This window comes from Anomaloglossus baeobatrachus, chromosome 6 (assembly GCF_048569485.1).
Source record: "Anomaloglossus baeobatrachus isolate aAnoBae1 chromosome 6, aAnoBae1.hap1, whole genome shotgun sequence".
In the NCBI taxonomy this organism is placed as follows: Eukaryota; Metazoa; Chordata; class Amphibia; order Anura; family Aromobatidae; genus Anomaloglossus; species Anomaloglossus baeobatrachus.
The window spans coordinates 137,386,658-137,530,836 of NC_134358.1; the positions used below are offsets into that span (position 1 = coordinate 137,386,658).

At 49.1% G+C, this 144,179-nt stretch overlaps 2 protein-coding genes across 4 annotated transcripts in view; both read left to right on the forward strand.

Annotated features, from left to right (window-relative positions):
- The first annotated feature begins 35,146 nt into the window (after nucleotides 1-35,146).
- On the forward strand, nucleotides 35,147-95,142 carry LYPLA1 (lysophospholipase 1). 2 transcript variants are annotated; one of them, XM_075353269.1, is made up of 9 exons: nucleotides 35,147-35,332; nucleotides 42,335-42,366; nucleotides 47,184-47,249; nucleotides 48,012-48,059; nucleotides 54,269-54,339; nucleotides 56,429-56,502; nucleotides 66,517-66,618; nucleotides 84,470-84,646; nucleotides 93,950-95,142. In XM_075353269.1, exons 1-9 carry the CDS (start codon nucleotides 35,264-35,266, stop codon nucleotides 93,998-94,000), a joined length of 690 nt encoding a protein of 229 aa, XP_075209384.1. In that variant the 5' UTR covers nucleotides 35,147-35,263; the 3' UTR covers nucleotides 94,001-95,142. The 2 variants fall into 2 exon arrangements, with proteins under 2 accessions (XP_075209384.1, XP_075209385.1); XM_075353270.1 differs by lacking the exon at nucleotides 35,147-35,332 and adding an exon at nucleotides 35,370-35,500.
- Nucleotides 95,143-131,937: 36,795 nt separating this feature from the next.
- TCEA1 (transcription elongation factor A1) overlaps nucleotides 131,938-144,179 on the forward strand; it is a 55,883-nt gene continuing 43,641 nt past the window's right edge. Inside the window, exon 1 of one of the 2 annotated variants that reach the window (XM_075353268.1) lies at nucleotides 131,938-132,168. In XM_075353268.1, coding sequence (XP_075209383.1) covers nucleotides 132,094-132,168 — 75 coding nt within the window. In that variant the 5' untranslated portion in view covers nucleotides 131,938-132,093. The remainder of the gene's footprint in view (nucleotides 132,169-144,179) is intronic. The other variant, XM_075353267.1, reaches the window with a different exon arrangement.

A 144,179-nucleotide genomic window follows, 5' to 3' on the forward strand; every position in this document is an offset into this window, starting at 1 on the left:
ACTGTGCTCCTTGTGCAAAGAGGAATAAAAGGAGAGGGGGGGGTAGAGAAATAGACATCATGGGCCATAAGCGGCTCCCATGTCGGAGGTTCCCTACCCCTGCTCCAGATCATCAAGTCAGGCCACAGACTGAACTCAACCTTTATTCTGCCCTCACACTGGTATATAACAAGTATATGTGCTCTAGTAATGATGCTCGGCTCAGTCTCCGCTGCGGTCGTGAGCCCGGTGTCAGTCACTGTCGACGATTCTCTCACATGCAATAATGGGAGCACAGGCGGAGATGGAGAGATTCATTTCTCCGTCTACTCCATTGCCAGTCTCAGCGCATATTGGACCACACTCTGATGTCATCCGCGTGCAGGCTGATGCTTTGTACGCACCCATTGACTTGTATGGATGCGCGCTCTCCGATATACGTTGCCAATTGCAGCATGAGTGATTTTTTTTTCTCATGCTGACTAGTATAACATTGGAGTGAGGGTTCTCCGAAAAAAACATTGGTTAGCACTCGGCCATGTTATACGCTGGTGTGAGCGAGCCCTAAAGCTGTTGAGTTGTGTGCGACTTGGAACCAGCAACAGGGAATCCCACACATTTGCGACTCTGTCACAGCCACAAGAGGTTCATTTACAACACCTTAGCAAGTGACTAAATGCGATGTCACAATGTGACACATCGCTGTGTACCCTAGCCATATGGTGAACCTAGCATCCATGCTCATGTGGGCAGATTATTGCTGCTAATGTTCTATTTGAATTTGTGAAGATGAACATCGTATATACTAAGTTATGGATGGAGCTGTGTACAAACATTCAGATAGTTCTTCTAAGGCTGGATTCACACGATGGTATGGCATCCGATGCGAGTGCATCAAATGCAATATGCTAATGACCCCAAGCTCCCGCTGTGCTGCCAGCGTGAGCCGAGTGTCATGCGACTGTCACCCGATCCTGCAGCCGCAAAGGAGAGGGAGGGATTAATCTCCCCATCTCCTCCATTGTCAGCTGATGCAATTATCGCACTGCACTCAGATGTCATCCGATTGCAGTCCGATGTTTCACTCGCACCCATAGACTAGTATGGGTGCGAGTGACATATATCTTGCTGACAATAGCAGTATGCTGCAACTTTTCTCTCATCTAGAATCTGGATGAGAAAAAAGCTGACCAACTGCTCTCCCTCATTGACTAACATTGGTCCAAGTACAATGCAAGATTTTCTCGCATTGCACTTGTCCGATTCATACGCTCGTGTTAGCGTACTCTAATAGACAGTCTATGGCCCCCTTCACACGTCCGTGAAATCACCAGAGTGACTGAATGGATTACCCCTCTCGCATACTCACCGTTCCCCGATCACCGGCGCGGCACTGCACGGCTGTTCACTAAACTCCGGCGGCTTTTCCTCTTTTGAAAAAGCTGGCCACTCATTAAACAATCTCGTATTCCCTGCTTTCCCCGCCCACCGGCGCTTATGATTGGTTGCAGTTAGACACGCCCCCACGCTGATTGACAGCTGTCTCACTGCACCCAATCACAGCCGCCGGGGGGCGGGACTATACTGTGCTGTCAAAAAAATAAATAATTAAAAAAACGACGTGCGGTCCCACCCCATTTTGATACCAGCCAGGGTAAAGTCACACGGCTGAAGGCTGGTATTCTCAGGATGGGGAGCTCCACGTTATGGGGAGCCCCCCAGCCTAACAATATCAGCCAGCAGCCGCCCAGAATGGCCGCAACCATTAGATGCGACTGTTCTGGGACTCTACCCGGCACTTCCCGATTGGCCCTGGTGCGTTGGCAATCGGGGTAATAAGGAGTTAATGGCAGCCCATAACTACCACTGCACGGTTATGTTAATGACACTCGGCTCAAACTCTGCTACAATCATGAGCCGAGTGTCATTAACTTAACTGTTTAGAGGGCACCACAGATATATGTTGGGATCTTATCCAATTAACACACCAGAAACCAGTACATTCAAAAAGAAGAAAAAGCGGTGTGTGAAAAAAATTGGGATCACCAATAGATAAAGATTATAAATTTTATTTATACATGATTATATAGGAATCATTGTTCCTACCCCTGACGAAGCCACAGGCATGTGGCGATACGCGTGGGATCTCCCACATCCACCAGTCATTATCCCCTTTTTTCCTATTTTAGGTCAGGTAATATGAGGGCAACCATCTTTGGCTTCTATAGGGGGAACTATCTTTGAGACAATATATTATAACTGCTCTATTCTATTGTGCAATCTACCTTCATAGCTACTTTTGGTGTATCATTTATTTTTTATAATAGATATAGAACAAGAGGCTAACCTAATTACATCCATTTTAGGCAAAACCTACACAGTGGAAGGCTAAATCTACTCTAGCTTGGTGGGGTTATCTTTCAATCTCTTGTGTGTTTTTGGCCAATTTGGCTTGATAGATCTGTACTTTTATTAGACATCTGACAATTTATTCATTACCACAAGGATGTTAATTGTTCCCCTTTTATTTGTGTTTTCTATGTAATTGACTGCATACAATTGTGTATTGTACCTTTTCTCACTAGTCCATTATTTATTTCTTGGTTATAGCCCACTTGCGATCTTTTGTATAGATTGGTTACCGCTACACCATGTTCCAAATTATTATGCAAATTATATTTTTCTCTGATTTTCCTAAATGGTCGGTGTAAATGACAGTCAGTCTACTAAAAGTCATCACCCGTTAGAGTATACATTTATTGAAGAAACCTCCCAATGATAACAGTATAATCTTCAAAATTAAAAAAAAAACTTCAAAATGCACTGTTCCAAATTATTAGGCACAGTAGAGTTTCTAAACATTTTATACATTTTAAAGAACTGAAAATGCTCATTTGTGGAATTTGCAGCATTAGGAGGTCACATTCACTGAAATACAAAGCTATTTAAACCCAAAACATCCTAACAGGCCAAGTTACATGTTAACATAGGAACCCTTCTTTGATATCACCTTCACAATTCTTGCATCCATTGAACTTCTGAGTTTTTGGAGAGTTTCTGCTTGAATTTCTTTGCCTGATGTCAGAATAGCCTCCCAGAGCAGCTGTTTTGATGTGAACTGCCTCCCACCCTCATAGATCTTTTGCTTGATGATACTCCAAAGGTTCTCTATAGGGTTGAGGTCAGGGGAAGATGGTGGCCGCACCATTAGTTTATCTCCTTTTATGCCCATAGCATCCAGGGACGTAACGACCGCGGTCGCAGAGGTCGCCACTGCGACCAAGCCCGCAGGGTTATAGGGGCCCGGCAGCTGCTCTGCAGAGCAGGCTGCCGGGCCCCTATGTGTAGTGCCGCTGTGTAGTGGCCGACTGCGCGACCGTTAGGGGGCCGGCCTGTGAGTCAGGGGGCCCGGTGTCAGCAGGGGGCAGAGGGGCCCCTGACCTGGAGAGGCCCACCAGGCGTTCCTGACCTGCAGCAGAGCAGAAGCGCTGCTGCACGGCAGACGGAATCCATCCCTACCAGGACCTGCGATGATGTCATGCCCATGTGACTGTGTGGGAGGAGACACAGGATTTCCGGGGAGAAAGCAGAAGATACTTTGGACACATGACTGGTAATGAGAAAAGAGGGGACATGAGAGGGAGGGGGGGTGCAGGGTGAGTGGGATATGAGGGCTGCAGACTGTGACCAAAGCATGTGAAGGGGTGCAGAGTATTTGAGAGGGGTAAGTTGGGGTACAGGCAGGGTGAGATATGTGGGCCAGGGTGTGTGCTATGGGGGATGCAGGCTATATGGGGAGCAGGGTGTGTGACATATGGGGGCAGGGGCGACACTACCGCGGTCGCAGGGGTCGGAAGGAGAAGAGAGGTACTTGTTTTTTTATTTTGCTGGCTGCATGACACATGGAGGCCCTGGGGGGACTGGCTGCATGACACATGGAGGCCCTAGGGGGACTGGCTGAATGACACATATAGGCCCAGGGGAAGCTGGCTGCATGACACATGGAGGCCCTGGGGGGGGGCTGGCTGCATGACACCTGGGGGGCAGGCTGCATGACGCATAGAGGCCCTGGGGGACCTGGCTGCATGACACCTGGGGGGGCTGGCTGCATGACACATGGAGGCCCTGGGGGGGCAGGCTGCATGACACATAGAGGCCCTGGGAGGCCTGGCTGCGTGACACCTGGGGGGGGCTGGCTGCATGACACATGGAGGCCCTGGGGGGGCAAGCTGCATGACACATGCAGGCCCTGGGGGGCAGGCTGCATGATACCTGGGGGGGCTGCATGACACATGGAGGCCCTGGGGGGCAGGCTGCATGACACCTAGGGGGGCTGGCTGCATGACACATATAGGCCTGGGGGAAGCTGGCTGCATGACACATGGAGGCCCTGGTGGGGCTGGCTGGCAGGCTGCATGACACATAGAGGCCCTGGGGGGGGGGGGGGCTGGCTGCATGACACCTGGGGGGGGCAGGCTGCATGACACATGGAGGCCCTGGGGGGCAGGCTGCATGACACCTGGGAGGCCTGGCTGCATGACACATGGAGGCCCTGGGGGGGCTGGCTGCATGACACATGGAGGCCCTGGGGGGGCTGGCTGCATGACACATGGAGGCCCTGGGGGGGCTCGCTGCATGACACATGGAGGCCCTGGGGGGGGGCTGGCTGCATGACACATGGAGGCCCTGGTGGGACTGGCTGCATGATACATGGAGGCCTGGGGGTGCTGGCTGCATGATACATGGAGCTCTATGGGACTGCATAATAAACATGAAGGACACCTTATACATGGACTATAGGAGTGCATTATACATGGAGGAGTATGGGGCTGCATAATACAAAATGAATGACACCTTATACATGGAATATAGGGGTGCATTATATTATTATTATTTATTATTATTATAGCGCCATCAATTCCATGGCGCTTTACATGTGAAAGGGGTATACATAATAGGACAAGTACAATAATCCTAAACAATACAAGACACAGACAGGTACAGGAGGAGATAGGTCCCTGCCCGCGAGGACTCACAGTCTACAAACATGGAGGAGTATGGGGCTGTATAATACAATATGATGATTCATGGGGCTGCATTATAATACATATAGGACTATGGGGGCTACATTATAATATATGGAGGACTATGGAGGCTACCTTACACATGGTCTGTGGGGGTGCATTATAAAACATGGAGGACTATGTGGTGCAGTATAAAATATGGAGAACTAAGGGGAAATGCATTATAATACATGGAGGACTATGGAGCTGCATTCTAATATATGAAGGGTTATGTGGGACCCATTATACTATATGGAAGGCTATGTGGGGGCCATTATAGTATTTGGAGAACTATATACAAGGGGGGACAAAGATACAAGCATGGGATGGGAATGTTTTGTGCTGAGGGAAAAAGGCTTTTTCCCTCAGCACCCAGCTTTCCCATGCTCTGCTATACATCTCTCAGCACCCAGCTTTCCCATGCTCTGATATGGGAAAGCTAGGTGCTGAGGGAAAGATGTATGACAGAGCATGGGAAAGCTGGGTGCCGAAGACAAGATGGATATCAGATCATGGGAAAGCTGGGTGCCGTGGGTAAAAGCCAAGTGTCAGCATCATTATCCTGTACCCTAAGTGGACCCGGTCCAAATTTTGCACCAGGGCCCATCAAACTCTAGTTACGCCACTGATAGCATCCAATGATACAGAGGTATTCTTTGCAACATGAGATGGTGCATTCTCAATGAAGATGATTTTGCTTCTGAAGACACGTTTCTTTTTGTACCATGGAAGAAAGTTGGCAGTCAGAAACTATATACTTTGCAGAGGTCATTTTCACACCTTCAGGAACCCTAAAGGGGCCTACCAGATGTCTTCCCATGTTTTTGGCCCAAAACATGACTCCTCCACCTCCTGGCTGACGTTGCAGCCTTGTTGGGACATGGTGGCCATCCACCAACCATCCACTACTCCATCCATCTGGACCATCCAGGGTTGCTTGTCACTCATCAGTAAACAAGACTGCTTGAACATTAGTCTTCATGTATGTCTGGGTCCACTGCAATCGCTTCTGCTTGTGTGCACTGGTTAGGGGTGGCCAAATAGTAGGTTTATGCGCCACAGCAAGCCTTTGACGGATCCCATACCTTGAGGTTCGAGGGACTCCAGAGGCACCAGCAGCTTCAAATATCTGGTTGCTGGTTTGTAATGGCTTTTCAGCAGCTGCTCTCTAAATCCGATGAACTTGCCTGACAGAAACCTTCCTCATTCTGCCTTTATCAGCACAAACACGTATGTGCTCTGAATCAGCCACAAATCTTTTAACAGTACAATGATCACACTTAAGTTTTCGTGAAATATCTGTTTTCATCCCTTGTCCAAGGCATTGCACTATTTGATGCTTTTCGGCAACAGAGTGATCCTTTTTCTTTCCCATGTTACTTGAAAACTGTGGCCTGCGTAATATTGTGGAACATCCAGTTTTCCTTTTATTGGGCTTCACCCAGCAAACTAATTATCACAGGTATCTGAGATTGATTTCAATGATGCAAAGAACCCTGAGACACAAAACCATCAATGAGTTTCATTGAAAAATAAATAAATAAATATTCGCTATGACACTTGAATCCAATTAGCATAATAATTTGGAACATGGTGTATATAATTGCTCAAGCTATATGTATAAATATATAGACTGAGGGCTGGTGTGTTCCTTTCAGGACACACGTGTTGAAAATACTGTAACGTCCTGGAGGTGGATTCACGGGACCGTGCACCGGACTCCCCCAGAGAGGCAACCCGGAGCTAACCCCTATACAGGGACTGTCCGATCACGCCACCAGAGGGCCTAGATGCACGGTAGCCGAAACACTCGGGGTACGGAGTACGGGTCCTACAGAAGTCTCTACGGGAGATGACTAAGAGTCCAACGGGAACCGTAGGCAGGACGGATGACTGGAACCGGGTACAGGTGCCGAGTAGAAATAGCAGACGGTGTCCGGATCCAGCGGGATGTGCAGGCTGAAGTATCCAGGTGGGATCCAGGATCGGTGACGGGTTCAAGCTGACGGAAGATGGCGGGATCCACAGCAGACAGTCACGGGGACACCTCCTGGGAGGCTGGCACACTGGACACAGTCGGGACGGCAGACGGGCATTGCGGAGGAGACAGGGTTAAACTGGGTACACAAGACAGAGGGACCTGAACACCTAGCTACAGGAACACGTTGAACAGGCACCGCCCACATGGAAAAGGAAGTCTTATATACCCTGTACTTGTAATCTGCCATATCCTGTTCCCGGGATGCTAGCCCTTTAAGAAGAGGTAAGTGAGCGCGCACACGCCCTAATGCGCATGCGCGAGGCCGGAGTGCCTGAGACCAGAGCAGGAAGTGGCGGGGAAGGTGAAGGAGATGCAGGGGAGCCAGACGGAGTGTCCGGGGTCGCAGGAGAACGCCGGGACCGGCGGACGGAAGGCACAGAGGACGTACAGGAGGGGGAGTGAGAGGGACCGCCGTGGGCAGGAGAACCAGAGACCAGAGTGGTGAGTGACAGGCGGCAACGGGATCTGGGGAGCGTGACAAATACCCAGTTGTGGGTACTATTTTTAAATGGTTTTAAAGAAATTTTTGTCAGTGTGTTCTTTGAATCATGTATAAATAAAATTTATATTCTTTATCTTTTGGTGATCCCAATTTTTTTTCACGCGTCGCTTTTTCTTCTTTTTGATCATTAACATAATCGTGCCAATTCTTTCACATACAATAATCCGATCCTAGGTGCGGGGAAGATGGAGAGATTAATTTCTCCATCTTCTCCGGCATATATCTGACTGCACTGATGACACCCAAGTGCAGCCCGATGTTTTCTATGCACCCGTACATTTGTATGGGTGCTCGCCGTCCAATATACAATGTCAATCGCAGCATGCAGTGATTTTTTTTCTCATGCAAAATCGGCATGAGAATAGAAGGGCCAATAAGCAGTGCCTCTAGGTATAACATTGGGCCAAGGACTATCTGATAAACCATCGGCTAGCACTCGGGCGTGTTATACACTGGTGTGAGTGAGCTCTAAACAAGCAAAGACACGAGAAGATAAAAAGAAGACAAATAGTTAATACTGCCAGGTAACCGAATCCCTACAGATGGCTGTTTATCAGCGATGCTTTGGTAAATTAAAAAGATAATCCCTTTTAGGGGGAAGATATCCTTAGCAAATAGTAAACAGATAGTCATAATTTGTTTTGCAGCCATATTTTTGTCTGTACATGTTCTGTGCTTGTGTAAATTTGGTGCCACATAAGCAACAGCTACCAAAATACAATCATTTCAGCTCACAGCCTAGACTACAATCCGATGACGGGTGCTGCCATTTCTTTATGCATTTACAGTAATTGGTGTCCGGTATGTCTTACACATTTCTATACTGATATCAGCATGGAAAAAATGCTTGGACGTATTGGTGCTGCCGCTAAAGATTACTGCTCAAAGTGAAAAAAGGTAGGATTTATTCCGTTATATTTTGGAACCGATCTGGCTCTTTCAGATTGAAGATCCAATGGGTTAATATCACTATTAAAATAGATAAATCATTACGTGATCAATACACAGACATTGTGTGGATTACAGAAAACATTCACAGGATTTACTTGCTGTTCTTCCCAAAGTATAGTTCACTCTTCTAATAATTTTATAAGCAAAGTAACCAATGAAGGTCACAAGTATGAGCTGTCCGTTACCAGGCATGTTGCCCGATTTTGGAAACATGTTGAATTTCAGCCTGGCCACTCTTCATTTCCCCACAAACGAATTATGAAATTAGCTTCCATGTTTGTATGTGACGGCTGGTGGATGGGGACCCACTGTGCCACTGGCCGGGCTTAAGGCCCCTTTCACACGTCAGTGATTCTGGTATGTTTGTGCTTTTTTTTTAAACGTACCAGAATCACTGACATACCCAGACCCATTATAATGAATGGGTCTGCTCACACGTCAGTGATTTTTCACTGCACGTGTCTCCGTGCGGCGTATCCGCGTGTGCGTGATTGCTGCACGGAGACATGTCCATTTTTTTCTGGCATCACTGATGTTCCACGGACCACGCAGTGGTGTGATCCGTGAGACACGTGCCAGAAAAAACGTGCATTTAAAATAATAAACATTTTAACTCACCCGGCATCCAGCGATGTCCTCTGCAGCCCGTCCTCCCTGCTGCTTCTAAGCATATTCATTATGCGCAACACAGCCGACCCGGAAGCAGCTGCTGCGGGGGTCACCGCCGGCCGGATGCTGCGTCGCGGGAGCGATCAGCACCATGGACAGCGGGAGCGAGCGCAGGTGAGTAGTTTTCTAAGTGCAATCACGGGCCACGGATAACGGAGCCCGGATTGCACTTAGACAACCCACGTGTGCCGTGATTCACGGCACACGCAGGGACATGTGCGTGTTTTACACGCCAGTGAAAAACGTCACTGTTTTTCACTGACGTGTGAAACGGGCCTAAGGGCGCTTTACGCGCTACAATATATCTTACGATGTGTCGGCGGGGTCACGTCGTAAGTGACGCACATCCGGCATCATAAGGTACATTGTAGCATGTAACAGCTATCTGCGATTGCGATTGAAACGGTAAAACGTTGCACGTCGTTCAATTCCTAAAAATTGAACGTTAGGTTGTTCATCGTACCCGGGGCAGCACACATCGCAGTGTGTGACACCCCGGGAACGATGAACAGATCTTACCTACGTCCTGCGGCTCCCGCCGGCAACGCGGAAGGAAGAAGGTGGGTGGGATGTTTACGTCCCGCTCATCTCCGCCCCTCCGCTTCTATTGGCCGGCTGCCGCGTGACGTCGCTGTGACGCCGAACATCCCTCCCACTCCAGGAAGTGGATGTTCGCTGCCCACAGCGAGGTCGTATGGACGGGTAAGTGCGTGTGACGGGAAATAATCGTTTATGCGACACGGGCAACAAAATTGAACGTGTTGCACATACGATGGGGGCGGGTACGATCGCATATGATATCGTATGCAGAATTGAAAGGTGTAAGGGTATGTGCGCACGTTGCTTTTTACCTGCTTTTTACCTGCTTTTTTGCTGCTTTTTCTTCTGCGCTGTTTAATGCCAAAATGGATGTGTTCTTCTATTCAAGCAAAGTCTATGGGAATTTGGGTTTCTTGTTCACACTATGTTGTTCAAAATGCTGCCTTTTTGTGGCAGAACTTTGGTCAAAAACTCAGCTTTGCAGTGCAAAACCCAAATGGCAAAAACAATTGACATGTTGCTTCTTTGAAAAGCTGAGTTTTTGACCAAAGTTCTGCCACAAAAAGGCAGCATTTTGAACAACATAGTGTGAACAAGAAACCCAAATTCCCATAGACTTCGCTTGAATAGAAGAACACATCCATTTTGGCATTAAACAGCGCAGAAGAAAAAGCAGCAAAAAAGCAGGTAAAAAGCAACGTGCGCACATACCCTTAAGCAGGCTTTACACGGGAGTGTTGTATCTAAGCGAATACCTGCTTTTCTCTAGAGCCTCTCATGGTGAGGATGAGCTGGGCTGCAGGGAGTCACCAGGTACAACTCGTAGGAGAGTCCCCGAACCTGCAGGAGCTGAGCAGCAGGTCAAGGCAGGCATGCAAAGTACAGGGACAACTCTCTCAGCTCTGCTGCATAGCTAAAGCTAAAAATTTTGTGTCAGAATGGCTGCACCCAGTAATCTAAGTGACACATCGTTGTATTCAGAATCCCTTTGCCTAAATCATGCTGCTCTCAGATGAGGTAGCAGAAACCTGCTGACACATTCCCTGTAAGGGAATTGTCCATTTTCCCAGAAGTGAGCCCCAAACTGTGTAAATGTGACATCACTGCTGTACTCAAAACACAAGAACCAGAGAAGTGGCAGAGTGCCAATGCAGGAACTAAAAAGGGTGAGTACCTACTGACTTTGAATTTCACACAGTTTTTAGCTGACTTTCCTAAAAGTAGACAAGCCCTTTAACCACCAGTCGATTTTTCTTTTTATCCTCTCCTTCCAAGAGCCGTAACTTTTTTATTTTTCTGTCAACATATCCATATGAGCGCTAGTGTGACGCCTTGGACTAGCCAGGTAGTCACAGACATAACACACACACACCCTTCCCTAGACAGTCACAACAGTCAAACAAAAACCCTTGTTGCCTCCCTCCAGGGTCTGATGTTCACACCAGGTGGGGCGGAGCCAGGTGGTTTGCCCTACCCACCGAGGAGTTCACAGGCCCAGAGGCTGGAAAAAGCAGTGGAGTTTAGTTGAGAGGTGAAAGTGAGTGGACAGAAACTGCAAGTGTCTGGGTCGGAGCCCAGGCACTGACAGCAAGGTTGGCAGACGGTGGTGGCCGTCTGCAGGAGTTGGTGAATCTCTGCAGAGCTGTAGGACCGGGGTCGGGCGTTGGCCCGCTGGTACCGAACCGGGGAGCGGAGTGAAGCTAAGCACACAGGCAGGGCCATTGGACCCCGACCAGGCTTGGAGCCGTCGACAATAGTCAAATCCGAGTGGGACAGGAACCCCAGGGGTTTCCCAACAACCAAGACGCGACAGAAGGCAACAGTCCACCCAGAGAGGATATACAGCCACAGGCTAGACATCCAAGGGCCAGCGCCTGCGGGCAAAACGGGCTCCTTCGGTACCTATACACCGGGGAGCGGACTACCGGTGGGCAACCACAGGAGTCAGAACATTCTAACAGGTGCAGGGAAAGACAGCCACCATCAGCCGTCCGGAGAGAGCACAACACTGCAGCCGGCTGCGGGACCCGTCCATCCAGCCGTTTGGTTTACCAGAGACTCTGTCATTGACTGAGTGAGTACACCAGTGCCATCCGGCACCGCGCCGTGCTGTCCCTGCAACCCTGCACCCCCAGCCATCCAGCCTCCCCGTATCACCACCGAGCCCCGGGACCACCAACCCCTACCCACGGAGTGGACAACATCCTAGCTGCTCCCTACCATCCTTCCCGGGATCCCCGTCACCAGCAGCGGTGGTGCTAATAATCACCACGACCCGTGGGTGGTGTCACGAACTATCTCCCTAAACAAACCACCCCCTTTTCACTCGTGGACGAGGAGCGTTGCTCGAGTCCCCGGGTCCGGCCCACCGCTCGAGCCACCGAGCAGCAGCAGAAGCCCCGGACCCGAGCGTGGCGAGCGCGTCCCCTCCGCCCGCGACACTAGTTTTTTGCAAGACTAGTTGTACTCTTGAAAGAAACCATTAATTTTCTCATAGTATACCGTAAAACAGGAAAAAAAAAATTCCAGGTATGATGAAATTGCAAAATATGTGCAATTCCACAAATTACAGTGTTTACTATATGGTAAAAGTGACCTGACAATATAATCCCACTGAGTAGAGTGAGTTTGTAGGTACCAAACATGTATAATTGTTTTTATTTAATTGGTGAAAATATATTTAGAAAATTGTAAAAAAAATGGCGCTTTTGTCCCCATTTACGAGAACTATAACGTTCTCATTTTTCGGCATCTGGGGCTCAGTGAGGGCTTATTTTTTTGCATCTTGAGCTGACATTTTTACTGATACAGTGAATGGGTAGATGCGATGTTTTGATAGCCTCTTATTGCATTTTTATAGCAATGTTGCGTTAGCCAAAAAACGTAATTCTGGCTTTTTGATTTTTTTTTTCATTGCGCTGTTTGCCGATCAGATTAATTTATTTTATATCGTGATACAGCGGAAATTTTTGAACTCCGTGATACCAAATATGTTTATTTTTTTATTGTTTTATTTTCTGTGGGCCAGAAGAGAGGGTGATTTGAACTTGTGTTTTTTCAATTTCTTTCAGATTTTCAAAACCTTTTTCACGCTTTTTTTTGTATTTACTAGTCCGCTTAGGGGGCTTGAAGCTACAATCTTCAGATGGCTTGTGCAGTACAGAGCAGGGCATCAGCAGTTCTCTGTATAGCCTAAATGCCGAATTCCTATGAAGCCAGCGTTTGCAGGACGTTTGTCATGACAGTCACAGGGGTCATCAGCTCACCTCCGGCTGTCATGACAACCCATCGGCATCCTGCGATCACATTATGGGGCTGCCTATAGGAGGGGTTAATGGTGCGCTCCCCGCCGGATTCCATTGTCAGAGATTGAATGTGGGACTTAACTAGTCAAGAGCAGCATGGACTATAATGGGTATACGTGAAAACCATGGATAGAACACGTACATGAAAAACAAATATTTAAATGGAGCCTTATGGTGGATCCAGGGGTTTCAGATCATACGTCCATATCAAACCCATCTGGAACTAGTTAATTCACACATCCCTGATATGGGTGGTAGAAATCTGTGATCTATCTCTAAGGTGTTCTCTTTATTACAGATTTACAAAGAAGAAAACACTGGCATGTTCCATCACTTCCATATCACCCCCTACTTCTAGAGAAGATATTGCCGTACAGAGGCCACACTGGGCAACACAACATGACTATAGCTCCATAATATTATTCCGCCATGTAGACTCAGTGCACACAGCATGGCTGTATGTAAAAGGACTTACGCCATTTTGCACACCAGTCTTGAAGAAGAGTGCACCAACAGTGAGATGTCATCACCTCTTAATGAATCTGGAGCATCTTCCAGCTGACAAATGTAGCGCCCCTGAGACTGGGTGCTACAGGGTATTGTATTGTATGCATTTTTATGTATTTTATAATGTCTGTCCACCCTCAGCAGGAAGAGGTTAAGTCTGTTTTAGCTTCACACAGCCTCACACACACAAACAGAGGGAACATTCCTGAGGTGGGGGCACATGCAGGAGGAAGTTACAAATGGGACAGTTTGGTTTCACTTTACTTCAGAACGCCTTGGGAAAGCACTGAGAGTGGACACACAGTCACCAGCTCCCTGGGAGCATCTCTCTCAGGGAGGCAGAGCAGAGGAACTACCAGTTCCAGACCGGTTCATACACCCTTTCCTTACCTGGGACCGGGCAAGTGGATGGCTGAGGACCCCTAAGCTGAGGAACATGCCGGTTAGGAAGCTCCAGGTCCATTAGTCAGCAGAGACTTAGTATGGTAGAGGTGGCCAGCCAGGAAGGAGTTGAGAGCCTGGGAACGGTAATCGTATGGCATGGAGAAGAGGGTTACAGAGGGGAGGATTTCGTTACCCCCTTTGAACCAGCGCAGCTTCAAGTGGCAGAGTAGCAGGTCCCAAGAGCTCCAGAGACCAGGAGGGGACCACCACATGAGCGCACAAAAAGGAGAAAGGCCGCAGGCTGCTCTACCAGACTTTGACCTCTGCCCTCCCTGGGAACGACCAGAGTCATTGCAGTAAAGAAAAAACTGTGAGTAAACAAAATCTGAAAACCGCAACTCAGTGACTCTGACTCTGTTTGTTGTCGTCATGTGATCTGGCGATTCCCAGTTCCCCATTCTATATCATCCCAGCTGCACCCCAACATCTCCCCCGGCGAGGTATCATGCACCGGCAGCCTTATCCCTGGCCGCACAACACAGGTGGCGTAGTCGACATCATCCGTTCCACTCCTGCTGGAGGAAAGGTCGGAGGAAGGGTCCGCAGCGGAGGAGGCCGAGACCCCAGTCACCACTTTAACTGGTGACTACCTCTCCAGGACAATCCTTGCTAGCCTCCCTTTTACTGTGCACTACGGGGCCACGGAGCAGGTCAGGCCACGACTTCTACAGACCACTGGCCCAGCGACGGGTATACAAGGTACGGAGGTAAGCTCCTATCTTCTGCTCCGTGGGGTGTCACACACGCGCCACTGCTAGAGGTAAACTGGTCAGCGACTGGGGTACATATGTTTCATTATTTATGCTACAATTGTCAACAAGTTTTACAACAGAATTCTGTCAAAAACAGTTTGATGAATCTGGATCTTAGACTGAGTATACAGTATGATAAAGAAAAGATACTGGACAATATTCTTTGTAGGAAAAAGTGAGACGTTAGCTCTTCTTATGTCTGTTTTCATAAATACTTGTATTTCCCATAATGCAATCCCTTATATTAGATTTTCTCTCCCTGGCTTCACTTCTGGTTTTGGCTTATAAATAGTGAAGCGTATTCAGAAGGAATTAATGTTTTTACAGGTATACAGAAAAACTTTTTTGGTGACAGATTATACCTATTTCTAAAATCACACTTTATTGAGATATCTATTTAAAATCACATACTCAACAAAAAAAACTACAAAATACATATAAAATGCATAAACACCATATAGTGGTTATCATATATCAATATTCCCAGATAATATAAAAAATAATAATATCAAAAAATATGAAAAAAATATATATATATTCCACAGGGGGAAGAGGAGACCTTCGGGTGACCTTACAGAGTAGCCGGGGTATCCCCAGATGACTATAGGGGTATATGGGTATACTCTGTTCCTTATCCCTAAGGCTGTTTGTCTGCCTGTCAATGGAGTACACCCTTTTTACGGTGCCCCCATTCCTCGGCGGCTTTCCCTTTTCTGTCCCTTTGTGGGTATACAGTTAGAAACATTTTTGATAAAGGTTAGTCCTCTTCCTCCTGTTTTCTGGGTAGTGACAGTCCACTAATTAAACGTCTTTAGTGTAATCAATTATACCCCAGAATAATCATATAGTCAGGATCAATTACTTATTGCAATTCATTTCTCAACTGTCCCTAAATCTGTACCCTTCTTGTCAATGGAGTACATTCTAATTTACACAATGCCCCCATTCCTCGGCAGCTGCCCCTCAATAATTTACTGCCTTCAATAATGGTGCAACATAAACCAGAGGTACGGGACCAATAAGATTATGATCAGCTGACTTATCTGATAGTTTTCCGGGGTCTTAAGGTACCGTCACACTAAGCAACTTACCAGCGATCCCAACAACGATAGGGATCGCTGGTAAGTTGCTAGGAGGTTGCTGGTGAGATGTCACACTGCGACGCTCCAGCGATCCCACCAGCAACCTGACCTGGCAGGGATCGCTGGAGCGTCGCTACACAAGTTGCTGGTGAGCTCACCAGCAACCAGTGACCAGCCCCCAGCGCCGCGTGGAAGATGCTGCGCTTGGTAACTAAGGTAAATATCGGGTAACCAACCCGATATTTACCTTGGTTACCACCGCACGGAGCTACACGTGCAGAGAGCAGGGAGCAGCGCACACTGAGCGCTGGCTCCCTGCTCTCCTAGTTACAGCACACATCGGGTTAATTACCCGATGTGTCCTGCAGCTACATGTGCACAGAGCAGGGAGCAGCGCACAATGCTTAGCGCTGGCTCCTTGCTCTCCTAGTTACAGCACACATCGGGTTAATTAACCCGATGTGTGCTGCAGCTACATGTGCACAGAGCAGGGAGCAGCGCACAATGCTTAGCGCTGGCTCCTTGCTCTCCTAGTTACAGCACACATCGGGTTAATTAACCCGATGTGTGCTGCAGCTAAATGTGCACAGAGCAGGAGCCGGCACTGACAGTGAGAGCGGAGGAGGCTGATAACAAAGGTAAATATCGGGTAACCAAGGACAGGGCTTCTTGGTTACCCGATGTTTACATTGGTTACCAGCCTCCGCAGAAGCCGGCTCCTGCTGCCTGCACATTTAGTTGTTGCTGTCTCGCTGTCACACACAGCGATCTGTGCTTCACAGCGGGACAGCAACAACTAAAAAATGGCCCAGGACATTCAGCAACAACCAGCGACCTCACAGCAGGGGCCAGGTTGTTGCTGGATGTCACACACAGCAACATCGCTAGCAACGTCACAAAAGTTGTTCGTTAGCAGCGATGTTGCTAGCGATGTTGCTTAGTGTGACGGGGCCTTTAGGTTGTCTCCCATATCAATCAGTAAACTCATTTGAAACTCAACGCGTTTCCCTCCATCTCCATCATAGACAGAGTTCCTCAGGAGATTCAAAAGCTGGGCATAATAGCCTCCTAGAAATAAGTTTTTATCAGAGTTAAAATTTGTTCTTATTGGGATCCTAGCAAGGGACCCCTTAATTTAGATTAAAAAAAATGTATATTAAATAAATTTCCATGTATCTCCCCCAAAAAGAACAGTTCCGTGATATAATATTTTATTTTTATCTCTAATTTTATTTTTATTTTTCTCTTTATCTTTATCAATATTATTTTTATGTTAATTTTTAACCCCAAGAAGAAAACCAATCTATATTTTAAGTACATATATCTTAGGGTTCCCATATGCAGACTCATAGCCCTTACCTTCAGTGATGTGTTCTCCATGGGTCAAAAAATGGTATGAGACACCGGGAGTTAAAGCATGTGGGTTTAAATAGTCCAAGTTCCGCCCTCTTTCAGTCATGTGGCTGCATAATAATCAATGCCAGACTTTGTTTTACTTCAAAAAGCTTCATTTCAGTCTAACCCTTTAGATTAGGTGATTCCATAGCCTTTCCTTTATCCATAAATTAATGATTTAAATCTTTTAAGCAGACTTATTTCGTAGCTCACTATGTTCCATGCATGCGCGTCCCATAGTGATCGCTCCTATCGTGGAGTTCGCCATGGGGCGCATCGCGCATGCGTGCCGCTACAGTGAACGTCTCCATGGTGAGGAGAGACGCCTTCAATTGCGCCTTGCTGATCACGCAGCGAAGTTCACTAGGAGACTCATCGCGCGTGCGCACCTCCATAGCAGGCGTCTCCTCTCCCCCCTGTGGGATATATATATATATATTTTTTATATATTTTTTGATATTAGTGTTTTTTATATTATCTGGGAATATTGATATATGACAACCACTATATGGTGTTTATGCATTTTATATGTATTTTGTAGTTTTTTGTTGAGTTTGTGATTTTATATAGATGTCTCAATAAAGTGTGATTTTAGAAATAGGTATTATAAATAGTGAAGCAAAATTCACTAGCTTTACGCCTTAAGCTACATTTGCACAACAATATTTTACGGTCCCCGTGACTGATGCAATATCAACTATGACAATTTTCCTGACCTGAACTAACAGCCCCATCGGCATATAGCATGTTGTTATTAGTTCAGGTCAGGAGAAGGATTTCTACACTGCTCGGCCTTTTGGCTAAGATCAAGTGTAGTATCTTTCAAACAGGCAGTCTTGACACCGGACCGCCTTAGGCTAGGTTCACATTTCCGTTGTTTTGCATCAGTCACATGCATTGCTTGACGCTTGTGACTCATGCGTTGTACAACGGATGACAAGAATGGAATTCATTATCGGATTCCGTTGTAAAACGTGAGAGAGAGAGAGCGATCAGCTGATCGTTCACAATAGCCGGCCGCCGGCTTTTGAAAGCAAACAGATGATCTCCCGGCGGCCGGCTAATGAGAGCGATCAGCTGATCGCTCTCATTAGCCGGCCGCCGGGTGATCAGCTGATCGCTCACAGAAGGCGGCTGCCGGGCAATCAGCTGATCGTTCGGCCGCCGAGAGAGAGCATGCGCAGCGGAATCAAAAGGATTCCGCTGCTCAAAAAACGCTACATGCTGCGTTCCTGCCGCCCGACGGTCAGTCGTTCCACGACTGATCAGTCGGGCGGAAGATGCAACGCAGCGTCATCAGTCACAATCCGCCGCTCATACAAGTATATGGGAACAACGGATTTCGTTGTTTACCAGAGCCGCAGATTGTGACTGATACAAATTGACGGAAATGTGAACCTAGCCTTAGTAGATTGATACAGTGCACACTGGGCACAGTTCGCTGGCTAGTACTCCGTTTTATATATCCATCTGGCCGGTAGAACCCTGGCCTTCCAGGATCAATGCCATTAGGTCGGGTAAGATTGAAACTTCGAAGTTCCCCAGGAGTGGGAACCCTGGTGTGCCCTAAATTATTGGGTGTGGGAAACCCACTTGAGTTTTTGGCGAATATTGTACTTGCGCTTCACACTTTTCATTCTTATTGAGCACATACCCTCTTCCAGGCCTTTGGACAAGGATAGGGAATTTTTAAATTACCAGGCGAAGGTTTGGTCAGTATTACATTGAGTAACCTTTACAACTTATTTCTATATTTTGTGCTATCCTATACATGTGTCCACCCTGTCACTAGGATTTTGTCAGGATGCAGTTACCTCTTTTGGCAGGTATAGGGGAAAAGTTTCTGGCCCTTAGGTTCTGATCACCCCCGATCCCTGGCTCTCATCTTTCAGGAGAGGTGACAGTCGATGGCTTCTAGTTCTCGCCTAGGGTGGGAGCTTGGGCAGATGGTGGAAGCAAGAATGAGCCTTTCCTTCCTTTTGGGTAGTGGAGGTTGCTAGTCCCTAACCCTCATTGTGGCCTTCTAGCTTGGAAGGACGGGTAATGGTTTTGGGGGCCCTTCTCCGGTTGGAGACGGTTTCAAGCAGCACCCTAGTGCACTTTTTGTCACTTTTTTATCCCATTTGGGTATCAAGCAAAACTTTGGGATTAACTCTGCTGTGCTGTTCGAGTCTACTATACGGTTATAAGTCTTGATTTTAGCTAATGTGTTTTATTTGAATACCTGCGGCATTGTAAGTCATGTACAGTGTGAGCTTCCCAGTATACAGCAAAACCACGCACCAGGAAAGGGACTGTAGGCAGCTGGATTGATAAATGATTGCTTTACTTTACCAAAACAGAAAAACATGAATAAAACAGAAAGTATAGAACAATATATTGACAAGGCCAAAGGCCAACACCCCTGCCAACACCCCTGTGTTGTGCCACACGTAATGGTGATTTATGCCGCCTTCTCACCAACTTTTGCCTAACCAAGGGACTTAAGGTGGTGTCACACACAGCGACGGCGACAATAACGTCGCTGCTAAGTCACCATTTTCTGTGATGTAGCAGCGACGTCCCGTCGCTGTCGCTGTGTGTGACATCCAGCAACAACCTGGCCCCTGCTGTGAGGTCGCTGGTCGTTGCTGAATGTCCTGCTTCATTTTTTGGACGTTGCTCTCCCACTGTGAAGCACACATCGCTGTGTGTGACAGCGAGAGAGCGACTAACTGAAGCGAGCAGGGAGCAGTCGTCTGGCAGCCTGCGGTAAGCTGTAACCAAGGTAAACATCGGGTAACCAAGCGAAGTGCTTTGCTGGTTACCCGATATTTACCTTGGTTACTAGCGTCCGCCGCTCTCAGGCTGCCAGTGCCGGCTCCCTGCACGCGTAGCCAGAGTACACATGGGGTAAATAAGCAAAGGTTTGCTTATTAACCCGATGTGTACTCTGGCTAGGAGTGCAGGGAGCCAGCGCTAAGCGGTGTGCTCTGGTAACCAAGGTAAATATCGGGTAACCAGCGAAGTATTTTGCTTGGTTACCTGATATTTACCTTAGTTACCAAGCGCAGCATCGCTTCCATGCGTCGCTGCTGGCTGGGGGCTGGTCACTGGTCGCTGGTGAGATCTGCCTGTGTGACAGCTCGCCAGCGACCATGTAACGACGCAGCAGCGATCCTGATAAGGTAGGTCGTCAGTCGTGATTGCTCCTGCATCGCTACGTGTGACCCTAGCTTAAGTTGCTTAATACCTGGTAATCCCTCTGGGAAACAGCAGTAATTGTGTGTGAACATGTGGTGCAGCACAAGAGCTTACAACTTATCTACCTAAACATAAACAAAACCTTCTAACCCCCCTGAATACCCTTGATTGCTGAAGCCTCACAGAGAAGGCAGATGGTAAAAGTGGGAAGGCAAACCACACAGCTCAGCAACACAGTCCTGGAAATGTTGTAAGGGGTGGGCAGACCCCTTACAAGGAGGTGCAGTTTCCCCCTGAAGATACCTCACTCTGGGGTAGTTACTGTTGATGTTATTAATAAACATGTTTTTACTGTGCAGTGGGTTTTCCCCTAGAGCCCGGGTGGGACGGCTGTCCCCATAGAAACAGGGCAGGAGAGAGGAGGAGCCGGCAGCTTAGAGAGAGAAGTGTGTGTGTGTTGGAGTCAGTTGTGTCCAGGACGGGAGAGAGGAGACAGCCAGGGGCAGAGTGTGGAGCTGAGTGGGCAGAGAGAAAGAAAGAAAGAAGGGAGCTGGAAGAATAGGGAAGCCGGAGAGAAAAGGAGCGGGCGGAACCTCATAGTGCGAAGCAGTCCCGGTGTGGGTCCGGGCTGTGGGTAGCCAGAAGTGGGAGCCAGGTGAAGTAGAGTAGCCGGGCACATCCCCACTGGAGGAGACGTCAGGGCAGGCTTTCCCCAGCTAAGAAAAGAACGTGAAGTCATCTGTAACTGCCGGTTTATGGAAAGAGTTGTGAAATAAAGAATGTCTTTTATTTGCATCGAACCATGCCTGGAGAGTGTTTATACATCGGACGACATCTGCACCACCACACTCTGCCCCACCAAGACATCTCCCGTCCCGATAGTGACGGCGGAGCCAGGAGTAAGCCTGACAGAAGGGGCCACGACTACAAGCCCAGAGGCACCCCTGGCACCCCGTTACATGTGCCGTAGTCGGCAGGATCCGGATCATATGCAAGGGGTCCCGCTCCAAGAAGAAGGAGATCAAGTGATGCCGAGGACACTGGATCCAGATTATTGGAAAAGAGTCCCGATCCCATGGTGGGAAGAGGAAGAAGTGCCTAAGGCGTTGGACCGGGCACAAGATGGCGGCAAGATGGCCGTTGTTTGTGAAGACACAGAAAGCGCGCGCAGAATTGGCGCCAAAAGAAGAGCCTGGGGCTGGCCGGTGCCGAAAAAGAAGTTCGGAGTACTCCGCCCAAAGAGGGGAGGTGCCGGTCCCAGGGCATCAAAGAAGACATGTGAAGTGGGCGGTGTTTTGAAGAAAAAGAAGAACCGCCGCGGAGGGGTCGATCTGATGTGTGAGACTGGGGGTGGAGTATACCCAAGAGCGGGAAAAGTAGGCCCGCCTCCACTTTCTCCAGCATCTCCACTGACCCCGACGCCTTTACCAAAAACGCTAACTCCGAGCAAGATGGAGACCCCGAGAAAACAGCGTGCTGCAGTGGGCGCGCTGGTAGAAATCAGCCGGGGGAGAGGACGGCCGAAGCAGACTGCGGCCGCAGAAGGACTTACCCTTATTTTACCGGCTGTGCCAGAAGGACCGGAGCGGCCCACCAAAGTAACCTGGGTCACTACCTGGGATGCCGCGACCGGCGAGACCTCGACTGAAGTCCGTGCCACCTATAGGGCACAGCTGCAGCCGGGAAGCAAAGTCCTGGGAACTACATATCAGTGTCCGGAGGTGTCCCCGCCAGTCGAGGTGGGACCTCCAACTCACACAGCAGTTCCGGCCCCGGAAGAGCAACCTACCCGGGAGCTAGAAGAAGACGAGTGGGGATTCTTCTGGGACCCAGTGAAACCGTCACCCCTGACTCAGCGGAAGTCCCCATCACCCCGTCGGGGGTTGAAGATACAAAACCGGAGGTTATGGACATGTTTGTGTTGAATATCGGCATTGTTACGGAGCCGGCAAAGTTTCACAGTTGCAACCTTTGTTCAAGCTACGGAGCCCGGAAGGAGCCTGATGCTGGACTGAGCCAGGGGCTCCCTCCGTGTTGTTAAGGAAGACTTTAGTGTCCGTGTGCCTGCCTTCAAAGACCGGGAGTGCTTGTTATAGTCTCCGGGCAGAAGATCAGCAAAGACCGGGAGTGCCTGCTGACGGCCTCCGGGCACATTGTCTACAAAGACCGGGAGCTCCCAGGAGGGACTCCGGGCGCTGGACTGGTGTGCCCCTTGCGGGTGCCCTAAGGTGAACATGTTTGAAGTTTTATTAAAATGACTTTGTTTGTTTTTACATGTGGTTTTAGATTTATGCCTTGCCGGGAGGCTTAGGCTTAAAGAGGGGAGGAATGTAAGGGGTGGGCAGACCCCTTACAAGGAGGTGAAGTTTCCCCCTGAAGATACCTCACTCTGGGGTAGTTACTGTTGATGTTATTAATAAACATGTTTTTACTGTGCAGTGGGTTTTCCCCTAGAGCCCGGGTGGGACGGCTGTCCCCATAGAAACAGGGCAGGAGAGAGGAGGAGCCGGCAGCTTAGAGAGAGAAGTGTGTGTGTGTTGGAGTCAGTTGTGTCCGGGACGGGAGAGAGGAGACAGCCAGGGGCAGAGTGTGGAGCTGAGTGGGCAGAGAGAAAGAAAGAAAGAAGGGAGCTGGAAGAATAGGGAAGCCGGAGAGAAAAGGAGCGGGCGGAACCTCATAGTGCGAAGCAGTCCCGGTGTGGGTCCGGGCTGTGGGTAGCCAGAAGTGGGAGCCAGGTGAAGTAGAGTAGCCGGGCACATCCCCACTGGAGGAGACGTCAGGGCAGGCTTTCCCCAGCTAAGAAAAGAACGTGAAGTCATCTGTAACTGCCGGTTTATGGAAAGAGTTGTGAAATAAAGAATGTCTTTTATTTGCATCGAACCATGCCTGGAGAGTGTTTATACATCGGACGACATCTGCACCACCACACTCTGCCCCACCAAGACATCTCCCGTCCCGATAGTGACGGCGGAGCCAGGAGTAAGCCTGACAGAAGGGGCCACGACTACAAGCCCAGAGGCACCCCTGGCACCCCGTTACAATGTTATAGAGCAACAGTCAATGCAAACGTGTGGCGCTGTCAGTGTAAGGTTTTAAATGTAACTGACACCTGACACAGCAACAGCAGGGCCTGCAAGTCTTACTGTGTATATTTAGGTTGCCTAACTAGAACAGATAGGTGTTTTGGTACCAAAACAAAGTGTAGCGTGCACACGGTCCTGGGCCCAGCCTACCGTACCCGGGTACTATGGTGCCCAGCTGCCATAACAAGAGACTTGGAGATCCTCTCACGGTGACCAGTATAGCCAACAACTGCAGAATGGTGATCTCCGGCACAGGATGATGCTCACATGCGTCATGGTCCTGCTCTCTAAACTCTAGCACGTCTTCTCCCAATTCACTTAACTGTTTCTGCGGCGCCTCCTTTCTGTTACACACACCTCTCACTTTCCCTGCAGCTCACACACAGCATCTCCTCAGGTCTCCAAATCCACAGCAGAAGTCCGTTGAGATGTTGCTATAGTAACCAAACAGTCAAATGCAGATGCAAAACAGCGGCCTCTTGTGGCTGGTCAGTAACAATGCATACAATGAACACAAAATAAGCATTGTGCAGCATTTCACAGTGGATAAAGGTCATTAATACACTCTCACCCTCATCTGACAGCATTATTATACTGTATCTTAACATGGTTGTTCATAAAAAAAATGAAAAATGAAATAAAAAACCTAATTTTTATTTTTTTGTGTCAAAAAATGTTACATGACCTTACAATCCCTGAGAGAAGTTCTGTCGCTTGTCCATGTTAGTTAAATAAAAGCTTATAACCTGACTTTAAATTCATCCATTGGTTTTATAAATTACTCTTTTGAAAGCTGAAACCCTGCCAAATTTGGTTTAGGTTATGAAAATAAAGTTGCTACAAAGCTGAAATATTGATCATTTAATGAACACAGAAAGGTCAGATTTTGTGAAGACAAACGTTTTGTTGCCCACAGAAAGTAATGTGAAATTCAAACAAATAATTAACTTCTAATACATAAATACCGTATGTTGCATAACACTGGTGAATGAAGTTGTGGTGCTATTAGAGCCATATTTAATATTTTGTGTGACTTCCATGAGCTTGAAGGACTGCATCCATGCAGTTCAACAATGATTCATACAATGTATTGATGAAATCATCAGGAATAGGAAAGAATGCAGTCTTACATGCCTGAGTTCATCTAGATTCTTTGGTTTTGTCTTCCAAGATTCCGCTTTCATCCTACCCCAAACATGCTCAACGATGTTCATGTCTGGTGACTGGGCTGACCAGTCCTTGAGCATCATGATCTTCTTTGCCAGGAGGAACTTAGTTGTAGAGATGGATGTATGAGATGGAGCACCATCCTGCTGCATTTGAATTGCTGAATTTGACCCCTTTTATGATTGGGAATATAAGAGGTAGCTAATACTTCTTGATATTTTAGGTTATTGATATTGCCTTCCACCTTGCAAATGTTTTCCACACCCCCATACTGAATGTAACCCCAGGCCATGATCTTTCCACCACCAAACGTAACTGTTTTCTGGATCCATACGGGCTCCAGTAGGTCTCCTGCAGTATTTGCGGCGGCTATGGTGTAATTCAATTGAAGATTCATCAGAGAAATCCACCTTCTGCCAATTTTCCAGCGTCCATCTGTTTAGCAGGCTGTGGGACTTGGCAAATGCTACACGTTTTTTTAATTGCCTTTTGTTTAGTGCTGGCTTCTAGGCACTGATTCGACCATGGAGGCCATTTCGAGACAGAATCCTACAAACTGTTCTAGTTGACACAGGGACTTGAGGTGACCAGGCCTTTTGGACCTCTGCTGCAGTGGAAGAGGGGCTGGCTTTGGATTTTCTTACCAACAAACGTACCTCCTGAGCAGTTGTCTTGCGGGGTCTTCCGGACCTGGGCTTCTCAAAAACATCTCCAGTCTCTTCAAATCTTTTTTTAATTCTTTGTACTTGATGCTGAGACACATTAAAGGTGCCAGCCACCTCTGCAGTGGATCTGGTCTTCAGCCTCTTGATAATCAAGGCTTTGGTCTCAGGGTGGATTTTTGGCATGTTGTCAGAGGTCAAGTTGCAGTTCAAGTGAAGGTCTGGGGTGCTGGGTTTCTTTTTATACACACCCACTAATTAACCCATCATTTAGTGAGGACAAGTGAGGATGTAAACTAGGATTGGGTGCATTATATGACAAGGCGACAAAACTTTTGTCTTGCCAAAATCTGACCTTTCTGTGTTCATTAAATGATCAATATTGCAGCTTTGCAGCAACTTTATTTTCATAACCTAAACCAAATTTGGGAGGGTTTCAGCTTTCAAAAGAGTAATTTATGAAACCAATGGATGAATTTAAAGTCAGGTTATAAGCTTTTATTTACATAACATGGATAAGCGACAGAACTTCTGTCAAGGACTGTATTGCAATATTTATGTATATTTCACATTTGCACATAAAAAAATATTCTTTATATAACTGTAAACTATAACATCAAACTGTATGTAAATATATTAAAAAAAAATAAAATAAATAAAAATAAAAAGTTCATTTTTTCTATATAAAATGGTAAATATAATTCACGGTGCTAAATTTACTGTTTGCATTTGTCACAAGTAAAATTTACATGTGTTTTGCATAATTACTTTGCACAACTGTAAATATTACATTTGTTTTGTGATTACTTCATGTTGGACAGAAGGTGCATCGTTTCCATTTTAGGCTGGTTGTGTTGCTGGTAGAGGCCGTGGGTATAGTAACAGTGCTGGTGGAAGCCGTTGGTTCACTTTCTTTAGCATGCTGTTGGATCATAATTTATTAGTGCTCTTTTCAGGTCAGCATTACACAGTAATAGAACCAGTTATCACGAGGAAAATAACAAAATCTTTTCATTTACAATCTGAGATGTTGACTACTGAATTGAACTACAGTTGAACCTCGCTTAACGAGTAACCCAGTTAGCGAGTATTTCGCCTAACGAGCAAAGCTTTCTGTAAATTTGTAACTCGGTTTACGTGAAAGCTTTGCTGTACGAGCAAAATACTCACCGCACAAACTTCCAGTTCCATACATCCACCGCGCTCTGACCCACTCTTGCAGTCCCGCACAAACACACACAAGCACGCACAAACACACACAAACACGCACACACACATATTAAGCTCACCTTACCTTCCCTCGCCAGCTTCCTGGAACTTGCATGTATCGGGTAACCAAGGCGACCGATGCCGGACCTTCCGCACTCAGCGCGCTGACGTCAAAGGCAAGAGTCGCTTGCCTCTGATTGGCCAGCTCGCTGCCTTTGAGTAGCGGCTGACAGGGGAAGGTCCTCCCTCCACAGGATGTGTATCCAGTAACCATCATGACGAGGGAAGAACTTCCCCTGTCAGGCGCTACTCAAAGGCAGCGCGCTGGCCAATCAAAGGCAAGTGGCTCATTCCTTTGACGTCATCGCGCTGAGTGCGGAAGGTCCGGTATCGGTCGCCTTGGTTATCCGATACACGTCTTGTACGGGCGAACTGCAAGTTCCAGGAGACCGGCGAGGGAACGGAAGGTAAGGTGAGCATAATCTGTGTTTGTGCGTGTGTTTGTGCATATTTGTACGTGTGTGGAATGGCACAAGGGGGCACCAGCATGGGACATTTAACAAGTTGTGTAACGAATTGTCTGCATTGGAATTATTTCCTATGGGAAATCTTGCTCTGCTGAACGAGTAACTTGGTTAACAAGCACAGTCCCAGAACGGATTGTTCTCGTTAACCAAGGTTCCACTGTATTTCTATATGAACAGCAGGGTAAATAAGATACAGCGAAAAAAAAATAGTACATAACTATACTGGAAGCAAATCCATCTGCAGTATTGTAATTTGAAAATGTATGTATGTGTATATCTGCAAGGACCAAAAGGACATAGATAAATTGATAAATAGTATTAGATGCAATATATAGTCCAAAATTAGATTATAACTCTATTTTACTCAAAAAATGGCTGGAGATTAGTATAAAAGGCTACGGGTCATTTTTGACCGAACAGTACAAGTGTAAAAAAAACGTGGAGCAAAAAGTAAACAAAAAAAAACTACCGAAAGAACCCCTCAAATAAGGAAAAGTCAATTAACCACAAGTTTCAGAACCGCACAATGAATATTTAAAAAAATGTTGAATTTCAAATTCAGTCATTTTTGACCAAACAGAATAGCAGGGTTAAAAAAGAAAGATTTCTACACTCTTAAGGCTCTGTTACACGCAACGACATCGCTAACAAGATGTTGTTGGGGTCACGGAATTCGTGCCACACATCCGGCCTAGTTAGCGACGTGGTTGCGTGTGACACGTATGAGCGACCGCTAACGATGCAAAATACTCAACAAATCGTTGATTGTTGACACGTCGTCCATTTCCCAAATATCGTTGCTGGTTCTGGACGCGGGTTGTTCGTCGTTCCTGAGACAGCACACATCGCTATGTGTGACACCCCAGGAACGACGAACAACACCGTACCTGCGTCCTCCGGCAATGAGGTGGGCGTGTCTTTCATGCGGCTGCTCTCCGCCTCTCCGCTTCCATTGGACGCCTGCCGTGACGTCGCTGTGACGCCGCATGAACCGCCCCCTTAGAAAAGAGGCTGTTTGCCACCCACAGCGACGTCGCTAGGAAGGTAAGTATGTGTGAGGGGTACTAGCAATATTGTGCGCCACGGGCAGCGATTTGCCCGTGATGCACGAACGACGGGGGCGGGTGCTTTCACGAGCGATATCGCTAGCGATGTCGCTGCGTGTAAAGTGCCCTTTAAGCGGGCTTTACACGCTACAACATATCTAATGATGTGTCGGTGGGGTCACGTCGTAAGTGACGCACATCCGGCATCGTTAGTGGTGTTGTAGCGTGTGACAGCTACGTGCGATTGAACGTAAAACCGTTCATCGCATACACGTCGTTCATTTTCTAAAAATTGCACGTCGGGTTGTTCAATGTTCCCGAGGCAGCACACATCGCAGTGTGTGACACCCCGGTAACGATGAACAGATCTTACATGCGTCACGCGGCTCCCGCCGGTAATGCGGAAGGAAGAGGTGGGCGGGATGTTTACGTTCCGCTCATCTCCGCCCCTCCGCTTCTATTGGCCGGCTGCATTGTGACGTCGCTGTGACGCCGAACGTCCCTCCCACTCCAGGAAGTGGATGTTCGCCGCCCTCATCGAGGTCGTATGGAAGGGTAAGTACATGTGACGGGAAATAATCGTTTGTGCGACACGGGCAACAAATTGAATGTGTCGCACATACGATGGGAGCGTGTCACATCGCATACGATATCGTATGCTTAATTGCAAGGTGTAAAGCAGGCTTTGGACATTTAAATTGGAACACCAAAAAGAAAAGTCATTGAATTCTTGATATCAAAGGATTGATTGACATGTTAATGACATACAAATTATAAAAAAATAAAACATTTAAAAACATCTCGGTTTATTCAGTATCAAATATCAGCACCATGCACAGAAATTCATACATATATATATATATATATATATATATATATATATATTAGTACAGACCAAAAGTTTGGACACACCTTCTCATTCAAAGAGTTATCTTTATTTTCATGACTCTGAAAATTGTAGATTCACATTGAAAGCATCAAAACTATGAATTAACACATGTGGAATGAAATACTTAACAAAAAAGTGTGAAACAACTAAAAATATGTCTTTTATTCTAGGTTCTTCAAAGTAGCCACCTTTTGCTTTGATTACTGTTTTGCGCACTCTTGGCATTCTCTTGATGAGGTAGTCACCGGAAATGTTTTTCACTTTACGGGTGTGCCATGTCAGGTCTAATAAGTGGGATTTCTTGCCTTATAAATGAGGTTGGGACCATCAGTTGTGTAGAAGTCTGGTGGACACACAGCTGATAGTCCTACTGAATAGACTGTTAGAATTTCTATTATGGCAAGAAAAAAGCAGCTAAGTAAAGAAAAACAAATGGCCATCATTACTTTAAGAAATGAAGGTCAGTCAGTCCGAAAAATTGGGAAAACTTTGAAAGTTTCCCCAAGTGCAGTGGCAAAAACTATCAAACGCTACAAAAAAACTGGCTCACATGAGGACCGCCCCAGAAAAGGAAGACCCAAGAGTCACCTCTGCTGCGGAGGATAAGTTTATCCGAGTCACCAGCCTCAGAAATCACAGGTTAACAGCAGCTCAGAATAGAGACCAGGTCAATGCCACACAGAGTTCTAGCAGCAGACACATCTCTAGAACTGTTAAGAGGAGACTTTGTGCAGCAGGCCTTCATGGTAAAATAGCTGCTAGAAAACCACTGCTAAGGACAGGCAACAAGTAGAAGAGACTTGTTTGGGATAAAGAACACAAGGAATGGACATTAGTCCAGTGGAAATCTGTGCTTTGGTCTGATGAGTCCAAATTTGAGATCTTTGGATCCAAAAACCGTGTCTTTGTGTGACGCAGAAAGAAAAGGTGAATGGATGGACTCTACATTTGTGTTTCCCACCGTGAAGCATGGTGGAGGAGATGTGATGGTGTAGGGGTGCTTTGCTGGTGACACTATTGGGGATTTATTCAAAATTGAAGGCATACTGATCCAGCATGGCTACTACAGCATCTTGCAGCGGCATGCTATTCTATCCAGTTTGCGTTTAGTTGGACCATAATTTATTTTTCAACAGGACAATGACCCTAAACACACCTCCAGGCTGTGTAAGGGCTATTTGACTAAGAAGGAGAGTGATGGGGTGCTACGCCAGATGACCTGGCCACCACAGTCACCAGACCTGAACCCAATCGAGATTGTTTGGGGTGAGCTGGACTGCAGAGTGAAGGCAAAAGGGCCAACAAGTGCTAAGCATCTCTGGGAACTCCTTCAGGACCGTTGGAAGACCATTTCCGGTGACTACCTCTTGAAGCTCATCAAGAGAATGCCAAGAGTGTACAAAGCAGTAATCAAAGCAAAAGGTGGCTACTTTGCAGACCCTAGAATATAAGAAATATTTTCAGTTGTTTCACACTTTTTTGTTTAGTATTTCATTCCACATGTGTTAATTCATAGTTTTGATGCCTTCAATGTGAATCTACAATTTTCAGAGTCATGGAAATATGGAAAACTCTTTCAATGAGGTGAGTCCAAACTTTTGGTCTGTACTGTATATATATAATGAAAAAAGAATGAAAACATGGGTTCCCTTGCCAGTTTCCCATGCTGGTACTAACCTGACTTCAAACTGGACTGGCAGCACCTAGAAATGTGAACAGGTGCGTATCTGTACATGATGCAAAATATATGTAAAAAAGAACAGTCGCACACTGCAAAACCACAAAAATACACTACCTAATAAAAAAATTTTTTTGGAGGTTTTTAGAATATTAGAATGGCCATTATAATACTAGCCCAGCGCCACCTCACGGCACCCTCCTTAACTGGGTCCTACTCTAAACTGCATCTTTCTGGGCTTCTTAAAAACCAACACAAGATCAGCAGGTGACCACAGAAAGGTGAATGAAACTGGCGGGGAGTGTAAAACTTCACTATATGGAGAGAAGGTATGCACACCAATGACTATGTAAGGGGAATATATGAAAAGCAGAAATTGCTGTGTGAATACTGGCCTGAAAAATAGCTACATGCAAAAATGAAAAAATGAGAATGGAATCTGCATTACTGCCATGAAGTATGAATAAAGAGAAATTTAGCTATTGAATTGATCAATGCAACAGAGCCCCAAAACCTCTTCACGGTATTCTCTTACATTGGGGTCCCTAGCTAATGTGTGTCCTCTCATGCAGTTAAAAAACTTACCGTGTATGGGAAGCTGAGACCCAGGCTATATGTGTATAATGTGGACCGGCAAAAGGTATGGGTGGGGTTGGGTTCACAAACGAAAGACTACCAACAAATTAAGTTTTTTTTAGGTTTTTGCACCCAGTTCAGACTAAAGGGGGCTCTACACGCTACGATATCGTTAATGTTTGATCGTCGGGGTCAAGTTGTTAGTGACGCACATCCGGCGTCATTAACGATATCGCAGCGTGTGACACTGACCAGCGACCTTAAGCGACATCAAAAATGGTGAAAATCGTTGACCATGGAGAGGTCGTCCCAAACTCAAAAATCGGTAAGGGTTGTTTATCCAGGTGGTTCATCGCTCATGCGACAGCACACATCGCTATGTGTGACACCGTAGGAGCGAGGAACGTCTCCTTACCTGCCGCCGGCCCCAATGAGGAAGGAAGGAGGTGGGCGGGATGTTACATCCTGCTCATCTCCACCCCTCCGCTTTGATTGGCCGGCCGCTTAGTGACGTCGCTGTAATGCCGAACGTCCCTCCCCCTTGAAGGAGGGATTGTTCGGCAGTCACAGCGACGACGCCGACCAGGTAAGTATGTGTGACGCTGCCGTAGCGATAATGTTCGCTACGGCAGCGATCACAAACAATCGCATGCGAGACGGGGGCGGGTACTTACACGCTCGCTATCGCTACAAATTGCTAGCGATATCGCTACCGTGTAAAGCCCCCTTTAGCATGGTGTTCCAGACGTTATTTCTTAATTTGTTTAAACAATATGCGACAGCCCATATGATGATGTCATGTCTTTGGAAGTTTCTGATAGGTTTATTGGCAACATCTGCATTAATTAGAGACACACCTGTGGAGGTATTTTAATGCACATCTGAAACACACTATTTCTTTGTGTAGCCTCATGAGAAAGTCAAAAGAAATCAGCCAAGATCTCAGGAAGAGAATTATGGACTTGCACAAGTCTCGTTCATCCTTGGGTGCAATTTCCAGATACATGAAGGTGCCTCGTTTATACTCAAGTATATTATACGCAAGTACAAACAAGATGGGAATGTCCAGCCATCATAATTCTCAGGAAGGAGACTAGTTCATTATACCAGAGATGAAGGTGCTTTGGTCAGAAATGTGCAAATCAACCCAAGAACAAAATAAATAAAACTTGTGAAGATGCTGGCGGAAGCTGGTAAGATTGTGTCATTATCCACAGTGAAACGAGTACTGTATCAACATGGGCTGAATGGCCTCTCAGCCATAAAGAAGCCATTGCTCCAAAAGATGTTGTGGATAAGCACGGCACTTCTGTGTGGTAGGTGCTCAAGTAGGATCCAGTCAGATATGTAGCAAAGATCAAATACTTGGCACTCAAATAGCAGTGGACACAGTGAAATACATCAGCACTACTTTCACTCACAAGCTGAGCAGACCATCCACACTGCACACTGATAAAGGTCTATGGTAGACCGAAATGTCTGTGCTGTATCTGGTCAAGCTTACTCAATAAAATACCAGTTTCTTCAACTATTTGAGTGCCAAGTATTTGCTCATTACTCCAAAAAACACATTAAAAAGCCAGATTAATGTTTGCAATGCATACAGGAAGAAAGACCTTAATTTTTGGAGATATGTCCTGTGGTCTGACGAAACTAAAATTGGCCATAATGACCATCGCTAAGCTTGGAGTCAAAAGGGAGAAGCTTTGAAGCCTAAGGTTATGTGCTCACGATCAGGACTCACTGTGTTCAGAATGCAGCGAGTCCTGACCGCACATCTCCTCCCCAGGAGAACGCAGGAGACTGCAGCTGCTTGTACCCACGATCAGGGTTCCGTGCGCTGCGGTCTCTCGCTTTTGTTCTTCCTACAGAGGACTCAAGCAATTCCGCAGGTATTAACATGATGCAGTCTGGAAAGCTGCTCCGCAAGTCAGTATTTGCTGTGGAAAAAAAAAAGCACAGTGGGCACGGGATTTAGAGAAATCCCATCCACTATGCTTTTACTGTACACCGCAGCGGTTTGGACGCAGCTGACGTATGCTGTGTCCAAACCGCTGCAAATACTGATCGTGAGCACACACCCTAAGGCTACCATCCCAACTGTGAAACACGAGGGAGGCAGCATTGTGTTGTTTTGCTGCAGGAGAGACTGGTGCACTTGACAAAAGAGATGGCATCATGAGGAAAGAAGATTATGTGGCAATACTGAAGCAACAACTCAAGACATCAGCCATGAACTTAAAGCTTGGGGGGAATTGGGTCTTTCAACTGAACAATGACCTGAAGTATACTGCGAAACTGGCTGCAAAGTGGCCTAAGGAAAACAAATTTATCCTGTTTTGGAGTGGCCATCACAAAGCCATTATTCTTGATGTATGCAAAGCGCTATGGAATTAATAGCGCTATTTATATGAATAAATATATATACTATTATCTCAATCTTATTGAAGATTTATGGGCAAAGCTGAAAAGGCCGATGTGAAGGCGACCTTCAAGCATGGCTCAGTTACTCCAGTCCTGTCAGGAGGAATGGACTCAAATTCCTACCAAATATTGTGAGAAGCTTGTGGAAGGAGATCCAAAATATTTCACCCAAGTCATACAGTTTAAAGGGAACCTGTCACCACTTTTTTTTGGCATTCTAACATGCTGTATATGAGAGCTCAGGCTGCTGTGACTACATAAAAAACACTTTATAATACCTACCTAATGGTCGCGCTGCGGTGGAATTGGGTCACGGAGGAGTCTCCGGTGCCGGCTCTTTCGTCCTCCTTCTTCTCTAGCCGCGGTGCATGACGCGTCCGACGTCATCCACACTTCAGGTCCTGACCAGGGCAGATCAAAGTATTGTAGTGCGCCTGCGCGGGACCGGTGAGTGTGTATGACGTCGTACGGGTCATGCACAAAGGCGTCAGGAGGACAAAGATGGCTGAAAGAGGCAGCACCGGAGAACGGAGACGCCTCCGTGACCCAATTCCAACGCAGTGCGACCGTTAGGTGAGTATTTAAAAGTGTTTTTTATGTAGTCACAGCGGCCTGGGCTTTTATATACAATTTGTTAGAATGCTGTATATAAGAGCACGGTGGTGGTGGCCGCAGCTTATAGCCAAAAAAAGTGGTGACAGGTTCCCTTTAAGGACAATGGCACCAAATACTAATGAAATGAATGTAAACTTTTCACTTTGCTGAAAGTAATAAAAATGCCTTGAACCATTCTCTCTCTCATTATTCTGGCAATTGGTAAATATTAATAATTTTAGATCCTAATTGTCCTAAAATGGGAAAGGTTTATTCTGATTTCATGTCAGAGTGAGAAAAACATGCAGATGTGTCTTTATAGAGAGCGGAGGGAAACTACTGGTTTCACCTGATGTATGTGTATATAATGTGTATGTACATAGCCTGCTCACTGATGTGTTGCACAGGGGGTGCTGAATATTACATACAAGTGTGTACTACGATATTTATATAATTATAAGGGAGATGTCCTATAGCTCAGGCATTTGTATAGGAGCTGTTGTCCAGGTGCTTCTGACCCCGCGGGCCTATCCGGTGCTCCTGTATTGGCCCGGTGGTCCTATCCGGTGCTCCTGTATTGGCCCGGCGGGCGCTCCTGCCCGTGCTCCTCGCAGCTGACACTGAGCGGCGACGCGCTGCTCCGCTCATCAGACGCACGCTGCGCCCTCGTGTCAGTGACGTCACGATTCCCGACTCCTCTCCCAAAACTGAAAGGTCGAATGTGGCCGCCTATAACTCCGCCTACAGACATTTTGTCCAATTGCAGACAGCCATGTGTTGACGTAACGGCTCTGCTGCCCGCCCGCTCGCTATAATTTAGGGTGTGTTTGCCTTGTGATTGGCTAGTGATTAAGAGGCGGGGCTATTCATGGGGACGCTGACTGTACAGACACGCCCCCATGCGCGCGGCTTAGCTCCGGGTTAGCGGAGGATAAGGGCGGCGCAGTCCAGCAGACACCCGGCAGGACGAGGACGGCTCTGTGCACACCCGGTGTATGTGCGGCAACAACATGTCCGCACCTCTGCCTGCCATAGTGCCCGCCGCCCGCAAGGCCACGGCCGCGGTGAGTCCGAGCGTGTAGTGTGCGCTCCCCCGCCCCTCCCCTATGTGTCACTCATCAGGTCTGTGTCCATGCGTGTAATCCCCACCGTCACCTGTCAGTGCTCCAGAGCTGCACTCCATCTCACGCCTGTAACTTCTTCTATGTGTCTGTACACTGCCTCCTCTCTCTGTAAGTGGTGTGTGTGTGTGTGTGTGTATATATATATATATATATATATATATATATATATATATATATATATATATATATATATATATATATATATATATATATATATAAGGTCTGTGCACATCTCTCAGATGTACTAATATATATAGTTATATTAGTACATCTGAGAGCTGTGCACTGACCTCTGTATTTCCAGGAGACTACAACTCCCAGCAGCAGCCAGTCGCACGGTGTGTTCTGCAGGTTGTGGTACTGATGTTGGTGCTGTTTTCCCCGCACATGGCTGATCATTTCTTGGGGGGGGGCTGATTTGTCTCTTATTCTGCATTCTACCATGATTATAGTTTAACCCTTCCTCCGCCGTGTGATCTGCATTCTACCATGGTTATAATTTAACCCTTCCTCCGCCGTGTGATCTGCATTGCGCTCCTGTAGAGTTCCTGCAGGCAGTGGTGGAGCCGTACTGCACCCCTGGATTCCTTACACTCTTGTTTCCATAAAGACAAGTCACCATATTGTGTTGCAGGCGACATTATGGCGGTATTCTTTCCCATCTGTTATTTTTTTTTTTTAAGTCTTTATTTTAATGAGCCTGACACAGCCACATCTCAGCCTAGAGCGAGGCGCTGACACAGACAGCAGTGATCTAATCTAATAACCAAAATGATGCTGAAATCCAGCATAGTGCACCTTATCGAGCAGGTGTGGGGTCCGGTCAGTGAGGATCTGAGCAGCGGCATATAGAAGCAATGGAAGTGTGAGCTGCCTTAATCAGGTGCCGCTTGTATCATTGGACAGTGGCAGCACAGTCCTGAAATAACAGTAGTTCAGGTGCAGGAGGGAGGTGGCTGCTCATAAGATTAGAGATAGTGATGAGTGGGCACTACCATGCTCAGGTTGCTCTGTACTTATAACGACTAGTGATGGGCGAGCACTACCATGCTTGGATGCTCTGTATTCGTACTGACTAGTAATGAGTGAGCACTACCATGCTCGGGTGGTCTGTACTTGTAATGAGTGAGCACTACCATGCTCGGGTGGTCTGTACTTGTAATGAGCGAGCACTACCATGCTCAGGTGCTCTGTACTTGTAACGACTAGTAATGAGCGAGCACTACCATGCTCGGGTGCTCAGTACTTGTAACGACTAGTGATGAGTGAGCACTACCATGTTCGGGTGCTCTGTACTTGTAATGACTAGTAATGAGTGAGCACTACCATGCTCGGATGCTCTGTACTTGTAATGAGTGAGCACTACCATGCTCGGGTGCTCAGTACTTGTAATGACTAGTGATGAGCGAGCACTACCATGCTCGGGTGCTCTGTACTTGTAATGACTAGTGATGAGCGAGCACTACTATGCTCAGGTGCCCGGTACTTGGTAGCACCTAGTAGAGTAAGTAGAAAATGGTGGAAGACCCTGAGGAGTCTAATGTAGGCCATGCTGCGCCTTGGGAAAATGTAAATCCAAAGAACTAGGCACTCGTAACGATATGAGATGGTAGGAAATTTGCAGTCCAAAAAGGAGTGTGGAGCATTTTGGTCATTGGCTCTAACCTTCATTGGGTGCACATGGTTTTTGTCAAGAGATGTGGATCAAGTTTTGATAAATTGTTGGGAAAAACATAGGATGCCTGCCGTGGTGAGAGCGCTAATCTACAGTCTTGGCCAAAAATGTTGGCACCCTTGAGATGGACTTGTAATCTTGAGATTGTTGATATTTTTCAACAATTTTAATCCTATGGCAGTTATTTTCTCCTCTTTCTGTTCTCCATGCTTAGTGTTGCACACACAATGCAAAGATGGAGTCAACGTCTCCCCTCTTTATCTGGTCTCAGGTGTGATTTTCATATTGCCCACAGCCTACTGCCACAGGTGAGATTGAACGAGCATCACATGCTTGAAAAGTTGTTTGCCCACAAATTTGGAAGGGTGCCATCAATTTTGTCTGTCTCATTTTTGGTGTTTTTCTTAAATCATGTCCAAGATGTTTCTTTTTTTTTTTTGTGTGTGTGGTTTTCCAATACACGCAAAGGACATAAACGTGTATAACAAAACATGTAATTGCAATGTATTTCTGGGAGAAATAATTCATTTTCTGGAACAATTTCATGGGTGACAACACTTTCGTCCATGACTGTATAACTAGTTCTTTGTATTATAGTATACAAGGGCTGGGCGCTTGCTAGTGTACCACTTCATCCAAAGGGCCGAGGTTTAAACAGAAAATGGGGAAGTAGCGAGGCTGAGCATGCTCTCTCCTAAGCAGCATTGTTTCTTAGGAAGATAGTTGTGTATTATGTCATTCCCTCTTGTCTATCATACAGGCCTGTATGCAGGCGGTCTAAGGGGTACTTTGCACGCTGCGACATCGCAAGCCGATTGTAGCGATGTCGAGCGCGATAGTGCAGCAAAAAGTGAACAAGTCCTGCACCGCCTGCCCTCAGATTACCTCCAGGTACAGTGGCTCACGTGCTGATGATTGCCATATAGCGCTGGTTGCAGGCGCAGCGTGCTGGTCGGTAGTGAGCAGCTAGGAGATCCAACAACAGGGAGATGAATAATCGACCGCAAACAGCTGCTATGCCAAACAAATTCTTTTTTTATTCAAACGTTCTTTTCATCGGCGCAGATAAAATTGCGGGAGGTGGCTTGGATGCGAGTCCCTCCAAAGGACGACGGCAGTTTCGTCTGTGAGTCAGACTTCTACGGGTCCACCAAGAATTTGTTTGGCATAGCAGCTGTTTGCGGTCGATTATTCGTCTCCCTGTTGTCGAGCGCGATAGTCCCCGCCCCTGTCGCAGATGCGATATCTTGTGATAGCTGCCATAGTGAACATTATCGCTACGGCAGCTTCACATGCACTTACCTGCCCTGCGACGTCGCTCTGGCCGGCGAACCGCCTCCTTCCTAAGGGGGCGGGTCGTGTGGCGTCACAGCGACGTCACACGGCAGGCGCCCAATAGAAGCGGAGGGGCGGAGATGAGCAGGACTTAAACATCCCGCCCACCTCCTTCCTTCCTCATTGCAGCCGGGACGCAGGTAAGGAGATGTTCCTCGCTCCTGCGGCTTTATACACAGCGATGTGTGCTGCCGCAGGAATGAGGAACAACATCGTACCTGTCGCTGCAGCGACATTGGAAATGCCCGACACTACACCGATCATACAATTTCAACACTTTTGCGCTCGTTACTCGTAGTAAAAACGATTCACATACTCCGATGTCGACACCAACGCCGGATGTGCGTCACTTTCGATTTGACCCCACCAACATCGCAGCTGCGATGTCGTAGTGTGCAAAGTACCCCTAAGGCTGTGTTCAGACTAAATTGCTTTTGAGGACATTTTTTGAACAGATCCATTCCAAAATCCTTTTTAAAAACAAAAAAGATCTGTAATTCTTCTCGAGGGGGGTCACATGCACTTTTTGTTTTTTTTAAGCTTTCAAATCACTTCGGGACATGCTACTTTTTAGCAGAGATTTTAGAGGACTTTTTCTTTTCCTGAAGAATTTTTGCAGCCTTGTGATTGGACAGGGCCTGGTTTGGAGCAGATTCGATTCGATCAGGATCCATTTCGGAGACGTGACATACACTTTTTTCTTCCTACTAGATTGTTTTAAATGTCTTTTTAGGAAGTAAAAAAAAGTTCATAATCTCCTCCTACGAACAGCAAAGTGGATTTCCTCTAAAATGACTAGGAAGAGTTTTCCAAATGGTTTTAAAGGGAGCCTGTCAGGTCCAATATGCACCCAGAGCCACGAGCAGTTCTGGGTGTATATTGCTAATCCCTGCCTAACCGTCCCTGTATACACTAGCATAGATAAAGATCTTTAGAAAAAGTATTTCTAAAGATCTTTTATCATATGCTAATGGAAGAGGGGACTAGTCCCCTGGGCGTTACTTCCCTTGCTAGTCGCCCCCATTAGCATGTTAGTACACTCCTGTGGGTGTGCTAACATGCTAATGAATACGCAGCGTCACAGGATGATTTCACTCGCCTCTCCGGCTGCCATCGCCTCCAACAGGGGATTTCGGCTCAGTGTGCATGACCCCGGAGTTTGGGTAATGCGCAGTATGAAGCTGGGTGTACGCGTCCTGGCTTCAAACTGAAGTACTGCGCATGACCGAAAGTCCGGAGTGTGGGCCAATTCTACCAATGATGCTCTGATCCGAGAGTGATCGAGTGTCAGCTTAGTGCGGACTAAGGCTATGTGCGCACAGTGTGTTTTTCACAGCGTTTTTGTTCATTTTTGGGCTCAAAACTGCATGACTTTGCTTCCCCAGCAAAGCCTATGAGTTTCCATTTTTGCTCTCCGCACACAACTTTTTTTTTTTTTTTTTTTTTTTTTTTTACTGCGTTTTTGAGCTGAAAAAAAAAATGGTCATGTCAGTTCTTTTCTGCGTTTACTGCGTTTTCCACCCATGCAATGCATTGGAAAAACACAGAGATCAAAAACACACCGAAATGCGGCAAAAACGCATGCGTTTTTACCGATGCATTTTTGTGCATTTTTTGAGGTAAAAAACGCAGAGTTAAAAAAGCATAGCGTGCGCGCACAGCCTTATTCTCTCCTTTGTGAGCATCTCAGTGCACCGTGAGGAGAAGGGGAACAAGATGTCTCCATCTTCTCTGTTTTCTGAGTCCTTAGAAATCATCCGAGTGCAGTCCAGTGTTTCACACGCACTCATAGACTTGTGTGAGTGTCAGCCATCTGATTCACACTGCCAAAATGGCATTTTGAGGTTCCAGTTGCAGTGCTACCCTATTCAGCCTCCCCATCGCGCTGCCTTTTACATGCCCTATTCCAGCATTACACCCAAATATGCTCTAATACGTTTTGAGGGGATTTGACTTCATATTGTTTGTAATTATACTCCACGATGGAGACACTATAGTCTATAGACACTATATATTATGAAGTTTGTGCCATCTGTACCCTCATAACATGCAATTGGCTTTACATATCCCCAGTGATGTCTACCTATCTTGGGGCATGGTCCTGGTGTTTTAATATGCTTTTAGATTAAATGCATGTTCACCTTCTTAATAAAATTTTGTATAATTTTTGCACTATAAAAACTCTTGTTTCTTTCTCTTCATAGTGTGTACATAGCCTTAAGGCCGCTTTACACACTGCGATATCATGACCGATATCGCTAGCGTGCGTACCCGCCCCCATCGGTTGTGCGACACTGGCAAATCGCTGCCCGTGGCGCACAACATCGTGCGGACCCGTCACACTACCTGCCTAGCGACGTCGCTGTGACCGGCCTCCTTTCTAAGGGGGCGGTTCGTTCAGCATCACAGCGACGTCACAGCAGCGTCACCGAACTGCCACCCTATAGAAGCGGAGGGGCGGAGATGAGCGGGACGTAACATCCCGCCCACCTCCTTTCTTCCTCATTGTCGGCGGCCGCAGGTAAGGTGAGGTTCCTCGCTCCTGCAGTGTCACACATAGCGATGTGTGCTGCCGCAGGAGCGACGAACTACTTAGTATACCGAACAGCAGTGATATTCGAGAATAGGGGGGCATGTCACCGATGAGCGATTTTGACCGTTTTTTGCGACGATTCAAAATCGCTCATAGGTGTCACACGCAACGACATCACTAAAGCAACCGGATGTGCGTCACAAAGTCCGTGACCCCAACGAGATTGCTTGAGCGATGTCGCCGTGTGTAAAGTGGCCTTAAGGCTGCTTTCACACATCCGGTTTTTGCTGAGCAGCACAATTACTTCGCTTTGCAGAAAAAACACAACCGTTTTTTTGGGGGGTTTTTGCCGCCGGTTGCGTTTTTTCCCGCATAGACTTGCATTAGCGCCGTATTGTGCCGCATGGCCTTGCGTTGCGTCCGTTTTTTGCCGGAAGCGGCATATTTAGCCCATGCGGCGGCCAGATGGAACGTTGCCTGGCATGTTTTTTGTGCGGCGAAAAAACCGCATCGCGCCGGATGCGGCGCAATTTACAATGTAAGCCTATGGACGCCGGATGCGTTTTTTTTTGTACTGCGCATGCTCAGTATCAAGCTGCATCCGTCAAAAAACGGACGGGCCGCATGTAAAAACTTATGCAACGGATCCGTTTTTTTTTCGCCGCATCCGTTCCATAGGTTTTTGAGCCGGATTGAGCCGCACTGCAAAAAACGGATGTGTGAAAGCAGCCTTAGTGACATAGTTTTTCTCCTTGAAGAAAAAAAAAAGCCCAGCTTTCCCAACCCATGAAATCCAAAGCACTTGGATTAGTTCCCATTAGACAATGTAATGGTTACATGTTGTACGTGTGATGAGCACTGGTAGATCATGTATGTGTATCACAGACATCTGAAATCCTCTTCCTTTGTAGAGGACCATCTGATCTTTACAGAGCCATCAGTAATTGATGGTAACCCGTCACATGCCTCTTTAGTCTCCCGGGCCGTGCCCTACTGCTGCCATCCTGCTGTAATGTGTTGTGACCGGTTTACAGGCCTTGTCGGATGCTATTAGGGTGGTCTCTGCTGTCCGGGACCTTCTGTTATTTGACTCCCAGAGTCCTTAGCTAGAGGACTGCAAATCTGTGACCCTCAGAGACCTCCTTCTGCCCTGGAGGTAAAATGGGCCTTTTTGTTGTGTGTGATTCCAGTATTTGTGACCCGCTCTTTATCAGATTAGTATGACGCTACACAGAGAGGGCGCTCAGTCGTGTCCTATGACCCCAGACACATATTAATGGCAGCTCTGTGAAGGCGGTGGGTCACGTTTGTGTCTAAAGCTCAAGTCTTGTACCAGATTTAGTTGGATCTTCCTATATAACATGTTAGGTATTAACCCCTTACTTCTCTTTTTTTGTAGGTAATCTTCCTGCACGGCTTAGGAGATACTGGGTAGGTATAATGTATGTTCTTGGCGTTTTCGTCACACGTGTACAGTCTGCAGACTTCTCCGAGAGTCAGCGAGGAATGTTGTTCTACCATTATACCTCAGGGTAAAACCAGTTTGTTACAATGGCGGCTGGAGAATTGTCAGGCCTCCCTGCAGATGTATACCACTGTCGTGCACAGGGCAGACTTGGTTTTGAGATTATATTCAGTTAGATCCAGAAATATTTGGACAGTGACACAAGTTTTGCAATTTTAGCCATTTACCAATCCTATTCTATACACAGTTATATAATCAATCTGGGCCTAAAGTGCAGACTATCGGCTTTAATTTGCGCGTATTCACATCCTAACTGGAGTAGGTTTAGGAATTACTGCTTTTTAAAGCACAACTCCAAAGTTTTTTTTTGTTTTATAATTTCAGAGCTGGAGTGAAATGTAAAGGCCCATTTACACACAACGACATCGCTAACCAGATATTGTCGGGGTCACTCACTGTGTTCGTGACGCACATTCGGCGTAGTTGGTGACGTCGTTGCGTGTAACAGCTAGGAGCGATCAAAAATACTCACCTGATCGTTGACACGTCGTTCATTTTCAAAATCTTGTTGGTCGTTGTGGATGTCGGTTGTTCGTCGTTCCTCAGGCAGCACACATCGCTACGTGTGACACCCCGGGAACGAGGAACAACACCGTACCTGCGTCCTCCGGCAACGAGGTGGGCGTGTCGATAATGCGGCTCCTCTCCGCCCCTCCCCTTCTATTGGACGCCTGCCGTGTGATGTCACTGTGATGCCGCACGAACCGCCCCCTTAGAAAAGAGGCTGTTCGCCGGCCACAGCGAGGTCACTTTGAAGGTAAGTCCGTGTGACGGGTACTAGCGATATTGTGCGCCACGAGCAGCGATTTGCCCGTGACGCACAAACGACGGGGGCCGGTGTGATCGACAGCGATATCACTAGCAATGTCGCTGCATGTAAAGCAGCCTTTAGTCTCATGCCCCCCTGTAATATACTCACCTGACACCTTCTTCATCTATTTCCAGAGTTGCTCCACTCGATCTCCAGCGATTTTTAACCTGCCAGCAGTGCTAGTGTTTCGTGGAGTGCGCCGGAGGTGACAAATCAATACATCTCTGAGAGCCTCGTTGTGGCTTTCATAGAGTTGAATTGAGAGGTTGTGATGTAACTTCTGACTGCCAGCCAGTCAGAAGTTTTGGGCACAAGATGGCACCGTGATCAGAGTGGGGCTGAAGAAGAATGAAGATGGCGGCAGGTCAGTTTAATAACGGGGGCATGGGACTTACATTTAAAGTGCCAATCTAGTGCTGTAAGAGGAAAAAATGCTGGAGTGATGCTTTAATATTTAGCTGCCTCTTTTTCGAGGGACCAAAGGTAATTAGACCGTTATCTCAAAAGGTCTTTAATGGACTGCATGGGCTATTCCCTTGTCAATCCTTCATTAATTAACAGGTAAAAGGTCTGGAGCTGATTCCAGCTGTGGTATTTTCATTTAGAAGCTGTTGCTGTGAGCTCACAACATGCGGTCAAAGGAGCTCTCCATGAAAGAGAAACAGATCATTATTCGGCTGGAAAAAAAAAAAGAAATCCATCACAGAGAGCAGAAATGTTAGGAGTGGCTAAATAAACAGTTTGGTATATTCTACAAAAAGGAGCGCACTAGTGAGCTTTGAAAATAAAAAAAAAAAGGTCTAGACGTCCACGAAAGGAAGCAGTGGTGGATGATTGTAGAATCCTTTCTATAGTGAAGAAAAACCCTTCACAACATCTCCAGGAAGCAAGTGCTTCAGTATCTAAGTATACCATAAAGAAAAGACTTAATGAGAGCAAATACAGAGGCCTCACCACAAGGTGCAAGCCATAATCAGATTCAAAAATAAAAAAACAGATTAGACTTTGCCCAAAAAATTATCTAAAGAACCCAACCCAGCTTTGGAAAAGCATTGTATGGACAGATAAAAATAAGATCAACCTGAACCAGAATAATGGGAAGATGAAAGTATGGAAAAGGCTTGGAACAGCTCATCCAAAGCACAGCACATACATCCTCAGTTAAACATGTTGGAGGCAGTGTGATAGCCTGGAATGCATGGCTTCCAATGGCCCTGGGTCACTAGTGTTTATTGATGATGTGACTGCAGACAGAGGCAACCGTATGAATTCTGAAGTGTACATGGCTATAATTCCTGCTCAGATTCAACCAAATACAGCAAGGTTGATTGGATGGCGCTTCACAATACAGATGGACAATGACCCAAAACATTCTGCGAAAGCAATCCAGGAGTTTAAGGCAAAAAAGTAGAGTATCCAGATCTCAACCCCATCAAGTAGCATTTCACATGCTTAAGACAAAATTTAAGGGAGAACGACCCACAGATGGGCAACAACTGAAGTTAGCTGTTTGTAAAGGCCGTCAAAGCCTCGCAAAGGAGAAAACCCAGCGTTTGGTGATGTCCATGGCTACCAGACTTCAGCCAGCCATTGCCTGCAAAGTAATGAAAATGAATATTTTATTTATGGTAAAGTTACTTTGTCCAATTACTTTTGAGCCCCTGAAATGAGGAGGCATTGTAGAAAAATGGCTGAAATTCATAAACGTTTCATAACATATTATTTTTCAACCACTTTAGTTTGAACCTGAAAGTCTTTACTTCAATTACATCTTAGTTGCTTCATTATTAAATGAAAAATAGTGATATGCTAAGCTGAAATCATGAAGATTTACTGTAGTCACTGTTCAAATATTTCTGGTCATAACTGTATGCAGAATCTTTACTATAATGGGGTTTTACCATTATCTTTTTCCATAAAAAATCTTATCACTTGTACAGAATCCCTAGATACCTTTTGAATAAACCTGTACTTTTTCTTCTGCCGTGCATTCATGAGTGTATTTTACTAAATGCCCATATGTAATCTGTGTATGTTTTGTGTTTGCCCCCCACTTTGACTGCTTCACCCTTTTACTGCACATCAAAGCTATTACGCTAGTCTAAGGGCGGCTTCCCAAAATCCATCCACTGTGCTTGTACTGTACAACGCAGCATTTTAGACGCAGCTGACGCATACTGTGCCCAGAACGCTGCAAACACTGATCGTGGGCACGCACCCTTAGGCGGTCTTTGTACATTGCGACATCGCAAGCCGATGCTGCGATGTCGCACTCGATAGTTCCCGCCCCCGTCGCAGCAGCGATATCTTGTGATTCCTGGCTTAGCGAACATTATCAATACGGCAGCTTCACATGCACTCACCTGTCCTGCGACGTCGCTCTGGCCGGCATCCTGCCTCCTTCCTAAGGGGGCGGGTCGTACAACGTCACAGCCACGTCACACAGCAGGCGGCCAATCAAAGCGGAGGGGCGGAGATGAGCAGGATGTAAACATCCCGCCCACCTTCTTCCTTCCGTATAGCCGCCAGCGGCAGGTAAGGTGATGTTCCTCGCTCCTGCGGCTTCATACACAGCGATGTGTGCTGCCGCAGGAACAAGGAACAACATCTTACCTGTCGCGGCAGCGTAATTTTGAAAAAGTCGGAGCCTACACCGATGATACGACGCTTTTGCGCTCGTTAATCGTATCATCTAGGATTTACACACTACGATGTCGACAGCGACGCCGGATGTGCGTCGCTTTCGATTTGACCCCACCGACATCGCACGTGCGATGTCGCAACGTGCAAAGTACCCCTTATACTTCATACGGTCGTCCAATTTTCACATACATGTCCATTATAATCTATGGGGCTGTAAATATTTCTGTGTTCTTTTGCGGTCTTTGTATCTGTAAAATAAAGCGATATGTCTGTTTTTGATCGGAGTCACAGATCAAATTTACCCATACAGTTATATGGGATCGTAAAAATCACAGCTCATTGGCATCAGTGTACAGTCCGCGTGCCATCTGTGATTGGCAAAACGTCCCTAAGGCTATGTGCGCACGTTGCGTAATTACATGCATTATCGCTACGGCAGCGTCACACATACTTACCTGGTAGGCGGCGTTCCTGTGACTGCCGAACAATCCCTCCCTTCAAGGGTGAGGGACGTTCGGCATCACAGTGACGTCACCGCAACGTCACTAAGCGGCCGGCCAATCAAAGCGGAGGGGCGGAGATGAGCAGGACGTAACATCCCGCTCACCTCCTTCCTTCCGCATTGCGGCCGGCGGCAGGTAAGGAGACGTTCATCGCTCCTGCGGTGTCACACATAGCGATGTGTGCTGCCGCATGAGCGATGAACCACCTGGATAATCAACCATTACTGATTTTTGCGTTTGGGACGACCTCTCCATGGTGAACGATTTTCACCATTTTTGAGGTCGCTTAAGGTCGCTGGTCAGTGTCACACGCTGCGATATCTGTTATGACACCGGATGTGCGTCACTAACAACGTGACCCCGGTGACAAAACATTAACGATATCGTAGCATGTAAAGCCCCCTTTAGTCTTCGTGTAGACTTTTGTACTTGGCACTTGCAGTTTGCTTTTCTGTTAGAATAGCGGTTTTGGCTTGGAGGACTTGTGTGACTGCTGCTCCATGTGGCCAGCAGCAGATGGGCGTCTGAAGCTCCTGGCATGCTGCGTTATAGGGCCTGGCACGTGCATCCTGGTAAGTGTGCACATGAGCAATGTAAGTGCAGGATTCTTACAGTAATCTCAGCCCGTAGAGAATGTTTCCACATCGCCCACAATGACCAGGGATGCGTGTGTGTAATGTACTGGGCAGGCAGCTCTCCATAAGCTCCGTATTCTTATCCTTTACACACTGCGAATGTATAGCAATGTCTCGTCTCTACCCTCCAGGCACGGCTGGGCAGAAGCAATGGCAAGCATCAGAAGTCCCCATGTGAAGTATATCTGTCCACATGCGTAAGTGTAATGTCTCTGCATGTTAGAATAGTAAATATAATCTATTGTATTATCTAGATGGAGTCTTTTTTTCCTGTTCATAAACCAGAATATTATCATTGCTGCTGTAATGTGCAGTCTTGCCTGACATATCTATTGGCTTTCTTGTTTCCTGTCTTGGCTTCTCACCTCCAGCTTATCTGCCATGATATCACAATTACATGCTATAATGCCGGTGTTCACTCAGCTTACTGCTGCCAGTCCTAGCTGAAGGCATTATAGGGTTAATTTCTTATAATCTAGACATGGGGTGCCCATCCTGTGGCTCGCAGCTGTCTGCCAGCTTGTTGCATTTGCACCAGGTCTCCAGACGGTGACATTTTTGAGTAGACGCACATAGAAGAGCAGGTCTGAATAGAGGTATACCCTGCATGTTGGTGTACTGCCTCGAAGTGGTGATTTCTGTGAAAAAGCTTTGGCTGTCATCATACTTGTAATGGGGGCTCTGGGTATCACTACTGTGAGGGGTGGGAGCGAACCTCTCTCTGAGCGGACTGTGTGGACCTCGCCAGCCTCTCTCTCTGAGCTGTGTGGGCCTCGCCAGCCTCTCTCTGAGCGGACTGTGTGGACCTCGCCAGCCTCTCTCTCTGAGCTGTGTGGGCCTCGCCAGCCTTGGTCTCTGAGCTGACTGTGTGTTGGAGACCACAGATCTAGACTGTAGACGCATCAACACCATTGTTTTTCAGGCCCTGTAAAACTACAGTTGTACTTCTTTAATTCCAGGCCCATCATGCCAGTTTCGCTGAATATGAACATGGCAATGCCGTCCTGGTGAGTAATGACACGCCGCGCCTGTGAAGGTCCTATTTTCTTATTTAATATTTGAATAATTGTAGTGACATTACTACTGTGTCAGTATGTACTTTTTTTTCCTCTCTTAGTCTATGTGCGCACTTACCGGATTTTGCCGCGGATTTTCCGCGGATTTGCTGCATGTTTCGCTGCAGAAAATGTTCATAACATCTCTGCAGTGAATCACCAGCAAATCCTATGGAGAAAAAAAATCCTGTGCGCACTGGGCGGAATTTGACAGCTGCATGTTTTGCTGCGGGAATCCCGCAGCAAAAACAAGTGCATGTCACTTCTTTTCCACACGTCGCTGCGGGATTTCACTCCATTGACTCCAATGTTAATCATGAAATCCCGCAGGGAATAACGCAGGCAGCAAATTCTGTGCGGTTCACTGCGTTTTCCTGCATTATTCCCTGCGGTATTTCGCGGTTTACCTCCGGTAATGTGCATCGCTTGTCTGCGGTTTTGCAGGGAAGTGATGTCATTACAGGAAGAGGAAGCCGTGCAGAGTAAACACACACAGACATCACAGACACACACAGATCACACACACACAGACATCACAGACACATAGAACATAGACACAGACACATAGAACACACATAGAAAGAAAACGGAAATATAGGAAAAAAAGAACGTGGGCTCCGCTGCATATTTACCTTCCAGCCGAGGTAAGCACACAGCGGCGGCCCGGTATCCTCAGGCTGGGGAGGGAGAGGGGCAGGGATAATGTCCCCCGCCTCACTCCCCCTCCGGCAGCCAAGAATATCAGCCGCAGCTGCCCCGGCACTGTCGCATGCATTATGCGGCACTACCGGCGTGTCCTCGGCTCTTCTTGCCACCGTGTAGCAGTGGTGGAAAGGTAATACAAGGGGTTAATGGTGGTGGATCACCGCCATTAACTCCAGGCTTGATCATGGCAGCGTCTATGTGACAGCTGACATGATCAACCCGTAAGTAAAGTGAAAAAAACACAGACACCGAAAAATCCTTTATTTTAAATAAAACAAACAAGCCTCGTTCACCATTTTATTAACCCCCCCCCCCCCGAAACAAAGCTCCGGCGTAATCCACAGCTCCGACGTCCTGCGCTGTTTCCATCCAGCCGCGACTGACACACAGCGCTGAATGAAAGCAGCAGACAGCAGAGGTAATTACCGGTCATTTCCCACGGCCGGTAATGTGAACTCACTGCCGACCGTGGGAAATGCAGCGATCTGTCCTCTATCTATCTATCTATCTATCTATCTATCTATCTATCTATCCCTCTATCTATTCTTCTGTCTATCTACTATCTCAGGATTAAATGACTTTTTTTTTTTTTTTTCAATGTGCTTTATTGCATTGAATGCAATAAAGCACATCCCAACCCGCACGCGGCAATACCGCGAATAATACCGCGGTAAAACCGCGGCAAACCGCATGCGGTTTTCGGGTGCGGTTTCCCGCGGTTTTTTACCGCGGGTGCGGTAATCTTTGAAGGCATGCGGAATTTTCTCAAGAAAATTCCACTTCCCAGTGTGCACATAGCCTAATTCTCTCCTCAGCAGCTCCCCTCTACAGTCAGTCAGCAGAATGCGGCTAATGTTGGGTGCGGCTGTAGTCTTCCTCACATCACCATGTGTAGATGCCCCATGTGATTCTATGGTTCGCAGCTACACCCTGATAATACAAAGTGCTGTTATAATCCATGCTTCTGTCAGTGCTGCAGGTGGGCCTTGAGGACTGGAGTTGGGGACCTCTGCTCTATATGATGATGTTTTCTCTTTGGGAATTGTAAAAGGGCAAATATCTGCATAGATAAAGCGGTGCTCCTAGCAGGACACCCCCCTTTTGTAGAGCGAATGTCCTGATATTGAACTGATATATCCAGGAAAGCTGAATACATTTTCCCTTTATCAGATTATCAATTATACAAGTATTTGAGTAATTAAAGGGGGATTCCCATCTCCAAGATCCTATGCCAATATGTAGTAACTGTAATAATAATATTAGCAAATACCTCCAATTAGAAATGTATTATAATTCTCCTGATTAGCTATATCACTTACCTCATGTGCAGGGCATTACAGTAGCTTACGTATACAGGTTCCGTCCACTAGTAACTAACTGACTATATGCGTGCTCATAACCATGGATACCTAGGCTACTGTAATACCCTGCAAATGAGGTAAGTGACATAGCTTATCAGGAGAACTATACTACATTTCTATATGAAGATATTTGCTAATTTTATTCTCATTACACCTACTATATATTGGGATAGGATCTTTGAGCTGGGAATACCCTTTTAATGACCGTACCGTAGTGAGCACCTTTTCTTGCAGTGTCTTACCGGGACATTCCTCTGACATCTATAGGTCCAGCAGGTAACCTTCTTCCTCCTTGTATTTTGGTATATTGTGACATTAAGGAGGCTATACACATTAAACTAATGTAATCCAATCTCATGGATTTTATTGGGGGCGTGTGGCCGTCGATCTAAAGGCCCAGTCACACACAACGACTTACCAGCGATCCCGAAAACGATGCGACCTGATAGGGATCGCAGGTAAGTCGCTGGGAGGTCGCAGGTGAGATGTCACACAGTCAGATCTTACCAGCGATGCAGGAACAATACAGGTCGCAGTAGCGACCTGTATAACGATCTCAGCAGTCACTGTGACCCTGTCCCACAGTGTCAAACACAGCGATGTGTCCTGCCCAGCAGGACATCGCCTTTGAAGAAAATGGCCTGGACCATTCGGCAACGACCGGCGACCTCACAGCAAGGGCCTGATCGCTGGTAGGTGTCACACATAACGAGATCGCTAACGGGATCACTACTGCGTGACAGAAAGCGTGACTCAGCTGCGATCTCGCTAGCGATCTCGTTATGTGTGACGGTACCTTAAGGCGTATTAGATGTTTGCAGGTGACATGGTACAAACAAGGATTAGAGATATTGCATTTTAACATGCCAAATGCTTTGTTTTCAATGGAGATAAGCCGTACCCAGTTTGACAGCAGTTTGTTTACCTCTTATCTTTAGGCACATATGCACACTCAGCTGAACGGAGTGTGCATGTCTCTGGGGAGCTAAGTAGGAATGGCTACTCCTCCAGCTGATGGCTACTGAGGACGTATGGCCATTATAGTGTTGATTTGAGATCCCTCTCCGTTCATTTAGCAGTTTTCTCGTGTCACGGCAGACTGGATGCAGTTTGCAGCACGATGACTGCAGCTTTGTTTTTCAGCTTTTCTATCCAAATGTAGGCCAAGTATTAGTGATCCTTTTCTTTTGGCTAGCTTAGCAGGTGTTGCCATATGCCACTGTATTAGATTGGCTCTTACTCGGGAGTCTCATACAGAATCCATGTGCTTTTATCTGGACTGTTGTCATGTAATACCCTATAAGATTAGAGCCAGACATGTCACATTATTATCTTGAAGGAAAGGTGGGTATTAATTTTGCTTTATTCAGTTTTAAGCTTTCGATCAATAAAAATGGCTGTCAAAAAGGGCCAATCACTAATCTTGTGTGATCAGCCACCCTGTCCCTCATCTGTCACAGAGCTGCACATTATATTAGTATACATACCACCAACATAGTCTACTGCGCTGTACACAGATGGCCTTACAGGGAATCTGGCAGAACAATACCAACCCCCCAACTGGTTATATGGCCCTGTTGCTCTGTGATAGACCGTGTCATCCATACCTTTTATTTATCATCTGTTGCTCCCTAATTCACAACTTGCTGACCATAGATTAATGTGTATGGCCGCCTTTAAATCACAATGTACAGAAACATAGGAATGAAGTAGGTTTGATGCAGCATAGGCTGCTTTCACACATCCGGATTTTGCAGTGCAGCTCAATCCGGCTCAAAAACCTATGCAACGGATGCGGCGAAAAAAAACGGATCCGTTGCATAAGTTTTTCCATGCGGCCCGTCCGTTTTTTGACGGATGCGGCTTGATACTGAGCATGCGTTTTTTGCCGCAGGACGCCGCATCCAGCGTCCATAGGCTTGCATTGTAAATTGCGCCGGATCCGGCGCGATGCGTTTTTTTCGGCGCACAAAAAGGCGTGCCAGGCAACGTTCCGGCCGCCGCATGGGCTAAATATGCCGCATCCGGCAAAAAACGGACGAAACGCAAGGCTATGCGGCACAATATGGCGCTAATGCAAGTCTATGCGGAAAAAACGCAACCGCCGGCAAAAAAAAAAAAGTTTGTGTTTTTTCTGCAAAGCGCCGTATTGTGCCGCACTGCAAAAACCGGATGTGTGAAAGCAGCCATATCGATGTCAGATGAGTCTCCAAAGCCTCTTGCTCAATTTGGTGATTGTGTCTGCAAGCCAGTGAGCTGTCCATCATGCAGAAGATTGGGCGGGGGAGGCGGAGGCTGGGAAGAGCTGTGACACGCCCAGAGCACTTAAGCCTCCTTTGTTTACAAATTAAAGCAGATCATTTTCATTCAAGGAGCAACAGATTGCATAAGTAAAGGTGTAGACACCATTATCTTTCAGACAGAAACTTGTCCATGGAAACAGTTTGGAGGGTTCCCTTTGACTGATTTTTTTTAACTTCCATTGGTCCCTGTGCCCATCAGGGCTCACAATCTAAATTCCAAAAACAGACTGATTTCATAGGTTTCCTTCCAGACTTCAAGCTAATGTAACACAGAACATACACCTCCAAATATTGTCAATAGTTGAAGAAACCGATAAACCAAGTGAGTGGTCCTGTACCTACACTATGTCCTAGGTGGTCTCCTAAAGATGCTAATGGCTACTCTAGATGATATATACGGTAGGTTCGGCTAGGCTCTCCTGTAACAGAAGATACATTTCCCAAATCTAGCAAAGTGGTATTGTATTACTAGTGTGATGAACAGTGGGACCCGATTTTTATGAGAAAAGGGGATCCCAAGTTCCCTGTGTAAGTGGTGATGTGGGTTTATGATCACTACTGCATTCACTGTCTGTGGGAGCAGTGATAATACATGTACACTATGGCTCCAGTATAAATGCATAGAGCTCTATTCACTTCCATTAGAGCCATGGTGTATATGTATGACCAGCACTCTTTTCACTTCCCTTGGGGCCATAGCGTACATGTATACCTGGTTGCTTCTGCACTTTTTTTTACCACACTTTTTCCTTCCACTCAACTTTCCATTAATATGCTTGGATGCAGCTCTCTGTCAACAGCCAGCTTCTTTACCAATGACCTTTTGTGGCTTACCCTCCTTGTGGAGTGTGTCAATGACTGCCTTCTGGACATCTGTGAAGTCAGCAGTCTTCCCCATGATTGTGTAGCCTACAGAGCCAGACTAAGGGACCATTTTAAACGCTTAGGAAGCCTTTACAGGTGTTTTGTGGTAATTCTAATTTTCTGAGATAATGACTTTTGGGTTTTCATTGGCTGTAAGCCATAATAATCAACATTAACAAAAATAAACACTTGCAATAGATCTCTCTGTAATGACTCTATATAATATGTGTGTTTCCCTTTTTGTATTGAATTACTGAAATAAATTAACTTTTCGATGATATTCTAGCCTCCGATATAGACAAGATAAGGAAATGTTCCCTGTTTTTATAGTAGTAATCATCATTGCCTGTTCCTCGGCTTTGGACTTTGCAGTATCATAAATTGAATGAGAGTGCTTTAAATGGATTAGATGGATCGGAGATCTCGACTGCTACAGATTAAGAGGGAGTCGTGAGAGCGAGCTCCTGTGCCCGTAATGTGGCCGCTATATGGAATAGGCAGTGTGATGGTTAATGCTCAGCGCCCCTTTATAAACTGTTCCTCTTGCATTAATACTGTATATGTTTTCCCCGTTTCTCGGATTGTAAGGCCTAGATCTCCTTAATATTACAGGTAGTGGCAGTCTCCTGCTGCACCTCCGTCAGGGGACACTAACTGTCTCCGCTTCCTTCTAATTAATTTTTAAATGACAATATAATTAAAAATTCAGCGTCCGCAGGGTGAAGCCGGCTTAGTGTTGTCTGGAAACAACATGACACAAGCGTAATGGTCCATCAGGCTTTCGGAGTAGTTTGCTCCGCAGGATATTAATGCAGTTGTATTAGGGAATATAATGCCAGGCGCACATAATGAATCCGCCTCCTCTAATTACAGTGGATACCTGCGGCCTGATACTTAATGACCTGTGTTAAATACGTTGTTGTTTTAGGTTTGATATAATTGGATTGTCTCCGGACGCACAGGAAGATGATACCGGCATCAAGCAGGCCGCGGAGAATAGTAAGACGGCTTACTTTTCTATTGCACTATCTGAACCTTGCCCATATAGAAGTCTTGGCAAGCATGTGGCTATAAAGGCGCCGTATTTGCTATGGTCAATAGTGATACAATCGGTATCAGATCGTCAGCAGGCGCATCACTGCCAGGAGCTGATCCCACGATTGTTCACAGCCCCTGGCAGTCACGGGATTGCTGATGTCTGGCAGAAAGGGCTGGTGATAGAGGCGTTGAGGATTCTGGGACTTCAAGTATTTTTTGTTTTTTTTATTAAAGACCCCAAAACATATTTAGTATAAAGTCAGCTGAACATTCCAATGTGTGTGTCAGGGCCTCTCAAATATCTAAATTTAATGCTGTAACCCTTTTTTGTTATTTCGGAGATGAGCCCTTTCCTTTGGTGTCTGCTCTCCCCTATGAACACACATGGCTGAGCTGAATGTTCGTGTGTGGTGGAGGTGGGAAAGCGAACGGACGCCCAAATGAGCGCCCAGCTGTCAGCTATCGAGTGTGAATGGTCAGATATAGTCCCAGTGCCAACCCAGAAGTGAATCCGGATCATAGGGGAATGAGGAAGATGTCAGACTGAGCCTGGGTTACCAACTAACTGGCCAGGATAGTCCGTAAAAATAGGGCACTTTTTTGTCCAAAAATATTTTCAATGTGACCTTCAATTTTTTTGAAGCTGAAGAAACTTATACTGACTATTTTGACACTAATTATCATCATTTTACAGTGAATGAAGTTAAAGGGAACCTGTCAGATCCACTGTGCCCCCAGAACCACCAGCAGCAGCAGCTATGTGTACCGGTCTAAATTCCCCTCCTAACAGTCCCTTCATTACATAGAAAAAGGACTGACTAGTCGGTGAGGTGTTAGATCCCCATGCTAGTAAGCCCATCTAGCATGTTATCACGCCTCTGTGGGAATGATAACCTGACCTACAAGAGTCTGCATCATTGTCCTCGCCATACAAAACGCGTGCGTGCGGCTTTACTTCCTCACATCACTGAGCTTCTGAAGCCGGGTATACCTGTCCGGGCTCCAGAGGCGCACTATGCAGGACAGTAAGCGCGAGCTTTGTATGGCGCTGGTGATGACGCCGGCTCTTGTAGGTCATGCTGTCACGCCCACAGGCAGGGGTGTGATAATATGCTAGGTTGGCTGACTAGTCTGGAGAACTAACGCCCCATCAATTAGTCAAGGGGGTCATTTGCATATCACAAATGGACTTTGGACTGTTAGGAAGGGACTTTCCATAGGTACACACAGCTGCTGGTGATTCTAGAGGACCTGACAGGTTCCTTTTTAATGTCTTCATATCAGAATTATGGGCTGTAGACATGGATCACTTAATCATAATGATTTATTAAGGTTTGTCAGTGAGCCAGTAAAAATAGTCTGTCTATGATTTTTTTTTTTTTTTTTTTCTTTTGATAAGCTGCCCAGAAAAAAATATAAAGCCAGGTTGGTAACCCTGGACCGAGCGTGGGATGCCATATTGCACTAGCACAGTTAGGAACAATATGTTGGCACTCTCCATAGAATACCATAGAGGTCTGTGGGAGACACGGAAAGAATTGTGCAGTGTAGATGAGAATAACCCTGTAATGGATGAGAGAAGCCTTTCATGAAATTTACCCCTGATGACCACCTGTACTTTATATACTGTAGGCCACATCTTTAGCTTCTCAACTCTTTTATCATCTTATTACTCAGATTATTTCAGAAATGTCTGTACCAATGTATTCCTTGTGAAGAATTCTGATCTGGATGTAATTATTCCTAGTTGTCATCAGTTTGCAGATTCTGATCCTACATGTCATCACATTCTGCCGCCTGCGTGTTGGAGTATTGCTGTGCAGTGTGGCAGGGCTTGTCTTTCCCTCCATAGTTATCATGTCTCCATATTCATCCCGCCTACTTACTTCTGACAATCCTTTGTTCTTTCTGCAGTCTTCCAGCGTGATGTGTGACGTGAGGGTGCACGCTCAATGAATGCAATGCATCTGATCATTGTTGAATTATGTGTCTCAATACCAGAATTTTCTTGTGTATAACCACCAGTTTGATTTTTATTTTCTTCCATTAGTTAAAGCACTAATAGATCAAGAAGTGAAAAATGGAATACCCTCAAGCAGGATCATCTTGGGAGGATTCTCTCAGGTAAGAGCAGTGTAGTTGTGCTCGATGCTGACAAGATTATGACCACTCTTAAAGTAAATGTATGGATCATGTGCCGTTTTATTGTCCGTATTTTTCTAATTTAATGCTTTTATCAGACATGGTTTCCTTTTACTTCTAGCAGCGTTTAAAGGTAACTAGTAGGGATGATCGAATATCAAATATTCGGCTTCGCGAATATCTGACAAATAGTTCGCCGCTATGCGAATATTTGATGCGCAATGTAAGTCTATGGGAAACCCAAATAGTTGCTATTCAGCAACTATTTGGGTTTCCCATAGACTTACATTGCGCATCGAATATTCGCAAATGGTCGAATAGCAGCGACCTATTCAGCCAATATGGACGTTGCCGAATAGTTGCGGTATTCGATCATCCCTAGTAACTAGCCTTTTGCCATTTTAAACTTCCTCATCAAAAGTCTCTAGCATCAGAAAGTGACACGTTGGTTAAATCACTTTTTTTTTATATTACATGTATTTGTGAAAAAAGTTGATTAGTGTTTTTGTTTTGTTTTTTTTTTTTCTTTTCAATATTCCTAACTATAGGTAAAAAAACAAACATAATATATTGCAATTTTCCTGCTGAGCACTAAGCCTTATACTAGACCAATCTTCCCTGTACTATCCAAAAATTTCAGCAGTCTCATTATCATCACAGACAGGTACACAGTGAAAAGTAAAGCCTGCTTTACACGTTACGATTAAGCATACGATATCGTATGCGATCGTAACCTCCCCCATCGTATGTGCGGCACGTTCAATTTGTTGAACGTGTCACACAAACGATTATTTGCCGTCACACGTACTTATCCATCCATACGACCTCGATGTGGGCGGCGAACATCCACTTCCTGGAGTGGGAGGGACGTTCGGCGTCACATCGACGTCATGCGGTGGCCGGCCAATAGAAGCGGAGGGGTGGAGCTGAGCGGGACGTAAACATCCCGCCCACCTCCTTCCTTTCGCATTGCCGGCGGGAGCCGCAGGACGCAGGTAAGATCTGTTCATCGTTCCCGGGGTGTCACACACTGCGATGTGTGCTGCCTCGGGAACATTGAACAACCTCACGTTCAATTTTTAGGAATTGAATGACGTTTATGCGATGATCGTTTTAACGTTCAATCGCACGTAGCTGTCACACACTGCAATGTACCTTACGATGCGAATGTGCGTCACTTACGACGTGACCCCCGCCGACACATCGTAAGATATATTGTAGCGTGTAAAGCGGGCTTAACACTCCCATATACAGGAAATAACACAGGCTCTACCATTCTCAACACTTAATGTTCACCACCTCCCCCTGCCTTTACAATGATCTTTGCCCAGATCGACAGGTGTGCTGAGCTTCATTTTTTTCCTTTTTTCCCAGATAAGAGCATTTTCGGAAAAGGTTCTTTTACAAAAAGAGGGGTGTGATTCGGTCTGTCGCTGCTAATGTCCATGTCTGTAGTAGCAAGTCATAGTGTTTTATTAGACCTATCAGCCAGTGAAGATTGCAAGATTTGTTTTACTACTGTTTGTGTGCTTATTAATATAAAAATGAAATTTAGAAAAAAAAAATAATAAAACACATTTTTAACATCAAAATTAAACAATAGATAATTCTTCTGATGAGCCATTTTATTTAAAACTTTATAATACAGTGTCCTCAGTTCATCATGATCAGCCGTGTTTACATGGTGTTGATGAGGGCGTGTGTTGGCGTGATACGCGCACTCCTCTTAATGACTCAGGAGTATCTGACAAGTGGCGTGCGCCTTGCCACTAATCTAACGCCACCAAAGCTGGCGAACCTGGTGTGAAATAGGCAAAGCCTCAACATTTTTACAATTGTTTTTTAAAGTGATTTACGTCAGAATTCTGGCATAATCACCGTGATGAATCGGGGCCAATGTATGTAAATTACTTGAGTGGAGTCCAACTTTATCTGGAGGGTGTGCAGAACTTTTGGCTGTAAGCACACACACCAGATGCCGCTCGATTCCTGTAATTTATAGCATGTGGTGTATTGTATTCTGGTTTTGCTTTTTTGTGTGATGCTAGGTCTGAGGCTTTCCGCAAGGGCTTTGTCTTCTATTCCTAGCAAGAAAATAAATCTAGTGGTAGATTTCCTCTAATGGGTACTTCCTAAATAACTTAATTTAGTTAATTATCTTGCTTAAAAATTAAGAAAATTACTCTAAAGGGTGCTTTACACCTTGCGACATCGCTAGCGATAGCACCCGACCCCGTCGGTGGCACGATATGTGGTGATTGCTGCCATAGCGAACATTATCGCTACGGCAGCGTCACACGCACATACCTGGTCAGCGACATCGCTGTGACGGCAAAACAATCCCTCCCTCAAGGAGAAGGTGCATTCGGCGTCACAGCGACGTCACTAAGCGGCCGGCCAATAGAAGCGGAGGGGCGGAGATGAGTGGGACATTACATCCCGCCCACCTCCTTCCTTCCGCATTGCCGGTGGAGGCAGGTAAGGAGATGTTGGTCGTTCTTGCTGTGTCACACATAGCGATGTGTGGTGCCGCAGGAGCGACGAACAACATCGTACCTGCTGCAGCAACCATATTAAGGAAATGAGCGACGTGTCAACGAGCAACGCTTTTTCACGTTTTTTATGCTCGTTGATCGTCACTCATTTGTGTTACACACTGCGATGTCGGTAACTGCGCCGGATGTGCGTCACTAACGACGTGACTCCGACGATATATCGTTACCAATATCGCAGCGTGTAAAGCCCCCTTAAGGCTGTGTGCCCGTGTTCAGTGTTCTCAGCGTTTTGGAAGCAACGTGCTTCAGTGGCATCGAAAACGCTGCAATGTACAGTACAAGCACAGTGGATGGGATTTCCAGAAATCCCATGCTCACTGCGTGTACGGCCGAAGCGTAAACTGACCTGTGCGGCGACTTTCCGAGCTGCAAGCATGTCAATTGATTACTGTGGAGTCGCAAGCGTCCTCCGTAGGGTGAACACAAGTGATAGACTGCAGTGCCCCGAACCCTGATTGGGGGCACTAGCAGTTGAGGTCTCCTGCAGAGGAGACTCATGGCCCCGCAGGTCAGGACCCTCCGCATCCAGGACGTAGCGGGTCCTGATCGTGAACACATAGCCTTTTTTGGCTTTTCTTCTGCTGCCCTTTGTCCTGTTGACAGCGGTGATTACAACATGTGACCACTGCAGACAATCAATGGACTTAGTACTCATCTCAGTGTAGGTGGCATACCACAAGGTATCCTGGAGGGAAATCAAGAGCCTTGGTCTTTAACCTGTTGGAGCTGTCCACAATATGCGGACATCATATCTGGCAGGTTATATTCTGGGTATGGATGGACAGCTCACAGTCTGTTCATGGTCAGTGCCTGTGAGAACTCCACTTACACAAAACAGTCTGACTAAGGCTATGTGCACACGTTGCATAATTTCATGGGTTTACACTACATATTGGACTGCAATGTAAACGCATGCGTTCTGTGTCCCCTGCACAGTCTATGAAGATAGTGCATAATCCATCCGCACGTTGCATTTGAGAACGCAGCGATTTGGATGCTGAAATTTTGATCCAAATCGCTGCGTTCAAAAAAGCAACATGTCACTTTTCTTCATCGTTCCTTATGGGAGACCCAGACCATGGGTGTATAGCTTCTGCCTCCGGAGGACACACAAAGTACTACACTAAAAAGTGTAGCTCCTCCCTCCTAGCATATACACCCCCTGGTAGTCAGTCCTAGCCAGTTTCAATGCTTTGTGTTCAGGAGGTCACACACACATGCATTCTCTGATTTTTTGATTTTTTGGATTTCAAAGATTTGGAAGAAAAGCGGGTCCAGTCTGGACTCCCGGCATGTCCCTTCTCACCCCACTGTGTCGGCGGTGCTGTTAAGGTTGATTTTACAAGGCTGGAGCCTTCACATGCCACGCTCCTTCACCATCCCCTGGGGCTCTGGCTTGAAGTGGGAGCCATCACGGTTCTCACTGCTTTGCAGGAGACCGGTCTCCATCCGCAGCCCTGTTCAGGATTCTGCCGGACGGAGCGTTTCACTTCCCCCAGGGACATGGCCCTGCGTCTCAAAAGCTAAGTATTGAGACGCTTTTACCACAGAAAGTGGTCTTTCCAGGGGTCCCTTGTACTTTATTTATTGGGGGGAGTGTGTTATATGATTGTGGTAACATTTCCGGCCGGTTCTCCAGTTTTCACTGGAGAACCGCGCCGATGGTGCCTGCACGCTGGCTGCATGTTTAAATCTAGGCCCCGGCTTCGCCTGAGGCCTAGTTTCGGTTTCACTGCCCCTGCATATTAGTTATGCAGTGGGACAGTGTGGCTCCGCCCAGCGGCTGTGCAGCACAGGGAACGGACATTCCTCACTGAGGAAAGATTCCCTCCCCTGTATACCTCATTTGCCCGCTCTCAGAGTAGGCCCCGCCCCCTCTCCTCGCTCCGGTCGCCATTTTCTCAGCGTTCTCCATGTCTGCATAGGCACAGAGATACCACATTGTGACAAATGGGGGCCTGGGCTGGGGGGCTGGAGGGCACAGAAATGTATGTTAAACGGTCTGGCAAGCCACAACCTCCAGTTGTGCAGCTGCTTATATTCTCTGTTTATATACTCTGTTGGGGGTCATTCTGGAGATGCATTCTCTCACAGAGCCCCCACGTCTGCAGCATGTCTCACATCAGAGCAAGGCTGCAAGGCTGTTCTTAATATGCACTGCATGTAGACTCGTACTGCCTGTACTGAGCACATAAACACAGTGGTCCCTCAGCCTGGAGGCTCATCAGTGGTCCCTCCAGCTGCTCCGGTGGTGCTGAGCATGCATTAGCCCCCTTCTCAGGGCGCTTCTGCTGCTTCGGCTCGCTCAGCAAAGCTCTCAGAGGACTCTTCATCTGGTCTCAGTCCCCGTCCTCCTAAAATGGAGACGCAGGGTCCCCTGTCCTTCCCCGTCCCGCAGCTCTGATTCACGAGCTGACTCACTGGACGAGGAGGATGTCTTTACTAGGGGCTCGGACGCTACTTCATGTACCATTGATCTGTCCGAAGGTGATGCAGATGCTAATGATTTGATTGCGTCCATTATATTTGTACTGGACCTCAATCCGCCTGTATCAGGGGAGTATCCCCCCTCTGGCAGAAAGGCATCAGTATACCTTAAAGAGAACAAGGAGTGTGTTCCTTAACCACTCCAGTTTTCAGCCCACTGGACCAAGCCCAGAGCCTGTCCTGACAGACGCTCACAAAGCGTGGTTCTGATGACTGTTCCCCCTTCCACCACAGGTGGTCAAGGAGTGGGCTCATTCACCAAGGGTGGTCCCTCCGGTGTCTAGTATTTCAGCCCGGATAGTTGTATCAGTGGCTGACGGCACCTCTCTAAGGATCCCACTGTACATTAATTCTGTACTGGACCTCAATCCGCCAGTATCAGAGGAGTAACCCTCTCTGGCAAAAAGGCACCAGTTTACCTTGCCTAAGAGAACAAGGAGTGTGTTCCTTAACCACTCCAGTTTTCAGGCCACTGTGACCAACCCCAGGGTCTGCTCTGGCAAACGCTTCCCAAAGCGTGGTTCTGATGACCGTTTTCCCTTTCCACCAGAGGTGGTCAAGGAGTGGGCTCATTCACCAAAGGTGGTCCAGCCCGGACCGTTGTATCAGTGGCTGATGGCTCCTCACTTACGGCTTTGCTGTCCGCCAGGTTGTCCTTCTGGCCAAATCTGTATGGAGGCGGCAGGGGCCTCGTTCTCCCCAGCTCTTGCAGCAGTGCGGCTTCAAAGCCATCTCTGCTTCTCTGGAGGAGATGCATTCCCTCACAGGGACTCTTTGCCCGAAATGGTTGCCTTAACTTCCAGACTTCAGTCCTTTCATCCTATGCCATGTCTGCCATGCTGGAGACTCTCACCGCACTGCGGTGGCCTCGGCTAATTTACTCGCTATCCGCAAGCTCCTGTGGCTTCGGAAGTGGAGGGCGGATGCTTCTAAAGAAGTTCCTTGCTGGGCTCCCTTTTGCTGGGACCAGACTATTCGGGAACAACTGGATGAAATTAAGGAAGCTCTTGGCGGAAAGAGTTCTTCCATGTAACAAACCTAAACCAGGAAACCTGTCCAGGGCAGGAATCAGTCGAGGTTTCGTTCTTTTCGTTCCTCCATCTGATCGTTCTCTAAGCCCTCGGCCTCGTCCACTGGCTCAGCCAAGGATCGTAAACCCAAATGGCGCACGAGAAGACCGCAGGAGATGCTGCCACTAAGTCAGCCTCCTCCTGGCTTTCTGGCCACGCCAGCAACGTCCTTGGTCGGTGGCAGGCTCTCCCACTTTGGCGACGTATGGTTTTAACACGTCTCCGATCAGTGGGTGCGAGATACCATCTCCCACGGCTACAGGATAGAATTCTATCCAGCCCGCCAAACAGATTTTTTCTGCAACTCCTCCCTGCTCCAAGGCCGCCGCCTTCTCACAGGCTGTGGCATTCTTGCAGGCCACTGGAGTAATTGTGCCGGTTCCCGACTGGGAACGGTTCTGAGATTTCTGCTTAAATCTATTCCTAGTACCCGAAAAGGGCGATGCCTTCCGACCTGGATCTCAAGCTTCTCAAGCATGTTCAGGTGCGGCATTTTCGCATGGAGTCTCTGCGATCAATCAATGACCCAAGGAGATTCCCTAGCATCCATCGACATCAGAGATGCCTATCTGCATGTGCCAATCGCAGTTTCACACCAGCGTTGGCTTCGTTTTGCAATCAGAGTGGTCCAATTCGTGGCTCTTCCTTTGGGGGTTAGCCACGGCCCCTCGAGTATTCTCAAGGTCGGGGCAGCTGTGATTGCGGTCCTGCACCTCTAGGGGTTGGCAGTGATCCTTTTGTCCTGGACAGCCTTCTAGTCTGGGCTTCATCCAGTGCAAACTGTTAGCGGAGTGCCTCGCTCACTCTCACCAATTCGGGTGGGTTGTCATTCTGCCAAGCCCACTCTGACTTCGACCCAGAAGTTCATATTCCCAGGGACGCAATTCGAGACTCTGTTGGCACTTGTGAACCTGCCCTTAGTCAAACAGCAGTCCCTCCGCTGGCGGTCGACGTCGTTCCATCAGGCACCTAATACAGGTGCTGGATCAGATGGTGGTGTCAATGGAAGCGATTCCCTTGCCCAGTTCCATCTGCGTCCTCTGCGGCTGGATATTTTCCGCTGTTGGAACAAGTGGACTTCCTCCTTCCACGGGGTGGTGGCTTCGCCACAGACCAGGGGCTCGTTTCAGTGGTGGCTTCGGCCCCTCTGTCTCAGGGACGCTCCTTCCTGGCTCCGTCCCGGGTGATCCTCCCCAAGATGCTAGTCTATCCGGCTGGGGAGCAGTATATCTCCACTATGGAGCGCAGGGCACTTGGACTCTGTCCGAATCAGCCCTCTGGATCAATGTGCTGGAAATCAGAGCTGTGTTTCTAGCTCTCTAAGCCTTTCACCATCTGTTGGCGGCCAGGCACATTCGAGTCCAGTCAGACAACGCTACAGCGTTTGCCTACATCAACCTCCAGGGCGGGACACTCAGCCGCCTGGCAATGTTGGAGGTTCATCGCATTCTTCAGTGGACGGAGGACTCCTAGTCCACCATATCCGCAGTCCACATCCCGGACGTGGAAAACTGGGAGGCAGATTGTCTCAGCCGTCAAACCGTGGCTCCACGATCCTCAGGTTTTTGCGGCAGACGCACTGGTTCAAGTTTGGTCCCAGCTTCGTCTCTTACGTGTTTCACCCTCTAGTTCTTGCCCAGAGTCCTGCGCAAGATCAGAAAGGAGGGCCGTCGGGTCATTCTCATTACTCCAGACTGACCCAGGCAAGCTTGGTACCCTGACCTGCTCCGTCTGTCCGTAGAGGTGCCATGGCATCTCCCGGACTGTCCAGACCTTCTCTCACGAGGTCCGTCTTTCCGCCAGAACCTGCTCAGATTGACGGCGTGGCGTTTGAGTCATGGATCTTGACGACTTCTGGTATCCCTCCTGAAGTCATCTCCACTATGACTCGAGCTCGGAAGTATCCTTTGGCCTTTTGGCCTTGCCGACCCTCCTGTCCCTTCTACAGTCCGGTCTGCAGCTAGGACTATCCCTCAATTCCCTTAAGGGACAGGTCTCGGCTCTGTCAGTGTTGTGCCAGCGGCGTATCGCCCGGCTGGCCCAGGTGCGCTCCTTCATGCAGGGCGCATCTCACATCATTCCGCCTTACCGGCGGCCCTTGGAGCCCTGGGACCTTAATTCGGTCCTCACGGCTTCCGGAATCCCCCCTTTGAGCCTCTTAGGGAGGTTTTCTTTATTTAGTCTTTCACAGAAAGTGGTCTTTCTAGTGGCCATAACTTCCCTCAAGAGAGTCTCTGTTTTGGCTGCACTCTCTTCGGAGTCCTCCCTTCATCAAGACAAGGTGGTTCTCCGTCCGACTCCGGATTTTCTCCCTAAGGTGGTTGCTGCTTCCACCTTAACCGGGGCATTTTCCCTGCCTTCCTTTTGTCTGGCTCCTGTTCATCGCTTTGAAAGGGCGTTGCATACTCTGGATCTGGTGCGGGCGCTCCGGATCTATGTGTCTCGCACCGCTGTTCTTAGGCGGTGCACCTCTCTTTTGTGCTGACCACTGGTCAGCGTACGGGCCTCTCGGCATTTAAGCCGACCCTGGCTCGTTGGTTTAGGTCGGCCATTTCCGATACCTACCAGTGTACTCAGTGCCTCTCCCGCCGGGGATCAAGGCACACTTGACCAGAGCTGTCGGTGCCTCTTAGGCTTTCAGGCCCAGGCTACGGCTCAGCAGGTCTGTCAGACTGCCACTTGGACTAGTCTGCATACTTTTTCAAAGCACTACCAAGTGCATGCTCTTGCTTCGGCAGATGCGAGCTTGGGCAGACGCATCCTTCAGGCGGCTGTCGCCCTTTTGTGAAGTGAGGTTTCGCCTACTTCTCAGTTTTCTGTTTTATTCCCACCCATATACTGCTTTAGAACGTCCCATGGTCTGGGTCTCCCATAAGGAACGATGAAGAAAAAGAGAATTTTGTTACTTACCGTAAATTCTTTTTCTTATAGTTCCGACATGGGAGACCCAGCACCCTCCCTGTTGCCTGTTGGCAGGTTTCTTGTTCCGTGTGTTATCACCGGCTGTTGTTGTAGACAGAGGTTCCGGTTGTTTCGGGTTTTGCTCTGTCTCTACTTGTGGGTGGATGTCCTCCTTCAGCTTTTGCACTAAACTGGCTAGGACTGGCTACCAGGGGGTGTATATGCTAGGAGGGAGGAGCTACACGTTTGAGTGTAGTACTTTGTGTGTCCTCCGGAGGCAGAAGCTATACACCCATGGTCTGGGTCTCCCATGTCGGAACTATAAGAAAAAGAATTTACGGTAAGTAACAAAATTCTCTTTATTCCGCGCTTTGGATGCTGCTCCCACTCTGTCTATGGGAGAGGCAGCATCCCGAGGGCATGAAATCTGCATCTATTCTGCAGACACACTGCATCCATTACGCAGTGTTTCTGCAGCGATTTGAAGCGCACATGCATAGCCAAATCGCTGCAGATTTTTCAGCATGGACAGGACGCAACGTGCGCACATAGCCTTAGATGGCTTAAGTGCTGCCTTATTGTAGTCATCATTGCATTGGCTTTTCAGACACTGGAGATTTGCTGTCCTTATGTCAACCAGTTCTTGCAGTAACATTAAAGAGAAGCAAATTTCAAGGTGACATCCAAAATGGCGGTAATTCCTGTTGTCACTTCTGTTTATATGGCTGCCATAACGAGACTGAATAATGCAGATATATCTGGTGGTAGAATAGTTCTGACTGCTGTAACGCCTGATCTAATAATACACGGCCATTTTTACCTTATTACATATATATCTTGGCTGAAATGTACCCTCAGCCCCTCGCTGCGCGGCTTGTGTCAGACATTGTCTTTTGTATGTTTTGTGCTGTGTCTCTGAACGATTTCCTGCAGTTATCGTGGTCCGTGCCGTCCATAATAACCTGTACCCGTGTGTCCCGCAGGGAGGCGCGCTGTCACTGTACACGGCTCTCACATCAACCCAGAAACTAGCCGGCATACTTGCCCTAAGCTGTTGGCTGCCATTAAGGACCTCTTTTCCTCAGGTAATGTAACAGCGGCCATATTGTTTGTGTACCAATCAGATGTCTGAAATCTCATTTACACTTTGCCTTTTTTTTCTGTGCGTGTTTTTGCTTTTCTGTCGCAGTCTGGCAATTTTCAGCTCTTTTTCTGGGCTTGTCACTTATTAAAATTAATGGGTGGAAAAAAAACACACACATTGTATAAAGCATTTTTCCTGCCCCCACTTTTTTTTTTTTTTTTGTTTGTTTTTTGTAACATTATTTTCTTCAGCGCTCTATTGGGAGACCCAGCCGATTGGGGTATAGCTACTGCCTCCGGAGGCCACACAAAGCACTACACTAAAAAGTGCAAGGCCCCTCCCCTTCTGGCTATACCCCCCCGTGGTATCACGGGTTCTCCAGTTTTCAAGCTTTGTGCGAAGGAGGTCAGACATCCATGCATAGCTCCACAGATTTTAGTCAGCAGTAGCTGCTGACTATTTCGGATGGAAGAAAAGAGGGCCCATATAGGGCCCCCAGCATGCTCCCTTCTCACCCGTTGATGGTGTTGTAAGGTTGAGGTACCTATTGCTGGTACGGAGGCTGGAGCCCACATGCTGCTTTCCTTCCACATCCCCCTGGGGGGCTCTGAGGAAGTGGGATCCTGCCGGCCTCAAAGCTCTGACGCCGGGCTCCATCCACAGACCCATTTGAACCTGCTGGATACGGAGCTGGAGTACCGTTCAGGGACATGGCCCTGCACCATTACAGGTACTCTGTGTCCCCGTACACACAGGCACAGCACACTCCAGACTTGCTGGGTGTGCTAGTGCGCCGGGGACAGTAAAGGGTTACAGTCACTGCAGCTTTGCTGAGTGACTTTGTGTATTGGGAACTACCGCGCCGGACGCTCCGGGAGCGGCGGCGCGGCTGGGACTTGTAGTTCGCCGGGGACTGGGCGCCGACCGCGCTTTTACGGCGGCGGCGCTTATAAATCCAGTCCCCGGCTTCTGCGGCCTAGTGCCGCTTCGTTCCCGCCCCCTCCCTGTCACTCAGGGAAGGGGACAGACGCTGAGCAATCAGCGGCGCCGAGGGCTGGAGCCTTATTTACATGCTCCAGCCCTCTCACTGCACACTGTCGGACGCCGGATTCCCGCTCTGACTTGGGGCGCGCCCACGGCCCGCCCCTCCTCACACGAGCTGGGGAAGACGCCGGCAGCCATTACTGCAGTCCGAGCTCGGACTTTCGGCAACCAGGCAGGACGGTGGCGACCATACACCCGCTTATAGGCGGGCGGTAAGCGGCACACATAGTGCTGACCCCAATATATACTGCAGTGTGTACATGTGTATTTTAACTGCATAGGTCGCTATATGCCCGCTTGGAGAGCGACACATCAGCAGCAGGAAAGCAGGTGTGCTAAGGCACAGGCTTTCTAGGCTGCTTGTATTGCACGTACTGAAGTGTTCATTTGTGTTTATGCTTGTATGCTATACACTGCACTGTACAGTCGCTAGTCTTAGCTATATTCTCCTGGAATGGCTAGACTACAGCAGCAGAAAACCAAGGGTGCTGGGGCACAGGTTTTTTTCTATGCTGCTTGTATTGCATGGGCTGCAGTGTGCATTTGTACTTGTGCTTGTATGCTATACATTGCAATGTATGGTCACTCTTCTGGGCTATATTCCCCTAGATGACTAGTCTACAGCAGCAGAAGAGCAGAGGTGCCAGGGCACAGGCTTCTATGCTGCTTGTATTGCTTGTGCTGCAGTGTTCATTTGTACTTTATGCTTGTATGCTATACATTGCACTGTACGGTCACCAATCTTGGCTATATACTTCTAGATGGCTAGTCGGCAGCGGCAAAAAAGCAACACAGATTTTCAGTGCTGTTTTTACTACATGGGATGCTGTTCATGACACCGTCCCATTGTGTGCATGCTCCCCTGTAGCACTTCGTCTGCCGGGGTCTCTAGCACTTCGTCTGCCGGGGTCTCTACTAGTCGTGGCCAAAGAAACCACCTGTCATCCCTGTCCAAGGACAGGGACGGAGTTGCAGTTTCGACAGATATATTGTCATAAGATAGAGACTTGCAGTCCAGACAGGCCATGGGCAATCTTCCTGACCAACCTCATTTGGAACGGGGGGGTCCCAGGAGGACTCTCTGTATGATAAGGCAGCTCTCCAGGACTTTGATCCTGACATCGCTATCAATCCGGATACACCGGATGGTAACGCCATACGGAATGATCCTATAGCGTCCATCAATGGAAGGTTGGATCTTTCTCCCTCAGCTCCCCCAGTGGAGGAGTCAGCTTCACAGCAGGAGAAGTCCCTTTTCAGTATCTCAAACGGATATTGAGTATTTTTCTGGCCACGCTGACTTCAGAGAAGCAGTCCAGAAACACCACGCTTACCAGATAAGCGTCTTCTCCAAACGTTTTTAAGATACACGTTATCCCTTTTCCCCTGACGTGGTCAAGCGCTGGACCCAGGGTCCAAAGGTGGATTCTCCAATCTCCAGGCTTGCGTCTAGAGCCATAGTTGCACTGGAGATGGGGCTTCACTTAAAGATGCCATTCACAGACAGATGGACTCTGGTTGAAATCTGTCTAGGAGGCTATCGGCGTGTCGGTTGCTCCGGCATTCACAGCCGTATAGGCAACCTAACCTTTTCAGCTGTTCTTGCGCAGCTGGCCTTGAGCACATGTACATCTGTACCGCAGAGGCGTCCGTAACTCCGCAATGTCTGCACTGCGACTTACCCTATTAATGCTGTCCTAAAAGTACAGTCGAGGTTTCGGTCCTTCCCAAGCTCGGGCAGGTCCCAATTGTCCTCGTGCAAAAGGGCTACAAAACCTCAGACGGGCTCAGTTTCCGGCCGGGCTCAATCACGCCCAAGGAAGGCAGCCGGAGGAACCGCTACCAAGGCGGTCTCCTCATGACTCTCAGCTCTCTCTCTCTCTCCGCATCCGCGGTTGATGGCAGACTCCCCCGCCTTTGGCGACATTTAGCTGCCACAGGTCACAGACCGGTGGGTGACGGACATTGTGCTCACGTGCACAAGACAGTGTTCTGTTCTCGTCCTCCGACTCCATTCTTCAGAACGGCCCCACCTCCCCACCGAGCAGATGCCCTGCTGCAGGCGGTGGACGCTCTAAGAGCAGAAGGAGTGGTGATCCCTGTCCCCCCTCAGGAACGAGGGCGAGGGTTTGTACTCCAATCTCTTTGTGGCTCCAAAAAAGGACGGCTCCTTCCGTCCTGTTCTGGACCTAAAACTGCTCAATAAGCATGCGAACGCCAGGCGGTTCCGGATGGAATCCCTCCGATCCGTCATTACCTCAATGTCTCGAGGAGACTTCCTTGCCTCAACAGACATCAAAGATGCCTATCTCCACGTGCCAATTGCTACGGAGCACCAACGTTTTCTACGTTTTGTGATAGGAGACGACCATCTTCAGTTCGTAGCTCTGCCATTCGGTCTGGCGACAGCCCCACGGGTGTTCACCAAGGTCATGGCAGCAGTGGTAGCAGTCTTGCACTCTCAGGGACACCCGGTGATCCCTTACTTGGACGATCTACTCGTCAAAGCACCCTCCCTCGAGGCATGACAACGCAGCCTGAATGTTACGCTGGAGACTCTCCAGACTTTCGGGTGGATCATCAATTTGGCAAGGTCAAATCGGTCACCGACTCAATCACTAACGTATCTCGGCATGGAGTTCACACTCTATCAGCGATAGTGAAGCTTCCGCTGAACAAGCAGCGTTCACTGCAAACAGAGGTGCAGTCTCTTCTTCAAGGCCAGTCGCACCCCTTAAGGCGCCTCAGGCACTTCCTAGGGAAGATGGTGGCAGCCATGGAGGCAGTTCCCTTTGCGCAGTTTCATCTGCGCCAACTGCAAGGGGACATTCTCTGCCAATGGGACGGGCAGTCAACCTCCCTGGACAGGAAAGTCTCCCTTTCCCAGACGGCCAAGGACTCTCTGCAATGGTGGCTTATTCCCACCTCATTGTCACACTGAAGATCCTTCCTACCCCCATCCTGGGCAGTGGTCACGACAGATACGAGTCTGTCAGGGTGGGGAGCAGTTTGTCTCCGCCACAGGGCTCAGGGGACGTGGACTCAGCAGGAGTCCACCCTTCAGATCAATGTTCTGGAAATCGGGGCAGGGTATCTTACCCTACTAGCTTTCCAGCAGTGGCTAGAAAGAGAGCAGATCCGAATCCAGTCGGACAACTCCACAGCGGTGGCATACATCAACCACCAAGGAGGGACGCGCAGTCGGCAAGCCTTCCAGGAAGTCCGGCGAATCCTCATGTGGGTGGAGGACACAGCATCCACCATATCCGCAGTTCACATCCCGGGCGTAGAAAACTGGGAAGCAGACTTCCTCAGTCGCCAGGGTATGGACGCAGGGGAATGGTCCCTTCACCCGGACGTGTTTCAGGAAATCTGTCGCCGCTGGGGGGTGCCGGACGTCGACCTAATGGCGTCTCGGCACAACAACAAGGTCCCGGCATTTATGGCACGATCGCGCGATCACAGAGCTCTGGCGGCAGACGCCTTAGTGCAAGATTGGTCGCAGTTCCGGCTCACATATGTGTTTCCACCTCTGGCACTCTTGCCCAGAGTACTGCGCAAAAAATCAGATCCGATTGCAGCCGCGTCATACTCGTCGCCCCAGACTGGCCGAGGAGATCGTGGTACCCGGATCTGTGGCATCTCACGGTCGGCCGACCGTGGTCACTACCAGGCTGGCCAGACTTACTGTCCCAAGGGCCGTTTTTCCATCGGAATTCTGCGGCCCTGAACCTGACTGTGTGGCCATTGAGTCCTGGATCCTAGCGTCTTCAGGATTATCCCAAGGGGTCGTTGCCACCATGACACAGGCTAGGAAGTCCACCTCTGCTAAGATCTACCACAGAACGTGGAAGATTTTCTTAACCTGGTGCTCGGCTCAGGGAGTGTCTCCCTGGCCATTTGCATTGCCTACTTTTCTTTCCTTCCTGCAATCGGGGTTAGAAAAGGGCTTGTCGCTCGGCTTCCTTAAGGGGGAAGTCTCGGCACTATCCGTGTTTTTTCAGAAGCGTCTAGCACGTCTTTCTAAGGTGCGCACGTTCCTACAGGGGGTCTGTCATATCGTACCCCCGTACAAGCGGCCGTTAGATCCATGGGATCTCAACAGGGTATTAGTTGCTCTCCAGAAGCCGCCTTTCGAGCCTCTGAAGGAAGTTTCCTTTCTCGCCTGTCACAGAAGGTGGCGTTTCTCGTTGCGATCACATCGCTTCGGCGAGTATCTGAGCTGGCAGCTCTGTCATCCAAGGCTCCCTTCCTGGTGTTCCACCAGGACAAGGTAGTGCTGCGCCCCATTCCGGAGTTTCTCCCTAAGGTCGTATCCTCATTTCATCTTAATCAGGATATATCCTTGCCTTCCTTTTGTCCTCATCCGGTTCACCGGTATGAAAAGGACTTACGTTTGTTAGATCTGGTGAGAGCACTCAGACTCTACATTTCCCGCACGGCGCCCATGCGCCGTTCCGATGCACTTTTTGTCCTTGTCGCTGGTCCGCGCAAGGGGTTGCAGGCTTCTAAAGCCACCCTGGCTCGATGGATCAAAGAACCAATTCTAGAGGCCTACCGTTCTGCGGGGCTTCCGGTTCCTTCAGGGCTAAAAGCCCACTCAACCAGAGCCGTGGGTGCGTCCTGGGCATTACGACACCAGGCTTCGGCTCAACAAGTGTACCAGGCAGCTACCTGGTCCAGTCTGCACACTTTCACCAAGCATTATCAGGTGCATACCTATGCTTCGGCGGATGCCAGCTTAGGTAGAAGAGTCCTGCAGGCGGCAGTGACACCCCCGTAGGGGAGGGCTGTTTTGCAGCCCTAACATGAGGTATTTCTTTACCCACCCAGGGACAGCTTTTGGACGTCCCAATCGTCTGAGTCTCCCAATAGAGCGCTGAAGAAGAAGGGAATTTTGTTACTTACCGTAAATTCCTTTTCTTCTAGCTCTTATTGGGAGACCCAGCACCCGCCCTGTTGTCCTTCGGGATGTTTTTGTTGTTTGCGGGTACACCTGTTGTTCATGTTGAACGGTTTTTCAGTTCTCCGATGTTACTCGGAGTTAATTTGTTTAAACCAGTTATTGGCTTTCCTCCTTCTTGCTTTGGCACTAAAACTGGAGAACCCGTGATACCACGGGGGGGTATAGCCAGAAGGGGAGGGGCCTTGCACTTTTTAGTGTAGTGCTTTGTGTGGCCTCCGGAGGCAGTAGCTATACCCCAATCGGCTGGGTCTCCCAATAAGAGCTAGAAGAAAAGGAATTTACGGTAAGTAACAAAATTCCCTTCTTTTCTTTTTTTTCCTCCACCAAAAACCAAAGTGTGAACATACCCTTAAAGTAAAACCGCATTATTAAAGCTGAGCTGTTGGTGCTCAGTTAAAGGGGTTGTCCGACATAACAAAAATTTTTGAGTTTAAGCTAATCTGTGCTGTATTGTCATATTAAACACCCCTACATTGTTATTTTTTGTTTTCTAACTTTTGTTCCTCTTGAATTCACCCTTTATTCTCTGCAGCTTCTTGTTTACATTCAGCTCCAGCAAACATGACCACTTCCTGTGCTGAACCTCCCAGTCACAGCTGGCACCGCCCGGCCTCACTGTCCAGCCCCACCCCAGTGTCCAGCCGCACCCTCTGCCCGCCCCCTGCACACACATTCCCTGTCAGTATATTCTGCCCCAGCACCTGACCTATTATCACTACAACATTGCAAATAACAGCCCCACATCAGACTCTGCACCGCACACCACATCGGGCTCTGCACCCCACACCACATCGGGCTCTGCACCCCACACCACATCGGGCTCTGCACCCCACACCACATCGGGCTCTGCACCCCACACCACATCGGGCTCTGCACCCCACACCACATCGGGCTCTGCACCCCACACCACATCGGGCTCTGCACCCCACACCACATCGGGCTCTGCACCGCACACCACATCGGGCTCTGCACCGCACACCACATCGGGCTCTGCACCGCACACCACATCGGGCTCTGCACCGCACACCACATCGGGCTCTGCACCGCACACCACATCGGGCTCTGCACCGCACACCACATCGGGCTCTGCACCGCACACCACATCGGGCTCTGCACCGCACACCACATCGGGCTCTGCACCGCACACCACATCGGGCTCTGCACCGCACACCACATCGGGCTCTGCACCGCACACCACATCGGGCTCTGCACCGCACACCACATCGGGCTCTGCACCGCACACCACATCGGGCTCTGCACCGCACACCACATCGGGCTCTGCACCGCACACCACATCGGGCTCTGCACCGCACACCACATCGGGCTCTGCACCGCACACCACATCGGGCTCTGCACCGCACACCACATCGGGCTCTGCACCGCACACCACATCGGGCTCTGCACCGCACACCACATCGGGCTCTGCACCGCACACCACATCGGGCTCTGCACCGCATACACACACACATACACACATACATACATACATACATACATACATACATACATACATACATACATACATACATACATACATACATACACACACACACACACACACACACACACACACACACACACACACACATCGGGCTGTGTACCGCATACACACACACACACACACACACACACACACACACACACACACACACACACACACACACACCTAGAGTTATATAATATACATTATCCAGTAATAACAAGAAGGATTTGCGGGGCACTACTTCCACTGAGGACTGTCCACATCAAACAACCAGCGGCTAATTGCAGAAAGCACACGCGGTGCTATTAATCTCTGCTGTGACAAGAGAAAACCTTCCAGGTCGGACTATGCTGAATACAGCTACGGGGTGCTTGTTCCAAAAGCATCAGAGCATGAAACATTAAGCAAAGGGAGAAAAAAGGAACAGCACTCACCGGTAATTGCTGTGAAGTATTCAGGTTTATTTCATGATCAGAGGATACATGCTGCGCCGAAGCAAGTCTCTCACCCCCATGAACTCTCGTTTCTGCCCCCCTGCTGTGTCACCCATGATCTCTTCTCTAGCCCCCCACTCTGTCAGCCGTGCACGCTCTTCTCTAGCCCCCTCCCCCCGCTCGCTCTCCCTTCTCACTCGTGCAGCATGCTGTCTCTTCTCCGTGCTGTGATGATTGCAGTGTCCCATACAGAGCTCAGTGCTGTTGTTCGCTGGTGTCAGGTGACATCCCTGCTTCTGACTGTATTCAGAAGCCAGGAGCATGGGAGGCTGCAGTCATCAGAGACCGTGCACGGGGGAGGGGGGGTCACAGTTGCCCGGGCACCATACAACATAATGAGCTGAGGACACTGTTGGGCAAACAGCGCTAGGTGTCCTAGACAGAGAGGGCAGCCCTGTGTTTGTCCAGCACATACAGTGCAGAGATAGCAGCGCACAGGGAGGGGGGCGGGGCTCATCGCACTGTACAGCCCAGCAGGGCGGCAACATGCAGTGGCAGATTTGCATGTCAACATGGGCCTGCCCATGTTGACATGAAATGACCGGAAGTAGCAAAATCACAGCAGGAGCAGTCACATGACCGCTCTGAGCCGGGGGACAGGGGCTGACAGCAGGGCAGGTAAGTGGTCTCTATCTACTTACCTGCCCCAATGTAGCCCAATAGTGTAAATAATAAAAAAAGCAAAATAAGCCGGATAACCCCTTTAATATAGCAGACTGCTTACTTCTTGCTCTACATGAGAAAGAGAGTAGATCTGAAAGGTGTGCGATCCGCACTCACTATAGGGACAACCTACTGTTAATTCTTCACACATCTCCTGGGGGAGCAGTGCAGAGCTCTAAATAAGGCTGGTTTAGAATTGATGTTTTACTGATGAAGACAAGTATATTCTAAAACAGATTACTCAGGAAAGTGTCCGTGTCCTCTCACCCCCTTCCCGCTCCATGACGTCCATCCTCGACGGGCTGAGGGGCTGAGCCCATGCCACACAGGGCTGAAGCCACTATTGCTGCTGTTTAACCACATACAGTCATATGAAAAAGTTTGGGCACCCCTATTAATGTTAACCTTTTTTCTTTATAACAATTTGGGTTTTTGCAACAGTTATTTCAGTTTCATATATCTAATAACTGATGGACTGAGTAATATTTCTGGATTGAAATGAGGTTTATTGTACTAACAGAAAATGTGCAATCCGCATTTAAACAAAATTTGACTGGTGCAAAAGCATTGGCACCTCAACATAAGTGACATTAATATTTTGTAGATCCTCCTTTTGCAAAAATAACAGCCTCTAGTCACTTCCTGTAGCTTTTAATGAGTTCCTGGATCCTGGATGAAGGTATATTTGACCATTCCTGTTTACAAAACAATTCCAGTTCAGTTAAGTTTGATGGTCGCCGAGCATGGACGGCACACTTCAAATCATCCCACAGATGTTCAATGATATCCTGGTCTGGGGACTGGGATGGCCATTCCAGAACATTGTAATTGTTCCTCTGCATGAATGCCTGAGTAGATTTGGAGCGGTGTTTTGGGTCATTGTCTTGCTGAAATATCCATCCCCTGCGTAACTTCAACTTCGTCACTGATTCTTGCACATTATTGTCAAGAATCTGCTGATACTGAGTTGAATCCATGCAACCCTCAACTTTAACAAGATTCCCGGTGCCGGCATTGGCCACACAGCCCCAAAGCATGATGGAACCTCCACCAAAACTTACTGTGGGTAGCAAGTGCTTTTCTTGGAATGCCGTGTTTTGGTTTTTGTTTTTTTTTTTGTCTCCATGCATAACGCCTTTTTGTATTACCAAACAACTCAATCTTTGTTTCATCAGTCCACAGGACCTTCTTCCAAAATGTAACTGGCTTGTCCAAATGTGCTTTTGCATACCTCAGGCGACTCTGTTTGTGGCATGCTTGCAGAAACTGCTTCTTTCGCATCACTCTCCCTTATAGCTTCTCCTTGTGCAACGTGCGCTGTATTGTTGACCGATGCACATTGACACCATCTGCAGCAAGATGATGCTGCAGGTCTTTGGAGGTGGTCTGTGGATTGTCCTTGACTGTTCTCACCATTCTTCTTCTCTGCCTTTCTGATATTTTTCTTGGCCTGCCACTTCTGAGCTTAACAAGAACTGTACCTGTGTTCTTCCATTTCCTTACTATGTTCCTCACAGTGGAAATTGACAGTTTAAATCTCTGAGACAACTTTTTGTATCTTTCCCCTGAACAACTATGTGGAATAATCTTTGTTTTCAGATCATTTGAGAGTTGTTTTGAGGAGCCCATGATGCCACTCTTCATAGGAGATTCAAATAGGAGAACTACTTGCAAGTGGCCACCTTAAATACCTTTTCTCATGATTGGATACACCTGCCTATGAAGTTCAAAGCTCAATGAGGTTACAAAACCAATTTAATGCTTCAGTAAGTCAGTAAAAAGTAGTTAGGAGTGTTCAAAACAAGGAATTGTTAAGGGTGCCCATACTTATGCACCTGTCAAATTTAGTTTAAATGCAGATTGCCCATTTTCTGTTAGTACAATAAACCTCATTTCAATCCAGAAATATTACTCAGTCCATCAGTTATTAGATATATGAAACTGAAATAGCTGTTGCAAAAACCCAAATTGTTATAAAGAAAAAAGGTTAACATTAATAGGGGTGCCCAAACTTTTTCATATGACTGTAAATGAAACTGTCAATTGCAGGGATTTAGGGACAATGACCCAAAACACCGCTCCAAATCTACTCAGGCATTCATGCAGAGGAACAATTACAATGTTCTGGAATGGCCATCCCAGTCCCCAGACCTGAATATCATTGAACATCTGTGGGATGATTTGAAGCGGCTGTCCATGCTCGGCGACCATCAAACTTACCTGAACTGGAATTGTTTTGTAAACAGGAATGGTCAAATATACCTTCATCCAGGATCCAGGAACTCATTAAAAGCTACAGGAAGCGACTAGAGGCTGTTATTTTTGCAAAAGGAGGTTCTACAAAATATTAATGTCACTTTTATGTGGAGGTGCCCATACTTTTGCAGCGGTCAAATTTTGTTTAAATGCGGATTGCCCACTTTCTGTTAGTACAATAAACCTCATTTCAATCCAGAAATATTACTCAGTCCATCAGTTATTAGATATATGAAACTGAAATAGCTATTGCAAAAACCCAAATTGTTATAAAGAAAAAAGGTTAACATTAATAGGGGTGCCCAAACTTTTTCATATGACTGTAAATGAAACTGTCAATTGCAGGGAGTTAGGCGCACATCACAGAGTACCAATGGGTTGCTGTAGCAGTTGGCTGACCTACTTAGAGCACACCAATCACCAGGATTTTCCTATATAAACTAAAGCCAGTGCTATACTGGCACTATAATGCTGATTCTATACATACCTTTAGTTGTCAGATTGGATGTATAGTTTTTGAAACAGAAATAACTCATACCTGGAAGGAGCCCATACAGTCTAGCATCTACAGAGGCAAAAGATAGGGGCAGGAATAGATAATAAAACCCCACCCACATATTAGCTATTCAGTAGCTGCTGCCAATCAGAAAGCTGTACATTTCTGTAACTTTTACTTGCCTGTATTTTAAAAGCTATACATCCAATCTGACAACTAAAGGTATGTATAGAATCAGCATGATAGCGCCAGTATAGCACTGGATTTAGTTTATATAGGAAAATCCTGGGGATTTGTGAGCTGTAAAGGGAATCTGTCAGCAGGTTTTACGATGTAATCTGAGGACAGCAGGAGGTAGGGGTTAACACAGAATTCAGCGATGTGTTACCTATTAGGCTGTGTTCTCTTGTTTACTTATAATGCAGGTATTATCACTAGATGATTATGGCTGCCCAACTACAACTCATGCGCATCCTAGACCGACCACACTCCCTTCTCTGATAAGCAGCTCACTGTCAATAGAAAATGTGCACAGAGAGAGTTGTGGCTAGAGTTGAGTATCTAACTATTTGTACTCGCTATATTGATAACGAGTACTGTCTAATACTCACATATTTGTTCCGAATAATGTGTGCAATGCAACTCAATGGGGAAAAACTAGCAAAGTAACAACCCGGATGCCGCACTATTCATGCAAGTACCAAATAGTGCGGCATTCAGGTTGCTCGTTACATTGCGAGTATTCCCCATTGACTTGTAGTACACACGTTATTCGGAATGAATACACGAGTATTAGATAGTACTTGTTATGAGTATAGTGAGTACAAATAGTTAAGTACTCTCTTAACTCTAGTTGTGGCGTGTGCGGGCTTAGCTTTCTCAGCTCTGCTACATCTAAGAACTCTTGATTGTGTCACACCTGCTTCACCAGGTAAACTAAGTGACACATCGTTTGAATCAGTTTCTCTGTCTCTACATTATCTTACTCTCAGATGAGCTAGCAAAAACCTGCTGACAGATTCCCTGTAACCCCTTCAGCACCTTTGACGTACATGAACAGTAGTGTCTTTAACTTTGATATGGGCTTGCATGCTGAGCATGCGTTATTCCCCAAATATGATAGCTGATTTAGTCACATGCCTCTAAAGGCCCCTTTACACACTGAGACTTTCAGCGATCCCACCAGCGATCCCAACCTTGCCGGGATCGCTACAAAGTCTCTGAGTCTCTGGTGAGCTGTCAAACAGGCAAACCTGGCCAACGACGCAACAGCGATCCGGACCTGCAGAGCGACTTAGCTAGTCAAACACTGGAAACGAGTGTGTCACAATATCTGTCAATCACTATTCTCTGTCAGTCGGTCTCTCCCTCTCGGTCTCTATTCTCTCTCTGTCGGTCCGTCACTATCTCTGTCCCTCTCTCACAGTCTGTCGGTCATTTTCCCCTCCTCTCTCATACTCACCGATCCCCGGCACTGCACGGCATTCACACTGCTGCGGCGGCTTTTACTATTTTGAAAAAGCCGGCCGCTCATTAAACAATTTTGTATTCCCTACTTTCCCTGCCCACAGGCGCCTATGATTGGTTACAGTGAGACACGCCCCCACGCTGAGTGACAGGTGTCTCACTGCACCCAATCACAGCAGCCAGTGGGCGGGTCTATGCTGTGCAGTGAAATAAATAATTAAATAATTAAAAAAAACGGCGTGCGGTCCCCCCCAATTTTAATACCAGCCAGATAAAGCCATACGGCTGAAGGCTGGTATTCTCAGGATGGGGAGCCCCACGTTATGGGGAGCCCCCCAGCCTAACAATATCAGTCAGCAGCCGCCCAGAATTGCCGCATACATTATATGCGACAGTTCTGGGACTGTACCCGGCTCTTCCCGATTTGCCCTGGTGCGTTGGCAAATCGGGGTAATAAGGAGTTATTGGCAGCCCATAGCTGCCAATAAGTCCTAGATTAATCATGGCAGGCGTCTCCCCGAGAAACCTTCCATGATTATTCTGTAAATTACAGTAAATAAACACACACACCTGAAAAATCCTTTATTAGAAATAAAAAACACAAACAAATTCCCTCATCACCAATTTAATCAGCCCCAAAAAGCCCTCCTTGTCCGGCGTAATCCACGGACCTCCAGCGTCGCTTCCATCTCAGCTGCATGCAGGTGACAGGAGCAGCAGAATACACCGCCGCTCCTGACAGCTCCACGCAGCTAATGAAGACAGCCGCGCGATCATCTGAGCTGTCACTGAGGTTACCCGCTGTCACTGGATCCAGCGGTGGCCGCGGGTAACCTCAGTGACAGCTCAGCTGATCGCGCTACTCACCTCAGTTGCTGCGTGGAGCTGACCGGAGTGGCGGTGAGTAGCGCGATCAGCTGAGCTGTCACTGAGGTTACCCGCGGCCACCGCTGGATCCACCGCTAGATCCAGTGACAGCGGGTAACCTCAGTGACAGCTCAGCTGATCGCGCGGCTGTCTTCATTAGCTGCGTGGAGGTGACAGGAGCGGCGGTGTCTTCTGCTGCTCCTGTCACCTGCATGCAGCTGAGATGGAAGCGACGCTGGAGGTCCGTGGATTACGCCGGACAAGGAGGGCTTTTTGGGGCTTATTAAATTGGTGATGAGGGAATTTGTTTGTTTTTTATTTCTAATAAAGGATTTTTTCGGGTGTGTTTTATTTACTGTAATTTACAGATTAATCATGGAAGGTTTCTCGGGGAGACGCCTGACATGATTAATCTAGGACTTATTGGCAGCTATGGGCTGCCAATAACTCCTTATTACCCCAATTTGCCAACGCACCAGGGCAAATCTGGAAGAGCCGGGTACAGTCCCAGAACTGTCGCATATAATGTATGCGGCAATTCTGGGCGGCTGCTGACTGATATTGTTAGGCTGGGGGGCTCCCCATAACGTGGAGCTCCCCATCCTGAGAATACCAGCCTTCAGCCGTATGGCTTTATCTGGCTGGTATTAAAATTGGGGGGGACCGCACGCCGGTTTTTTTAATTATTTAATTTATTTATTTCACTGCACAGTATAGACCCGCCCACCGGCTGCTGTGATTGGGTGCAGTGAGACACCGGTCACTCAGCGTGGGGGCGTGTCTCACTGCAACCAATCATAGGCGCCTGTGGGCGGGGAAAGTAGGGAATACGAAATTGTTTAATGAGCGGCCGGCTTTTTCAAAATAGTAAAAGCCGCTGCAGCAGTGTGAATGCCGTGCAGCGCCGCGCCGGGGATCGGTGAGTATGAGAGAGGAGGGGAAAATGACCGACAGATTGTGAGAGAGGGACAGATAGTGACGGACCGACAGAGAGAGAATAGAGACCGAGAGGGAGAGACCGACTGACAGAGAATAGTGATTGACAGATATTGTGACACATCACTCCTTTCCAGTGTTTTAAGTCCCCTTTACACACTGAGACTTTCTAGCGATCATGCTGCACAGCGGGAAACAAAGGACCAAAGAATGGTCCTGAACCATTTGTAGCGATCAGCAACTTCACAGCAGGGGCCAGGTCGCTGATGCGTGTCACACACTGCAATGTCGTTGGGGAGGTCGCTATTACGTCACAAAACCGGTGACGTTACAGCGATGTCGTTTGCGATGTTGCAGTGTGTAAAGCCACCTTAAGAGCCACAGGTAGAGCGGCACTCTGTCCACGGCTATTAACCTGTTAAATGCCGCTGTCAATCTCTGACAGCGGCATCTATCATGTGCCGATGGGAAGCTCTACATTCCACAGTCCTATTGGAGCAGGACGTCCGCCATATATCAGTCAATTGATGACCCCTGTGTCTGTCATGACGATCTCTCCTTGCATCTCAGCTGCAAGCAGGCATCCATAGGAGATGGTGACTTCAGCTGCACAGAACAGTGCTGATGCTCTGCTCTATTATATATATATATATATATATATATATAATATATATATATATAATATATATATATATATATATATATATATATATATATATATATATATATATATATATATATATATATATATATATATATATATATATATATATATATATATATATATATATATATATATATAATATAATATAATATAATATAATATAATATAATATAATATAATATAATATAATATAATATAATATAATATAATATAATATAATATAATATAATATAATATAATATAATATAATATAATATTTCTTTGTCGCTCCATTGGGAGACCCAGACAATTGGGTGTATAGCTTCTGCCTCCGGAGGCCACACAAAGTATTACACTTTAAAAAGTGTAACCCCTCCCCTCTGCTTATACACCCTCCCGTGGATCACGGGCTCCTCAGTTTTATGCTTTGTGCGCAGGCTTCCAAGTCAACCTTGGCTCGGTGGATCAAGGAACCGATTCTCGAAGCCTACCGTTCTTCTGGGCTTCCGCTTCCTTCAGGGCTGAAAGCCCATTCTACCAGAGCCGTGGGTGCGTCCTGGGCATTGCGGCACCGGGCTACAGCTCAGCAGGTGTGTCAGGCAGCTACCTGGTCTAGTCTGCACACTTTCACGAAACACTATCAAGTGCATACCTATGCTTCGGCAGACGCCAGTCTAGGTAAGCGAGTCCTTCGGGCGGCGGTTGCCCACCTGTAAGAGGAGGGCCGTTTCGGCTTTTTATTGAGGTATTCTTTTACCCACCCAGGGACTGCTCTTGGACGTCCCAATTGTCTGGGTCTCCCAATGGAGCGACAAAGAAGGGAATTTTGTTTACTTACCGTAAATTCCTTTTCTTCTAGCTCCTATTGGGAGACCCAGCACCCGCCCCTGTTCCCTTCGGGCTGTTGTTGTTCTTTTGTGTACACATGTTGTTCATGTTGAATTGTTCTTTTGGTTCATGGTTCAGTTCTCCGAACATCCTTCGGATTGAATTTACCCTAGACCAATTCATAAGTTTTCTCCTTCCTGCTTTTGCACCAAAACTGAGGAGCCCGTGATCCACGGGAGGGTGTATAGGCAGAGGGGAGGGGTTACACTTTTTAAAGTGTAATACTTTGTGTGGCCTCCGGAGGCAGAAGCTATACACCCAATTGTCTGGGTCTCCCAATAGGAGCTAGAAGAAAAGGAATTTACGGTAAGTAAACAAAATTCCCTTCATATATATATATATATATATATATATATATATATATATATATATATATATATATATATATATATATATATATATATATATATATATATATATATATATATATATATATATATATATATATATATATATATATATATATATATATATATATATATATATATATATAATTTATTTATTTATTTTACACACACTGTAAAAAGTGATGGGGGAATGTTAACAAAATAAAAAAATCACAAGTTTAAATCTCCCCTTTTTTTTTTTTTTACTTTTTTGGCCCATTACATATAAAACAAACAAAATAAAATACACACATATGGAATCACTGCGTTTTGTACAAGTCCTATATATCAAAATATAAAACAAATTAATATAATTAGTAAACAGCTCAACAAAGAAAAAAAATCACCGTGCCAGAATTTTTTTTTTTTTTCGTGGGTCCCAAGACCCTCCCCCCCCCCCCCAACCGGTTTCCACAATAATTTAATAAGAAGCGATCAAGACACCACATCTACCCCAAAATAGTATTGGAAAAACGTCAGCTCAGGACACAAAAAATAAAGCCTCTCACAGCTTCTGATCTTAAACAGTGAGATCTTGCAAAAACAAGCCTTCGTAAGGCTATGGGAAAAAGAAATAAAAATGTTACGGCTCTTGGAATAAGGAGAGGAAAAAGCAAAACTAGATAAAAAATCTCAAGGTTGAGAAGGAGTTAAAGCCCCACCATGGCTGCCATCTTGGGGCTCCAAAGATGGCCATGTTGACAGAAAAATAAAAATGTTATGGCCTTTGAAAGTGGAGAAAGAAAAGAACAATAATGCAAAACTGCATATTGGAAGCATCCTGAAGTTGTTAGATACTGTATATAGCTATAATTTCTAGAAGTCACACATCTATTTTTATTCTAAATCACCCAGTTTATACTGGTGTGCTGGATCCGATTTTCACCTGCTTTGATCCGTGGGTTCTCTTTCATTATCTCTAGGTTATTAATTTATCTCATGCAAGAAATAAAAAAAATAAAATAAAATAAATAAAAATGATGGTTTCTCAAGCTTCTAGCAAACAGTCAGTAAAGTCTGGCACTAGGATCCTTTATTATATTTTAGCAGATTCATTCACTTGGACTTTGTTGTTATTGTTCCCTTTGATCCTTAAATAAATATATAGCCTGAATTTGCAGATCCCCCCCCCCCCACCCCAACTACTTCCCTTTTCTGTCATTTATTTTTTGCATTGCAAAAGATGGCTTTAAATAAGCTTCCTATTAGTGTGACGTGTTGTCTTCTGTGCGGTAATGCTTTTGTCCTCTGTTTACTTGCCAGGCTGCTGCTAATACTGCCAACAAAGAAGTGTCTGTCCTCCAATGCCACGGGGAAAGTGATCCACTAGTTCCTCTTATGTTTGGTGCTATGACTTCAGAGAAACTGAAATCTATAATGAACCCAGCAAATATCAATTTCAAGACTTACCCAGGGTTGGCCCACAGCTCGTGTAATCAGGTGAACGATATTATTTATATTTTTTATTTTAAAGCCCCAATCCAGTGTTTTTATCAGCACTAAAGTGTTGCTTTTCATCTAAGGCTAGGTTCACACTTCCGTTGTTTTGCATCAGTCACAATCCATCGCCTTGAGGAATTACGGTATCCTGCAAAATATTTTGCAGAAATCCAGTTTTTCCCCATAGACTTCTATTAGTGACGGATTGTGACTGATGATGCTGCGTTGCATCCGCTGCGTCACGGTCACTCGTTTTTTAACTGACCGCTGGGCGGGAGCAACGCAGCCTGTAACGTTTTTTGAGCAGCGCAATCGGTAGGATTTTGCTGCGCATGCTCTCTGGCTCCCTGCACACGTAACCAGGTAATACACATCGGGTAACCAAGCAAAAAGTGCTTGGCTTATACCTGATATTTACCCTGGCTGTGCAGGGAGACTGACACTTCCCCGCTCATCTCCGCCCCCTCCCGCACTCAGAGCACACACACACACACACTCACTTGTCCTCAGCCCTGCAGTCCCCGCGGCACTGACGTCCAAAGTGCCACGGCCCCGCTCGGCTCCACCCTCCCCGAACTCTGCCCCCTCGCGCTCCGCCCCCCGCACACAACGGAGTCTGACAAAGAATTCTGTCCTTTGTTATCTGTTGTACAGCGCATCAGTCACATGCGTCAAGCGACGCATGTGACTGATGCAAAAAATCGGAAATGGGAACTTAGCCTAAGGTCCATGCCCCCGGTCTTATACTCAGCCTTCACCTTTTTTCGTGGTCCCGCGGCGCTATCTTGTGACTGCAATGTCTGACTGACAGGAAATCGGAAGTTACGTCATATGCAATCATTGCAAGTCAATCAGAGCCAGAAGGAGGCTCTCGTAGACTTGTGTGGAAGAGTAGCCTCCAGCGTTGCTCCATGAAACAGTGGAGAGATATGGCCGGTCTGAAATACCCAGAGACCTACCTGAGCGGCGACAATGGCAAGTGAAGACGGTAGAGGGTAAGTATAAGACACGGGGCAGGGAACTTAGATTAGAATCATCACTCCAGCAGTACAATAAAAAATAAATACATTTTTTTTATAAAATGTCGGAGTTGCGCTTTAAATCCCTTTTTTGGAAAAAGGTGAGGTGAATATCAATAGTCTTGGTTACTTTTTTTTATCGGTTACGCTTTAAAAAAAAAAAAGTAGGCGCTGTGAAAAATTCCAATTTTTGATAGAATGAGAATCTCACATTTTACCAGCCCCCCCCCCTCTTCCCTTTCCAGTAGGATGTAAGCTGGTTTGTCACCAAATCCAAGGTCCTAAATCAAATCAACCTAGAGGAGGACACATTAGGGTTATAATCTCTGGACAGATGGTCTCTCTCAATGTAAGGCTGGAGCCACACTTGAGTGTGACTCGTGTGAGTATCGGATCTCACTGCCCGGGCAGTCACATGCAAGTATGACTCCAGCCTAAGGCTGTTTGTTGGAGCGAGTCTCTCTGGCCTCATGCTTAGTCTCATAGACTTGAATTAAGAAATTTCAAAAGGTGTCTGACCTCCGCACTACACAGCGACTACTGAGGATTCGGCAGGTGGCAAATAGTCACCTGGTTCTGCAAACGGCCGCAGCATGGCAAGATGGTGACTGAGTATGTTACTACCTTGTTGACACGTCATCATGCTACCTAACAAAGGGGCAAATTTAAAAAAAAATCACTTGGGTTGGATTTTAAATTCACTGTATAATATGAATGTTAGCAAATCCCTCCAATTGGAAATGTAGTAGTTCTCCTGACTACTTGTTTCTCTTACCTCATGTGCGAGGCGTGGCAGTAGCTTGGGTCTCCATGGTTGCGACCACGACCATGATTGAACTCACTGAGTGGTCGTAACCATGGATACATAAGCTACTATAATGCCCTGCACATGAGGTAAGAGGCATGGCTATATCAGTAGAACTATACTAATTACATTACTAACTGGAGGTATTTGCTAAAATTATTATGGATACATCCACTACATATTGGGATATAATCTTGTAGATGGGAATACCCCTTTATCAGGACGCAACATTTTTAATAAAACTTTAAAGGGAATCTGTCAGAAGATCTGTGGCCACCACCAGCTGTGGTCACCAGAGAGACTGCTGATAAGTCTTTGGCTTTACCCAGAAAGAAACGAGAGAGGATGATGAAACTTTACATTTATTCCACATACTCTCCACTGATGTCAACACACTTCTTACATCGGTATTCCAAGTTCTGTAGGCCTAGCAAAAAGAAGGATTTCGGATGTGCCTGAAACCAAGCATCCGTAGCAGTCATGGCATCAGAAATGGTGTGAAATTTGGTGCCCTTGAGGTGTTTCTTCGTCTTTGGAAACCAATGATAGTTGGAGGGAACTAGATCTGGTGAATAGGGTGGGTGGTCAACCAGCTGGAAGCCCAGCTCTGCCAGTTTTGCCGTTGTCGCTTGTGCAGTGTGAGCGGAGGCGTTGTCTTGCAGGAACAAGATTCCTTTGGACAGCTTGCAGCGCCTTTTGGCCTTCAGAGATGCCTTCAATTGGTCCAAAAGTTCAATGTAATACCTTGCATTGATAGTAAAACCCTGTTGTAGGTAGTCCACTAGCAGCACGCCCTCCTTATCCCACAACACAGATGCCTTTCATCTTAGTGGCTGGTTTTTGCACCCTGAACTTCTTTGGACGAGGAGAACCACTGTGCCTCCACTCTTTTGAGTACTCCTTTCATACAAATAAATCCAGGTCTCATCCATAGTGACCAGTCGATCCATGAAGTTCTTATCAGTCTGGAAACGCTGACAAATGGACCGGGACGTTTTCACTCGCGTGCTTATCTGATCTGTTGTCAAACATATGGGGACCCACTTTGCAGATAGCTTCCTCATGTCCAAATGTTCATGGATAATGACACAAACATGTTCAAAGGCAATCCCCATGATGTCTGTAATTGCTTTAGCTGAAATCCGTCGATTCTCCAGTATGAGGTTATGCACAGCATCAACGATCTCCGGAACAGCAACCACTCTCGGGCGTCCAGGACGTTCCTCATCATTGGTGCTGAAGTGGCCCGTTTTAAATTTGGCAACCTAGTTCTTAAATGTGGAATTTGAAGGGCACTGATCCCCCAATGTCTGCGACATATCACCATGAATATCCTTTGCGGACTTTCCTTGCAGAAACAAGAATTTTATCACTCCTCTGCTCCCAGTTACTGTGAATATCGCATTAGACTCTGCCATTTTGTTTTCCCGCGTGTGTAGAACACTGTTGCCATAAGCAACAAATACAAAATTTCTTTGTCGCTCCATTGGGAGACCCAGACAATTGGGTGTATAGCTTCTGCCTCCGGAGGCCACACAAAGTATTACACTTAAAAGTGTAAAGCCCTCCCCTCTGCCTATACACCCCCCGTGCATCACGGGTTCCTCAGTTTTCATGCTTTGTGCGAAGGAGGCAGACATCCACGCATAGCTCCACAGCTTAGTCAGCAGCAGCTGCTGACTATGTCGGATGGAAGAAAAGAGGGCCCATAACAGGGCCCCCAGCATGCTCCCTTCTCACCCCACTCTTGTCGGCGGTGTTGTTAAGGTTGAGGTATCCATTGCGGGTACGGAGGCTGGAGCCCACATGCTGTTTTCCTTCCCCATCCCTTGATGGGCTCTGGGTGAAGTGGGATCCTAATCGGTCTCCAGGCACTGAGACCGTGCTCCATCCACAGCCCCTGGGGACTCTGCTGGACAAGGAGCCGAGTATCGTCAGGGACAAGGCCCTGCTACTTTGAGGTACTGTGTCCCCGTGGGGACCGCGCACAGAAACACTCCAGCATTGCTGGGTGTGTTAGTGCGCCGGGGACCGCAGCGCTGACCGCGCTTGTGCCATCACACACTGCAGCGTGGCTGGGTGTGTTAGTTTACTGGGGACTACCGCGCTGACCGCGCGCTGACCGCGCGCTGCCATTTCACACTGCAGCGCGCCTGGGAGTGTTAGTACGCCGGGGACTACCGCGCCGACCGCGCTTATACGCCGGCCGCGCTTATAACTTTAGTCCCCGGCTTTTGCGGCCTAGTCTCACTCTTTTCCCGCCCCCAGGCCTGCCAGTCAGGGGAAGGGCGAGACGCTGTACAGGACGTCAGCGCTGAGGGCTGGAACGTGCTTTGCATACTCCACCCCCCTCACTGTGCACAGTGGGGCACCGGATTCCCGCACTTTCTAGGGCACGCCCACGGCCCCCTCCTCTCCTCAGGACGCCGGCAGCCATTCCTGTCAGCTCGTCTGACGCTGGAGAGGGGAGACAAGCGCTGGGAGACCCAGGCAGTGATTCTGGTGATCAACACAACCGCTTTGAGCGGGCGGTAAGCAGCACCTGAGGTGCTGGCCCCACTAGTGCAGAAGTGTACATATAGATTATATGCTTATAGGCTATACTTTACACTGTATGGTGCACGGTTGATTTTTGGCTATATACCCTCCTGGATTGCTCAGAGGAGACAACAGCATGTCGTCCACATAAAGCAAGGGTGCCAAAGCACAGGCTTACTATGCTGCCTGCGCCGCATGTACGGCTATACTACCGGCAGGTTCCACTGACCCTCATTGTGTGCAATGCTCGGCCCCTGTGGCACTTTCTCAGCCGGAGCCTCTGCTAAGGGTGGCCCAGGGGGAACCACCTGCTAACACTGTCCAGGTGACGGGGACGGAGTTTGCAGTTTTTACTGATAGACTTTCTGAGACTATGGCTAAGATACTAGAAGCCTTGCAGTCCAGACCGGTATCTCAGACCATGGGCACTGTTGAATCATTGCACCCTGGTCCCCCTCAATTGGAACAACAATGTGCTCCCGGGGTGTCTCATAGATCCCAGGGTGAGGTCTCTGACACGGACCGCAGCCCCGGACCGCCTAAGCGAGCTCGCTGGGAAATTCCCTCGACATCATCACATTGTTCAGGGTCTCAGCGGGAGGACTCTCTGTATGATGAAGCGGAGGTAGCTGATCAGGATTCTGATCCTGAGGCCGCTCTCAACCGTGAGACTCCTGATGGGGACGCCATAGTGTATGATCTTATCGCGTCCATCATTCAAATGGTGGATATTTCTCCCTCAGCTCCTCCAGTGGAGGAGTCGGCTTCTCAGCAGGAGAAATTCCGCTTCAGGTTTCCCAAGCGTACAACGAGTATGTTTCTGGACCACTCTGCCTTCAGAGAGGCAGTCCAGAAACACCGAGCTTGTCCAGATAAGTGTTTTCTAAGCGCCTTAAGGATACACGTTATCCCTTCCCCCCTGACGTGGTCAAGGGCTGGGCTCAGGGTCCCAAGGTGGATCCTCCAATCTCCAGACTGGCGGCTAGATCCATAGTTGCAGTGGAAGATGGGGCTTCACTCAACGATGCCACTGACAGACAGATGGAGCTCTGGTTGAAATCCATCTATGAAGCTATCGGCGCGTCTTTTGCTCCAGCAGTCGCAGCCGTATGGGCACTCCAAGCTATCTCAGCGGGTCAAGCGCAAATTGACGCAGTCACACGTACGTCTGCGCCGCAAGTGGCGTTCCTAACCTCTCAGACGTCGGCATTTGCGTCCTACGCTATTAATGCTGTCCATGGAGTTTCATACCCTCTCAGCGATGGTGATGCTTCCGCTGAACAAACAGCGGTCACTGCAGACAGGGTTGCAATCTCTCCTTCAAGGTCAGTCACTCCCCTTGAGGCGCCTCATGCACTTCCTAGGGAAGATGGGGGCAGCAATGGAGGCAGTCCCTTTCGCGCAGTTTCACCTGCGTCCTCTTCAATGGGACATCCTACGCAAATGGGACAGGAAGTCGACGTCCCTCGACAGGAACGTCTCCCTCTCTCAGGCAGCCAAAGCTTCCCTTCGGTGCTGGCTTCTTCCCTCTTCATTGTCAAAGGGGAAATCCTTCCTACTCCCATCCTGGGAGGTGGTCACGACGGACGCGAGTCTGTCAGGGTGGGGAGCAGTCTTTCTCCACCACAGGGCTCAGGGTACGTGGACTCAGCAAGAGTCCTCCCTTCAGATCAATGTGCTGGAGATCAGGGCAGTGTATCTTGCCCTAAAAGCGTTCCAGCAGTGGCTGGAAGGCAAGCAGAACCGAATTCAGTCGGACAACTCCACAGCGGTGGCTCACATCAACCACCAAGGCGGAACACGCAGTCGGCAAGCCTTCCAGGAAGTCCGGTGGTTTTTGATGTGGGTGGAAGCCACGGCCTCCACCATATCCGCAGTTCACATCCCGGGCGTAGAAAACTGGGAAGCAGATTTTCTCAGTCGCCAGGACATGGACGCAGGGGAATGGTCCCTTCACCCGGACGTGTTTCAGGAGATCTGTTGCTGCTGGGGGATGCCGGACGTCGACCTAATGGCGTCCCGGCATAACAACAAGGTCACGGCATTCATGGCACGATCTCACGATCACAGAGCTCTGGCGGCAGACGCCTTAGTTCAAGATTGGTCGCAGTTTCAACTCCCTTATGTGTTTCCACCTCTGGCACTGTTGTCCAGAGTGTTACGCAAGATCAGGTCAGACTGCCGCCGCGCCATTCTCGTCGCTCCAGACTGGCCGAGGAGGTCGTGGTACCCGGATCTGTGGCATCTCACGGTGGGCCAACCGTGGGCACTACCAGACCGACCAGACTTGCGGTCTCAAGGGCCGTTTTTCCATCTGAATTCTGCGGCCCTCAACCTGACTGTGTGGCCATTGAGTCCTGGATCCTAGCGTCTCCAGGGTTTTCTCAAGAGGTCATTGCCACTATGAGACAGGCCAGGAAACCAACGTCTGCCAAGATCTACCACAGGACGTGGAAGATATTCTTATCTTGGTACTCTGATCGGGGGTTTTCTCCCTGGCCATTTGCCTTGCCCACTTTTCTTTCCTTTCTTCAATCAGGATTGGAAAAAGGTTTGTCGCTCGGCTCCCTTAAGGGACAAGTCTCAGCGCCTTCTGTGTTCTTTCAGAAGCGTCTTGCCAGGCTTTCTCAGGTACGCACGTTCCTGCAGGAGGTTTGTCACATTGTCCCTCCTTACAGGCGGCCGTTAGAACCCTGAGATCTGAACAGGGTTCTGAGGGCCCTTCAGAAGCCACCTTTCGAGCCTTTGAAGGATATTTCTCTTTCTCGCCTTTCGCAGAAGGTGGTCTTCCTAGTAGCAGTCACATCACTTTGGAGAGTGTCTGAGCTAGCAGCGTTGTCATGCAAGGCTCCTTTCCTGGTGTTTCACCAGGACAAGGTGGTGCTGCGCCCGGTTCCGGAATTTCTTCCTAAGGTGGTATCCACCTTTCATCTCAATCAGGCAGGTGTGCCAGGCGGCTACCTGGTCGAGCCCGCACACTTTCACCAAACACTATCGGGTGCATACCTATGCTTCGGCGGATGCCAGCCTAGGTAGACGAGTCCTTCAGGCGGCGGTTGTCCACCTGTAGAAACGGGCCGTTTTTACGGCTCTATTACGAGGTATTATTTTACCCACCCAGGGACAGCTTTTGGACGTCCCAATTGTCTGGGTCTCCCAATGGAGCGACAAAGAAGGGAATTTTGTTTACTTACCGTAAATTCCTTTTCTTCTAGCTCCAATTGGGAGACCCAGCACCCGCCCTGTTCCCTTCGGGCTGTTGTTTTTTCGTGTACACATGTCGTTCATGTTGAATGGTTTCAGTTCTCCGAAATTTCTTCGGATTGAAGTTACTTTAAACCAATTTATTAGCTTTCCTCCTTCTTGCTTTTGCACTAAAACTGAGGAACCCGTGATGCACGGGGGGTGTATAGGCAGAAGGGGAGGGGCTTTACACTTTTAAGTGTAATACTTTGTGTGGCCTCCGGAGGCAGAAGCTATACACCCAATTGTCTGGGTCTCCCAATTGGAGCTAGAAGAAAAGGAATTTACGGTAAGTAAACAAAATTCCCTTCTTTGAAAACCTATATTAGACACATAAGGCTTTCATGTGATGTAACATTCATTACCATAGAAGCAAAAAAAGATCAAAAAACCAAAGACTTATCAGCAGCCCCCTGTATACAGCATCCCAGGATACTGTATATAAGAGCCCAAGCCGCTCTATATAACAAAAAAAAAACCCCACCAGTCCGGCCCCGATGGGTGTTGCTGCTCTTTGGTCCGGTGCCTCCTCTCTGTGGCGGTCGCTGTCATCTTTCTAGCCAGCCCAGTGTGGATGACATCATCATCCACACAGGCCAGCATTGTGTTCCTGCACAGACGCACTTTAATCTGCCATGCTGAGGGCAGATCAAAGTACTGTAATGCACAGGTGTGAGGAAAGGTTAAAGACTGCCCTCGCATGCGCACTACAATACTTTGATCTGCCCTCAGCAGGGCAGATTAAAGTGCGTCTGTGCAGTAACACAAGGCCGGCCTGTGTGGATTATGTAGGACAAGTCATCCAGACGGGGCTGGGTTGAAGGAGGACGGCGACCGATGCAGAGAAGAGGTACGTGACTGGAGAGCAGTGACACCCATTAATAGGTCATTTTTATGTTCTACAGAGTGGCCTGGGCTCTTATATACAGTATTCTTATATACAGTATTCTGGAATGCTGTATTTAAGGGCTCACTGCTGGTGACTGCAGCTTATAGAGGCCAAATCTGATGACGGTTTCCCTTTAATTAATCCCTACTGGACAAATGCTTTTCAGTCAGTCTTAGGCTATGTGCTCACGTTGATTAATTTCATGCCTTTACGCTTTGTATTCACTGCAGCAATAACGCGTGCCTTCTGCGTCCCCAGCACAATCTATGAAGATTGTGCATAATCCATCTACACGTTGTGTTTGAGAGCGCAGCGATTTGGATGCTGAAATTTTTATCCAAATCGCTGCGCTCAAAAAAGTAACATGTCACTTATTTTGTGTGCTTTGGATGCTGCTCCCACTCTGTCTATGGGAGAGGCAGCATCCAGAGCACATGAATTCGGCATTTATTCTGCAGACACACTGCATCCATTACGCAGTGTTTCTGCAGTGATTTGAAGCGCACATGCACAGCCAATTTGCTGCAGATTTTTCAGCATGGACACTACGCAACGTGCGCACATAGCCTTACAGTTCCTGCATGTAAGTACAGATGTAAGGTCGTCGTAATCACTCACCTACCAAATGTTAGAGAGCAGCGCTGTATAACCGCAAGTTCCTATTTCATTCCAAATCTTTCGGAACGTTAAAGTATTTTATTTGTTTTTTTTTTTTCAATTTTTTCATTTCATGAAAGTTATTCCCTACCTTATACCTTTTGTAACATTTTGTGCTAATACTTATATTGCTTTTGTTTTTTTGTCATTAGGAAATGACAGACATCAAGCAATTCATTGAGAAGCAGCTACCTCCCTGTTAACTGAGAATGATGCCTTCTGGAATAACTCACCAGCAGAAGTCACTATGTTCTTTTTAATGTCAAAAGTAAAAAAAAATTAATAATTTTTCAGAAGCTGCACAGTCACAGTGGGGTCAGCAGAAGCAACCAAATCATTAAAGGGGATCTGTCAGCAGTTTTTACCTCCAAAAAACTGCTGAAAGTGCTTCATAGGTCATAGGGAAACCAGTTTAGACCTGTAGATGTCCTTTTGTGGGAACATGACGGTGAAAACAATTTTTAATCTGTCTCGAGCTGCAATGCCCAGGTATTTACATAGCTCAGTAACCCGGGGTCGTCATGGAGACAACCCAGGGTTACTGTGTCAGCTCTCGGGTCCCTGTGATCGTATTACAGGGATTCCATCACCAGGGAGAGGTAAGCGAATTCTCTCCCTGCCTCCTGAATGCTGCGATCGCATTGATTGCTGTATTCAAGCGGTTAAACTGACGGGAGCGGTGCGGGCACCAGTCCCGGCAGTGACAACCGGTTTCCAGCTGTAACATCAGCCGGAGATCCAGCAGCGATCGCAGGGGTACAGTTCAGGAACCCCCCGCGCACACAAATCTGCTACGGGTGCACATACCCTTACAAACGCTCATGTCAACAAGAGCTTTCTAATGGATTCTCAGTTAACTCCTGCTGCAGCTAGCAATAGACCGTGCAATGCAGAGGCTAGAGAAGGCAAAAACTAAGGAAACCTGATTGTGAATATTATTTTTAAACTAAAATACATGTATTTTAGGTAAAAAAAAAATAAATATTAAATAAAGGAGTCCACCCACAAAGGTATGTTTAATATGACTTCCTTGTCACTTATTAAGCACTTCCGGACGTTTTTCAGAGTAAGAACTACTGACTGCTTCCATTTAAGAGGTTTTGATTTGGAAAAAGAAAAGAAAAAAAAAATCCCCTAGAAGATGCAGTGGATAGAAGATGTATGACTGATTGCTATATTATTTATAGCAGTGTAAGGGCTATATAAGTAGTGTCACTAATGTCGCCATCTCTGCCTGCACACAGCATAGGCCACTAATTGTTCCCATGTTAGTCTGTTGATTGACAGTACAGCACTTTTTATTTGGCTTTTATTTTTTCTAGAATAAAGTTACACATAGCTGTTAGTTTCTGACGCAGCACTTTCATCTGTCTGACGTCTACTGGCTTCATACGTGTCCTGTAAAAGCGAAGCCATAGCTGAGGTATGAGGCGCAGGACTGGGGAGGACAATGATGATCTAGTGCTTAGTGCTGTTCTGTTCAGGAGATCTTGGCTGTTCTCCCACAAGATGTTGGAGGTCCACTTTTGCCTCATGTCTTAAACACCATTACAATTGTCTGTATAGGCTTTACAGTATGTGAGGTTGGATTAGTTCAGTTTACTTCACTTTTGCTATGGTCTCCTAGGAACCACAAAAAGCTTGGTATAGGCTGGTATGGCACACAGATGGTATTTACTCTATGGATACTGGCCACAGCCACACTTACATAAACATTTACCAGACACATACCAACTAGACGTGGTCGGACACACTTTTGGCCTCTGTCTGTTGAATGAGGCCTATAAGAGCATTAAAGTACACTCTTGGAGCTTCTTCTGGCATATTCATTTGGCTAAGGGCATACATTTAGCTTTATTGCCTTTTCCACAGTTAAAAAAACCCAAAACTGTAAACTGGGTTAGTCTGGTCTATGAACCCAATAAATGCCCCATTCAGGAATTATACTGAAATAGGGGAGCCTCCCATTCTGGCCTGTCCTCTATTAGAATGGAGAGCAGCTGCAGTGAGCATGTCTGCGCTGTACGACCCAGCATGTCTTCTCATTACAAAGACAGAAAACACCTTTAACAATAAAATGAAGGGTCCAAAATTCCATCCCTAGGTGCAATGTGCTTAAAAGTAAAAATAGCAAACTGAGCTTTACTCTCCCTCCTTGGGTCCAGCGTTGATCTTCAACCACTGCCATTGTATCTGTTCACGTCTTCAGCACTGACATCACGTAAACAGCGCTGCAACCAGTCGCTGAGTCTAAAAAGGTTGAAGCACTGAGCTCACTGACTGGCTGCAGAAACTGATAGCGTGATCTCTGAGGCTTTGCTGCTTTTGGGTGGAGTACAGATCTCTGCGTACCTCTGTGATAAGGTTACACAGCATATGGGGTAATGGAAATGGAATAGAGACCCACTGCCTTTCATGTACTAGAATGCTTCAGCCATTTCTGCTGATGGAGTAATACATTAAAAAGGCTGTGTATTCTTTAAGAAGCACCCTGAGCAAAACAAATGTTATTCCTTTATACCCTGTAAATATGTATGTGATGTAGGGTAGGGGCATTAGAATACTTACCAACCATCTTCTTACCCGGTTTCCAATTTTGACATGACTTATGATTCATGTGATCTTAAACCAGATTTTTGGATCACACAAGGGTTTGTGTGGACTAGTCACTTCCACAAATTAAAGGCTGCTTTACACCTTACGATATCACATATGATATCGTACGCGATGTGACCCGCCCCCATCATATGTGCGGCATGTTCAATTTGTTGACCGTGTCGCTCAAACTATTTCCCGTCACACGTACTTACCCTTCCATACGTTCTCGATGTGGGCGGCGAACATCCACTTCCTGGAGTGGGAGGGACGTTCGGCGTCACAGCGACGTCACGCGCAGCCGGCCAATAAAAGCGGAGGGGCGGAGATGAGCGGGACATAAACATCCCGCCCACCTCCTTCCTTCCTCATTGCCGGCGGGAGCCGTGGGACGCAGGTAAGATCTGTTTATCGTTCCCGGGTTGTCACACACTGCGATGTGTGGTACCTCGGGAACATTGAACAACCTGACGTGCAATTTTAAGGAAATGAACGATGTGTATGCGATGAACGGTTTTACGTTCAATCGCATGTAGCTGTCACACGCTACAACAACACTAACGATGCCGGATGTGCGTCACTTACGACGTGACCCCGCCGATACATCGTTAGATTTGTTTTAGCGTGTAAAGCCCGCTTTAGTCTATACAGCCTCACTCTGAGTCCCCATGGGCTTAAAATGGTGGACATTGCACCATCTTACACAACAGCAGCACTCGCGTGATCCAAAATAGGACTGGAGATATGCTGGAGACTGGGGAAGATGGCGATCAGTTTTTGTTTGTTTTTTTATACTCCTACACTATATCACTTACATATTATCATTAATACTTACCAGTATCATTAATATAAGCGCACTGCCAATGCTTTGCTGTGTGGTTGGTCTATTTTCCATGTGTTCTATCCATATAATATAAGATAAAATCATTACATTATTTGCTGTTCACATATCCATGTATTTTTCCATCTCGAATGTCAGTTTTTTTACTGGGAAGGAGGAGCTTGTTTTTTTGTTTTGTTTTGTTTTTTTTACTCATTCCACAAAACCTGATGCTAATGATGGACGCACGGACCAAAATCCAGCACATTGATAAAAATAAAAATGTTCCTTTCTTTGTCGCTCTATTGGGAGACCCAGACAATTGGGGTGTATAGGCTATGCCTCCGGAGGCCGCACAAAGTATTACACTCAAAAGTGTTAAGCCCCTCCCCTTCTGCCTATACACCCCCTGTGCTCCCACGGGCTCCTCAGTTTTTTGCTTTGTGCGAAGGAGGTCAGACACGCACAGCACAGCTCCACAGATTAGTCAGCAGCAGCTGCTGACTATGTCGGTTGGAAGAAAAGTGGGCCCATATAGGGCCCCCAGCATGCTCCCTTCTCACCCCACTCTTGTCGGCGGTGTTGTTAAGGTTGAGGTATCCATTGCGGGTACGGAGGCTGGAGCCCACATGCTGCTTTCCTTCCCCATCCCCCTCAGGGCTCTGGGTGAAGTGGGATCCTATCGGTCTCCAGGCACTGAGACCGTGCTTCATCCACAACTCCTGTGGAGCCTGCTGGATAGGAGCCGGGTACAGTTCAGGGACATGGCCCTGCTACATGAAGGTACTCTGTATCCCTGTGGGGACCGCGCACGGCAACACCTCAGCTTTGCTGGGTGTGCTAGTGCACCGGGGACCGCGGCGCAGACCGGGTTAAACTGTGCCATTACACACTCAGCGTCGCTGAGTGTGTTTATATGTAGGGGCTACCGCGCTAACCGCCGCTGCCATGGGAAACTGCGGCGCGGCTGGGACTTGTAGTTCGCCGGGGACTTCGGCGTCGGCCGCGCTTTTACGGCGGCCACGCGTATACTCGAGTCCCCGGCTTGCTTGCGGCCTAGTTTCCCTTTCTCCCGCCCTCAGCCCTGACAGGCAGGGGAAGGGCGGGACGCTGCACGGAACGAGCAGCACTGAGGGCTGGAATATGATTTCCATACTCCACCCCCCTCACTGTGCACAGTGTGAGCACCTCGGCCACGCCCACGGCTCCCTCCTCTCGTCAGGACGCCGCAGCCATTTCCTGTCAGCTCCTACGACGCTGCAGAGAGGGACAAACCCTGGGAGACCCAGACACGGTCTCTGGTGGCCTCATAACCGCTTTAGGCGGATGGTAAGCAGCACCTGTTGGTGCTAGCCCCATGGTGCTGTAGTGTATTGATACATTATTTGTTTATAGTATATATTTTACACTGTATGAGCACAGTTCATTCTGGCTATATACCCTAGTGTGTTACTCAGGGAAAACAATAGCATGGCGCCCACAAAGGCAGGGGTGCCAAAGCACAGGCTTATTATGCTGCCTGCGTCGCTTGTACGACCCAGCTGCCGGCAGGTTCCATTGACCCTCATTGTGTGCATTGTTCGGCCCCTGTGACACTTTTTCAGCCAGGGCCCCTGCTAAGAGGGGCCCAGGGGGAGCCACCTGTTGACACTGTCCTAGTGATGGGGACGGAGTTTGCAAAACTCTCTGAGACTATGACTAAGATACTAGAAGCCTTGCAGTCCAGGCCGGTATCTCAGCAAAGGGACTCTGTTGAATCATTGTTCCCTGGCCCCCCTCAGTTGGACCAACAATGTCCTCCCGGGGTATCTCATACATCCCAGACTGAGGGTTCTGACTTAGACCCCAGCCCCAGACCGACTAAGTGGGCTCGCTTAGAATTTCCCTCGACATCATATTGTTCAGGGTCTCAGCGGGGGGAATCTCTGGTTGATGATGCGGAGACAGCTGATCAGGATTCTGATCCTGAGGGCGCTCTCAATCTTAATACTCCAGACGGGGATGCCATAGTGAACGTTCTTATTGCGTCCATCGATCAAATGCTGGATTTTTCTCCCTCAGCTCCTCCGGCGGAGGAGTCAGCTTCTCTTACACAGAGTATGTTTCTGGACCACTCTGATTTCAGAGAGGCAGTCCAGATTCATCATGCTTGTCCAGATAAGCGGTTTTCTAAGCGCCTTAAGGATACACGTTATCCTTTTCCCCCTGACGTGGTTAAAGGTTGGACTCAGTGTCCCAAAGTGGATCCTCCAATCTCCAGACTGGCAGCTAGATCCATACTTGCAGTGGAAGAGGGGGCCTCGCTCAAGGATGCCACTGACAGGCAGATGGAGCTCTGGTTGAAATCCATCTATGAAGCTATCGGAGCTTCTTTTGCCCCAGCATTCGCAGCCGTATGGGCGCTACAAGCTATCTCAGCAGGTCAAGCGCAAATTGAAGCAGCCACATGCACGGCCGCGCCACAAGTGGCATCCATTACCACCCAGACCTCGGCAATTGCGTCTTACGCTATTATTGCTGTCCTGGACTCTGCGAGCCGTACGGCGGTCGCGGCCGCCAATTCGGTGGTACTCCGCAGGACCTTGTGGCTACGGGAATGGAAGGCAGATTTTGCTTCCAAAAAAAAGCGCTTAACCAGTTTGCCAATTTCTGGCGACAGGCTGTTTGGCGAGCGTCTGGATGAAATCATCACACAATCCAAGGGAAAGGATACATCCTTACCCCAGTCCAAACAGGACATACCCCAACAGAGGAGAGGGCAGTCGAGGTTTCGGTCCTTTCAGGGCGGGGCAGGTCCCAATTCTCGTCCAAAAGGTCTCAGAAAGAACAAAGGAACTCTGATGCATGGCGGTCTAAGTCACGTCCTTAAAAGGCCACCGGAGGCGCCGCTAACAAAGCGGCTTCCTCATGACTTCGACCTCCTCTAGTAGCATCCTCGGTCGGTGGCAGGCTCTCCTGCTTTCTTCAGCGCTCTATTGGGAGACCCAGACGATTGGGGTATAGCTACTGCCCTCCGGAGGCCACACAAAGCACTACACTAAAAAGTGCAAGGCCCCTCCCCTTCTGGCTATACCCCCCCGTGGTATCACGGGTACTCCAGTTTTCAAGCTTTGTGCGAAGGAGGTCAGACATTCCATGCATAGCTCCACAGATTTTAGTCAGCAGTAGCTGCTGACTATTTCGGATGGAAGAAAAGAGGGCCCATATAGGGCCCCCAGCATGCTCCCTTCTCACCCGTAGATGGTGTTGTAAGGTTGAGGTACCTATTGCTGGTACAGGGGCTGGAGCCCCACATGCTGTTTTCCTTCCACATCCCCTTGTAGGGCTCTGTGGAAGTGGGATCCTGCCGGCCTCAAAGCTCTGACGCCGGGCTCCATCCACAGACCCATAGCACCTGGTGGATGCCGAGCAGGAGTACCATCAGGGACAAGGCCCTGCATCATACAGGTACTCTGTGTCCCCGGCAGGCACAGACACACTCCGGGCTGGCTGGGTGTTGTAGTGCGCCGGGGACCGTAACGCTAGAGCTAGTGTTCCTACAGTTTAACTGGGGGACTTTTTTCTGTGTTGTGGGAACGCAGCGCCGACCCCCGCTGGACCGGCGGCGCTGCTGTGACTTTTAGTTCGCCGGGGACACGCCGACCGCGCTTTTACGGCGGTGGCGTTTATAAATCTAGTCCCCGGCTTTTGCGGCCTAGGACGCCGGCAGCTCCGATTCGTTCCCGCCCCCACCCTGTCAATCAGGGTAGGGGAGAGACGCTGTTTCACGGCAGCGACGAGGGCTGGAGCCTGATTTACATGCTCCAGCCCTCTCACTAGGCACAGAGGGAAGCAGGCTTCCCGCTCTTAGTCAGGAACGCCCAGGGCCCGCCCCCCCTCCTCTCTCAGGACGCCGGCAGCCATTACATGCATGTCTGGCTGGAGGAAGGACGCAAGGCTCTGGGAGACCTGGACTAGGGGGCTTTGGAGATCACACACCCGCTTTTAAGCGGGCGGTAAGCGGCTTTTCAGCTGGCCCCTCTAGTGCCTCAGTGTGTATTAGTGTACTGTGTCACTGGACATATATATATTTCCTTATTGCTTGCACTGTGAGGTCGCTTCCTGGCTGTATACCCAGATCGCTCTGAGGAGGCAGCAACATGTCATCCACAAAACGCAAGGCTGCCAAGGCTAGGGCTGTGTACACTGCGTGTGCTGCATGTGGGGCTGCTCTACCAGCAGGCTCCAAGGACCCCCATTGTGTGCAATGCTCAGATCCGGTGCTGCTTCGCCAGCCGGAGTCAGGAGAGATAGTGACCCAGGCTGAGACGCCTGTAAGTCCTGCCCCGGTGTCAGGGACAGACTTTGCAGTTTTTGCTGATAATATGTCTGTGACTATGGCAAAAATCCTTGAAACTTTGCAATCCATGCCTGGGGCTCAGTCTATGGACACGGCGAGGTCTCTGTCCTCTAATCCCCCTCAGTTGGATTTAATCCAGACTGCAAGGGGGTCCCCGGCTTCACAGGCTGAGTATTATGACTCAGATGATAGCCCCAGCCACCCTAAGCGGGCTCGCTGGGAAAGACCCTCAACGTCATCACACTGCTCAGGGTCTCAGCGCAATCAGTCGCTCTGTGATGCGTCTGATGAGAGTGATCAGGAGTCTTATCCTGGAACCCCTCTCAATCTGGATACCCCGGATGGGGACGCCATGGTAAACGAGCTTATCTCAGCCATCAATAGACTGTTGGATATTTCTCCCCCAGCCCCTTCTGCAGAGGAGGCAGCTGCAGAGCAGGAGAAGTTTCGTTTTCTCTATCCCAAGCGTAAATTAAGTGCTTTCTTGGATCACTCTGACTTCAGAGAGTCAATCCAGAAACACGACGCTCATCCAGAAAGGCGTTTCTCTAAACGTTCTAAGGATACACGTTTTCCTTTCCCCCCTGATGTGGTCAAGCGCTGGACCCAGTGTCCAAAAGTTGACCCCCCGATTTCCAAACTTGCAGCTAGATCCATAGTTGCAGTGGAGGATGGCGCTTCACTTAAGGATGCCAATGACAGACAGATGGACCTCTGGTTAAAATCTGTCTATGAAGCTATCGGCGCGTCGTTTGCTCCAGCATTCGCAGCCGTATGGGCACTCCAAGCTATTTCAGCAGGGTTAGCAAAAGTGGATGCTATCTTACATCCAGCGGTGCCGCAAGTGGCGTCCCTTACCTCGCAGATGTCCGCGTTTGCGTCTTACGCTATCAATGCGGTCCTAGAATCTACCAGCCGCACCTCAATGGCGTCCGCCAATTCGGTAGTTTTGCGCAGAGCCTTGTGGTTAAAGGACTGGAAAGCAGATGCTGGTTCCAAAAAATGTTTAACCAGCCTGCCTTTATCTAGAGATAGACTGTTTGGCGAGCCATTGGCTGACATCATTAAACAGTCCAAGGGTAAAGACTCTTCTTTGCCCCAGCCCGGATCAAGCAAACCTCAGCAGAAAAGATGGCAGCAGAAGTTTCAGTCCTTTCGAGGTTCGGGCAAGACACAATTCTCCTCGTCCAAAGGGACTCAGAGGACGCAAAGAAGCTCAGATTCCTGGCGGGCTCACGCGCGCCCCAAGAAAGCAAATGGAGGAACCGCTTCCAAAGCGGCTACCTCATGACTTCCAGCTCCCCCCCTCCGCATCTCCGGTCGGGGGCAGGCTCTCCCGCTTTTCCGTTATTTGGATGTCACAGGTCAAAGACCGGTGGGTGACAGACATTTTGTCTCGCGGGTACAGAATCGAGTTCAGTTCTCGTCCTCCAGCTCGGTTCTTCAGAACCTCCCCACATCCAGACCGAGCAGATGCCCTGCTGCAGGCGGTGGACTCCCTAAGAGCGGAAGGAGTAGTGGTTCCTGTACCGCCTCAGGAACAAGGGAGAGGGTTTTACTCCAATCTCTTTGTGGTTCCAAAAAAGGACGGCTCGTTCCGTCCTGTTCTGGATCTAAAGCTGCTCAACAAACATGTGCACGCCAGGCGGTTCCGGATGGAAACCCTCCGCTCTGTCGTGGCCTCAATGTCTCAAGGAGACTTCCTTGCCTCAATAGACATCAAGGATGCTTATCTCCACGTGCCAATTGCTACAGAACATCAACGTTTTCTACGTTTTGTGATAGGAAACGAACATCTTCAGTTCGTAGCTCTGCCATTCGGTCTGGCGACAGCCCCACGGGTTTTCACCAAGGTCATGGCGGCAGTGGTAGCGGTCTTGCACTCTCAGGGACACTCGGTGATCCCTTACCTAGACGATCTACTTGTCAAGGCACCCTCTCAAGAGGCATGCCAACTCAGTCTACATGCTACACTAGAGACTCTACAGACGTTCGGATGGATCATCAACTTTCCAAAGTCGAATCTGTCTCCGACACAGTCACTAACGTATCTTGGCATGGAGTTCCATACTCGAGCAGCGAGAGTGAAGCTTCCGCTGAACAAGCAGCGGTCACTACAGACAGGGGTGCAATCCCTCCTTCAGGGCCAGTCGCACCCCTTACGGCGCCTCATGCACTTCCTCGGGAAGATGGTGGCAGCCATGGAAGCAGTTCCCTTTGCGCAGTTTCATCTGCGTCCACTTCAATGGGACATTCTCCGCCAATGGGACGGGAAGTCAACGTCCCTGGACAGGAAAGTCTCTCTTTCCCAGACGGCCAAGGACTCTCTACAATGGTGGCTCCTTCCCACCTCATTGTCTCAGGGAAGATCCTTCCTGCCCCCATCCTGGGCAGTGGTCACGACAGATGCGAGTCTGTCAGGGTGGGGAGCAGTGTTTCTCCACCACAGGGCTCAGGGGACGTGGACTCCGCAGGAGTCCACCCTTCAGATCAATGTTCTGGAAATCAGAGCAGTGTATCTTGCCCTACTAGCCTTCCAGCAGTGGCTGGAAGGAAGGCAGATCCGAATTCAGTCGGACAACTCCACAGCGGTGGCATACATCAACCACCAAGGGGGGACACGCAGTCGGCAAGCCTTCCAGGAAGTCCGGCGGATTCTGATGTGGGTGGAAGCCACGGCCTCCACCATATCCGCAGTTCATATCCCCGGCGTAGAAAACTGGGAAGCAGACTTCCTCAGTCGCCAGGGCATGGACGCAGGGGAATGGTCCCTTCACCCGGACGTGTTTCAGGAAATCTGTCGCCGATGGGGAGTGCCGGACGTCGACCTAATGGCGTCCCGGCACAACAACAAGGTCCCGGCATTCATGGCGAGGTCGCGCGATCAAAGAGCTCTGGCGGCAGACGCATTGGTTCAAGATTGGTCGCAGTTCCGGCTCCCATACGTCTTTCCACCTCTGGCACTCTTGCCCAGAGTGTTACGCAAGATCAGATCCGATTGCAGCCGCGTCATACTCGTCGCCCCAGACTGGCCGAGGAGATCGTGGTATCCGGATCTGTGGCATCTCACGGTCGGTCGACCGTGGTCACTGCCAGACCGACCAGACTTACTGTCCCAAGGGCCGTTTTTCCATCAGAATTCTGCGGCCCTGAACCTGACTGTGTGGCCATTGAGTCCTGGATCCTAGCGTCTGCAGGATTATCTCAAGGAGTCGTAGCCACAATGAGACAAGCTAGGAAGTCAACGTCTGCTAAGATCTACCACAGAACGTGGAAGATTTTCTTATCTTGGTGCTCTGCACAGAGAGTATCCCCTTGGCCATTTGCATTGCCCACCTTTCTTTCCTTCCTGCAATCGGGGTTGGAAAAGGGCTTGTCGCTCAGCTCCCTTAAAGGGCAAGTCTCGGCACTGTCGGTGTTTTTTCAGAAGCGTCTAGCACGTCTTCCTAAGGTGCGCACGTTCCTACAGGGGGTCTGTCATATTGTGCCCCCGTACAAGCGGCCGTTAGATCCATGGGATCTGAACAGAGTACTTGTTGCTCTGCAAAAGCCGCCCTTCGAGCCTCTAAAGGACGTTTCCTTTTCTCGCCTGTCACAGAAAGTGGCGTTTCTTGTCGCGATCACATCGCTTCGGCGAGTGTCTGAGCTGGCAGCTTTGTCATCCAAGGCTCCTTTCCTGGTGTTCCACCAGGACAAGGTAGTGCTGCGCCCCATTCCGGAGTTTCTCCCTAAGGTCGTATCCTCGTTTCATCTTAATCAGGATATATCCTTGCCTTCCTTTTACCCTCATCCGGTTCACCGGTATGAAAAGGACTTACGTTTGCTAGATCTGGTGAGAGCACTCAGAATCTACATTTCCCGAACGGCGCCCATGCGCCGTTCCGATGCTCTTTTTGTCCTTGTCGCTGGTCCGCGCAAGGGATTGCAGGCTTCTAAAGCCACCCTGGCTCGATGGATCAAAGAACCAATTCTAGAGGCCTACCGCTCTGCGGGGCTTCCGGTTCCTTCAGGGCTAAAAGCCCACTCAACCAGAGCCGTGGGTGCGTCCTGGGCATTACGACACCAGGCTTCGGCTCAACAGGTGTGCCAGGCAGCAACCTGGTCCAGTCTGCACACTTTCACCAAGCATTATCAGGTGCATACCTATGCTTCGGCGGATGCCAGCTTAGGTAGAAGAGTCCTGCAGGCGGCAGTGACATCCCCGTAGGGGAGGGCTGTTTTTTTGCAGCTCTAACATGAGGTATTTCTTTACCCACCCAGGGACAGCTTTTGGACGTCCCAATCGTCTGGGTCTCCCAATAGAGCGCTGAAGAAGAAGGGAATTTTGTTACTTACCGTAAATTCCTTTTCTTCTAGCTCTTATTGGGAGACCCAGCACCCGCCCTGTTGTCCTTCGGGATTTTTTTGTTGTTTGCGGGTACACATGTTGTTCATGTTGAACGGTTTTTTCGGTTCTCCGATGTTTCTCGGAGTTAATTTGTTTAAACCAGTTATTGGCTTCCTCCTTCTTGCTTTGGCACTAAAACTGGAGTACCCGTGATACCACGGGGGGGTATAGCCAGAAGGGGAGGGGCCTTGCACTTTTTAGTGTAGTGCTTTGTGTGGCCTCCGGAGGGCAGTAGCTATACCCCAATCGTCTGGGTCTCCCAATAAGAGCTAGAAGAAAAGGAATTTACGGTAAGTAACAAAATTCCCTTCTTTGCGACACCTGGCTGCCACAAATAAAAGACCGCTGGGTGAGAGACATTCTGTCTCACGGTTACAAGATTGAGTTCACCTCTCGTCCCCCGACTCGATTCTTCAGGTCATTCCCGCCTCCCTAGCGAGCCGAGGCTCTTCTGCAGGCGCTGTGCACTCTGAAGGCAGAAGGAGTGGTGATCCCGGTTCCTCTTCAGCAACTGAGCCACGGTTTTTACTCCATCTTGTTTGTGGTCCCAAAAAAGGACGGGTCTTTCCACCCGGTCCTGGACCTGAAACTGTTCAACAAACATGTAAAACCAGACGGTTCAGGATGGAATCCCTCCGCTCCGTCATCGCCTCAATGTACCAAGGAGATTTCCTTGCATCGATCGATATCAAAGATGCTTATCTCCACGTACCGATTGCTCCAGAGCCCAGCGCTTCTTGCGCTTCGACATAGGAAACGAACACCTGCAATTCGTGGCACTGCCGTTCGGCCTGGCAACAGCCCCACGGGTTTTTACCAAGGTTATGGCTACTGTAGTAGCGCTCCTACACTCGCAGGGTCACTCGGTGATCCCGTACTTGGATGCTGATCAAGGCACCCTCTCAAGAGGCATGCCAACGCATCCTCGACGCTTCCCTGGAGACTCTCCAGGGTGTCGGGTGGATCATCAATTTTCCAAAGTCAAATCTGACACCGGCCCAATCGCTGACATATCTTGGCATGGAGTTTCATACCCTCTCAGCGATAGTGAAGCTTCCGCTGTTCAAGCAGTAGGCACTACAGAAAGGGGTACAATCTCTCCTTCAAGGCCAGTCACACCCCTTGAGGCGCCTCAGGCACTTCCTGAGGAAGATGGTGGCAGCAATGGAGGCAGTCCCTTTCGCGCAGTTTCACCTGCGTCCCCTTCAATGGGACATCCTACGCAAATGGGACAGGAAGCCGACGTCCCTCGACAGGACCGTCTCCCTCTCTCAGGCGACCAAAGCTTCCCTTCGGTGGTGGCTTCTTCCCACTTCGTTATCGAAGGGGATATCCTTCCTACCCCCATCCTGGGAAGTAGTCACGACGGACGCGAGTCTGTCAGGGTGGGGAGCGGTTTTTTCCCCACCACAGGGCTCAGGGTACGTGGACCCAGCAAGAGTCCTCGCTTCAGATCAACGTTCTGGAAATACGGGCAATGTATCTTGCCCAGAAAGCGTTCCAGCAGTGGCTGGAGGGCAAGCAGATCCGACTTCAGTCGGACAATTCCACAGCGGTGGCATACATCAACCACCAAGGCGGCACACGCAGCCGGCAAGCCTTCCAGGAAGTCCGGCGGATTTTGATGTGGGTGGAAGCCACGGCATCCACCATATCCGCAGTTCACATCCCAGGCGTGGAAAACTGGGAAGCAGATTATCTCAGTTGCCAGGGCATGGACGCAGGGGAATGGTCCCTTCACACGGACGTGTTTCAGGAGATCCGTTGCTGCTGGGGGGTGCCGGACGTCGACCTCATGGCGTCCCGGCACAACAACAAGGTACCAATGTTCATGGCACGGTCTCAAGATCCCAGAGCTCTGGCGGCAGACGCCTTAGTTCAGGATGGTCGCAGTTTCAGCTCCCTTATGTGTTTCCTCCGCTGGCACTGTTGCCCAGAGTGTTACGCAAGATCAGGACCGACTGCCGCCGCGCCATCCTCGTCGCTCCAGGCTGGCCAAGGAGGTCGTGGTACCCGGATCTGTGGCATCTCACGGTCGGCCAACCGTGGACACTACCAGACCGAACAGACTTGCTATCTCGAGGGCCGTTTTTTCCATCTGAATTCTGCGGCCCTCAACCTGACTGTGTGGCTATTGAGTCCTGGACCCTAGCATCTTCAGGGTTATCTCAAGACGTCATTGCCACTATGAGACAGGCTAGGAAACCAACGTCCGCCAAGATCTACCACAGGACGTGGAAAATTTTCCTGTCATGGTGCTCTGCTCAGGGTTTTTCTCCCTGGCCTTTTGACTGACCACTTTTCTGTCCTTCCTTCAATCTGGACTGGAAAAGGGTTTGTCGCTCGGCTCCCTTAAGGGACAAGTCTCAGCGCTCTCTGTGTTTTTCCAGAAGCGCCTAGCCAGGCTTCCACAGGTACGCACGTTCCTGCAGGGGGTTTGTCACATCGTTCCTCCTTACAAGCGGCCGTTAGAACCCTGGGATCTAAACAGGGTTCTGATGGTTCTTCAGAAACCACCATTCGAGCCAATGAGAGATATTTCCCTCTCACGACTTTCGCAGAAAGTGGTTTTTCTAGTAGCAGTCACTTCTCTTCGGAGAGTGTCTGAGCTAGCAGCATTGTCGTGCAAAGCCCCTTTCCTGGTGTTTCACCAGGACAAGGTGGTTCTACGTCCGGTTCCGGATTTTCTCCCTAAGGTGGTATCCTCCTTTCATCTTAATCAGGATATCTCCTTACCTTCTTTTTATCCTCATCCAGTTCACCAATGTGAAAAGGATTGGCACTTGTTAGATTGGGTGAGAGCACTCAGACTCTACATTTCTCGTACGGCGCCCCTGCGCCGCTCGGATGCACTCTTTGTCCTTGTCGCTGGCCAGCGTAAAGGGTCACAGGCTTCCAAATCAACCCTGGCTCGGTGGATCAAGGAGCCAATTATCAAAGCCTACCGTTCTGCTGGGCTTCCGGTTCCCTCAGGGCTGAAGGCCCATTCTACCAGAGCTGTGGGCGCGTCCTGGGCTTTGAGGCACCAGGCTACGGCTCAGCAGGTGTGTCAGGCGGCTACCTGGTCGAGCCTGCACACTCTCACGAAGCACTATCAGGTGCATACCTATGCTTCGGCGGATGCCAGCCTAGGTAGACGAGTCCTTCAGGCGGCGGTTGCCCACCTGTAGGAAGAGGCCGTTTTACGGCTCTATTATGAGGTATTATTTTACCCACCCAGGGACTGCTTTTGGATGTCCCAATTGTCTGGGTCTCCCAATAGAGCGACAAAGAAGAAGGGAATTTTGTTTACTTACCGTAAATTCCTTTTCTTCTAGCTCTAATTGGGAGACCCAGCGCCCGCCCCTGTTTTTTTGTGTACACATGTTGTTCATGTTGAATGGTTTCAGTTCTCCGATATTCCTTCGGATTGAAGTTACTTTTAACCAGTTTATAATTCTTTTTCCTCCTTCTTGCTTTTGCACCAAAACTGAGGAGCCCGTGGGAGCACGGGGGGTGTATAGGCAGAAGGGGAGGGGCTTAACACTTTTGAGTGTAATACTTTGTGCGGCCTCCGGAGGCATAGCCTATACACTCCAATTGTCTGGGTCTCCCAATTAGAGCTAGAAGAAAAGGAATTTACGGTAAGTAAACAAAATTCCCTTCTTTGTCTTGTTTACAAAAAACGAAAGAGGCTGGACACCGGCATTTGTGTCTGGACTCTGCGGCTCCTTCAGCCAGGCTCTAACCATCGTAGTTGTTTCCAGCACATATGTCTATTTCACCTCGTGATACCATTTGAGTTGTCCTGTAACTGGTTGTCAGATATACGTAATATGACTGTAAAAGTCCCTTAAAGGAGCCAAGGCACAGTGAATAGAGCTGAACACATTGAGTTCGTGAACAGCAGAATGATGCCGATATACAAGGTACCGGTGTGCTGGCAAAACGGACATCTCTCGGTGAAAACTTCCTATGGTGTTAAGGCCCCGTCACACACCGAGATAAATCTTTGGCAGATCTGTGGTTGCAGTGAAATCATGGACATATTGTTCCATTTGTACACAGCCACAAACCTGGCACTGATTGTCCACAATTTCACTGCAACCACAGATCTGCCACAGATTTATCTCTGTGTGTAAAGTGGCCATTATGCTCCATTAAAGGAGTTTCCTGAGCACTAGACCATTTTTTGCAGTTGGTGGGATTGGGGGATGGATCGATTTGACACTGGCACGACTCCTCAGTATTTTTGGTGTGAATGGTCTGTCACATGACCTTTTGTATGTGACTTCATACTGCCAACTAGTCTCGCTGATTCTCTCAATGGTCTCTCAAGTCATATTCTTGCGATCAGATGACTGGTATGTGTCATCACTGTGGCAACCATCAATCACAAGAAGGGGGTCCCAAGGTCAATGGTGTCAGTAGAGTGGTAGTGATCATGTGTGACTGCTGCCCTATTCATCTGAGTGGTGGTCGTGCATCTTACTTTTGTGCAAAAGGAGCAGATGACTTTGGAACCCTTGTTCTCGAGAACAGTGGGGGTCGCTACAGCCGGATCCCCCCAAGCAATTACAAATTTGTGTTGTCCTGTGAATAAATGATAAATGTAGCTCACGAGATGACCTCTTAAAGCTTGTGAATAATATAGTTTTATATTTTTGGGCAACATATGGACAAGCTAATATCTTTCTGCTTTTCATTGGGTTGTCCTATGGGTTATATAAAGATTAGTGTAAGTGTAGGAACCATTGTAATCAAGCTGCAGCCTCTGAGAGCAGGGTATGGCTTGTTGCCATCTGCACATAGTCACTCTTAGGCCGGGGCCACACGGGGATTATTGCGATCCCCTCGCATGACACTCTGCTCACGCTGGCAGTACAGCAGAGCCAAGTGTCATGCGAGTGTACCTGCGACTGAGGTCCAACTGTGTGAGCAAACCTCAGCTGCGGGGGGCGGGCTGGCTCTGAGGAGGGGAGAGAGGGATTTCTCTGCCTCTATCCTCCGTAGCCGGCTATTGCCATTCTCGCACTACACTAGCGGTACACCGGTGTACCGCGAGTTTAGTGCGATTTTTCTCTCGCCTCATAGACTTGAATGGATGCGAGAGAAAGAGTCTCGCATTGCACCCACAGGGTGCTGCGATTGTTTTCTCGGTCCGATTACAGCTGAGAAAATAATCGCACTCCACTTGCACCGTTTTTCTTGCCGTGTGTCTTAGGCCTTATACAACTTGTCTTCTAACAATTGCAGACCCTCATCAGTAGACCACAATCTGGATATGCATATTTATAATGGGGGGCAGGCGTTATAAAAGGACTCACTTTTTTACTTCTTCCTTTTGTAGATGGACAGAACCTACATATATTTAATTTTAGGCGTCCTCAGTGTTTTCTAGACTAGCTATTTTCCGAAGCCATATGTTTTTTACATCTCCGCTATCCAGGTTTATTTCCTCCTTTCTGTGTTAAATGTGAAAGAATACGTTGTCTATATTTTCTCAGAATGCAGTTATTTATGGTAATGATAGAAATGATTTCTTTATATGAGCAGGCGTTTTGGTTTTTTTTTCCTGTTGGAGGACTCAGTAATCCTTCATGGTGATCACAATGGACGCAAATGTCGATTGGATGCGGTCATTCTGATCATGTTGGGTACATGTTATAAATTATAATCCTGTTTTCTAAATAAATGTGACCGAGCTTATTCTAGGGCTTTTATATGATCAACCTAATTGTGAGAATAAATAACTCTTAAAATGAATGTCTGACTTCATCTGATCAATTGCCGCTCTTCTTTCTTTGTGTGATAATGATCTGATGCCTTGTTTCTTGAGGTTGGCTTCATGATATTCATCCTTCGTTAAAGTGGTTTTCCAGTTGAAAGAAGTTGCTCCATTCACCTCCTGTGGAGCTGCAGATCGCTTGGCTTTTTGCAGCAGCCCTGTAGAGAATGAATGGTTTAAAATTCCCCAATCTTAAGATCAATGTGAGTCTCAGCAGTGGATCACCCACCAATCAGAAAGTTATCACCTGTCATGGATAGACGAGAACTTGTTTTCACTAAACAACCCCTTTAATGTTTTGCACGGACGTGTAAAAGGTGCGGATGGCCCTCCGTGTGCAGTGATTTTGGCACATGGGTGTTCTCCGCGTGCTATCCATGATACTACACGGAGAAAAGGAACTTTCTGCTCACCTGTCCGGGTCGCTGCTGTCCTTGGTGCTGATGTCTTCCGCTCTGCGGTCTCCGACCCTGCTGACTCAACGTTGCTGCTGCTTCCGGCCCGAAGTTTAATGAACACAGTATGCGATGAGCATAATGAGCGGGGGTCAGAAGCAAGAAACGTGTTTCTCCAGTACGTGTCACACAGAGCGCATCCGTGCAGGCTGTGTGACACCCGTGCTGCCAGATTAAAATGGACATGTCTATGTCTGGAGCACACGGACACATGTATGCAACACGTGGTCCATGTGAAAAACCGCATGTGTGCGCAGACCCATTGATTTTCATGGGTCTATGTGTGCCCGTGTCTTTGGTACTAGTGAAAACAGACGTCACATGTACCAGGGACACGAATGCTTGAAGAGGGCCCAAGGGTGTATTACCATTCTAGTAAGTGATGGCATCACATACTGATCAATGTGAGTCTAATCTGATTGGATCTCCAGTGATCCTGTGATCCTGCAGCACTGTTCCTCTAAGGTCTCTTCCACATGTACATGTTTCTGGAAAGTGTCATCCGTTTTCACATGTACTGGGACATGCACACGCTAAGCCATTAAAATGTATGCTAATCTTCCCACCTCTGTGTTTTCACGTGGTCTGTGTGAACCTCATGAGTCCCTGTGAGACGTGCCTGTTTGTTTTTCCCCGCAGCATTGATCACACTAACCCATAAAAGACAATAAGTCTGTGAAAGATGTAAAGCACACAGATGACATCCATGTGACATGGACTAGAATTAAATGCATTCAAAGAATTACAGTTTAAGTGTTTAAAGATATGCAAAGATGATAGATAATAGAGAGCGAGGGATAGACTTTACAGATATTAACCAAACAAACAAAATAATTAAATGAAAAAAAAAAACAAAAAACCACATGGAGTCTTCCACATTCTTGATAAAACAGGTATGACATTTTCTTTATCGTTCCTTTGGGAGACCCAGACCTTGGGTGTTTAGCTTCTGCCTCCGGAGGACACACAAAGTACTACACTTAAAAGTGTAGCTCCTCCCTCGGAGCTTATACACCCCCTGGTGGTGAGCCAGTCCCAGCCAGTTTATCACTTTGTGTTTAGGAGGCATACATCCACACATGCATTCTCATATGATTTTTTCCTTTTTGGAATGAGATTGAAGAAGTGCGGGTCCACGTCTGGACCCACGGCATGTCCCTTCTCACCCCACTGTTTCGGTGGTGTTGTAAGGTTGATTCCAAGGCTGGAGCCTTACATGCTGTGCTCCTTCACCATCCCTCCTGGGCTCTGGCTTGAAGTGGGAGCCAGCGCGGTCTCCATGCCTGGCAGGAGACCGGTCTCCATCCGCAGCCCTTTAGGACCCTGCTGGACCGGAGCACTCATCCCCAGGGACCTGGCCCTGCGTCTCAGCAGCTAAGTACCTGAGACGTTTATATGTTGGGGGTCCCTGTGCTTTATTGTATGGGGAGAGTGTGCTTACTGTATTTATCTTGGCATTTCCGGCGGGTTCTCTAGCTGTCGCCCGAGAACCGCGCCGATGGTGCCTGCGCGTCGGCCTCGCCGTTCAAATTTAGGCCCCGGCTTTGCCGGAGGCCTAGTTTCTGTTCACTGCCCTTGCATGTCACTCATGCAGAGGGACCGGCTCGGCTCCTCCCGGCGGCCGTCCTGCACAGGGGAGGGACACTCCCCACTGCTGTGCGTGTCTCCTCCCCTATAGGTCTCTATGGCCCTCCAGATCCCGCTCTCCTACAGGAACGCCCTAAGTCCCGCCCCCTCTCTTCGCTCCGGCGGCCATTTTCTCAGACAGGGTTCACTCTGCGCTGGCCTGCACTCTGCATCCCTGCTGAGGTGCTGTGCATTGGGGGTCCGGGCTTCGGGATCTGGAGGGCACACAACACCGCTGCCAGCAGTCTGGTAAGCCACAACCGATCTGGTTGTGGACCTCTGTATATACTCTCTGGGGTTCATTCTCTTTGTAGAAGCTGTCCCCACTCCAGCAGCATATCTCACACGAGGAGCAAGGCTCCAAAGCTTTATACTGTATGCGCTGCATGTAAGCTCCTGCTGCCTGAACCGAGCACCTATCCACATTGTGATGTCTGTTCTAACTTGGAGGTGCCACAGCCTGGAGTCTCACCTCCAGTGGTCTCTCAGGCTGCTCCTGCACCTGTGGCTGAACCCCCGGCTTGGGTAGAATCCTTTTCTAGGTCTATCTCCCAGTCTTTTGCTGAGTCCATGGGACTTCTGTCCAGGACTTTGTTGAATATGCATCAGCCCCCTTCACAGGGTGCCTCTACTGCTAAGGGTCCCTTAGGATCTCTATCATCTGACCTCCGTCCACCGGAGCTCAGAGGATTCATCATCAGGGCCCAGACCCCGTCCTCCTAAGAGGAGACGCAGGGTTTCCTCTCCCTCCTCATCCCGCGGCTCTGATTCAAGAGCTGACTCGGAGGATGCCATTACAGGGGGCTCGGAGGCTAACTCCATGTATCCCATTGATCTTTCCGAGGGTGACTCAGATCTTAGTGACTTGATTGCTTCCATTAATTCTGTACTGGATCTCAATCCGCCAGTATCCGAGGAGCAACCCTCTCTGGCAGAAAAGCACCAGTTTACCTCGCCTAAGAGAGTAAAGAGTGTGTTCTTTAACCACTCCAGTTTTCAGGCCGCTGTGACCAAACCCAGGGCCTGTCCTGACAAACGCTTCCCAAAGCGTGGTTCTGATGACCGTTTTCCCTTTCCACTTGAGGTGGTCAAGGAGTGGGCTCATTCCCCAAAGTAGACCCTCCGGTGTCTAGGCTCTCAGCCCGGACCGTTGTCGGTGGCTGATGGCACCTCCCTTAAGGATTCCACTGACAGTCAGATTGACCTGGCCAAATCCATGTATGAAGCGGCGGGGGCCGCGTTTTCCCCAACTTTTGCAGCAGTGTGGGCTCTCAAAGCCATCTCTGCTTCTCTAGAGGAGATGCATTCCCTCACCAGGGAATCTATGCCCAGGGCCGTATTTACCATTAGGCACCCGTGGTCCGGTGCCTAGGGCGGCAGATTGTGAGGGGCGGCACCTTCTGGCAGCAAAAAAAAAAAAAAAAAAAATTTTTTTTTTTTTTTTTTTACATTTTTTTTTTTTGTGGCCGCCGAGCACAGGGAGCTGATTGACCCCGGAACTGCCGGCGCCTGCACTTCCGGGGTCACAGGCGCGCACCAATCAGCTCCTTCCTCTGTGCTGCGTCCACTGCTGTGTGGACGTCACATGCAGAGCTCACAGCAGGACGCCGCGGAGGACGTGATGGAAGCCGGTGTCAGAAGAGGATACTCACGTGAGCCAGGAAGATGGCGGCGGGCACTGGAGCAGGTAAGTGGATTCATAAGGAGCGTGGGAGTGTCTCTAATGCAGACCGGAGATCTGCGCATGCGGGGGGGAGGCGGCAAAGGCAGATACTGGAGGGAGGCAGAGGCTGAGACTGGGGGGAGGCTGGAGGGAGGCAGAGGCTGAGACTGGGGGGAGGCTGGAGGGAGGCAGAGGCTGAGACTGGGGGGAGGCTGGAGGGAGGCAGAGGCTGAGACTGGAGGGAGGCAGTGGCTGAGACTGGGGGGAGGCTGGAGGGAGGCAGAGGCTGAGACTGGAGGGAGGCAGTGGCTGAGACTGGGGGGAGGCTGGAGGGAGGCAGAGGCTGAGACTGGAGAGAGGCAGAGGCTGAGACTGGGGGGAGGCTGGAGGGAGGCAGAGGCTGAGACTGGAGGGAGGCAGAGGCTGAGACTGTGGGGAGGCTGGAGGGAGGCAGAGGCTGAGACTGGAGGGAGGCAGTGGCTGAGACTGGGGGGAGGCTGGAGGGAGGCAGAGGCTGAGACTGGAGAGAGGCAGAGGCTGAGACTGGGGGGAGGCTGGAGGGAGCCAGAGGCTGAGACTGGAGGGAGGCAGAGGCTGAGACTGTGGGGAGGCTGGAGGGAGGCAGAGGCTAAGACTGGGGGAGGCTGGATGGAGGCAGAGGCAGAGACTGGGGGGAGGCTGGAGGGAGGCAGAGGCTGAAACTGGGGGGAGACTGGAGAGAGGCAGAGGCTGAGACTGGGGGGAGGCTGGAGGGAGGCAGAGGCTGAGACTGGGGGGAGACTGGAGGGAGGCAGAGGCTGAGACTGTGGGGAGGCTGGAGGGAGGCAGAGGCAGAGACTGGAGGGAGGCTGGAGGGAGGCAGAGACTGGGGGGAGGCTGGAGGGAGGCAGAGGCTGAGACTGGGGGGAGGCTGGAGGGAGGCAGAGGCAGAGACTGGGGGGGAGGCTGGAGGGAGGCAGAGGCTGAGACTGGAGGGAGGCAGAGGCTGAGACTGGAGGGAGGCAGAGGCTGAGACTGGGGGGAGACTGGAGGGAGGCAGAGGCTGAGACTGGGGAGGCTGGAGGGAGGCAGAGGCTGAGACTGGGGGAGGCTGGAGGGAGGCAGAGGCAGAGACTGGGGGGAGGCTGGAGGGAGGCAGAGGCAGAGACTGGGGGGAGGCTGGAGGGAGGCAGAGGCTGAGACTGGGGGGAGGCTGGAGAGAGGCAGAGGCTGAGACTGGGGGGAGGCTGGAGGGAGGCAGAGGCAGAGACTGGGGGGAGGCTGGAGGGAGGCAGAGGCTGAGACTGGGGGGAGGCTGGAGGGAGGCAAAGGCAGAGACTGGGGGGAGGCTGGAGGGAGGCAGAGGCTGAGACTGGAGGGAGGCAGAGGCTGAGACTGGAGGGAGGCAGAGGCTGAGACTGGGGGGAGACTGGAGGGAGGCAGAGGCTGAGACTGTGGGGAGGCTGGAGGGAGGCAGAGGCAGAGACTGGGGGAGGCTGGAGGGAGGCAGAGGCAGAGACTGGGGGGAGGCTGGAGGGAGGCAGAGACTGGGGGGAGGCTGGAGGGAGGCTGAGACTGGGGGGAGGCTGGAGGGAGGCTGAGGCTGAGACTGGGGGGAGGCTGGAGGGAGGCAGAGGCTGAGACTGGGGGGAGGCTGGAGGGAGGCAGAGGCTGAGACTGTGGGGAGGCTGGAGGGAGGCAGAGGCTGAGACTGGGGGGAGACTGGAGGGAGGCAGAGGCTGAGACTGTGGGGAGGCTGGAGGGAGGCAGAGGCAGAGACTGGGGGGAGGCTGGAGGGAGGCAGAGACTGGGGGGAGGCTGGAGGGAGGCAGAGGCTGAGACTGGGGGGAGGCTGGAGAGAGGCAGAGGCTGAGACTGGGGGGAGACTGGAGGGAGGCAGAGGCTGAAACTGTGGGGAGGCTGGAGGGAGGCAGAGGCTGAGACTGGGGGAGGCTGGAGGGAGGCAGAGGCAGAGACTGGGGGGAGGCTGGAGGGAGGCTGAGACTGGGGGGAGGCTGGAGAGAGGCAGAGGCTGAGACTGGGGGGAGGCTGGAGGGAGGCTGAGACTGGGGGGAGGCTGGAGAGAGGCAGAGGCTGAGACTGGGGGAGGCTGGAGGGAGGCAGAGGCAGAGACTGGGGGGAGGCTGGAGGGAGGCAGAGGCTGAAACTGTGGGGAGGCTGGAGGGAGGCAGAGGCTGAGACTGGGGGAGGCTGGAGGGAGGCAGAGGCAGAGACTGGGGGGAGGCTGGAGGGAGGCTGAGACTGGGGGGAGGCTGGAGAGAGGCAGAGGCTGAGACTGGGGGGAGACTGGAGGGAGGCAGAGGCTGAGACTGTGGGGAGGCTGGAGGGAGGCAGAGGCAGAGACTGGGGGAGGCTGGAGGGAGGCAGAGGCAGAGACTGGGGGGAGGCTGGAGGGAGGCTGAGACTGGGGGGAGGCTGGAGGGAGGCAGAGGCTGAGACTGGGGGGAGGCTGGAGGGAGGCAGAGGCTGAGACTGGGGGGAGGCTGGAGGGAGGCAGAGGCTGAGACTGTGGGGAGGCTGGAGGGAGGCAGAGGCTGAGACTGGGGGGAGACTGGAGGGAGGCAGAGGCTGAGACTGTGGGGAGGCTGGAGGGAGGCAGAGGCAGAGACTGGGGGGAGGCTGGAGGGAGGCAGAGACTGGGGGGAGGCTGGAGGGAGGCAGAGGCTGAGACTGGGGGGAGGCTGGAGAGAGGCAGAGGCTGAGACTGGGGGGAGACTGGAGGGAGGCAGAGGCTGAAACTGTGGGGAGGCTGGAGGGAGGCAGAGGCTGAGACTGGGGGAGGCTGGAGGGAGGCAGAGACTGGGGGGAGGCTGGAGGGAGGCTGAGACTGGGGGGAGGCTGGAGAGAGGCAGAGGCAGAGACTGGGGGGAGGCTGGAGGGAGGCAGAGGCAGAGACCGGGGGGAGGCTGGAGGGAGGCAGAGGCAGAGACCGGGGGGAGGCTGGAGGGAGGCAGAGGCAGAGACTGGGGGGAGGCTGGAGAGAGGCAGAGGCAAAGACTGGGGGGAGGCTGGAGGGAGGCAGAGGCAGAGACTGGGGGGAGGCTGGAGGGAGGCAGAGGCAGAGACTGGGGGGAGGCTGGAGGGAGGCAGAGGCAGAGGCAGAGACTGGGGGGAGGCTGGAGGGAGGCAGAGGCTGAGACTGGGGGGAGGTTGGAGGGAGGCAGAGGCTGAGACTGGAGGGAGGCAGAGGCTGAGACTGGAGGGAGGCAGAGGCTGAGACTGTGGGGAGGCTGGAGGGAGGCAGAGGCTGAGACTGGGGGAGGCTGGAGGGAGGCTGAGGCTGAGACTGGAGGGAGGCTGAGGCTGAGACTGGGGGGAGGCAGAGGCTGAGACTGGAGGGAGGCAGAGGCTGAGACTGTGGGGAGGCTGGAGGGAGGCAGAGGCTGAGACTGGGGGAGGCTGGAGGGAGGCTGAGGCTGAGACTGGAGGGAGGCTGAGGCTGAGACTGGGGGGAGGCTGGAGGGAGGCAGAGGCAGAGACTGGGGGGAGGCTGGAGGGAGGCTGAGGCTGAGACTGGGGGGAGGCTGGAGGGAGGCTGAGGCTGAGACTGGAGGGAGGCTGAGACTTGAGGGAGGCTGAGGCTGAGACTGGAGGGAGGCTGGAGGGAGGCTGAGGCGGAGACTGGGGCAGGCTGGGGCTGGGGGGAGGCAAAGGCTGAGACTGGGGAAGAGAGGCTGATGCTGAGGGAAGATAGAGGCTGATGCTGGGGGAGAGAGGCTGATGTTGGGGGAGTGGGAGAGAGGGGCTAATGCTAGAGACAGAGGACAAGGGATGAGGGATAGTGCAATGACAAAATCGATTGGGTGGGGGGAGTGTAAGGACTCAGAATAAGAGGGGGCAGCATTGGGAGCTCATTGTGAAGAAGGGGCAGCATGTGTGGGATCAGTATGGAGTGGAGCAATGTAGGGGAGTCAATATCAAGAGTGAGGTAGTGTGTGTGGGGGGGGGTCTCAGCATAAGCGTTAGTGTGGTGGTCTTAGCATGAGTGGGGCAACATGAAGGTCTCATTATGGAAAAGAGGAAGGCAGCATTAGGAGCTCATGGAGAGGGACAGCATGCATGAGACATTGTGAGAAGGGGGCAGCATGCATGGGACACTGAGGAGGGGGCAGCATGCATGAGACATTGTGAGGAGGGGGCAGCATGCATGGGACATTGTGAGAAGGGGGCAGCATGCATGGGACACTGAGGAGGGGGCAGCATGCATGAGACATTGTGAGGAGGGAGCAGCATGCATGGGACATTGTGAGGAAGGAGCAGCATGCATGGGACATTGTGAGGAGGGAGCATCAAGCATGAGACATTGTGCGGAGGGAGCAGCATGCATGGGACATTGTGAGGAGGGAGCAGCATGCATGGGACATTGTGAGGCGGGAGCAGCATACATGAGACATTGTGAGGAGGGGGCAGCATGCATGAGACATTGTGAGGAGGGAGCAGCATTCATGGGACATTGTGAGGAGGGAGCAGCATGCATGGGACATTGTGAGGAGGGGCAGCATGCATGGGACATTGTGAGGAGGGAGCAGCATGCATGGGACATTGTGAGGAGAGAGAAGCATGCATGGGACATTGTGAGGAGGGGGCAGCATGCATGGGACATTGTGAGGAGGGGGCAGCATGCATGGGACATTGTGAGGAGGGGGCAGCATGCATGGGACATTGTGAGGAGGGGGCAGCATGCAAGGGACATTGTGAGGAGGGGGCAGCATGCAAGGGACATTGTGAGGAGGGAGCAGCATGCATGGGACATTGTGAGGAGGGGGCAGCATGCATGGGACATTGTGAGGAGGGGGCAGCATTCATGGGACATTGTGAGGAGGGGGCAGCATGCATGGGACATTGTGAGGAGGGGGCAGCATGCATGGGACATTGTGAGGAGGGGGCAGCAAGCATGGGACATTGTGAGGAGGGAGCAGCATGCATGGGACATTGTGACGAGGGAGCAGCATGCATGGGACATTGTGAGGAGGGGGCAGCATGCATGGGACATTGTGAGGAGGGGGCAGCATGCATGGGACATTGTCCTCACATCATGCTGCTCCCTCCTCACAATGTACAGATCATATTTCATAATCGAGGAAGGTGTGGTGGATATACAGTAGTTTATAAGGGAGGGCAGTGTGGTGTTTATTAGGGGCAGTGTCACAGTCACAGTATATAAGTGGGGACGGTGTGGTGGGAATATTTTATACTCATGCTATGTTTTGATGTGCCTGTGGTGATTCCCATTGGGGGGGGGGTTCGTTTCTTATTGATACTTTTTCAAGTGTTTTACAGAGTAGATCTGCCTTAAACAGATGTCGTGTGCGAAAACTCAGTTTTACGTTGTCACTAAGGGGCGCGACCACTTAAAGTGCCTAGGGCAGCATGAAGGCAAAATACAGCCCTGTCTATGCCCGAGATGGTTGCCTTAACTTCTCAAGCTTCAGCTTTTTCATCTTATGCCATGTCTGCCATGCTGGAGGCTTCTCACCGCACTTCGGTGGCTTCGGCTAATTCCCTCGTTATCCGCAGGATCTTGTGGCTTCGAGAGTGGAAGGCAGATGCTTCTTCTAAGAAATACCTTGCTGGGCTCCCTTTTGCTGGGTCCCGGCTGTTCGGAGAACAGCTGGATGAAATTATTAAAGAAGCTACTGGCGGGAAGAGTACTTCCATGCCACAAACCAAAACCAGGAAACCTGCCCAGGGTAGGAATCAGTCGAGGTTTCGCTCCTTTTGTTCCTCCAACTGGTCATCCTCTAAGCCCTCGGCCTCGTCCGCTAACTCAGCTAAGGACCAGAAATCCAACTGGTGCTCAAAAGCGCGTCCACAGAAGACCGCAGGAGGTGCTGCCACTAAGGCAGCCTCCTCGTGACTCTCTGCCCGCTCCGGCAATGTCCTTAGTCGGTGGCAGGCTCTCCCACTTTGGCGACGCTTGGTTTCAACAAGTCTCCGATCAGTGGGTGAGAGATATCATCTCCCATGGCTACAGGATAGAATTCTCTTCCAGCCCGCCAAACAGATTTTTTCTCTCAACTCCCCCCTGCTCCAAGGCCGCCGCCTTCTCACAGGCCGTGGCAGCCTTGCAGGCCAACGGAGTAATTGTACCAGTTCCCGCCCGGGAACGGTTCAGAGGTTTCTACTCAAATCTCTTCCTAGTTCCCAAAAAGGACGGTACCTTTCGGCCCATCCTGGATCTCAAGCTTCTCAACAAGCGTGTTCAGGTGCGGCACTTTCGCATGGAGTCTCTGCGATCAGTCATTGCCTCAATGACCCAAGGGGATTTCCTGGCGTCCATCGACATCAGAGATGCCTATCTGCATGTGCCAATTGCAGTTTCACACCAGCGTTGGCTACGTTTTGCAATAGGAGAAGATCATTTCCAATTCGTGGCTCTCCCCTTCGGGTTAGCCACGGCCCCTCGGGTTTTCACCAAGCTCATGGCAGCAGTGATTGTGGTTCTGCACCTCCAGGGGTTGGCAGTGATTCCTTACCTGGACGACCTTCTAGTCAAGGCTTCATCCAGCGCAGACTGTCAGCGGAGTGTCTTGCTCACTCTCGCCACTCTAGCCCAATTCGGGTGGCTTGTCAATCTTCCCAAGTCCACTCTGACTCCGACCCAGAGTCTCACGTACCTAGGGATGCAGTTTGAGACTTTGTTGGCTCTAGTGAAGTTGCCCTTAAACAAACAGCTGTCACTCTAGCTGGCGGTGCGCTCTCTTCTGAGGCCCCGCCGTTATACTCTCAGGCGTCTGATGCAGGTGCTGGGTCAAATGGTGGCGTCCATGGAGGCTGTTCCCTTTGCCCAGTTCCATCTGCGCCCCCCTGCAGCTGGACATTCTCCGCTGTTGGGACAAGCGGCCTTCCTCCTTACACAAGTTAGTGGCTCTGTCGCCACGGACCAGGAACTCCCTTCAGTGGTGGCTTCGGCCCCTCTCCCTGTCCCAAGGGCGCTCCTTCCTGGCCCCGTCCTGGGTGATTCTCACCAAGGATGCCAGTCTATCCGGCTGGGGAGCGGTATGTCTCCACCACAGAGCGCAGGGCACTTGGACTCCGTCCGAGTCAGCCCTTTCAATCAATGTGCTGGAAACCAGAGCCGTGCTTCTAGCTCTCCTAGCTTTTCACCACCTGTTGGCGGGCAGGCACATTCGAGTCCAGTCAGACAACGCGACAGCGGTTGCCTACATCAATCACCAAGGCGGGACACGCAGCCGCCTGGCAATGATGGAGGTACAACGCATCCTCCAATGGCCGGAGGACTCCAAGTCCACCATATCCGCAGTCCACATCCCAGGCGTGGAAAACTGGGAGGCAGATTATCTCAGCCGTCAAAGCGTGGACGATGGCGAGTGGTCCCTGCACCCGGCAGTGTTTCAGCCAATCTGCCGCAAATGGGGCACTCCGGACGTGGACCTAATGGCATCCCGTCAGAACAACAAAGTTCCTGTTTACGTGGCTCACTCCCACGATCCTCAGGCCTTCGCCGCGGACGCTCTGGTTCAAGACTGGTCCCAGTTTCGTCTGTCTTACGTGTTTCCCCCTCTAGCTCTCTTGCCCAGAGTCCTGCGCAAGATCAGAATGGAGGGCCGTAGAGTCATCCTCATTGCACCGGACTGGCCCAGGCGAGCTTGGTATCCAGACCTGCTCCACCTGTCCGTAGAGATGCCGTGGCATCTCCCAGACCGTCCAGACCTACTCTCGCAAGGTCCGTTTTTCCGCCCGAATTCTGCGGCTCTCAAATTGACGGCGTGGCTCTTGAGTCCTGGATTTTGACGGCTTCTGGTATTCCTCCTGAAGTCATCTCCACTATGACTCGGGCCCGTAAGTCTTCCTCCGCTAAGATCTATCACAGGACTTGGAGAATTTTCCTGTCCTGGTGTCGCTCTACCGGCCATCCTCCTTGGCCATTCTCTTTGCCGACCCTTCTGTCTTTTCTACAGTCCGGTCTGCAGCTAGGACTGTCCCTCAACTCTCAAGGGACAAGTCTCAGCTCTGTCAGTTCTGTTCCAGCGGCGTCTCGCTCGGCTGGCTCAGGTCCGCACCTTCATGCAAGGCGCGTCTCACATCATTCCGCCGTATCGGTGGCCCTTGGATCCCTGGGACCTTAACTTGGTCCTCACGGTATTGCAGAAACCTCCTTTTGAGCCTCTTGGGGAGGTTTCTTTGTATCGTCTTTCTCAGAAAGTGGCCTTTCTGGTTGCCATAACTTCTCTCAGGAGAGTCTCTGATTTGGCTGCGCTCTCTTCGGAGTCACCTTTTTTAGTCTTTCATCAAGACAAGGTGGTTCTCCGTCCGACTCCGGACTTTCTTCCTAAGGTGGTCTCTCCTTTCCACCTTAACCAGGACATTACCCTACCTTCCTTCTGTCCGGCTCCTGTTCATCGCTTTGAGAAAGCGCTGCATACTCTAGATCTGGTGCGTGCTTTCCGGTTCTATGTGTCTCGCACCGCTGCGCTTAGGCGGTGCACCTCTCTTTTTGTGCTAACAGGTCGGCGCAAGGGCCTCCCTGCTTCTAAGCCGACCTTAGCCCGTTGGATTAGATCGACCATTTCGGACGCCTACCAGAGTACTCAGGTGCCTCCCCCCGCCGGGGATCAAGGTACACTCGACCAGAGCTGTCGGTGCCTCTTGGGCTTTTAGGCACCAGGCTATGGCTCAACAAGTCTGTCAGGCTGCCACTTGGACTAGCCTGCATACCTTCTCGAAGCACTACCAAGTGCATGCTCATGCTTCGGCAGATGCGAGCTTGGGCAGACGCATCCTTCAGGCGGCTGTCGCCCATTTGTGAAGTTAGGTTCTGCCTACTTCTTAGTTTATACTGTTTCTTCCCACCCAGGGGCTGCTTTGGAACATCCCATGGTCTGGGTCTCCCAAAGGAACGATAAAGAAAAAGAGAATTTTGTTTACTTACCGTAAATTCTTTTTCTTATAGTTCCGTATTGGGAGACCCAGCACCCTCCCTGTTGCCTGTTGGCAATTTCTTGTTCCGCGTGTTATCACCGGCTGTTGTTGTGGACAGAGTCTCTGGTTGTTCCGGCTCTTGCTCTGTTCTACTTGTGGGTGGCTATTCTCCTTCAGCTTTTGCACTAAACTGGCTGGGACTGGCTCACCAGGGGGTGTATAAGCTCAGAGGGAGGAGCTACACTTTTAAGTGTAGTACTTTGTGTGTCCTCCAGAGGCAGAAGCTAAACACCCAAGGTCTGGGTCTCCCAAAACGGAACTATAAGAAAAAGAATTTACGGTAAGTAAACAAAATTCTCTTTTTTTTCAAATTCAATGACTGATTCTTATATTTTCTTATGTCATGCTTTAAAACCACTTCCATTTTTAACCATCACAGGTGGAGTTTGCACAAAACGCATGTAAAATTATATACAAGCAAATAACCAAGACAAATCTTTATTGTAACCAAAAAAGGACAGACATATTGTAAATTTGTTGGACTGGAAGTGCCCTGCCTTCAGAGGCGCGTGACAGTGAACACAGATACGTGAGGCACCGCTGGTGATGCATTGAATAGCATGTTAGTACACCCCTGTGGGCATGCTAATGTGACGCCCCTGGACTAGTCAGGGTGTCACAGGGGACTGCATGCTCTTTATTCTTAGTGCAGGACTCAACCCCTCTTGGTTCTGGGTTCCCAACCTGCAGCACTGCCTCCATCCGCATCCAAAAATCCCAATCGCATCTCACACCACACCCTGTCAGGCACACCAGTGGGCTGCTAAGCTGGAATAGGACCACCCACCTAGGGATCAGGCAGGGAGGTGACAAGTCAGTTCTGGAGTAGCCCTCGAGCAGTGAGGAGCTAGGAGTGAGCGTTTAACTCCCAGGAAGGAGAAATTGGGTTGCAGACGGTGGTCTGGACCCGGAGGAGTGGGAGACCTGGTCGCGGGATATTGGGATTGGGTGCCTGGCTTAGTCTCGGAGGACGGTCAGCAGCAAGTACAATAGCTGGTCTGGGACCGAAAGCACGTCGGGGTACTGGACCCTAGGTCGGAGAGAGGCTTCAAGCAACCCGGCAATTAACCTGCAGAGGATAGTGACTTTATGGATTGTTCCCACGAAGCTCAGAGATCGGGGGCACTAGTGCAACGAGGGGGATAGGGCTTTCCAACCAAAGCAGCCCACTGAAATCCCAAGCTTGAGCTCCTGACAGCACAGCTCCTTCACACAAAAAGTGGGGAGCGAGGCCTGGACAGCTTTCAAGCTTACGGGCCACTTGGACAGTACTAAAATTTGTGCACGGAGGCAGGCTCCGGACCATCAGGCAGTACTGCAGGGGACGGAGACCAGGATGAACTCCCCCAAGAGTGCAGCGGCACCCAGAGACTTGGTTTACTACGTTGTCAGTGTCTGCTTTCCTTCTGAGTGAGTATCTGATTAGCCCCTGCAACCAGCGAGCCTGCACACCCCTCTATCCAGAGTCCCGGGGCCTTCCCTACCCGTGGAGGGTAACGTCATCTGGCTGCCCCCATTCCATCACCCCGGGTACTCCCAACGGCAGCGGTGGTACTCCCCGTTACCGCACACCACTGGTGGCATCACGAACTATCTAATCCACTGTAAATAATCCCCCCATTACATTTTAGAGTGACCCTGAGCCCCCGGGTCCGGAGATCCTCAAGCCACGAGTAGCAACACCCGGATCCAAGCGGTTTGACCGCTGCTGGGGCAATACACTAACACGTTAAGAGGGCGGCTAGTCAGGGGATATAACGCCCTTGGGACTTGTCCCCACGTTCATTAGCATAAGATAAAATATGTTTGGAAATACTTTTTCTAAAGATCCCTTTACCTCTGCTATAACATACATGGACAGTTAGGCAGGAATTAGCAATATGCATCCAGAACTGCTCATGGCTCTGACAGGTTCCCTTTAACCCCTTCACGACCCATGACGGATCTATCCGTCATGGATCGAGTGAGGTTAATCCCCGCCCCCTGCCTTGGGCAGGTCGCAGCGATCTGTTTCTAACAGCTGACATGTGCGCCTGCAAGTTACAAGTGGAATCGCTTCCACCTGCAACTTTTAAACCCTTACATCTTGCTGCCAAAGTCTGTATATGCACATGGCCATTACTTTTACTTATCGCCGCCCCCACTGGAAGTTCCGTGCGTGATCACGTGACTTTCGGTGGTTGCCATGCTAGCACAGGGTCATGTGATGACTCCTGTAGATGACATGAATTGCTTTCGGTTTCACTCGAAGCAGAGAGTGAGCATATCTGCTGTTTACAGCTATATAACTGTGATCAGCAGATAGGGCAGAGCGATCGGATTGTTGATCCATATAGCCCCCTAGGGGGACTAGTAAAATAAAAAAAGAAGTTTTAAAAAAAAACAAAAACCTAAAAGTTCAAATCACCCCCCTTTCACCCCATTGAAAGTTAAAGGGTTAAAAAAATAAAAAATATACACATATTTGGTATTGCTGCGTTCAGAATTGCCCGATCTATCAAAATGTAAAATTAATTAATCTGATTGGAATTTTTTTGCCACTACGCCATTTACCAAACGCCAAAATTACGTTTTTTGGTTGCCGCAAGTTTTGCGCAAAATGCAATAACAGGCAATCAAAAAGTAGCATCTGTGCAAAAATGGTACCGTTAAAAACGTCAGCTCGAGATGCAAAAAATAAGCCGTCACTGAGCCATAGAGCCAGAAAAAATGAGAACGCTACGGGTTTCGGAAAATGGCGCAAAACGTATGCCACTTTTATTGGACAAGCGTGTGAATTTTTTTTAACCCCTTAGATACAAGTAAACCTATACATGTTTGGTGTCTACAAACTCACACCGACCTCAGTCATCACAACAACACATCAGTGTTACTATAGTGAATATAATATCCCATAACCTATTGTGCGATCACACTTTTTTTTGCAGTTTTTCCACACTTGGTAATTTTTTGCTGTTTTCCAGTACACTATATGGTAAAACTTATGGTTGCATTTAAAAGTACAACTCATCCCGCAAAAAAACAAGCCCTCATATGGCAGATTGACCGAAAAATAAAAAACTTATGGCTCTTGGAAGAAGGGGAGCAAAAAAAACAAAACGGAAAAACGGAAAGCGCCCAGGGGCTGAAGGGGTTAATTCGAGGTGTGAAAAAAAGCTGTGGCTTGTTGAGACTAGTGTGAAAGTCTTCATCAGAATCCTGCTCTTGATGTCCTGAATCTTCTGAATGAGGTGTATCTTCAAGTTTCTCTGGAGGTGAAGGAACAGGTATTGATGGGATGTCCGGTATATAATTTCCTTTTTATTTTTAAGGTTGAATCCCTCCACACTGCACGTACAAAGTAGTACGAAGTAGTCATTACTATAATTTTGTGGTTCCTCCCAGATCATAGGCACAACGAAACAAAAGCTCTCTTTCTTCTCTTTAGACCACTGTCATAGCTCTGCACAAACATAACACACTACATGTGGAGCTCATGGCTTGTCCTGCTCACCTAGTGTTACACCAAAGTACGCATAATACACTTTTCTAACGAAGTCCGTAATGTTCCTTCGTTGTTTCTTTACTACAGAACAACTGCAAATGTAGCAAACGTATTTTGCATGAAAAAGCTTATGTAGTTAATGTTTGTGGGGAAAAAAATGGTACGTGATGGAATTTTTTAGATGTTTTTACTGCGTTCAACGATCAAAAGTCTATAAAAATCACCTCTTACTCTTCAAACTATTTTACCCTTGCAGACCTGTGTAGCCAGCAAAGGTAAAGCAGACAGATGTGTGCTGATATTATCAGGCTGGGGAGGTCCATGATTATTGGGCCCTTCCCAGCCTAAACATACCAGTCTGCAGCCATCCCAGAAGTAGAGCATCACATGAGATACGCCAACTCTGTTACTTTGCCTTAGCTTTTCCCCATGCCCTTGTACAGTGGCAATCAGGGTAATGATCTTTAGGGTTCATGTGAGTGGCGGTGTCTCAAAACACATCTGGCATCAAGTCCTGGTGTTAGTAATAGGTGTCTATTTGACACCTCCATTACTAACCCAGTAGTCAAAAACACAAAATCCTTTATTAAAATTAACACTCCCTAAAACTTTTCCTTGTTCCCCACTTTATCACAAAAAAATCCATGCAGGTCCGCTGTTGCCCCCAAATCCACCGTAGTCCACAATTGAAAACATGAAAAAAAATACAAACAGAAAAATAAAACAAGACATTTACCCTTGTTCACCACTTTATTTAAAAAATGCCCACCCAGGTCTGACATAGTCCAGTGATTACAACAAAGCTTATGGAGCATCGTTCTGAAACTTCATAGACTTTTCTAACAGGCACTTCTGAAGAGTGGTAGTTACTGATGTCACCACTCTTCAGAGGCGCCAAGCCTTGCGGAGCACAGCGGTGGATTCACTGAATTACGCAGAAATGTGTGGATTTATTTTTTAAATAAAGTGGGAAACTGGGAAAGTTTCGGGGAAGGTTTATTTTGATAAGGGATATTTGTGTCTTTTTTTAATGTATTTGTTACTGGGTTAGTAATGGGGTGTCTGATTAACAATTCTCCATTACTAATCCTGTGCTTTTCGAACACTACACAGCTGCCATCAACGCCACAAAACATCTCGATTGCCACCGCATGAGAGCATCAGGAAGAGCCAAGGCTAAGTGCCAGAATTAGAGCATATTGGGCTGGCATTTTTAGGCTGGATAGGGCCTAATAACCATGGACCTCCCCAGCCTGATTATATCAGCCTGCAGCTATTTGCTTTACCTTTTCTGGTTATCAATAAAGGAGGGACCTTACATACCTTTGTTTTGTTTTTTCATTTAATTATTTGGTTAATAGCTGTATAATCTATCTAGCTATCATTTATCTCTGTATCTTTGCACATCTTTAACACATAAAATCCATCATTTTCCGTGTCATGCATTTTTTTTTCCGCTACGTCACATGGATTATATACATGCACACACGGATAGTCAGATGGGGGCCTCACATATTGTTTTACTTGCAAAGTGAAATTTTCAACCATCCAACTGTGCATGGAACCAAATTCACTCAAATGGCACTGAGTAGCAGTAGATGGCTGCGGAAGCCCCCTGTGCAGAGGAAGAAACTGTAAAGAGAAAGCCGCTTCATTCTCAATGGTATTTCTTGAGCTCAGGCCACCAGTAATCATTAAAGAAGTTGTGCAGGACTAAGATATTGATGACCTATGCTTAGGATAGACCATCAATATCTAAGTCAGTCAAGGAAGGGGGGACGACCACCACAATGTCCAGAGTTAGACAGCAGCAAAGGAACTGCAGAAAAGCTCTGGTGGTCTGTAGACGTCTGACCCTGAGGCCTGAGCCAGGAGTTGCTGAGTACCTGACATCCTCTAGACTGGATATCTACTGTAGACCCTGAGTCACCTACTCTGGACTGCCAGACTACTTTGGCTTCTACCCAGAAATAGTCGTGTAAGGTCTAGGGATTATTTAGAGAGTGAGGTGATAAATATACAATCTTTTGGGTCTGGATACTGTGATCCCTGTTGATCACAATAAAAGGGGACTTTTTGTCTCCTGTGTGAAAGTAGCAGCAGTGGAGTGTTTGTTTGATGAATTGAGCCCCCCAAATTTTCAACCAATAAAAAAAACTGCACAAATATATTATTTATTATAGCATCATTCATTCCATGGTGCTTTAGAGGTGAAAAGTGGTATACATAATAAAAACAAGTACAATATTCATAAACCATACAAGTCACTGACTGGTATAGAGAGAGGACCCTGCCCACAAGGGCTCACAGTCTACAGGGGATGGGTGAGAATACAGTAGGTGAGGGTGGAAATGGTCATGCATTGAGGGTTATTGCCAGTTGCAGGCTTGTCGGAAGAGGTGGGTTCCTTTTCAAGGTTTCCATGGTAGGCGAAAGTGTGATATATTGGGGTAGAGAGTCCAGGGTATCGGGGATGGAGGGGAGAAATCTTGGATGTGATTGTGGGAAGAGGAGATGAGAGGGGAGTAGAGAAGGAGATCTTGTGAGGTTCAGATGTTGCGTGCAGGTAAGCACAGGAAGACTAGGTCACAGATGTATGGGGAGACAGGTTGTGGATGACTTTCTATGCCATGGTTTTGAACTGGAGATTTTGGGCAATGGGAAGCCAGTGAAAGGATTGGCAGAGAAGAGAGGTCGGGGAATGGTGGGCAGATAGGTGGATTAGTTGGACAGCAGAGTTTTGGATAGATTGTAGGGGTGCGAGAGTGCTAGAAGGGAGGCCACAGACCAAGAGGTTGAGTAGTCGAGACGGGGGTTGATAGGGCCTGCACTAGTGTTTTTTTGCCCTGCACCTGTCGTTGGTTAGTGGGTCCCCGTGGCGTAGAGTGGCTGGGGGTCCCCTCCTGGTTGTCTTCTTAAGCAGTCCGTATGACGGTAGCGTGAACCCTGTGGGGTTGGAGTCTCTGGTCCTGTCCCTGGTTCTCCCTTTGCTACTGAGTCCCGAACTTCAAGGTCAGTGAGGTCCTTGATGGTCCCCTCACTGTGCAGATTTTATCAGGTCTGCTTGGAGCTTTTGCCTGACCTAGGATTCTGTACCCCGTTAGTGCGTAGTTCCGGGAGTACTCCACCGTACTCCACCGGCAACCAACCGCCTGGGCCCTCAGGTCACTATTTACTCCTGGTCAGTGCGTCTGCTCACTTCCACTGTCACTGCTAGACTGACTACTGTCTTCCTGACTGTCTACTGTCTTCCCCTCCCACCTGGTTGTCTAGTGGACTGGATTGGCTCCACCTCTAGGCAGCCATCTACTGGTCCAAGCCTAGCCTTGTACCATTCTATGGGGGAATGGTGGGGAAAAACAGGGATTTTTGTGAGTGTTTGTGTGTGACCGGCACTGGGGTTCTGGGTCCCTGGAGGTAGCCCCTGCATCCTGGTGGGGATGCAATACCTTATTGCTCCCTGATGGCTTCAGGGGCGCTACATTAGTGTCCCGTGCTCGTCTGACATTGGTCAATGGCCGCTATTCACCTACTTTGCTCACATTCCCTGCAGGCGGACATCCTGGGAGGTGTGAGCGCTGCTGCCCATTACTGGTCGCTGATTGTCTGCAGGGGTTATGTGGTATTACAATGTCACATGAGTGCTAGATACCTAACTGGCACAGTACTGGATACAAGTATATTGTGCTTTTATTTTACAAGGCTGACAGAGTATTTTAGAAGGGGTAGTCAGACAGAGTAATGGACAGCCCCTCTAATAATGTATACAATTTGTGCATAATCTGTGCCAATTCAACTTTCATTTCTTCTCTACATTTCATTTGAAATACTTATTTATTTTCCACAAAATAATAATAATAATTGTATACAGCTGACCCCTCCTTCATACACCCAGGCTGTCTGCACAGTGCAGTCTTATAGCGCGCTGCACTTCTACCTCCGGCCGCCAGGGGGCGCGCTGTGCCTGGAGACTCCTCCAGGAAGTGTCAGGCCTGGAGTGACAGGGGCGGTCGGAGGCGCCAGGACAAGTGACAGGAAGGGGCGGGGCCCGCGTGCACTGACAACACAGCCGCGGGCTCGCTTTCCAGCAGTGTCGGCAGCAGCTTCCGGCCGCGGTGTGTGGAGGACGCTCTAAGCGGGAAATTACCTCTGCCTTCTAGCGGTGTTATCGCGGCTCCGGGAGGTGTGAGCGCCGCTGCTGTGCGGGCAAAGCCAAGATGAGCGCGGCCGGCGGCGAGGAGATCATCCGTATCGCCAAGAAGATGGAGCGGATGGTGCAGAAGAAGAACACGGTCAGTGCAGCTCACACCGAGCCCCAGCCGGACAGGCAGCATAGTGTAGAAGACTGCGGGAGGACAAGGCCCATAGAGCCGCACAGGAGCCTGCATCCTCCGTCAGTGCAGCAGGAAAGCGCTGCCATAGCCGACCCCGGTACCACGACTGCACAGGGGCCCCGTCTGCGGGGGCTTCCCCACCCTGCTCGCTGTCTCCTGGCGCCTCTGCTTTCCTGAATACTTAGACCCCATGAAATGCTAATTCTGGAGCATCTCTGCTTATAACTGCCGATCCTCGGTTATTCCTCCTGGAAATGCATGAATAGACAGTGTTACCATCCTCCGTATGAGGGTCAGCGCTGATTGGACTGTCAGTGTAAGGACTGCTGCGTGGTGTCACTTTGTCAGGTTGTCAGTGAGGGGACTTATAGCTGCAATGCCCCTCTGGGAAATATTAAGTGAAAACTGTGGAAAAAGAAAGCGCAATAGGGTCTTACCCCAATATATATAGGGTGAAGCAAAGAATAATCCTACTCACCAATTCGGGTTGTGACAGTCACAACACCTATAGCAGCATGTAACACCAAGTCCCGGCAGCGGTCCCCAAGAGGCAGATAACAGAGAGTAGTAGAGAATGGGTTTCACAGCCGCGCCAAAAGACTACTGGATTCTTCTCAGATTAATGTTTCTTTTATTTCATAACAGGTCAAGTCTACGCGTTTCAGAAGGACACAGCTCCCTTCTTCAGGACAAACCAGCAAAGAATCATCAAATCTCAATTTGATGATTCTTTTCTGGTTTGTCCTGAAGAAGGGAGCTGTGTCCTTCTGAAACGCGTAGACTTGACCTGTTATGAAATAAAAGAAACATTAATCTGAGAAGAATCCAGTAGTCTTTTGGCGCGGCTGTGAAACCCATTCTCTACTACTCTCTGTCCTCTGGGAAATATTAGCATTGTCTCTCCAGTAAGGAGACAAACTCTAGCGCCACCTATTGGAAGTAGCAATCCTAAAAGTTAAGTGGCTTGTAACAAGCCTTTTCATATGACTATGAAGTCCTATGAAAAGGCTTGTTAAAAAGCCACTTTTGCCTTTTAGGATTGCTACTTACAATAGGTGGTGCTAGAGTTTGACTCCTTACTGGAGAGACAGTTTGTCAGGTTATTCATACATTTCCAGGAGGAGTAAGAGAGGAACATCACAAATTAAAGAACTCATACAAGATGACTGATAATTGGTAGTTTCAGAAATACATTTATTTACTAAAGTGGAGGTGTCTGGGGGGCTGCACTATGTTACTATTGGTTGTGAGCAGTACTGATTCTGACAACCGGCCTGTGGCGCTGTCACCAGTCTGTCAGCGGTGTCCTGCTCCACAGCATGATTTGTAAGTTTCTTGGCATCGCTGCCATGAGGTAGTGTGCACAGTGTGCCAGTGGGAAGAGGGGGTGCCTTGTTTGGCAGCTGGAAGCGGAGGGGGGGTGCCTTGTTTGGCAGCTGGAAGCGGAGGGGGGGTGCCTTGTTTGGCAGCTGGAAGCGGAGGGGGGGTGCCTTGTTTGGCAGCTGGAAGCGGAGGGGGGGTGCCTTGTTTGGCAGCTGGAAGCGGAGGGGGGGTGCCTTGTTTGGCAGCTGGAAGCGGAGGGGAGGTGCCTTGTTTGGCAGCTGGAAGCGGAGGGGGGGTGCCTTGTTTGGCAGCTGGAAGCGGAGGGGGGGTGCCTTGTTTGGCAGCTGGAAGCGGAGGGGGGGGGCCTTGTTTGGCAGCTGGAAGCGGAGGGGGGGGGCCTTGTTTGGCAGCTGGAAGCGGAGGCGGGGGGCCTTGTTTGGCAGCTGGAGGCGGGGGGCCTTGTTTGGCAGCTGGAAGCGGAGGCGGGGGGCCTTGTTTGGCAGCTGGAAGCGGAGGCGGGGGGCCTTGTTTGGCAGCTGGAAGCGGAGGCGGGGGGCCTTGTTTGGCAGCTGGAAGCGGAGGCGGGGGGCCTTGTTTGGCAGCTGGAAGCGGAGGCGGGGGGCCTTGTTTGGCAGCTGGAAGCGGAGGCGGGGGGCCTTGTTTGGCAGCTGGAAGCGGAGGCGGGGGGCCTTGTTTGGCAGCTGGAAGCGGAGGCGGGGGGCCTTGTTTGGCAGCTGGAAGCGGAGGCGGGGGGCCTTGTTTGGCAGCTGGAAGCGGAGGCGGGGGGCCTTGTTTGGCAGCTGGAAGCGGAGGCGGGGGGCCTTGTTTGGCAGCTGGAAGCGGAGGCGGGGGGCCTTGTTTGGCAGCTGGAAGCGGAGGCGGGGGGCCTTGTTTGGCAGCTGGAAGCGGAGGCGGGGGGCCTTGTTTGGCAGCTGGAAGCGGAGGCGGGGGGCCTTGTTTGGCAGCTGGAAGCGGAGGCGGGGGGCCTTGTTTGGCAGCTGGAAGCGGAGGCGGGGGGCCTTGTTTGGCAGCTGGAAGCGGAGGCGGGGGGCCTTGTTTGGCAGCTGGAAGCGGAGGCGGGGGGCCTTGTTTGGCAGCTGGAAGCGGAGGCGGGGGGCCTTGTTTGGCAGCTGGAAGCGGAGGCGGGGGGCCTTGTTTGGCAGCTGGAAGCGGAGGCGGGGGGCCTTGTTTGGCAGCTGGAAGCGGAGGCGGGGGGCCTTGTTTGGCAGCTGGAAGCGGAGGCGGGGGGCCTTGTTTGGCAGCTGGAAGCGGAGGCGGGGGGCCTTGTTTGGCAGCTGGAAGCGGAGGCGGGGGGCCTTGTTTGGCAGCTGGAAGCGGAGGCGGGGGGCCTTGTTTGGCAGCTGGAAGCGGAGGCGGGGGGCCTTGTTTGGCAGCTGGAGGCGGGGGGCCTTGTTTGGCAGCTGGAGGCGGGGGGCCTTGTTTGGCAGCTGGAGGCGGGGGGCCTTGTTTGGCAGCTGGAGGCGGGGGCGGGGGGCCTTGTTTGGCAGCTGGAGGCGGGGGCGGGGGGCCTTGTTTGGCAGCTGGAGGCGGAGGCGGGGGGCCTTGTTTGGCAGCTGGAAGCGGAGGGGCCTTGTTTGGCAGCTGGAGGCGGGGGGGCCTTGTTTGGCAGCTGGAGGCGGGGGGGCCTTGTTTGGCAGCTGGAGGCGGGGGGGCCTTGTTTGGCAGCTGGAGGCGGGGGGGCCTTGTTTGGCAGCTGGAGGCGGGGGGGCCTTGTTTGGCAGCTGGAGGCGGGGGGGCCTTGTTTGGCAGCTGGAGGCGGGGGCTGTGGTGCCAGTCAGTTTATTGGCCCCACTGTCTGCCCTTCAGACACAGAATACAGGCTGCCATCCCTGTGACCACTCTGCAGGCCAGTACAGAGGGCTGCTGCAGTTCTCTCTAAGGCCTCTTTTACACGTCTGTGAAAATCACGCATGTGTTTCACGGACATGTCAAAGGTGCGTTTTGCCCTCGGTGTGCTGTGTGTATGGCACACGTGTGTTCCCGTGTGTTATCTGTGATAACACACGGAGAACGGGAACTTAAAGCTCACCTGTCCCTGGCGTTGCTGTCCGTGGTGCTGATCTTCGGTCCTGCCGACTCCCCTCTGCTTCCGTCCACAGTGAAGTGAATATTTAATGAGCGGCGGTCGGCAGCAAGTGACAACATCGGGAGAGGCAGGAGAAGGTGAGTAAAGGTTTGGGGTTTTTTTCCTCGCAGATACATGTTTTCTCTGGTCCGTGTCACACGGAACACATCTGTGTGGTCTGTTTGTGTTCCGTGTGACACCCGTGATGCCGGCGAGAAAATGGACATGTTGACGTGTGGAGCACACGGGCACACGTATGCTCCACACGGTCCATGGCAGAATACGCACGTGAACGCAGATCCGTTGATTTTAATGGGTCTACGCGTCTCCGGTACGTGAGCAAAACTGACTTTCACACGTCCGTGCCTCCGGTACGTGTATGGAGACCTTAGGGCCACTTCACACTGCGGTCTCCTCCATGTTCAGTGAGCCCATCGGGGCTTAAATCTAATCCAAATGGGATTCTGGTGTATGTGTCGGCGGCCTATTGACTATTGGTGCAGTCACCGTGCGCGCAGTCGTGCACCATATTTGGCTGTATACACATACTGAAGGCTGACACCCAGGCTTAGTAGACTGCCCTAGTGTCTGCCACCAGTAGGCGTATTTGCCTGAAAATGGTGCACGACAGAGTGCATGGTGACTGTCTGCATCGTTATAGTCAATGCCCTTGTCGGTGCATATACCTGAGTTCCATTTTGTGAGGGGGGGGGGGGTTGGATGTAAGCCCCGCTGAGATCACTGAACGTGTAGAGCGCAGTGTGTAAGAGCAATACTTCCTGGGGGGTGGGGGGATGTTGTCAGAATATAGACCTAGCTTATTGTTAGTATCTAGACATGTAGTGCATATTAAGGTTCCCATACTCCCATAATAGCTTTGTCTGGCCAGCAGCAATCTCTCCTGACCCCCATTACACACATACAGACTCTGCTTGACGGAGCGTGCCTGTCTTCCTAATGAGGAGACCCTTCGGGCAGCGGCTTTTCCCTTTCAGAACATAATGTCCTGCCTGTTTCCCTTGATACCTTGTTTTCCCGAAAATAAGCCCGAATCTGATTTTGCAGGGAAATATAAGCCCTACTTCAAAACAAATATAAGCCATAGTTAGTCGGCATTAGAGGAAGTCAAACTGGGTAATTTCTCAGGGCCCCACTCTCAGGGACCCCCATAATTTCTATTCTGAGGTTAACACAGCTAAAGGACCTTTACATGAACATGATGTCACCAAAGGTCTCCTAACAGCAGGAGTCTAGAGCTGAAGAGGAGACAGGATCGTGTATCTATTTATCTGTCATCGCTATCTATTAGGATAAAAACAGGAAAAAGTGGACTTTAATAGCTCATGTGACATGGCAATGTGTTGGTTGCTGCCAACATTTATCAACCGAAATGTTGCCATAACACTATTAAAGTCCACTTTTTCCTATATATATATTTTTTTTTTTTTCTAGAGTGCTGCTCATTTTTTTTTTCTGATTATCTATAATACCCATGTGTTACAGGGATTGGAGAATTATTTTGATGTTCCAGAATGTGATATGATTGTATTTGAATAAATGTCAATTATTTTTTTTTTTTAATTTGTTTTCCAAGAATAAATGTGACTTGTTGATTGAGGAAAAAAGACTTCCCCTGAAAATAAACCCTCTCCTGTCTTATTTTTGGAGTAACGCTGGTATCACCTGCTGAGGAAGGATTGGCAGATGTGGTGTCCTGTGGACACGGTGTTCCTCCGCTGCTCGGTCTGGACTCTGGCTTCCCTCTTTGCAACTTCATGTACTGTCACTTTCTAACTTTTACTTTCACTATTGTAGCTTTCATCAGCAGGTGATCAATCCGTGTAGGGTATCTTGGTATGTTAGTGTTGGCAGGAGAAACGCTGCATACAATACACATTTTTGCTTGCGTTCATTCCCATTTACTTGAACGGATGACAAACAATGAAAGAATTGACATGCTGCATATGGAAAAAAAAGAAACAAACCCCCACTTTGGGCTAGGTCGCATACTGTTTTTGTGGCATATTTCAGTCCTGACAGTGAATGAGTTTTCGGAGTTCTGCACATGCTGTTTATTAAGATTTGAACCTTCAAAGCATTTTTTTTTTTTTTGCTTCATATCAATGTGTGATAGTGATGAGGTTCATTATGTGATGGCACAAAGCCGGATGTGAGTGTGTGTACACAGGGCATAGAGGGCTGTACACACAGAGGGTATTCCAGACTAAACAAGTCGGCACCTGTCCACTGTATGGTGGTAACATAGACCATGGTGGTCTCCACTGATCACCTATCTCTGGATTCCTGTTCTTAGCTGGTGACCGGAATACATGCAGGAGGAGAAGAGTAAAGCGTGAGGTCCGGATGAAGCGCGGGGCTGCATTTATGTCTGACACTGACAAAGATGGCCGGTCTACAGTGTCATGCACTAGTATGGAGTGGCTGGACACATCCCTAGTGCTTCACTGACCTGAAACCCCAGAAATATAAAAGCCATTGTTATGATTCTGCTGCCAATCCACTACAATGTCTAGACTGGAGCATATAATAGGTATATTTGTCCTATACAGGAGTGAGACCCATAAGGGTGCTTAACACTCTGCAACATCGCTAACGATGTATTTTCAGGGTCACGTCGTTAGTGACCCACATCCGGCGCCGTTAGAGACATCGCAGCATGTGACACCAAGGAGCGACGATCAATGATCGCAAAAGCGTCAAAAATCGCTGATCGTTGACACGTCGCTCCTTTCAATAATATCGTTGCTGCTGCAGGTATGATGTTGTTCGTCGTTCCTGCAGCACCACATATCGCTGTGTGTGACACCGCAGGAATGACGAACATTTCCGTACCTGCATCCACCAGCAATGAGGAAGGAGGTGGGTGGTGTGTTACGGCCGCTCATCTCCGCCCCTTCTCTGCTATTGGCCGGCTGCTTAATGACGCCGCAGAGACGTCGCTATGATGCCGAACACACCTCCCCCTTGAAGGAGGGATTGTTCGGCGGTCACAGCGACGTCGCTGTAAAGGTATGTGCGCGGGACGCTGCCGTAGCGATAACGTTCGCTACAGCAGCGATCACCAAATGTCGCACAAGTGACTGGGTGGGTGCTACCGCGCACGACATCGCTAGCTATCGCTAGTGATGTCGCAGCGTGTAAAGCACCCTATAGACTCTGCATCTAGGACTTCACACCCCGATCAATGGGTAAACAATGGGTCACTCCCGGCAGTGGTGCAGATGGTGTTACCTGCTACTTATGTACTGTATGCACTTTTGGGTACTGTTTTTCTTTCTTCTTACCATAAAGTTTTTCTTAAAATCATGTCTGTAGTTGGAGTTATCATTATGAGCCCTTTCATTAAAGGGGTCCTGTTGGGCCTCTCTAAAGGGGGCTTTACACGGTAGCGATATCGCTAGCAATGTGTAGCGATAGCGAGCGTGTAAGTACCCGCCCCCGTCGCGCATGCGATTTTGTGATCGCTGCCGTAGCGAACATTATTGCTACGGCAGCGTCACACATACCTGGTTGGCGTCGTCGCTGTGACTGCCGAACAATCCCTCCTTCAAGGGGGAGGGACGTTCGGCATCACAGCGGCTAAGCGGCCGGCCAATCAAAGCGGAGGGGCGGAGATGAGCAGGACGTAACATCCTGCCCACCTCCTTCCTTCCGCATTGCGGCCGGCGGCAGGTAAGGAGACGTTCCTCGCTCCTGCGGTGTCACACATAGCGATGTGTGCTGCCGCATGAGCGATGAACCACCTGGATAAACAACCCTTACCGATTTTTGAGTTTGCGACGACGTCTCCATGGTGAACGATTTTCACCATTTTTGAGGTCGTTTAAGGTCGCTGGTCAGTGTCACACGCTGCGATATCGTTAATGACGCCGGATGTGCGTCACTAACAACGTGACCCCCAACAACAAAACATTAACGATATCGTAGCGTGTAAAGCCCCCTTAAGTGTTTGACAGGCCTCTCCCTTGCATGTACCTGGCAATAGCCAGCAGTGGTGCTGGTAAGAGGATGCACTAGACCAGTCTGTTCTCTGGATTTCAAAGAATATTTTCTCTAAAATGCTGGAGTGGTTCAGAGAAACCTTTTTTACCTGGCTGTAATGGTGCAGCTGGACTCTGTGCTACCCGCGGCTTGGTCAGCATGAATCGCCTGACAAATTCACCTTGCATTCAAACTCCTGATCCTCAGCTCCCCTATGTAATCTATCAGAAGAGGGTCGGGAGGGTCTTCTACATCCAATGGTTGGCCGATCCTGCAGAAATTGACAGATTTAGCTGACTTTAATGTGTATAGAGATTTTTGCTCCGGTGGGCTCAGTGGTCAGCGTTTATTGTAGTGTTGACATGCTGTACATTAATGTGACCACGAGACAATCACTGTCCTTGGTGTTTGCATGCTGTATATGCAGACAGTGATTGGCTGCAGCAGTCACATGTGTTTTGCATCCCTGCAGGGAAATAGAGAGAGGCCGCTGGGGACCACCAAAGTGTGGAGGCTTGAACAGATCAAACCCTGCATGCGTCCAAATAACCCTGTACTGGTGATCATGGTCCCAAAGACACGCATAGTAAAGGGATCCACTTGGATCAGTTCCAGCACTACATATATTCTAGGTGACCTATTGGGAAGTCCTAGAAATTACTAAATAGCCTGCTTCCCTAATATAAACTGAATTGTATTAAAGCCTTCTGTTGGTGGCCAGCTGCTGCAGAACAGCTTTGTTGTATGCCGCGCATCCATACCTGCTCAGCAGGTGTGTGTCCTGCCATATGTAACCCATGTGCTATTGCCGTGATCATATACACTAGTCACAAAAAGTTAGGGATATTTGGCTTTAGGATGAAAATGTGAAGATGATCCAAAAATGCGCTCTAACATTTTCAGGTGAACTTATTGTGATCTAAACATTTTGAATGCACATGTCCAACTGGTCAATGTTTCAGTCATTTTTGCACTGCTTGCTGTTCTGTAACAAAAAGCTTAATGGCAAAATTGACAACAGATGTTTGATCCATGAATCGCCCCACTAAATTTTGGGGTTCAATTACAACTGGCATTTAAACAGTCCTCCTCATCACGCTGTTCACATTTTGACATCATGAGCAAAAAAACGACACCTAACAATTAAGTACCTCACCATTGTGAGGCTTCAAGCAGGATGTTCTCAAACGGAGGTGGCCACTGAGCTTGGTGTCCTCAGCAGGTTGCAACAGCGATACAGAGAGACTGGAAGAGTCACAGAAAGGCATAGGAGTGGACATCCTTTGGCCACATCCTACACTGATGACCACTTCATTATGAACAATGTCCTCTGGAACCAGATTATGAATTCCACACAACTCCAGGCACATTTAAGGGAGGTGAGAGGCACCTAAGGGTCACATCAGACCATTCAAAACATTTACATCAGCGTGGTCTGCATGCTAGACAACCTGCAAGGGTACCTGACCACACCACCAGGCACAAACATTGTCTAGCTGGAAGAGGGACCAGTGGGCCTCATCGCTGTTCACTGATGAATCAATTCATGCCAAGCAGAATAATGGCTGGCGCTTGTTTCCTACAGCACTGTTCTAGGTGTGCTGAGCGTCTCGAGAAAATCCTTCTTAGCTGAAGACTTCATCCACTATAAGTTCATGCTCAAAACCTACAACTCTGCTCTCCATCTGGCTAAACAAGTATACTTTACCAATCTCATCTCTTCACTAGCCAACAATCCTAAACGACTCTTTGAAATCTTCCTCTCCCTCCTGAGCCCTAAAGCACAGACCCCGGCCACGAACCTAAGCTCTGATGATCTGGCCACTTTCTTCTTACAAAAGATCAACGACATCCGCAAAGAAATCTTTGAAAAATCCCCTCAGAGCCTGGATCCCCTCCTCTCCCACACCTCAAGCTCACTATCAATATTTGAGCCTGTCACAGAAGAAGTGACGCGTCTCCTTGCCTCTTCCCGCCCAACAACATGCACCAGTGACCCTCTTCCCTCACATCTCCTTCAGGCTCTCTCCCCAGCTGTCTAACCAAAATGTTTAACCTCTCTCTTTCATCAGGTATCTTTCTTTATCGTTCCTTTGGGAGACCCAGACCATGGGTGTTTAGCTTCTGCCTCCGGAGGACACACAAAGTACTACACTAAAAAGTCTAGCTCCTCCCTCTGAGCTTATACACCCCCTGGTGAGCCAGTCCCAGCCAGTTTATCGCTTTGTGTTCAGGAGGCATACATCCACACATGCACTCTCATATGATTTTTTTCCTTTTGGAATGAGTTTGAAGAACTGCGGGTCCACGTCTGGACCCCTGGCATGTCCCTTCTCACCCCACTGTGTCGGCGGTGTTGTAAGGTTGGTTTCCTAGGCTGGAGCCTTACATGCCGTGCTCCTTCACCATCCCTCCTGGGCTCTGGCTTGAAGTGGGAGCCAGCACGGTCTCCATGCCTGGCAGGAGACCGGTCTCCATCCGCAGCCCTTTAGGACCCTGCTGGACCGGAGCACTCATCCCCAGGGACATGGCCCTGCGTCTCAGCAGCTAAGTAACTGAGATGTTTATATTTGGGGGTCCCTGTGCTGTATTGTTTGGGGAGAGTGTGTTTGCTGTATTTACTGACATTTCCGGCGGGTTCTCTAGCTATCGCCCGAGAACCGCGCCGATGGTGCCTGGGTGTCGGCCTCGCCGCTCAAATTTAGGCCCCGGCTTCACCGGAGGCCTAGTTTCGTTTCGCTGCCCTCACATGTCACTCATGCAGAGGGACAGCGCGGCTCCTCCCGGCGGCCGTTCTGCACAAGGGAGGGACACTCCCCACTGCTGTGAGTGTCTCCTCCCCTGTAGGTCTCTATGGCCCTCCAGATCCCGCTCTTCATGCCAGTTCCGCCCCCTCTCTTCGCTCCGGCGGCCATTTTCTCAGCGTTCACTCAGAGCTGGTCTCTGCATCCCTGCTGAGAGGTGCTGTGTTTGGGGGTCCGGGCTTCGGGATCTGGAGGGCACACAACACCGCTCTACACAGCACAGTGGTCTGGTAAGCCACAACCGGTTCTGGTTGTGGACCTCTGTGTATACTCTCTGGGGTTCATTCTCTGGCAGAGCCCCCACTTCAGCAGCATGTCTCACACGAGGAGCAAGGCTCCAAAGCTTTACTCTGTATACGCTGCATGTAAGCTCCTGCTGCCTGAACCGAGCACCTATCCACATTGTGATGCCTGCTCTACCTTGGCGGTGCCACAGCCTGGAGTCTCACCCCCAGTGGTCTCTCAGGCTGCTCCTGTGGCTGAACCCCTGGCTTGGGTAGAATCCTTTTCTAGGTCTCTCTCCCAGTCTTTTGCTGAGTCCATGGGACTTCTGTCCAGGACTTTGCTGAATCTGCATCAGCCCCCCTCACAGGGTGCCTCTGCTGCTAGGTCTCTCTCAGGACCGGAGCTCACAGAGGATTCATCATCAGGTCCCAGACCCCGTACTCCTGAGAAGAGACGTAGGGTTACCTCTCCCTCCTCCTCCCGCGGCTCTGATTCAAAAGCGGACTCGCAGGATGAGGAGGATGCCTTTACAGGGGGTTCGGAGGCTAACTCCATGTACCCCATTGATCTGTCCGAAAGTGACTCAGATTTTAGTGACTTGATTGCTTCCATTAACTCTGTACTGGATCTCAATCCGCCAGTCTCAGAGGAGCAACCCTCTCTGGCAGAAAAGCACCAGTTTACCTCGCCTAAGAGAGCAAGGAGTGTTAACCACTCCAGTTTTCAGGCTGCTGTGACCAAACCCAGGGCCTGTCCTGACAAACTCTTCCCAAAGCGTGGTTCTGATGACCGTTTTCCCTTTCCACCTGAGGTGGTCAAGGAGTGGGCTCAGTCCCCAAAGGTAGACCCCCCCCCCCCCCCCCGGTGTCTAGGCTCTCAGCCCGGACCGTTGTCGGTGGCTGATGGCACCTCCCTTAAGGATTCCACTGACCGTCAGATTGACCTTCTGGCCAAATCCGTATATGAAGCGGCGGGGGCCTCCTTTTCCCCGACCTTTGCAGCAGTGTGGGCTCTCAAAGCCATATCTGCTTCTCTGGAGGAGACGCACCAGGGAATCTACGCCCAAAATGGTTGCCTTGACTTCCCAAGCTTCGGCTTTTTCATCTTATGCCATGTCTGCCATGCTGGGGGCTTCTCACCGCACTGCGGTGGCTTCGGCTAATTCCCTCGCTATCCGCAGGATCTTGTGGCTTCGAGAGTGGAAGGCAGATGCTTCTTCAAAGAAGTACCTTGCTGGGCTCCCTTTTGCTGGGTCCCGGCTGTTCGGAGAACAGCTGGATGAAATTAAGGAAGCTACTGGCGGGAAGAGTACTTCCATGCCACAAACCAAGACCAGGAAACCTGCCCAGGGTAGGAATCAGTCGAGGTTTCGCTCCTTTCGTTCCTCCAACTGGTCATCCTCTAAGCCCTTGGCCTCGTCCACTAACTCAGCCAAGGACCAGAAATCCAACTGGCGCCCAAAAGCGCGTCCACAGAAGACCGCAGGAGGTGCTGCCACTAAGGCAGCCTCCTCGTGACTATCTGCCCGC

Excerpts from the sequence above, each read along its gene's own strand:
- LYPLA1 (XM_075353269.1), top strand. The coding sequence starts at position 35,264 with ATGTGCGGCAACAACATGTCCGCACCTCTGCCTGCCATAGTGCCCGCC. Across the intron at positions 66,619-84,469 it reads TAAGGACCTCTTTTCCTCAG|GCTGCTGCTAATACTGCCAA; the intron begins GTAATGTAACAG and ends TTTACTTGCCAG. Across the intron at positions 84,647-93,949 it reads CCCACAGCTCGTGTAATCAG|GAAATGACAGACATCAAGCA; the intron begins GTGAACGATATT and ends TTTTGTCATTAG.